This window comes from Coregonus lavaretus (assembly GCF_964263955.1).
Source record: "Coregonus lavaretus genome assembly, chromosome: 13".
NCBI classification, from domain to species: domain Eukaryota; kingdom Metazoa; phylum Chordata; class Actinopteri; order Salmoniformes; family Salmonidae; genus Coregonus; species Coregonus lavaretus.
Window position 1 is genome coordinate 28,217,662 of NC_140000.1, and position 144,179 is coordinate 28,361,840.

Consider the following 144,179-nt stretch of genomic DNA (forward strand, 5'->3'; position numbering starts at 1 on the left):
GAAGCTTGTGGAAGGCTACCCGAAACATTTGACCCAAGTTAATCAACTTAAAGGCAATGCTACCAAATACTAACTGAGTTAGATTTTTAGGCCTCCTTGCTCGTATGTAGCAGTATGCTTAGGGTCATTGTCCTGCTGGAAGGTGAACCTCCGTCCTCAGTCTCAAATTTCTAGAAGACTGAAACAGGTTTCCCTCAAGAATTTCCCTGTATTTAGTGCCATCCATCATTCCTTCAATTCTGACCAGTTTCCCAGTCCCTGCCAATGAAAAACATCCCCACAGCATGATGCTTCCACCACCATGCTTCAGTGTGGGGATGGTGTTCTCGGGGTGATGAGAGGTGTTGGGTTTGCGCCAGACATAGTGTTTTCCTTGATGGCCAAAAAGCTCAATTTTAGTCTCATCTGACCAGAGTACCTTCTTCCATATGTTTGGGGAGTCTCCCACATGCCTTTTAGCGAACACCAAACGTGTTTGCTTATTTTTTTCTTTAAGCAATGGCTTTTTTCTGGCCACTCTTCCGTAATGCCCAGCTCTGTGGAGTGTACGGTTTAAAGTGGTCCTATGGACAGATACTCTAATCTCCGCTGTGGAGCTTTGCAGCTCCTTCAGAGTTATCTTTGGTCTCTTTGTTGCCTCTGATTAATGCCCTCCTTGCCTGGTCCATGAGTTTTGGTGGGTGGCCCTCTCTTGGCAGGTTTGTTGTGGTGTCATATTCTTTCCATTTTTTTTATAATGGATTTAATGGTGCTACGTGGGATGTTCAAAGTTTAAGATATTTAAATATTTAAATATCTTGGAATGGCCTAGTCAAAGCCCAGACCTCCATCCAATTGAGAATCTGTGGCATGACTTAAATATTGCTGTTTACTAGCAGATCCCATCCAACTTGAAGGAGCTGGAGCAGTTTTGCCTTGAAGAATGGGCAAAAAGACATACCCCAAGAGACTTGCAGCTGTAATTGCTGCAAAAGGTGGCTCTGCAAAGTATTGAATAGTTATGCACGCTCAAGTTTTCTGTTTTTTTGTCTTATTTCTTGTTTGTTTCACCCAAAAAAACATTTTGCATATTCAAAGTGGTAGGCATGTTGTGTAAATCAAATGATACAAACCCCCCCAAAAATCTATTTTAATTCCAGGTTGTAAGGCAACAAAATAGGAAAAATGCCAAGGGGGGTGAATACTTTCGCAAGCCACTGTAAATGGTTGTAAGGCAACAAAATAGGAAAAATGCCAGGGGGGGTGAATACTTTCGCAAGCCACTGTAAATGGCTTAGGTAATCTCCTCACACAAATGTTCAAGCTGATAACTCAAATCTGGATCCCCTACAGCACAGGTTTCAAACTCATTCCAAGGAGGGCCGAGTGTCTGTGGGTTTTCGCTCCTCCCTTGTCCTTGATTGATGAATTAAAGTCACTAATTAGTAAGGAACTCCCCACACCTAGTTGTCTAGGGCTTAATTGAAAGGAAAAACCCAAAACCTGCAAACATTAGGCCTTCCATGGAAAGAGTTTGATACCTCTGCCCTACAGGGTCACAGTGACTATCAGTTTGAGTAATGACTACAAAGTAACTGTACTCAGATATATTAAGTGCAACGGGTTTCCTCAAAAGTTTTGAGTAATGACAGCACATTGGGATTTACAGTGCAATGTACACATCATCATCATAGCCACTTCTTGTTTGAACCTTTATCGTCAATGCATGGACCTCAAAGGATTTGACTAAATCATTATCTCCTCTGCTCCACCCACTTATCCCTTTGTTTACAGTTAGCCCATGTCGAAGCATGGCGCCTACTATAGCATAGGCTCTTCTTCCTGCAGGCACAGCTGAGAATAGACACTGCCTATTCATTACTGTCCATCATATTTACAAGGGAGCTCCATTACCTCCTCTACTTGGACCCGCCTCCACTGATTACTGTCCAATATGGTGTCCGTACATCAAATTAGGGAGGGCTGAAATTTAGGGAGTTCAGAGGGTCCATGCAATGATAGTATTGGCCTTATAAGATATTAAGAGGCCTTATTCACAGCCCATGCATGTGGATATCAATTTGAGCACTTTCAACCAAAACCTGGGACTTGAAACTCTTCAACCCATTATGGAGTCTTGTGCTGCACTTTCCCCCAGGCCCAGACCATCCAGCACTCTTTGCCTAACAACAAATCATAATAGAAGTAGTACACACAGCCAACTTTTACTGAGATAGATCTCCTCGATCCGCTCCAGGGAATGCACAACCATGATTCAGAGAGATAGAGGCTCCCCTCGTGCACACAAAATAAATCATCTGAGTCCCAGTTCGGAGTATAGTACGTGAAGGCCATATTTTCTGCAATATGGGGGGGGGGGGGGGGGGGTCGGTTTGCATTGCATTTCTCAGCTCTCCCGTGACAGTGGAATGCAAAAACACAACTCCCTAGAAGTCCAACCATCTGCCTCACTTGTAATCGGCTTGTGCTGTGTCAGAGTGTTTACAGTGAGACCGAGCAGTTTGAAAAACCCTCAGATTCCACAATGAATCAGTTTCCACACAGGATGTATGAAGACACACACACACAGAGCACACGCACCTACAGACAGATGCACGCACACACACACAGACCTACGAAGATACACATACATATATGCGTATGAAGACACACACACACACACGCATGCAGGCACATAGGTTATTCACCCTAACTATGCTGTGTGGTGCTTATCAGCAATGACTTCATGTCTGGGGTCAAGCCAGAGAGCTTTGCCCAGAAACATGGTAGTGTTTATAGGCACCTCTAACTGCCGTGGAGGGTCAAAATACATCAGACTTTAACTGCTAATCCAAATAATTTATGGTGTCAAATGAAATCTACAATAGTGGATTGAAATGTGAACACACATAACATAAGGTATTATGATTTCATAGAGTGATACATTGTAAATAAATAAAATTAAAAAATTTAAATTAAAAGAACAAGAAAAATATGAAGAAAAATAAGAAATGTTTATATGAGCAATTAGCATGTCACATCTATACTGAACAAAAATATAAATGCAACATGTAAAGTGTTGGTCCCATATTTCATGATCTGAAATAAAAGATCCCAGAAATGTTCCATACACACAAAAAGCGTATTTCTCTCAAATGTTGTGCACAAATTTGTTTACATCCCCGTTAGTGAGCATTTCTCCTTTGCCAAGATACAGTGGGGAAAAAAAGTATTTAATCAGCCACCAATTGTGCAAGTTCTCCCAAGTTCGCCTGTAATTTTCATCATAGGTACACGTCAACTATGACAGACAAATTGAGAAAAGAAATTCCAGAAAATCACATTGTAGGATTTTTAATGAATTTATTTGCAAATGATGGTGGAAAATAAGTATTTGGTCACCTACAAACAAGCAAGATTTCTGGCTCTCACAGACCTGTAAATTCTTCTTTAAGAGGCTCCTCTGTCCTCCACTCGTTACCTGTATTAATGGCACCTGTTTGAACCTGTTATCAGTATAAAAGACACCTGTCCACAACCTCAAACAGTCACACTCCAAACTCCATTATGGCCAAGACCAAAGAGCTGTCAAAGGACACCAGAAACAAAATTGTAGACCTGCACCAGGCTGGGAAGACTGAATCTGCAATAGGTAAGCAGCTTGGTTTGAAGAAATCAACTGTGGGAGCAATTATTAGGAAATGGTAATCTGATAATCTCCCTCGATCTGGGGCTGCACGCAAGATCTCACCCCGTGGGGTCAAAATGATCACAAGAACGGTGAGCAAAAATCCCAGAACCACACGGGGGGACCTAGTGAATGACCTGCAGAGAGCTGGGACCAAAGTAACAAAGCCTACCATCAGTAACACACTACGCCACCAGGGACTCAAATCCTGCAGTGCCAGACGTGTCCCCCTGCTTAAGCCAGTACGTGTCCAGGCCCGTCTGAAGTTTGCTAGAGTGCATTTGGATGATCCAGAAGAGGATTGGGAGAATGTCATATGGTCAGATGAAACCAAAATATAACTTTTTGGTAAAAACTCAACTCGTCGTGTTTGGAGGACAAAGAATGCTGAGTTGCATCCAAAGAACACCATACCTACTGTGAAGCATGGGGGTGGAAACATCATGCTTTGGGGCTGTTTTTCTGCAAAGGGACCAGGACGACTGATCCGTGTAAAGGAAAGAATGAATGGGGCCATGTATCGTGAGATTTTGAGTGAAAACCTCCTTCCATCAGCAAGGGCATTGAAGATGAAACGTGGCTGGGTCTTTCAGCATGACAATGATCCCAAACACACCGCCCGGGCAACAAAGGAGTGGCTTCGTAAGAAGCATTTCAAGGTCCTGGAGTGGCCTAGCCAGTCTCCAGATCTCAACCCCATAGAAAATCTTTGGAGGGAGTTGAAAGTCTGTGTTGCCCAGCGACAGCCCCAAAACATCACTGCTCTAGAGGAGATCTGCATGGAGGAATGGGCCAAAATACCAGCAACAGTGTGTGAAAACCGTGTGAAGACTTACAGAAAACGTTTGACCTGTGTCATTGCCAACAAAGGGTATATAACAAAGTATTGAGAAACTTTTGTTATTGACCAAATACTTATTTTCCACCATAATTTGCAAATAAATTCATTAAAAATCCTACAATGTGATTTTCTGGAGAAAAAAATTCTAATTTTGTCTGTCATAGTTGACGTGTACCTATGATGAAAATTACAGGCCTCTCTCATCTTTTTAAGTGGGAGAACTTGCACAATTGGTGGCTGACTAAATTCTTTTTTTTCCCCACTGTAATCCATCCACCTGACAGGTGTGGCATATCAAGAAGCTGATTAAACAGCATGATCTTTTCACAGGTGCACCTTGTGCTGGGGACAATAAAAGGCCACTTTAAAATGTGCAGTTTTGTCACACAACACAATGCCACAGATGTCTCAAGTTTTGAGGGAGCTTGCAATTGGCATGCTGACTGCAGGAATGTCCACCAGAGCTGTTGCCAGAGAATTGAATGTTAATTGCTCTACCATTAGCTGCCTCTAATGTCATTTTAGAGAATTTGGCAGTACGTCCAACTGGCCTCACAACCGCAGACCACGTGTAACCATGCCAGCCCAGGACCTCCACATCCGGCTTCTTCACCTGCAGGAAGTGTCTGAGACTAGCCACCCGGACAGATGATGAAACTGAGGAGTATTTCTGTCTGTAATAAAGCCCTTTTGTGGGGAAAAACTCATTATGATTGGCTGGGCCTGGCTCCCCAGTTGGTGGGCCTCAGTGGCGGCTCCTGAAAAAATTCTCAGGGGGGGCAATTTTTCTGATGATTTAGGTGACCTACACACATTTAAAAAAAGATATGTCCAGCAACAACATGAAGACAGGGGCAGCATATAAGTCAATACCAGAAGCATTTATTGACTGATCTCAAAAGTGTTGGCTTACCAGGGTTGGTGGAGCCCTCAGTTTCATCTTTGCCTCGCAAAGCTAACTCAAACACTCCGCAAAACTTCACACACTGGATTAGCCGGCTGAGGATGTGGCGGTTCTTGCTAATGTCGTAGTAAATATATTTGTTATAGTGAATATGGAATATGATATGTTGAGTAAAATGTTGTGCTAAGATCTATTTAGGTCAGGAGCTGGTTATAAGTTCTGTTCCTATCCAATAACAATGGACAAAAGGGTCCTATCTTGTCAGCCTTGTCAGCAGGTGGCCAAGGACAACACCCACGCCATAGGCCTCTCAGTTCTTCCAACTCACAAGTTCTTGCTCTGAGGACACACACACACACACACACAAACACACACACACACACATCATCACTGTTAAACACACACACACACACACACACACATCATCACTGTTAAACACACACACACACACACACACACACAAAAATCCCCTCTCTTAGGCTGAACATTTGAAGACAGAGAACCCGACTCAGAGCCAATGCAACAGTGACACTAGCCTGGAGGGGACCTCGCCCAACTCATCAGGACCAATCAGAAGATCAGAACTACTAGATTCAACCTACTTCATTTATTGCATAAAATGTCTGCACACAATGTTTCGGGGCTCTCTTCAGATAATAATAATAATAATAATAATAATAATAATAATAATAATATGCCATTTAGCAGACGCTTTTATCCAAAGCGACTTACAGTCATGCGTGCATACATTTTTGTGTATGGGTGGTCCCGGGGATCGAACCCACTACCTTGGCGTTACAAGCGCAGTGCTCTACCAGCTGAGCTACAGAAAGTGGATACTCATGGATGCGCATCGCAATTGTAAAATGTCAACACAATTGGAGACACCACGTCATTTTTGGAGACATGTTATTGACAGTAAACTATTGTAGATGCGACTGCTAACTAAATAAAACATTTTAGCTGGCTAGCTAATCATCTTAGCTAAATGTGGGGCAAACAATTCAGTTATTTACCGTTAATTTGAGGGATTGGGGTGAAAGAAATCGAGTTACATAGTGATACTTTACGATATACTGTATTGACAATATCGCAATATTTTAGCGCTAGTTGGCTGTACCTGCACCAAAACACCATTATTGTTCCTTCATAGCTTGTTCTCAATCTTTTCACATTGGGAGCCAATTTGTTTTCAGCACTTTTATTTCCATGACTGATCAAAACTCGTTCTCATGGCTTTCTGATCCCTCTGCAACAGACATATGGTGCGCAATAAAATCACAGTATCGAATCGCAATACGTATAGAATCATGAGACTCGCAATGCATATATCTTATCGTGAGGTTCCTGGCAATTCCCAGCCCAAGTTCATTTGCCACAACAAATCTCTTCGCTAGCAAACGCGATGTCTTCTCCAAAACGGCAATGTGTCTCCAGCAATGTTTACTTTTTTGACGTTCTATGGCATCTCCACTTTCCAAGCATATATGACCACATGTAATATTTTGGTAAGTGATGCAAATAGTGAACTATGTAGGGCCAGGATGTAAAATATATGTAGCTGCAGCAATTTCTCTTATCTGATATGGTAAGTAATGGGGCTTAATGTATAGCTCCCTAAGAGTTTGACGAACGGGTCCGTGCACGCGATTCCAGATATCTTTACCTCTGAATAAACTGCCTTTATTATACCATATCCACCCTGTCCAAAGTCTCTACTTGGTCTCAGTTCTCCAGTAAACTTGTGATTATCAACACTAACCTCATCGTTGTGGCGGCGGACAGCTAGCCTGTATCCCTCATCCAGTTGAGTGGCAATGTCTTTTTTCGTTCGTACCAATTTTTGGAAAATCCTCGGGTGTAGGACTTTCCGCCTTTAGTAGAAACCTGTTGAATTATTAAATTTGGTCTGGGAGGTCCTAATTGTTTCGTTGCCAATTTATCTTCATTTGTTCGCCGACAAAAAGGAACTTCTTTCAAAGACACAATCGAGTTGCACTGAACGCTATAGCCATCTTGATAGTAGTACGTGAATTGATTGATGAGGCTACCCGCTCTTTTCTTAGTTACGTTCATGGTTACGTTACGTATGACGAAAGCGCGTAAGTGCAAGCCCTCAGACACCCATAGAGATTGTATTGAAAGCTCTGAAATTTGAAAAAAAATAGATTTTACATGGGAGTCTATGACAGACTTCTGGGCGATTTTCAACCTGACTGAAATCGCCCCAAAAGGGGGGGGAGCCATTTGAAGCACGACTTTAGCCTGATTTGACATTTAGTGGCAGTGTGGCACTGTGGCAGATCAGACGTCTAGATTACAACACTGATAACTACTGTTGCCGTGATATAATTGATTAGAAAAAAAATCCCTTCCTTTTCCCGTTTGGCAGTGCGTCGCCCATATCGCCCTATTGAACACACCGCCCCTGGTGGGCCTATGCCCTCCCAAGCCCATCCATGGCTGTGAAATCCATAGATTAGGGCCTAATAAATTAATTTCAATTGACTGATTTCCGAATATTAACTGTAACTCAGTAAAATCGTTGAAATTGTTGCATGTTGCGTATACATTTTTGCTCAGTATAGTTCTATCTCGATAAAGTTATTTCAAAAATGAGATGGAGTCTTGAGAGGTTTGTGCATGGGCTATAAAACATCTGGATTCATTATGATTAAAGAATGCAGGACCTCCAGGGTGCTTTGTCTGCTCTCTGCATACAGTACAATGAACCTGATGGCATTCATTCAATCACACAATCCATGGAAATCTCATTTTGCTCCACTGGGTGAAACGTAATAGACATCTCCTGTTACAGCACATGCATTCCATCCGTGCAGCTGTGGCCACCATCTACAAAGCAGGCCTGCCTTTAGTGATGCATATGTGCCCCAGTCTCACGAACAGACCTGGGTTCAAATACTATTTGAAATTCTTTCAAATACTTTAGCTGGGCTTGATTGAGTTTGCCTGGCCCAATGGAACCAATAGAATAGTAATGGAATGTGCAAACCCCTTCCATCTGGCATCCAAGGCAGGTCAAAGCAAACGCTTAATGATTTTGAATCGTTTTTTAACCCAGGTCTGCTCACATATGAGCTCGCAGATGATTGACCTTCTGAAACAGCACGTAGCACAAGTCCATATGTCCCCATCACTTTAACACCATATTTCTCAAGGGTGCTATATGGTGATAAGTCTATTGGATATAGGTCATTAAAGGCCCAGTGCAGTCAAAAATGTGATTTTCCTGTGTTTATATATATATTTCCACACAATGAGGTTGTAATAATACTGTGAAATTGTGGAAATTATGATCATGCCATTTTAATGTAAGAGCTGTTTGAAAAGACTGCCTGAAATTTCAGCCTGTTTTGCTGGATGGAGTTTTGGCCTTCCATGGTCACATCACCATGAAGTAAATTAGTTAATAGACCAATAAGAAAGAGTTCCAAACCTCTCTGTCAACAACAACTCATTCTCAGTTTTCCCCTCCCCATTCAGACAGTCCTAGCAAAACTCTTCCTTGAGAAATTGCTCTTTGCTAATAAGCTTTTTTTTTCTTCTTGTTGACCATTGTAATTGAAAACAATCACAGTAAGGAACTTAATTGTTCCGCGGAAATGAGTTGATATTGAGATAAAAACGTCTGCATTGGACCTTTAAGTTGGAACTAATCCATCAAATGGAAAATTGGATGGAAATGCCAAGATGTGATTTGAGAGTTAGTCCAGGATTAATGCTTGGTAGGTTAATAATGTATTATAGTACAGTGACCCTAAGGGGCAAACCAGAGTCCAAACCAAACATCACTCCTGGATTATATTTGTCTATGGAATCTTGATTATTGATTTAAAGGCCAGCCTACAGCCATAGACATGCAATTACATGATAGTACTATAATGAACATTTAATAAAGAATTCAGAGTATTACAGAAAGGTCACTGGTCACAGTAGCTTTTATTTCACAGGTCTGAGATCAGTAAAGATGGGGATCATTCCCTGGCCAGCTAATGGTCGATTTTTTATTGTGGTGGGGACCACAAAAAATCTAAACTGATCATGAGGGTCCGCAGTGGCTTGCGGGTCTGTGTACCAACATCCAAATCAATCAAATCAAATGTTATTTGTCACATACACGTGTTTAGCAGATGTTATTGCGGGTGTAGCGAAATGCTTGTGCTTCTAGCTCCGACAGTGCAGTAATATCTAACAAGTAATATCTAACAATTTCACAACATATACCCAATACACACTCATCTAAGTAAGGAATGGAATTTAAGAATATATACGTTTAAGGACAAGCAATGACAGAGTGGCATGGATTAAGATACAGTAGAATATTATAGAATACAGGGTGGCTATTATGATAGCGGGGTGAACAGGCAGTGGCTCAGGTGGTTGATGTCCTTGATGATCTTTTTGGCCTTCCTGTGTCATCGGGTGCTGTAGGTGTCCTGGAGGGCGGGTAGTTTGCCCCCTTTAATGCGTTCGGCAGACCGCACCACCCTCTGGAGAGCCCTGCGGTTGCGGGCGGTGCAGTTGCCGTACCAGGCGGTGATACAGCCCTACAGGATGCTCTCAATTGTGCATCTGTAAAAGTTTGTGAGGGTTTAAGGTGCCAAGCCAAATTTCTTCAGCCTCCTGAGTTTGAAGAGGCTCTGTTGCGCCTTCTTCACCACACTGTCTGCGTGGGTGGACCAGTTAAGTTTGTTAGTGATTTGTATCCATACCCACACATGCAGTCAGAGCTGGCCGTAGCCTTTTACATTTACATTTTAGTCATTTAGCAGACGCTCTTATCCAGAGCGACTTACAGGAGCAATTAGGGTTAAGTGCCTTGCTTAAGAGCACATCGACAGATTTTTCACCTAGTCGGCTCGGGGATTAGAACCAGCGACCTTTCGGTTACTGGCACAACGCTCTTACCCACTAAGCTACCTGCCGACTTTTGCGGGCCCTAAGTAAAATGTTGTTGCAGTTCTAAAGCAAGTGTTCTATACATTTTGCCATGGGGCAGAGAGAAGACTTTGCAATTTCATAGCAAATTTCCTGCAATTCTACACATTTTGCCATAGGGTGGTGTCACGCCCTGGCTCTGGGGACTCTTAAATGTTGAGCCAGGGTGTGGATTTTTTCTATGTTTAGTTTTCTATGTTTTTTGTTCTAGATCGTTTAGATCTATGTTGGCCAGGGTGGTTCCCAATCAGAGGCAGCTGTAGCTCGTTGTCTCTGATTGGGGACCATACTTAGGCAGCCTGTTGGCACCAGTTAGTTTGTGGGATCTTGTTCCGTAAAGGTTTGTGTTGTTGTAACCTCAGGACTTCACGTATCGTTGGTTTGTTGTTTTGGTTTTGTTCGTGTGTTGTGTACTAAATTAAAAATGTACGCTTATCACGCTGCGCCTTGGTTCCACGAGTCATCAGTCAACGTTCGTGACAGGTGGAGATAATTTTTTGCAGTTTTTAATTACTAACCAGGTTTCCATCCAACCTTTTTATGCAAGTTAAATACATGTCAGATAAAAAAATGTATGACAGGCCTGATGGAAACAGCTTATTTGTTGGTAAACTTTCCAAATGTCCAGCGCCAGGCCCGGGATTCGAACCAGCAATCTTTCGGCTACAGGTCCAACTCTTGGCCACTGGGTTACCTACACCCTACTGTTTCTAAGTTTGGAGCAGTCTGACCGCGTGTCGGATGCCTTTTATTCAGAGTCTCCTGAAAAATCTTGTCGGAAGTTGTCTCCCAAAGTGCTATCACTTGCACGCGCCACATCTGACCATTAATGCACTGGTATATATTGCGTGTAGGTCGTGTGGGGAACAAATCTGAGGTGTCCGACCTCAGATCTGGGACTGTCGTTCCTGATAGTCTGGGACTGTCGTTCCCGCGTCTCCACAATTTAAACTTTACTCATCCTAATATTAAAGGTGTGTTTGACTGTCCTTTTATCTGGCCTAGATTTGAAAGAAATTAGATTTTCAGATAAACCACCAATATGCTCTGTGGAAATGAGTTGTACGGCATCCATATTAGGAAGTTGTCAGACAAAATTTCTTCAGTTCTCAGTCTTCAAACCATTCAAAACAGTATCACTGTGTCTCAAACTGTTGGTCACTTTTGACTCATTGTTGTTCTATCTGTAACCAAAAATAAAAGTAAGTAAGTAAGGCCAGACCTGTAATCTGGAAATGTGGACATGCTGAGTTCACTCCAGGACACAGACAAAAAGAAAACGGCCTCACAAATAATTCCCTGGAAACTAAAAGCTGTTTGTGTGGGCAATAAGTAAAGCTTCAGGTCTTTCCTCCCCAGGTGGGTTTGCCTGAGTTTTATGTCAGAGCATAAACACAGCTGACACCTTGTCAAGGGAGAGGGAAAAAACTCCCTCTGCTCTGGCAGGGTTCACTGTAAACAACCTGAAAATCATCAAGGATGGATGCGCACACACACACACACACACACACACAGACCTATGCAGAAACACACTCACAGGCATATGAAGACATGCACACACACACACACACACACACACACACACACACACACACACACACAGACCTATGCAGAAACACACTCACAGGCATATGAAGACATGCACACACACACACACACATACACACACACACACACACACACACACACACAGTCCATTTACAGGTATACCATTCCACTCTCAACATCAAGGGGTAAAAACTCCAGCTCCACCCTCCTTGTATGGGCCTGATGGAGAATTTAAGGTCTTGCAATAAACCACAGTTTCTCATTCTCCTCTCTCTCCTGCAGAGCCTTCACCACTGTCTCCGCACACTTCCACGTTGTCCACTGTCTGCAGGCCTGCTATACTGCTATGTTTATCAGCTGGTTTGGTCTGGATGGGCCAGGTGTTTTCAATGAGGGCAGCTACGTAACTTTATGCAACACACACACACCTCAGTGATGGAGGACAGAGGTGAGCATGTGGATGATGGAGGGTGATTGGTGGGGGAGCCTAATAAATAACAGAAGCACCCTGCGCTGCCTTTAAAGCTCCATTTTACAGTGAGTTGTCATTTTTCAACACTAGCACTACAGCACAAAATATAATCTCACCCCAGTGCCAAGTCTCCAAAGCATTTCCACAGATGGAAGATAGTTATATTGTCCTGGCGTACACCAGGAGTACAGGCTTATTTTATTACTGTTTGGAGAGATGTGAAGCGCCTCAAATCCTAGCTTTGAGTTTTTCTTTCAGGTGCAGAATTTCAGTCTGCCATGAGCCCTCTACTTGCATTTCTTCAGGGAATGTGTTGACTAATTGTTTTGCATTTATGGCTTGGCTTACACTATTCTTTGGTTGATCAAATGTCTAATTAGGGCTTTAATTAAGTTCAATCACATTCAAATCAAACACACAGAGAGAGAGAGAGCGAGAGAGAGAGAGAGAGAGAGAGAGAGAGAGAGAGAGAGAGAGAGAGAGAGAGAGAGAGAGAGAGAGAGAGAGAGAGAGAAGAGAGAGAGAGAGAGAGAGAGAGAGAGAGAGAGAGAGAGCGAGAGAGAGAGAGAGAGAGAGATAGAGAGAGAGATAGAGAGAGAGAGAGAGAGAGAGAGAAAAAACGTTGGCTTTTATGTTTGCTAAAGCTGAAATACCCTCTTTGGTAGCTGAATTCAGTTACACAGGAAGAGATGCTATTGGCGTAATATTCTGGGCTTCTTAACATGGAACAGTTTGAGACTGCGTCACCAACCAGAGAAAGTATAAATATATGACCTTTCCACCACATTTTTCAAATACAAACATTATCTTAGGAAAATTATAGACTTTCAGAATTCAACAGCGACAGCCTAAAAAAACGCTTTAAAATTTTAAATAAAACTCTACTGCTCTCAGAACGTCTCAATCAGACAAATCTGACAAAGGACCATGGCACACTGCCCGTTTACTGTGATATACTGCTATCAGGAAGTTGGATCACTTTGTAACTCCTTATTGGATATAGACTGAACATTTACACATTAATTATCTATATTAATAACTATTTGGGTATGTACATTTGGAAGATTTAATTTATGTTTCCATAATTAGACCCCTAGGTTATGTGGAAAGCTATGATATATAGAGTATATGAAAAATGGTATAGTGCAGTTCAGCAAAGTAAGCATATTTTATGCTACAGAGACACCATCCTTTACACACGCCTGGAATGAAAACATAAACACACTTCTTTACTTTGGCTAGAAAGGTGATGACACTGTCGAGGAGGCTTGTTATGATGTCGACCAGACCGAGCCCCATTCTCCTCTGCCAAATCTTTTAAATGATTGACAGCGACGGCTTGACCTCATAACAGACCATATATTGCACCAGGTGACCCCGACAGCCCAGACAGGCTCCAAACATGGGCATAATCTAGCTACCAGACTACTCAGGAGACTCCACTCCTTTTCCCTTAGCTTGTGGGTAGAACTGTTTTGGTCCCCTGCAAAGCCACTTCTTGGTTCCACAGTTACAACCCAACAGCCAGCCAGAGACGGCCCGAGCCAAACCCATGGAATCCACATGTGGGCCAGCATGTGAACTGGACAAGTCAGGACCAGTCTGGTCCAGACTACATTCAGCACTATGGGTAACTAAAACTGGCACCGTTTAGGACACGCTGACAGGACGCAGGACTTAGCCCCGGGCATTGCAGGCAGCACTCCACCCATGTCCCATTGTGGCCGAAGGGAGAGCCACAAGAATTACACCCTGCAGGATTGTTTGACGCCCCACTGCTTCTAAGAACCACCACCACCCTCTAAGATTGGGCCTGAGTCAGACTGCCTAAGACGGGAGTCGTCAGTTAAGCGTTACCCACGTAAGCCCATAATGACCACCTAGCTGTGTTGGCCTCTCTGGGGCTAAGAGGAACGGCTGAGAGAGAAAGAGAGAGCTCGATAAAAATAGCAGCTCTTCCAGCCACTGAGCTCCATGGGTTGTTGTTCCCTCCCACCCCTGGTTCTCGCCTCCTTTCTTCCCATGTTCAAAAGGACAAAGGTTGTCCAAGAGGAGAAAAGGCACAATAGCATAATGGCAATCAGAACTGTCTGTTTGTATTGTGTGAAGGGGATTGTAAGTGTGCTGGTATATGACCTGCGGCACAATTGCAGTTCTTTATGAAAAGCCCATTACAATATTCCCATATCACTGTGTGTCGACAGCTGTAGGTTGATGTCTGGCAAATATGTAATTTAGTAATAGTCACATTATGTAGGCCAACCGAGTTGCAGTAAAATATACCTCCCAAACCATACACATACACAGCCAGTCGGCCACACACACTAACTCACGTACACAGTCCTGTGCCTGGCTCTTCCTGTTCTTTGATGAGAGCTGTAGTGATGGGCTTTAACAGATTAAGCTGGGCTCTGAAGTTTGGGGGCTTTAATTACAGAGACTATTTACTGCATGTTACTGGGAGATGTGCTCCTACCACCGCCCGACCCACACCAAAGCCTCCTTTTGAAGGGGCAGATTGAGACAGAGGAAGTCCAAGGGCTGTTTCCCATCACTAGATAGAGGGGGAGAAAAGATGAGGTTGGTTACGTGCAGGGGTGCTAGGAATTCACTTTAAAAAACACATTTTATATGTCTTATAACTCTGTTCTTAAGCGTTGCATCCCAATTCCACCCCTGGTTAGTATGAAAGGGAAAAGTATGAGCCACAAGACAAAAAGAGCCCCTTGGCACTTGCATAAAATAACAAAATAAAGACTTTACATCTGTTTTAGAAGTCAACTGTTTCAGCCTTTCTGTTGAACAAGCCCAGTATCATTCATGTCAGTTGCATGTACAGCTATCACCAAAACAAGACTAGACCAAGTGTAGTCAACCATTGACAACATAATTCTAAATGTCGAAGCTCAACAACATAATGAAAACATCACATATTTCACTGGCGGACACGGTAATTGAATTATCCGTGTCATCTCATTTGTGAGCAAGAAGTGAGAGGTTGAGGGAGTATGCTTCTACACATCATTAGGAATGGAAAGTGTGGAAAGAAAGACAGCTGAGTTTCTTTCCTGCAGCATTCCCAATGCTCCTGGCTGGAACCAAAACGAAGCACAGCCTGATGTTTCCTCATTCCCTGGGAGCAGTGTGTGTGTGTGTGTGTGTGCTGACGGTGTGAATGGGGACAGCTGTTAGAGTCGTAATCACTGAGTGTTCAGAGGCCTTTTCTCAAGCATTCCCAAGACTTCCCCCACATTTGGCCGTCGTTAGACCTCTGAGGGATAGGTGAGGGCATGTGTGTGTACATGTGACCGTGTGTGTGTATGTGTGTCTATATCCATTAAGTTGGGCTGCACTTGGATCTACCATCCAGCGAAAGCGAGAACGCTAGAGTATTTCAGTAAGAGGGATATCAAACTAAATGGCACCAAAAATGTTTTCCTTTTCAAAACGACTGAAAGCTTGAACGTGATACCATCATATTTCAACATTTGGTATTTGGAAAACATCAACGCCCCATTTGTTCAAACCAATTATATTTAATGTCACTTTCTATCGGCTTGGGTGTCTCTTTATGCATTCCAAATGAAAACTCTAGCAAAGTACTTTTCATCCAAGACGTATTTCAATTCATCACATAATACGCCTCAGTTTGAATTCAGCATAGCGTAAATATGTGAGTGGATACAGGTAACTCTATCCATGAATGAGTGTTTGTAGTAAGAAAAGTAGATTTGAATGGTGCTTGCATTTGTGAGGCTTCATACATTACATTACTTACAGTTGGGAACCATCACACTGGCTTCCTGTAAGGGCAAGGATAGACATTCCTGAAGTGGAACAGAAAACTGGCACCAAATGGGATAAAACAGACCCAAACAGGGAGGGACTACCTGAACCTGTCCAATAAGAAACACTCGTTTTTGTTTCCCGTTCCAAAAGGCTTTGCTACGGTGTGCCACAATAAACACAACTCAGTATGGTAGGAGGAGCAAAAGTGAGACAAGACACCAAGGATATGTAGTACAGCTGTGGGTATTAAAAAGGTTCCTTTTCAAAATGTCTGTTGCAGCAACGGTACATTGTTACTGTGACAAACTCTCTTGATGGGTGACGCCAAGCAGCAACTCCATCAGCGATCATCTAACAATAACCTACGCAGTTAAATACATTTCTGAAATATACCCAACAGTGCAATTGCGTCCCTTTTTGAAGGAAATGTTTTTACATGAACTGCAGTGCAGGTTAACTTTAGCATGCCCACAACTGTATGATTAACCTTACCACTCCTAAGACATACTATTAGCAAAAGTGCAAACACCAACAAAAGACCACTCCACAAATGTACACATGAATATACTCAATACTGTTCTGCACAGTGCATAGTTTCCACATACATGTACAGAAACTCAAACATGCATACTCTTGCACATGTGTTCTGCACACATGCTTGCATGTTAGCACAGGGACACAAACACATGTACACGCACTCACACATACACACGCACAGGCAGCCAGAGCGTGCACACACACACCTCCTTGTTCACCTTGTGGTGGGCGGTATCCTGTGTTGACAGTGCGGACTCCCATTGAAAAGTTCACTCTTATAATAATATCTCTTCTCCTCCCCCCTGGCAGATGTTCACAGTCAGCGGGCAATTTGAGAATGACAGATCCGCTCACGCGGCATTTTAGATATCCCAAATACCCTGAGACATGGCATGGACAGATGGAGAGAGGGAAGAGAAACCATGCATGCCTGACATGCAAAATGGATGGGATAGTCAGTTGTAGTGCTAGCAATGTCAAGGGTTCAATTCCACAGGGACCACATAGACATACAAAAAATGTATGCACTCACTAAGTGGAATGTATTAAGTATCTGAACCTGGCTGTATGCAGCAACCGACAAGTGAATTGACATCTATGAATCTCTATGGTAAAGAGAGTGACTGGTGGAATGCACAACAGTTAAGAAAATCTTCTCCCCTTCAGAGGACTCAACATGTCTCTTTATTGCCTAAATTGCAATCCTATCTTGCACAGAGAACAGACTCAGATGCATCATTCTTTAAAGAATCAAACATGTTGTCTATCCTAACTCATAGAGCGGCCCAGTTCAGTTGGACTGGCTAATCTCATCTCTCACCCCAGAGAGTTATGTAAGAAGTACATTTCTCCACGTGGAGCAGAGTGGAGTCCAGAGATAAATATGAAAGGAATGGACATTCATCCCCATTGCCCTGCAACATGTCAAACATGAACACTGTGTGCCTGTGTTGCACAAAATGGGATGAGAAAGAATCATTAATGCCCACTCCAAACAGACAAGAACCAGCGCCAAGTTGGACAAAGACAAGGCCGCTGCGGGAGCTACACTGCAGCGCGAGAGAGAGAGAGAGAGAGAGAGAGAGAGAGAGAGAGAGAGAGAGAGAGAGAGAGAGAGAGAGAGAGAGAGAGAGAGAGAGAGAGAGAGAGAGAGAGAGAGAGAGAGAGAGAGAGAGAGAGAGAGAGAGAGAGAGAGAGAGAGAGAGAGAGAGAGAGAGAGAGAGAGAGAGAGAGAGAGAGAGAGAGAGAGAGAGAGAGAGAGAGAGAGAGAGAGAGAGAGAGAGAGAGAGAGAGAGAGAGAGCATGAGATTGAGTGAGAGTCAGACAGAGAAAAAGACAATGGGAAAGAGAGAGAGAGGGGAATGAGAGAGAGAAAGATAGTGAGAGGGAGGGAGGGAGGGAGCAGGAGGGGGCAGCTGAAAGCAATCATCTGCCATGGGAAGAGGCCGTTACTGATGTATTTCAGATGCTGATGATGATGACAGCTTTCTTCCATCTTCATAACTTCACAAAAATCAGAAACCTTTTGTCCAAAAATGCAGAAAAGATCATCCATGCTTTTGTCACTTCTAGATTAGACTACTGCAATGCTCTACTCTCCGGCTACCCGATAAAGCACTAAATAAACTTCAGTTAGTGCTAAACACGCCTGCTAGAATCTTGACTAGAACCAACATTTTTTATCATATTACTCCAGTGCTAGCCTCTCTACACTGGCTTCCTGTTAAGGCTAGGGCTGATTTCAAGGTTTTACTGCTAACCTACAAAGCATTACATGGGCTTGCTCCTACCTATCTCTCCGATTTGGTCCTGCCGTACATACCTACACGTACGCTATGGTCACAAGACGCAGGCCTCCTTATTGTCCCTAGAATTTCTAAGCAAACAGCTGGAGGCAGGGCATTCTCCTATAGAGCTCAATTTTCATGGAATGGTCTGCCTATCCATGTGAGAGACGCAGACTCGGTCTCGACCTTTAAGTCTTTACTGAAGACTCATCTCTTCAGTAGGTCATATGATTGAGTGTAGTCTGGCCCAGGGGTGCGAAGGTGAACGGAAAGGCACTAGAGCCTTTGCTGTCTCTGCCTGGCCGGTTCCTGTCTCTCCATTGGGATTCTCTGCCTCTAACCCTATTACGGGGGCTGAGTCACTGGCTTACTGGTGCTTTCCATGCCATCCCTAGGAGGGGTGCATCACTTGAGTGGGTTGAGTCACTGACGTGATCTTCCTGTCCGGTTTGTCACTCCCTCTGGCGCGTGCAGTGGAGGAAATCTTTGTGGGCTAAATTCAGCCTTGTCTCAAGGTAGTAGGTTGGTGGTTTGTTGATATCCCTCTGGTGGTGTGGGGGCTGTGCTTTGGCAAAGTGGGTGGGGTTTTATCCTGCCTGATTGGCCCTGTCCGGCGGTATCGTCAGAGCAAATTCACACAGGCCACAGTGTCTCCCGACCCCCCCGTCTCAGCCTCCAGTATCTATGCTGCAATAGTCTATGTGCCGGGGGGCTAGGGTCAGTCTGTTATAGCTGGTGTTATTCTCCTGTCTTATCCGGTGTCCTGTGTGAATTTAAGTATGATCCCTCTAATTCTCTCTCTTTCCCTCTCTCCCTCCTATCCCGGATGACCTGAGCCCTAGGACCATGCCTCAGGACTACCTGGCTTGATGACTCCTTGCTGTCCCCAGTCCACCTGGTCGTGCTGCTGCTCCAGTTTCCACTCTTCTGCCTGCGGCTATGGAACCTTGACCTATTCACGGACGTGCTACCTTGTCCCAGACCTGCTGTTTTCAACTCTCTCTCTCTACCGCACCTGCTATTTCAACCTCTAAATGCCCGGCTATGAAAAGCCAAGTGACATTTACTCCTGATGTACTGACCTGTTGCAACCTCTACAACCACTGTGATTATTATTTGACCCTGCTGGTCATCTATGAACGTTTGAACATCTTGGAGAAAAATCTGGCCTTAATGGGCCGCCAGAAGGGGACTGGCCACCGCTCAGAGCCTGGATCCTCTCTAGGTTTCTTCCTAGGTTTCTGCCTTTCTAGGGAGTTGTTCCTAGCTACCGTGCTTCTATATCTGCATTGCTTGCTGTTTGGGGTTTTAGGCTGGGTTTCTGTACAGCACTTTGTGACATCTGCTAATGTAAAAACGGCTTTATAAATCAAATTTGATTGATTGATTGATTGATGACAGATTTTGATTGATTACACTGGATATTCTCTGGACATTCCCCTACTTAAACCGTTGTTGTATCAAATTATGTCAATTACACAGTTATTGAGACAGTCAGTTGTAATCAGGGGTGAAATAGGTCAAAACTCACTCTGGATACTGACCATATAAAATTGGAAAACCTTGCCTGACAACTCAAACAGAATTCTCCCACTGCTCTATGTTTGCTACACACTTCAGTCTGAGACTGCCATCGTTGAAGTCGTTGTGGTAACATCAAAATGAGGGGTGTTGTACAAAACAAAGTAATCAGTGATTGGATCATCTCTAACCAATCAGAGTATCAAAACCAATGACACATTTTCAAAACGCTGCTTAACCCACGTGTGTTCTGGCTCTGGCTGAACCCATTGGTTTCTGGGATCAATCAGAATGGTTACAATGTTGTGTTTGCGTTCTAGAAATCATCGAGGAGGTACTCAGATCCAGACCCATTGTGGAAAAGAAACTAGTGTGACATGGCCGGAGCAAGGAGTTTGGGTAGCAAGCCAATGAAAAACACACTTTTACATGTCAAAATGTTTCCACTCCTACTTGTAATGTCTTATGCAGAACAAGTCTTCCACAGAGAGCAGTGACGTGTTGTGAACACTGGCCTATGCAGTTGTCTTAATCCATTTAGATTGGACACTCCCCATGTCTACATCCCATAACTGACTCCAATGCCACAACAAAGTATTTATTTTAGCTGGCACCAGCTTTGCAACTGTGTTGAAAGTCAGTAACCATCGTTGAATTTGTCTGTCCCCTTTAATGTGGGGACAGAAATAAGCCCTTGTGGTTTGGACGAGAGACCCAGCTGGATTTATAGGTCCTATTTAATGTGGAATTCAGAACTCCATTAGTGATATCAAGTTCAGCAGTGATGACTTGTTCTGTGTCCATCCATCTAAGTCTGATTAAATCAACTAAAGTCAACAGGAAGACGTCATTATGTGGCTATAAACAAAGACATACATAGTTACTCAGTCACAGCAGTGACTGTACAACTAAATTGCCCTGTGGTCAATGAATCCTTCAGTTTATTGCATCATAATCCAGTCTTAGATCTTTGGGTTAATTTCCTGCATTTACTAGAGAGTGAAAAAAAAAATGAAAGCAATATATCAAAAGAGAGGGATGGTTGTTTGAGCAACAACTGAAGGACAGGAATCTTCTCTCCAAGTGTTTTCCCTGGCTGCTCATATGGAAACCTTATGCACATTCTGAGTGAAGAAGAGATGCCTCGAAGAGAAACAGACCCTCCGCAACACAAAGTAGATGCTCAGAGGAAAGTCAACAAAACACTGACTATGAGATGAGTGGGTGACACACAGGGTCACATTAAAAATGGGTTGTAAATGGAAGAAAATGTCCTGAAACAGGTTGGCACTACCTGAATTTGTCCAATAAGGAACGCTTGTTTTCGTTTTCAACGGTGTCCCAAAATCAATGACCCTGCAGTCAGTTAGGTCAATCACCCTAATCTCAACTATTTGACTGTTTATTTCCGACCTTGGACAATGAAGTGTTTACAATAGACTTCAACATGATCAGTTGTGGCATCTTTTTTAGACTCTGCAAAATGAGTTACTCTTTGTTGACGTTGGAGTTGAATGAAAGGCAAACCCTTATGAGCTTATCAGGACATCATGACAATGGTGAAGCCAAAGTGTAGTGTTGTCTTTTGTTCTGAGCCTGCCAGAGAATGCATCAGCCCAACAGGACACAGCTCAAACACACGCACACACTTTAATTTAAACATATCTGCATAGTGAAACACAACATTACAAACGTAAAACACACACATCTGGGGATCTAGTTCCATTTTCATGTCCTCATGAGTGGCCAGATGCAGAAAATGTCCTGTTTTCTCAATTGAAAACAACTGTGTAATACTCCAACGCAATTAAGTAAAGACATCATCACAGCCCATGGGGTTGCCTTTAACGAAGCATCCCATCTTGAGACACACAGGAATTCTAGATGGACCCTCTTAACCTCCAGCTGTTTCTAGGCTTATGACACACTTTGCAGCCATAGAAATATCATTACTAGAATGGAGGGGAAAAAGATCTTCATACAACATACATTTGGCTGCACCCTCAGAATGTCAGCTTGAATGGGGATGACCATTCTAGTAATTATATTAATACGGTTGGAGGCTCGGAGCTATTGAGCCGACCCCCGTGGAGACCACCAGTCTTCGTCCTTAGCTGGGGGAGGAGGGGTGGGGTACAGCCAAGCGAGCCAGGCCTCCAGTGGCCAAGGCACAGCCAACCATGACATACTCTATTTGTAGGGGTCTCTGAAGGATGGGCAAGGCTCTGTAGCGTGTCAAACCCCTCGTCATCCACACATTTGTGCCGTTGCTGAGAGACAGCTAGGTCACTCAGCGATGCGCTGTTTGGCAGGATTTTAGGTGACCTCTGGTTTCGAATCTCTGTAATGTCATCAGAGCGAGTTGAAAGCAAAGCAGCATCACAGCGGAGTTCTTGTACAGACAGGTACTGAAAAACACACTAAACAACTATCCAATCACACTGTTTTAATAATTTACTTTAGTCCTCTTCATCTCGGTGGGACATAAGGCAGTAACAATAATTTGTCACTGGCCACAGCTTGTGCCCTGTTCCATGAGACCAATCTCTTCCAGCTTAGCCACCACTGTATAAGGTAACAAAAAAAAAAAAGGCACATCATCCATAACTCAAAATGATCTCACAGGAATCCATGTTACAGGACCGATCAGGAGCTTCTGTGTGATAGCAAATGCAAAGAAGTGTAAAGAAATGAATCCCCCACTAGGAGGGTGTGTTTTTAAAGGTCTGAGGTGAGGCAGTCGAGTAGGGGCACATGCCCGTGGTGCAGGGGGAACAAGCAGGTGCCTTCCTGTTGGAGCAGATCTACCTTGGCCCATGGTCCAAAACTCCCTCAGAGAGAAAAGAGACGCACTGTTTCAATCTAGTATTCAACATACACACGCCACTCTCTGCAGGGAGTCTATACACATTCTGTAATGGCATGAGACAGACCCAAGAGACTAAAAACTATAGGAAGATAACCATTCCTTTCAAATTGGTGAACTGAATACATAGTGAGTGTTTCATTGATGATTTAGGATTCAACACTTAGGGTCATTATCATTACTACACAATATCTGGTGTTCTTGGTTCTACATAGTCAGAGCAAATGCATTTATATTCTTTGAGAAAGTACTCCACCTACTGGCAATGATGGGAAGTTGCGTCAACATTTAAAGTTTCACGTTAAATAAATGTTAGGAATAGCGTATTTTTCCATATCAAAGTTTATTGCTGACATGCATGTAGAGATTTGATGAAGTACAAAAATATGTCTTTTATACAAACTTTTCTAAATCTCTGTACAATTAGCCAGGTTTTTGTATTAGATGCCCATATCCAACCAAGCAGCTTGCAACACAAATCTGGATGGTTTCAACTATTTATACCACCACATCATACACCATAATCTATTTTCCAGTTGAAATATTCAGCAAATCAAATACATCCTTAAACTGACAGACATTTCCCCAATTTTAGAATTATGGTAAAAATGAAAAATCATGTTGAGTATTCATTAAATGAAAAATCGGTTGTATTATGAAAAACATTAGGTTTTTCTGTAAGACTCAAATTCCCAATTCTTCCTGGTTGGTTGGTTGGTTGATTTCAAGGAACTATATTGTGGGACCACCTTGCAAGTAAAAAAATCATGCAAAATCACATTTTACAAAGAGCTCAACATCATGCTTCGTATGGTGCTTTCAGTCCACCTATGAAGGGGACAACTTTCTTAGACATCAAATGGGACAATTCCAACAGCTAAATGTGAACACTATCTTGATAATGCTACAGATAATACATTACTATCAAGGGTCTTTTCTAATAAACCTACATATTTATATCCAATAGTGGGTTATGGTCACCCTCAAGTAAGATGGGATTTCAAATTTGCCTTCAACTTCAGCAAGGGCTGTGGTGTTCACAAAATACATTTTTCTCATGAACTACTGACACACTATCAACTACAATACTGCTTTTATACCCAGAAATTCACATTGAGGTGGGGAAAAAGCAAAAATTTCTCAAAATCTCATTTAATTATAATTTTTTCTCAAAATGTGGTGGCTAGCATCGCCTGCATGTCTATATATCATTTGTTTTAAAGCAGGGCTGTTCAGGAGTGTGCAATGTTACAAAACGTTCAGATAGAAATCAAGATATGATTTTCTGTCATGTTGAATTTGGAATCGTGTCAGTTCTATTCAACACATATCTAGCTGCAACATTTGGAACATTTCACCTCATTGAATGTACCCCTGATCAGAGCTGGTATCATTCCACTAGATGTAGATGGCAGCTCTACTGGTGTTGTCACTGTCATGTTGGTATTATATTTACATACTGACCATAAGTCTGGTATGGGGCGATAAACAGTTGGCCTGGTCCCAGATCTGTTTGTGCTGGTCATTGTCAAGGCAATAGGCGTTGGCAAGACCGCACAAACAGATCTGGGACCAGGCTAATAAACAGTACATCACTACCATAAATCATTATTTATAATGTGCGATTATTTTCTGTGTAAAAAATAGAACTATGCAGTCCGTTTCATTATTAGTGTAGCTTAATCGACCACGAGTGTGTGGCAACTGCAAAAAAGTATAATAAAGAGATCTTCTTTAATGAAGATAGCTGATAGAGAGAAAAAACTGCAATGGCGGCTCAAGTTTCAATGTCTGGAGAAACAAATGGAACCAGAACACATCTTGCTTAAAGCAAAAATGACTAAGAGATTTGATGCCTGAAAATGGACAGTGAATAAATAAATCAACATACATGAAATTAAGGAGGAAAAATACAACATACAATGAAATAGGAAACTGACTCGAGTTTCTACTCATGTGATCAATTTAGATATAAATAGGGTGGAGGTCTAAGCAATGCGGATACCCATAAAGATGGGCAAGCTTATGTGAACAGATGCCTAATATTGTTCACGAGTTAGTAGTTTAGCAACATTTTGGTAAAGATGTGAATGCATCAACACCTAAAGGCCCCAACACCAACTAACCAATGAGCCTAATCATGGGTTGCACGTTTCTTTACAATATTGTTTTGAACATTTGTTTTGGACTGATGACTGACTGAACATTCTACTCAATGCATTGTCAATGACCGCTGATTAAGATTTAATCAAAAGTGCGTTACTGTGGCTTGGAAATAAAATGACATTTCATAATTTTGATGTCGCCAGATTGACTGACTGAGCATTCTACTCAATGCATTGTCAATGACCACTGATTAAGATTTAATCAAAAGTGCGTTACTGTGGCTTGGAAAAAAAAATTCATCATTTTGATGTCTCCAGATTGACTTTAGATGGAGTATAACGTTAGCTAGCTAGATAACATTAAGGGGAGCCCACCGGATTCTAGCTAGCTAACATTAGCATTGCTAGCTACTTTTGACAAACTTTGTTAACTAACGACAACATTGCCATCTTTCTAAAGTAAATTTGACGACATGATAATGGCAAAGTTGTTTCCTACCAAATATCTACCTACTTTAGCAATGTCATCGTATTTCCAGGACACTAGTGCAACTTTGACGAAACAGCCGTTAGCCTCCGTCCAGAATGATTGGATTTATCACGACGTTTGGCACCACTATGGCGCCGCCAGCAGAGGGAGGCTTGAAAACGCGCATAACAATGGAATGACGCGACCGAGTGACGGAGACGCAACCTCATTGTTGAGAGTTTCTCTATGAAATATGACACTATCTATTCAATTATCACGATCATCATCATAGTTAAGTCTTTCATGATGAGCTACTACAATATAACTTACAACAGCTAAAGGGGCTCGAGTACTATGATCATTACGGTTTTGTCTGATTTTAAACTTAAGACATTGCTACGCACTAGAGCATTCACGACTAAGACGGGCAACATGTGGGATGCTCATCTTTCATAGCGGACACATTCAGTCTAGCCAGTCTTAGAAAAGCCTGTATGTTCTCGGTGTGTGCAAGCAACTGAGGCAGGCAAGATAAAGAGATTGGGAGGATGGCTAGCTTAAGGGTCTGCACTGACTCACTGGGCTTAAATAATGTGGCTCTAGTCTGCACCTACCACTGAAAAGGCCCTGGCTTTGTCTAATACACCCCTGGCTGGAATCACACTTATCTACACACTGACAATCACTGGCATTACCATTGATTCACATTCATGCCCAATACTTGTCCCACAATGATGATGTCACACAGGGTAAGTGGGAAGTTGAATACCTGGAAGTTGTTCAGTGGTGAACGAGGGGGAGGTATAATTTCCTTGGCTAACAATCAGTTAAGACGCTCCATGATTTTTCACCCAAAGAAATGTGTCCACGTCTCGATTATTAATCAAAGATGCCATTTAGAACAGCAATAACGAGAGAGGATCAACATTAAACATCTAATAAATGTCTAATAAACCCCCCCCACCCCCCACCCAGCTCTTGGCATCACAACTTCCAGGTACTTGACACTAGATGCCTAAATGCAAAACAATGGTTCCATAGGGGGTGAGCGAAAGCAAGAAAACAATGCAATCTGCTAGACTTAAAGATAGAAGTTGGCGATTTGGCCACCCTTTGATAGTTAGCATCTTCAATGTAGAATGGATAGAAGGGTAAAATGCTACTTATTACTCATAAGGAAAAAAGCTTATTCATATTCCACATTCCTAACCTTTATGCACCAAAACATAGTAATGCTTTCTGTCTATGGTGACAACACTACCTCTACAATTCCTTGTTTTTCGAGAATGGTGGACATGGCGTAAAATGCACACATGGTTAGAAAGAGATTGAGAGAGGTAGATTTGAAGTCGTAGTTGAGACAGACAGGACAAGTCCAGATCATTTTGGTTATGAGGAAACTAAAGAGTGAGTGGGCGGGTGCGTGAGTGACGTCCATGATCAGGTGATCTCAGTTTGGAGAGTTGAGGGAGGGAGGTTAGAGGAAGGTTGCTACATGGTTCTTCTGGCCCTGTATTGCTCAGGGTTTTCCAAAATAAATGGGGGTAGTTGGAGGGTGATGGCCAGGTCTCAGCAGAGGGAAACACACACGTGTGTCTGGAATCCCCCTGGCCTGTATGAGTCCATATGTGCCCATAGCTGGCTGGCTGAGAGCAGCGTGTGTTTAAGATCAGTGGGGTTCGGTGGAAGCCTTTGGTTCAGATCTTCAGATTCTCCAGCCATCCCATTCCTGTGCACACCGCCGACACCCAGACTTGAAGTGTGAAAACTATGAGAGGTTGTCAGGTGAGTGATCAGTTCTGGTGCTCCCCCATGTCTGTTCCCACTCCACCTACCTAACTCACCACATCTAGGGGCCCCTCTACCCAAGGGAGGGTCGGGCTGGGGCTAAGCTCCCATCGACATTCTCAGTTTTCAGTTCCCTTCCCGACCCAACCCTTATGTGTTCCTCACCCCACGTGTCCTCCAGAGGGCAAGACGAGGGGTGAAGGGGCTACTTCCGGAGGAAGCGCTGGGCCAGGATGGCGGCGTCCAGAGGGCTGACGGGCGTGGCATCGTGGCCCAGGCGCCGCACAGGCGGGATGGCGCCAAATTGGCGCTTGGCGAGGAAGCTGGCCTTGGCCTCGTGAATAGTGTTCTTCTCCTCGGCCAGCAGCAGCTGCTGACGCATGTAGTTCTCAAACTCGTACTGCGACGACTCCTCCGTCACCTTCACCTGGGATAGAGAGACAGATTATGTTAGTTACACACTGGGTCGTGTTCATCAGGGCAGTGGTTTTCAAACCTCTTCTCAGTGACCCCCAGACATTTTACAATGCTGTTATATTTACACATTTGTTATTGATTAGTTTAAAATCAGGTGTACTAGATCTGGTATTGCTCAAATACATGGAAGGCTGGGGGTCACTGAGGAGAGGTTTGAAAACCCCTGCATTAGGGCACAAAATGAGCAAAAGGTAGTCCCTTCCCAGTTTGTTAGTTTTCTTCTGTTTGGTGCCTACTGAACACAGCCCTGCTGTTACACATAGGGATACTGTTGCACAAATTAGAGTCTGGTTAATGATCTCTTCAGCATCCTTGTCAAAACAGAGCTGATTAACCTATGTCAATCTACAGCTTTATGACTGAGAATGTTTCTTGTCAAGCCATACTTGTACACACTTTTGTATTTCTTACAACACCTTTAGATTTATAAAGAACATTGGATTCAACTGCAATGTAATGAAAGTGCTAGCCTCATTGTGGCGCAGTGAGAACAAGGCACCAGTCAGTAAGGGAGGAGCAATTGGCTCTGTTCCCCGGCAGGCTTTGGGTGAGCTGAAGTTCTGTCTGATGATTAGCCATGTGCTAACGCTAAAGGCTGAGGGAGGATCAAGGGGTTGTTGACCACAGGGATCTCACCTCCTGGAGATGCTCTGGGTGGCTGACCTGGTCATCGATGTCCGGTACAACCTGAAGAGGACCGGTCAAAGATGATACTGACTGCCTGCAAAGCACACACACAGGATACAGTTTATCGACACAGCATGGACTGACTGATGATTCTATTGTGCAGCGTTTAAATTAACCTATGAAGCTATGTTGCACCAAGTTAAACATCTTGATGGCATTAAAGATGATATTCTCACACCTTATTGTATTGTTGTTATGCACTTTTCCAACCACAAAATCACTACTGCCAATATTTCCAGTTCTCTCCCTGTCCACCAGGGGGCATGACTCACCATGAGGCGATAATGCCGCTGAGAGACTCCAGGACCTCTGCGGCGGTCAGCCTCTGCTGGGGGTCCAGCACCAGCAACTTCCGTATAAGACACACAGTGTTCTCCGACACACGCCCGTCCCTGAGGGGAGAGAGGGAGGAAAGGGAAGAAGGAGAAAGGGGGAAGGGTTATATTTATGGCCTTCAGCACCAGAAGGAGAAACTGTTGAATAATACATTGGAGGAACCAATAAGAGCATGGTGCTCTGTAGATCAGCTGGTATAGCATAGCGTTTGCAATGCCAGGATAGTGGGTTCGATTCCAAGGACCACCTGTACGTAAAATGTATGCATGCATGACTAAGTCACTTTGGATAAAAGCATCTGCTAAATGGCATATTACTATTAGTTATAATAGTGTGTGGCTCAGAACTGAATTGATATTGGCAGACTTGCACAAAGTCCTTGAGTAGCCCAACTGTCATGATATGCATCATTGTAGCGTCTTCCAATTTACACCAACGCAGTATAAAAATGGCCTTGAAAAATGCCTATTTGCCGCTGTATGATGGAAGGTGTTGTATGACATGTAGCACGCACTCTGTATGGGGTGCATGGTGTAATAATGCTTGTGGTTTTGTATGGGATGTGTGGTACTGTGTGGCGTGTTGTATGTTGACCTACTCTGGGATGGAGTACTCTGCAGCCTTGATCTTGCGGAATAGCTCCTGAGGTATGCTGTCGTAGAAGGGGAACTGGCCATAGAGCATGGTGAACAGCACCACGCCAAGGGCCCACATGTCACTGGGCTTACCGTGGTACGGCCGACCTTCAAAAGGAAGATAGGGAGACATTAATAGATTAATTTCAATGTTTCACTAGCTAGGTTTCTATCCAATTTGCGACAGATTTTCATGCGAATCTTTAATAATTCTACATTAAAAACAATGTTCATTTTCCCCAAAAGAGATGTTTCCATCAAATGTACTTGTTACAGATAAAAGTATGTGCGTGATGACGTAGTGCACATAAAAATACTTTGTGGATAAATTCCCATGTACCGATAGAAAGATACTGGCACGTGTGCTCTAGCCAACAGTCCTATCTGCACGCTGTTGGCTAGAGAGCACGTATAGCCTACATTTTACATTCACATTTTTGTTCATTTAGCAGACGCTCTTATACAGAGCGACTTACATGAGCAATTAGGCTACATGAGATTATTGTTACGGACAAAAAAGCAGAATAATTTTTATTTGTCAAACGGCAGCCAAGCATCAACTTTCATGTCACCAGAATAAGACCCTCGATATTTATTGGAAAGGAGCATCAAGCTCATCACCGTGCACTTTCACCATCTTGTGAAGCTCATCATAATTTATTTAATCTGTAGCCTAATAAACTGCATGCTTTCTCGACAAGTCGTAGTGGGAGGACCACACAACATGTCATCGCGTGACTCCAAGTTTACTTCGATATGATGTTATTATATCAATTTGAGCATAAAAATAATTTCCACCGCATTTCGTGCGGAATTAATTTTACAGACAAAAAAAAAAAAAAAGAGATCAGCTCCAGCGTATTTTTTGTTTTGTCAACATTTGGAAAGTTTACCAAAAAACATTTTTCGACATTTGGAATGTTTACCATTTCCATAATGACATTTATTATCCTACATGTTTGGATGGAAACCTGGTTAACATTTTGCGACTGAGAAATGACTCATCTTCTTTAAAAACATATTGCATATAGGCTTACATATCATGTAACAGTATTTATCATGTACGTACATGCACCAGTACAATGACACTCTCGAATATTAATTCAACTACAAATGACATTGTCGTTAATCCTCAACCCACTGCCCTTCGCCTCTAGAACCATACAGAATATCTCATTATCAACCACAGAATGAAAGATTAACCAATTGGACACAAACAGAAGACCATGTGACTCTACACTATCCAACTGCAGATCTAGACTCATCTTTCCAAGTAATTTCCAACCACAATTACATTTGGCAATAACATACCTCCATTATGCTTAAACCTATCAAACAGTAAAGGCATGATGAGTCAGAAGCCAGTGATTGTAATGGTGGAGCAATGAGCATGGTGTTCTGCTTTAGGACCAGAGGCAAGTGTTGTTATAAAGAGGTGGCAGCAGTTGCTTCCCTCCCTTCACCCATGGTGCAATTATGGTAATGCATTTGACACGCACACAGGGGGGAGGGGTTGGGAGTAGTTTCCCTCTCGGTGAGTCATCAGTGTGACTCACTGGAGCTCCATTTCATTGTTCTGTTTTCAACTTGTCATGTTCCGCTCATATATGCCTGGGTTCTATCTGTTTTAATGGAGAGAGGGGAAGAGGCAAGCAAACAACAGCCCAATCTGCTCTTTTCACACATTTCCTGCCAATCGTGTCTAGACTGAAGAACTGAGAATTACTTTTCAAATGGTTAGAACCTCAGTGTATGCACAAACTACTGAGTGATGGAATAGTGTACCGTCTCTTGCAGAAAGCAATTAAAATACTAGAAAAATGTAGCGCAGTAACGTGTTTGCAATAAAACCAAACAAAATCAACACCACATACCCTAACACATAGCTTAGCACGAGAGAACATCATGCAACTGATGATCAAGTCAATAAATGAAAAAAATGCCTTGAGATATTTTCAGCCTTAACCAATGTTCCAAGTTTGCAAAATAGGCTATCTGTGTTGCCTAATAACCGGAAAACAAACATTACGCAAGCCTCCTGACTGACTCGCAGGTCGACCCAGATTAACTAGGCTGACCCTTCCTTTCAACAGAACAGTAAACGATAACAGGAGCTTAGTCAAACCACCACCAATACATTTCACAAATAACATGTGAATTACCCTTGGAAATCAATAGGCCTACATGATTTGAATCCACTTGTTACATAAAGTAAGCATGGAGATATGGAAGTTTCAATTTAACTGTTATGTGATTGTGTTTGGCATCAGTCAGTAGCATTTGTGACAGACTGATAGAGAACTTCCCTCTCCTTTCCCCTCTCATGCCATCTGTGTGTGTGTGTGTGTGTGTGTGTGTGTGTGTGTGTGTGTGTGTGTGTGTGTGTGTGTGTGTGTGTGTGTGTGTGTGTGTGTGTGTGTGTGTGTGTGTGTGTGTGTATATATATATATATATATATATATATATATATATATATATATATATATATATATATATATATATATATATATATATATATATATATATATCTGAGTCATCTCACCACTCAGTACGTCAGGGCTGATGTAGGCTGGACTTCCTCGCTGGTCCTTCAGCAGGTCGTCCTCACTCACCAGGTGCTTGCCCAGGCAGAAGTTGGTGATGGAGATCCGGTGAATCCTAGGGTTCACAGAGAGACACCAACACACCAGGGTCATATTCAGTAGACACAAAACGGAAGGTAGGCCTGTGAGACACACAATGCTTCATGAAACAACGAAATAGATGCAGGCTAACGTTAAAGTGGTTTTTCAGGGAGGCGTAGTTCACTCACTGCTTCATTTTAATATCACAGTAAACTGAACATAGCATTGACTCCTTAGCATCATCTTAAAAGAAACCAGAGGAAGTTTCAAAGAGAAACAAGACTATACGATCATCACGACCACCAGTTGAAGGGCCAACTCCAAACCAGAAGGACAGTGATATCTAGAGACAGCGTAAACTCCAGACAGTGTGGCGCTCAAGCACCGTTGCTAGGTACCATATTGGTTTCTGTGGAAACATCATAGGCCTATCAGATGTTTGCCTGAGTCATCGTAGATAAAGTGTGTGTGGGGGGAGGGGAGCCATGCAGGGTTTAATGGTAGACTTTCATACAGTATCCCCCTGTCCTTTCCAGTACATTTAGAAAGAAAGAGGAAATAAAAAAGCTGCACTGACAAACATGTGAGTCAACCTGTGGTTTGGGATAATTGTCTCGATGACTAATCCTGCATTGCATTGGGTTGACGAATGTGTATGCAAAGCACATAAGGAAAAGTGCACACACAAGCTTAAGTCCACCCACACGCGCAAGCACACACACACACGCACAGGGTACACAATCACAAATGCAATTTAGCGCCCGAGTCCACTCAAGATCACATTCTCACCCACATCCCCTTTCTCAAAGGACTGAGGTCAATGCAGCTTCCCTTATTCTCTCTCACTTTCACACTGTATGTAGTTCACATTCTGCTCACACAGACAGAAGGCCACATTCAGGATAAGGTTAATTCCTGTGAAAACACATGCTTGCTAAGAATGCCACATTGTAAAAACATTTTTGAAGATGAAATAATTCTGTCTACAGTCGTGGTCAAAAGTTTTGAGAAGTATTGATCTTCACTAAGGTTCGCTGCTTCAGTGTTTTTAGATATTTTTGTCAGATGTTACTATGGTATACTGAAGTATAATTACAAGCATTCCATAAGTGTTAAAGGCTTTTATTGACAATTACATTAAGTTTATGAAAAGAGTCAATATTTGCAGTGTTGACCCTTCTTTTTCAAGACCTCTGCAATCCGACCTGGCATGCTGTCAATTAACTTCTGGGCCACATCCTGACTGATGGCAGCCCATTCTTTGTCAGAATTTGTGGGTTTTTGTTTGTTCACCCGCCTCTTGAGGATCGACCACAAGTTCTCAATGGGATTAAGGTCTGGGGAGTTTCCTGGCTATGGACCCAAAATGTCAATGTTTGTTCCACGAGCCACTTAGTTATCACTTTTGCCTTATGGCAAGGTGCTCCATCATGCTGGAAAAGGTATTGTTCGTCACCAAACTGTTCTTGGATGGTTGGGAGAAGTTGCTCTCGGAGGATGTGTTGGTCCCATTCTTTATTCATGGCTGTGTTCTTAGGCAAAATTGTGAGTGAGCCCACTCCCTTGGCTGAAAAGCAACCCCACACATGAATGGTCTCAGGATGCTTTACTGTTGGCATGACACAGGACTCACCTTGTCTTCTCCGGACAAGCTTTTTTCCGGATGCCCCAAGCAATCGGAAAGGGGATTCATCAGAGAAAATGACTTTACCCCAGTCCTCAGCAGTCCAATCCCTGTACCTTTTGCAGAATAACAGTCTGTCCCTGATGTTTTTCCTGGAGAGAAGTGGCTTCCTCGCTGCCCTTCTTGAAACCAGGCCATCCTCCAAAAGTCATTCACACCTGCCTGCTGCCATTCCTGATCAAGCTCTGCACTGGTGGTGCCCAGATCCCGCAGCTGAATCAACTTTAGGAGACGGTCCCTTTCTTGGGCGCCCTGAAGCCTTCTTCACAACAATTGAACCTCTCTCCTTGAAGTTCTTGATGATCCGATAAATGGTTGATTTAGGTGCAATCTTACTAGCAGCAATATCCTTGCCTGTGAAGCCCTTTTTGTGCAAAGCAATGATGACGGCACGTGTTTCCTTGCAGGTAACCATGGTTAACAGAGGAAGAACAATGATTTCAAGCACCACCCTCCTTTTAAAGCTTCCAGTCTGTTATTCTAACTCAATCAGCATGACAGAGTGATCTCCAGCCTTGTCCTCGTCAACACTCACCTGTGTTAACGAGAGAATCACTGACATGATGTCAGCTGGTCCTTTTGTGGCAGGGCTGAAATGCAGTGAAAATGTTTTTTGGGGATTAAGTTCATTTTCATGGCAAAGAGGGACTTTGCAATTAATTGCAATTCATCTGATCACTCTTCATAACATTCTGGAGTATATGCAAATTGCCATCATAAAAACTGAGGCAACAGACTTTGTGAAAATTAATGTGTGTCATTCTCAAAACATTTGACCACGACTGTAGATAGTCTACCATCGCAGTAAGCTGTTCAAAATGATTAGTGAACATGAGTTGTCTATAATACAGTAGCCTTTTGAACTTCACAATGACAGGAGGCTGCGCTTGAAGGGCTCTCTAGATAAAAAGCTGCTTTATGAAGGGGGCCTTTCTTTTGCTGGCACTCATCACACAACTGCGGTTGCTATTCTTACTCTGGATACTCTCCATGAATGAGATAGCGTGTTCGCCTTGTGAGAGGGACCCTTAGGACTGGGTCGACCAAAAGAACCACACCATCTCCGCTTTCTGGTCATGTGACCCCAGGAGACAGGAAACCAGAAACCTCAACATCCCTTGTGACTCCCCCCGTCCTGCCCAAAATAACCCGACTGATGGGAAAGGGGTTGAACATGGCATCCTCTGGCTCTGCATGAAGTTCAACAAATTGCACTAAAAAATAAACGAAAACTATCAATAGTTCAGCAGGAGTCCCTCAATTGAAGCTACATTTAATTGAGAGATTTTATCTTCAGAAAAACAACATTAGAACAGGGTGGTGAGGTTAAGGACTTCTCTCAAACATTTAGGGATTTACCTGTGCGTGACTAGTGTCCCATCCAACACAATTTACATTTTTAAAAAGGACAACTTGGCTTTCCAATAAATAAATAAAAAATAAAAAGATTCACTATGAAATGCTACTAAAAGCTGCTCCTATTTTTGTAATGTTGCTATTTTTACTTATTTGTCAACCCGGTTTTTAGTTTGATTTGCAAATGTTTATTTCCTGCATAAGCAAACTACTGACAACGATACAGCACACTGAGCTTTGCAAGACGGGGAGAAGTTGGTGAGAGGAGGAAGGTATGATTGTAAAGGTGTAATCTAATCTTCAGCACAGTCAGTGGGATTAAATGCATCAGAGGTTGATGTCAGTGTCAAGTGTCAGCTGACAGAAGCCTGATGAAACAAGCATTATTCGCACCTCACCATCTAAAGACTGTGCCTAGACGGACGAGAGGGAGGGATGACTTGACAAGTGCAGCCTCAAGTCTAGTTTGCGATCAACCCAACATGTTACAACCCTGAAGTACACCCTCAACGTTATGGTTAATTTAAGAATTACTAGCCTACAAACACCAGCTATTTAAAACAACTTGCTGGCAAGATACAATAATAGCCTCATTAACCAGGTTTCCATCCATTTCATGCTAATTAATTACCTGACACATTTTAAAAAATTAAATCATGACCGGGCTGATGGAAACAGGAAATGTCGGTATAATTTTATAAAAGTCGGCATGCAATTTGTTCGTTCGACATGGTGGAATCTTTTTGAGTCTGTAAATTTAATTATGCGAGAAATGGCACCTTTATGCACAAATATTAATATAATAGCCATCATATGGGCTCCCGGGTGTCGCAGCGGTCTAAGGCACTGCATCTCAGTGCTTGAGGCGTCACTACAGACCCCCGGTTCGATTCCAGGCTGTATCACAACCGGCCGTTATTGGGAATCCCATAGGGCAGCGCACAATTGGCCCAGCGTCATCCGGGTTTGGCCGGTGTAGGCCATCATTGTAAATAAGAATTGGTTCTTAACTGACTTGCCTAGTTAAATAAAAAATAAATACAAATATCAAAGTAAATTTGGATTCACGCGATGATAGGCTATGTTGTGTGGTCCTCCCACTAGGACTCGGGAAAGCATGCAGTTTATTAGGCAACAGATGAAATAAGTTAGTGAGTGGGGTCACAGTCAGGGATCAGCCATTATTGTTGGCGACTCTGGCGCATTTAGGGTTAAGTACCTTGCTCAAGGGCAGAACGACACATTTGTCACAGTCAGCTCAGGGATTCAAACTAGCAATCTTTTGGTTACTGGCCCAATGCTGATTAGCTTGATGCTCCTTTCCAATAAATATCGATGGTCTTATTCTGGTGACATTGTGATCGATGCTTGGCTGCCATTTGACAAATCAAAATAATCTCGCTCTTATCCATAATAATCTCTTCATTTAGGCTACCCTACCCACACTGTATGAGCGAGCTGTTGGCTAGAGTGCACGTGCCAAGACCAGAGTGGATACATTTGCTATATAACGCAACAGTTGTGATAAAACCATCGGTAGAGTTGAAAATGTTATGGAAAACCATTTAAGTCCCGTGTAGCTCTGTTGGTAGAGCATGGCGTTTGCAACGCCAGGGTTGTGGGTTCATTTCCCACGGGGAACCAGTATGAAGAAGAAAAAAAAAATTATGCACTCACTAACTATAAGTCACTCTGGATAAGAGCATCTGCTAAATGACTAAACAATTTTTTTCTTATAATTTGTTATTAAAAGTAATTTTTTATTTGCACTAAGTCATCACGCACAGCCTTTTATCCGCAATAATTCCATTTGATGGAAAAACATCTCTGGTGGGAAAATGTGCAAAATGTTCTATGCAGATTATTTTATATTTGCATGAAACTCTGTCATCAATTGGTTTGAAACCTATTGGTGACAGACGTTGCATCAGGCCATGTGATGAGTGATATGAAAAGCACTACAAAGAAACCTGGGAGAGGCCTTCCTCCCTACATCTCTCCATCCATCCCCCACACTGTATGCATGCACACTTAGCGAGGACACATGAAACACAAAATGAGAGCAAAAGGCGAAAGACAAAAAAGGAAGACGAGGGAATGGAAGAAGGGAATCATGAGAAAGAAAAAACTGAAAAAGGAGTAACGAGCAAAGACAGTTTGAGTAAAAAAAGAAAGCCTTCTGACAGACAGAGCAGAGGGAGAGAAAGTAAATAGAGGGCTGAGTGTGTGTGTGTGTAAGACGTGTGTATCCGTGGTGAGTCAGCCCTGAGCTATGGAGGGCCTTTGGCAGGCCTCTCCTTTTGTCTCCAGCTGGGACAGAGTGTTCCACTCGTCTGCTCTGTTCCGTGAAGCAGCCCCAACGGCCAAAACAAAACACTTTGTTTCATCACCACTACGGCTGCCGCATGGCACTCACTAGGGATGCACAATTAATCGAATTTTAATTTAAAATTGCGAAATTGACATCCACAATATCTATATCGCAAGAGGCTGCGATATTTTGAAATGCCACTTAGCCATCTGTAACGCATACTTTTTTCACTTTTGATTTATTGCTTGTAGTTCAGAGTTCTCTCAGTCTCTCCTCTTTTGGCCACTACCCAAACACCAAGCCCCACCCCTCAAGCAGGCACTTCCTCATGCTAGATTCACTATAGATGGGTTAGCGGACAACGTCACGAAAACGATGTGTGATCCCATGGTGCAGAAGTCAGCGTGTTGTTGAGATTCTGGATGGCCAGATTGCCAGGAAGAATGACAAGAAACTTCCATGTGGGGAATTGAAAGTGGCTTGTTTCATCTTGTTATCGATACCATGTGTTGTTGAGGTGTTTTGACTGATTTTAGGTCAATTCAAAAATTTGCTAGCTAGCTAACCAACAACTGTAACGATGTATTTGAGAGACAAGTGCTCATTGTGCAAATGTATGTTTTCAATAAAACAGAGATTAAATATAGCTTACATGTTGTCATCACTAAGCCAACACAGTCTATTTTCCCCCCATAGTCGCGCACACCTCGGTTTTGTTGCTAAACAACCAACCAATCTATGCATGCATTGACCAAACAGCATGCTCTCAACAGATGTCGAAACAAGAACACAGCTTTTCACTTTTCTTATTAATATAAATCCACGTTTTCTACATTATACTACTCATTTGTGTAACTTGCTCTCTGCAAATCGCTAGCTTGTTGGTCTTAGTAAGCTGCTAAATCTCAGTAAACCACTGAGAACCTGCTAGCAGACTTTTGCTCTAATACAGGCTGGTACCAGCGGTGGAGTATATCAGCATTGTTTATGCAACAGCTTGTTCTTAAAATCAGAGAGGAAAAGACAAAGAATACTCTAAAATCTGTCTGAATATACCTATTTAAATCTAATTAGGGTCCCATGGGAAACACTGACAACACTTTGGTTCCTACTGTCACAACCAACCCCTCCCTTACTTTTTCCATTTGTTGTCATAAGAAAAAACTGCATTCCAAGTGCCCACTGTATTCCAACCATAAAATTTGAATGACCATTCCATTTCTAGGATGCCATCAGTTTACCCAAGTGTTTTGATCTATAATCACAAGTAAAAATCACAATATTTGGTACAAAAAAAATATATATATATACAACAATTCGGTTTTTTGCAGCCCTAGCGCTCACCATTACGGGCACCGGCCGGCTCTGTTCCCAGTGTGTGCGCGCACAGCAGTGTTTCCCAATCCTGGTCCTGAGGATCCAAAGGGGTGCACACTTTTCTTTTTGCTTAATTAAACTAAATCAGCTTATTAACAAGCCTTTAGTTGACCAGGATCGGGAAACACTGCTGCGCAGTACGTTAGTGTGTAGTGGAGAGGGGGTGGGGAGAAGGAATTGAGGTAGTAAACACTTCCTAGCAGTGGCTAAAATGCTTTATGTGCATAGACTCACATTTAGGTGGTGTATGGCCACTTGTATGTGTGAGTGGGATTATGTAAATCCATGATTATACGCACACTAATATGATGTATGCATCATGAAACTCATTCAGACACATTAATATGCCACTTTCCCATTGTTTAATAGCATACACATGCAGACATACTATATGAGCACATGGAGCCAAGGGGAGGAATAGCAAAAGCCTGCACTCTGTTGATCTATTACAAAACAGTCACTAGCATACTCCAACATTTCATGGGCTCAAGACATAAACACAGTGAATTTAGATAAATACACATACACACACAAAAAATAACCTGTGTTTCTTTAAAAATGAAGAAATCCAGGGTTTTTTAGAGGCTCTGGGTGCACAATAGGGCTGGGAATTTCCAGGGACCTCACGATATGATATCACGATACTTAGGTGCCGATATGTATTGCAATTCTCACAATTCTATATGTATTGCGATTCAATACTGTGATTTTATTGCGATTCGATGTTCCAAACATATTGCTCACCATACATCTGCTACAGAGGGACAAGAGAGGATGAGAAAACAAGTTTTGATCAGCCATGGAAATAAGTGCTGAAAACAAATTGGCTCCCTATTTAAAAAGATGGAAAACTAGCTATGAAGGAAAAATACTGATGTTTTTGGTGCAGGTACAGCCAACAAGCACAAAAACAATATTGTGATATTGTCAAAACGATATATCGTCAAAAATAATATCCTGATATGCAACTATCGATTTGTTCCCAGATCACTAGTCCACAACCCCCCTCCGCCCTCACTAACACGCACTCCGTTCACACATACGGCACATACAGTGGGGAAAAACATTTACATTTTAGTCATTTAGCAGACGTTCTTATCCAGAGCGACTTACAAGTATTTAGTCAGCCACCAATTGTGCAAGTTCTCCCACTTAAAAAGATGAGAGAGGCCTGTAATTTTCATCATAGGTACACGTCAACTATGACAGACAAATTGAGGATTTATTTTTCCAGAAAATCACATTGTAGGATTTTTAATGAATTTATTTGCAAATTATGGTGGAAAATAAGTATTTGGTCACCTACAAACAAGCAAGATTTCTGGCTCTCACAGACCTGTAACTTCTTCTTTAAGAGGCTCCTCTGTCCTCCACTCGTTACCTGTATTAATGGCACCTGTTTGAACTTGTTATCAGTATAAAAGACACCTGTCCACAACCTCAAACAGTCACACTCCAAACTCCACTATGGCCAAGACCAAAGAGCTGTCAAAGGACACCAGAAACAAAAATTGTAGACCTGCACCAGGCTGGGAAGACTGAATCTGCAATAGGTAAAAAGCTTGGTTTGAATAAATCAACTGTGGGAGCAATTATTAGGAAATGGAAGACATACAAGACCACTGATAATCTCCCTCGATCTGGGGCTCCACGCAAGATCTCACCCCGTGGGGTCAAAATGATCACAAGAACGGTGAGCAAAAATCCCAGAACCACACGGGGGGACCTAGTGAATGACCTGCAGAGAGCTGGGACCAAAGTAACAAAGCCTACCATCAGTAACACACTACGCCGCCAGGGACTCAAATCCTGCAGTGCCAGACGTGTCCCCCTGCTTAAGCCAGTACATGTCCCATCTGAAGTTTGCTAGAGTGCATTTGGATGATCCAGAAGAGGATTGGGAGAATGTCATATGGTCAGATGAAACCAAAATATAACTTTTTGGTAAAAACTCAACTCGTCGTGTTTGGAGGACAAAGAATGCTGAGTTGCATCCAAAGAACACAATACCTACTGTGAAGCATGGGGGTGGAAACATCATGCTTTGGGGCTGTTTTTCTGCAAAGGGACCAGGACGGCTGATCCGTGTAAAGGAAAGAATGAATGGGGCCATGTATCGTGAGATTTTGAGTGAAAACCTCCTTCCATCAGCAAGGGCATTGAAGATGAAACGTGGCTGGGTCTTTCAGCATGACAATGATCCCAAACACACCGCCCGGGCAACGAAGGAGTGGCTTCGTAAGAAGCATTTCAAGGTCCTGGAGTAGCCTAGCCAGTCTCCAGATCTCAACCCCATAGAAAATCTTTGGAGGGAGTTGAAAGTCTGTGTTGCCCAGCGACAGCCCAAAAACATCACTGCTCTAGAGGAGATCTGCATGGAGGAATGGGCCAAAATACCAGCAACAGTGTGTGAAAACCTTGTGAAGACTTACAGAAAACGTTTGACCTGTGTCATTGCCAACAAAGGGTATATAACAAAGTAGAGAAACTTTTGTTATTGACCAAATACTTATTTACCACCATAATTTGCAAATAAATTCATTAAAAATACTACAATGTTATTTTCTGGATTTTTTTCTCTCAATTTGTCTGTCATAGTTGACGTGTACCTATGATGAAAATTACAGGCCTCTCTCATCTTTTTAAGTGGGAGAACTTACACAATTGGTGGCTGACTAAATACTTTTTTCCCCACTGTATGTGCCCCAATTCTTGAAGTTGGGCGTATGATGCAGTTTCCTACTTCACAGGAGAGGGATTCAAAAGTAAAATTGTTTTTTTCATCCAAATGTATATATTTTTTGCAGGAATGCCTTTTTGGAAATGTGAACTTTCATGTGCCTTAATAACAAACTTGTATGTAATCTGTAAATATATTTAAAATGTGAAATCACGAAGCTGTTTGGCCACGGAGAAAATACAGAACATTGCCTAGCCATGATTGGTTGAGATAATGAGGGGGCTGTGACATTCACGAGAAAGAGTCTCAATTATGTCACTCAAGGCTTCCCTGTCAAATGGCACGTCCTGATCTCTGCTACTGCGGATATTTGTAAGCTTCATTGGATTGACTCATTTTCATCATGGACAACATGCAAAGTGTAGCTACAGCTTTCAATAACAGCGTTGTCCTGAATACAGCTGCTGGTATCGACACAGCTTTGTCTTCTGTGGCAAAAGCAGTCTGAAGCATAGTGGGAAGGATTATTTTGAAAGTGTTTGTCTGCCGTGAATCATAATCCATACACAGGTAAGAGTTTACAGTTAAAATGGCGATATAGCTTCATGTGCATACGTTATTGGCTCAATGTCATTTTAAATTGTTAGACAGTTGCATACAGGTAACGTTATAGCCAGCTAGCTAGCTGAGCTGGCCAGTTGCATTCTGAAGTTAATGTTGATTGCTGATGTGCAAAGCCATGACGATAATGTTTGTCAGCAATGAAAATAGCCACTGTGGTGCGAATGCTAATTGATTAGCAAACTAATCAAACCCTAAGTTAAGTGACAGGTATACATGAAATGATGACTAAATAGCTAGCTATCTACACTGGATTATAGACTGAGGTAGTTTTTTGCATGTTCAACTAGCTGGCTAGCAAGATGAATACTAGCTTCTTTTAGAATCCGAGAGTGAAATAGTTACACACTCATCTCTAACATGTAGGCTCAGCATTCCCGAACAGACCCATTACAAGTCAGAATATTGAACAAACGTAATTTCAACATACTTTACCGGTTGTCTGCAGATTTGGTCCCGATGTCGGAGGTAATCTGATACAAAATATCCACAGGGAAGTGTTATCAACCTGACCTTTTGTACGCTGGTCTGTATATCGGTTTGAATTTCCGGTTGTTATTTTCAACACTGATGCAATTCGCACGTGACAAACACTTGCACAATATGGCAGAGTCTAACCAAACCACAGACTGAACGGCAAACACTTCCAGCTGATTGTGAGGAAACGTGCGTCAGATGACTACGTTAGGTTACATTCGGCTCGTTTACATAGTGTATCACGTGTAATTCGTCAAGAAATTGAAATTACAAGCGACAGAAACTACTGGCACCGGAAAAAGTTGGGTAAACACTTTCCTGTGGATACCCTATCTCCACCTCCTACCGACAGCATGTACAACCGGTAAAGTGTACATTTTTTATTCAACATTCTGACTTGTAGAGACTATTGCATCTTTTTTAGGGTGACTTCGGTCAGACAACAAAAAAATCCATGGAGTAACCATGGTAAGTCTGATGTTTAGGCAAGATTAAGTTAAATGTTTGCTAAATCTAGCTAGTTATCTTGTAATGTCTGTATTACCATTGTTTGGCTGGAAACAGGTTGTGTGTTTACAGTGCATTTTAGTACAGCTGTAGCCGTCAACAGGCAATAACAAGCTATATATTTACCTATTTTTCTGGAATTTGTCTTTCAGCATAAACCTGCTCTTCGCCACAAGTATAAGGAGATGAACGAGGGTGAACAAGCAGCATTTCAGGTATTTTTTCTTTGTACTTGAGCTTATTGCTTGGGGTTCAATTCATGTTATTACTGATATGCAAGTTTTAATGCCTTGTCTATTTTTGTCTGCCTTCCTCCTTTACAGCTTAAATTGTCTGGAGCCTGGTGTTTTTGTGGCCAAGGAGCTTTCACTCCGATGGAACCAGGTTTCAGCTGCTGTGCAACATTGATGTCCTTCCTCCCAGAGATGTGCAAGCATCCCCTGGACTGGACACAACCCGGCAAACATATTTTTGAGAAGATAAGGACTTTTGCAATGAAAAGGCCATGGACATTACATGCCCTGTTCCAAAAGGACAAGACAGAAATATGTTCTCAGGCTAGATTCCTTTGTTCATATCATAACCTGAACCAAAGTCACTCAAAGGATCACATGATATAGGCCTAGATAGTGTTTTTACCTAAGCATTTATGTGTTACGTTTTTTCTAATTGTAGGCTACTACCTTTAGCACTTGAAGTTAATACAAGTATTTTAATCTTGAAATCTTTTGTCTTTCAAGCACTACCTCACTGCTTTAGCACATGGCCACAGTCAGGTGTTCATTTTTGAATTATTTAAGAGATGGTTGGGTCTAAGGCTTAAGAGTGTGTGAACAATGCTAAACGGGAGTAAACAAAGAGCAACACGTAGCTGTTCAATGTGAAAGGTTATCTTTATTATACAACAATAGGCAATTTAATACTGTTAATGGTTTGCCTAATGGGGGAACTTGGTGAGATACTAATGTTCAGAGAATCCATTTTGGCAATTTGGTGAAAGTATTCCTTTTCTAAATATATGTTTCCTAAGGATTAATGTAGAGCAAGTGTGAAATCATAGCAAAATGTTTGAATGCCCTTTTTTCCTAAATGGGATTATACGTTTATTAACTTTTAAAGCAGCATTACTTCCTCATGTTTTCTCCAACTGCAGTTTATGATGTACCATTTTGAAGCTCTGAGTCAAATTTTATCCAACGTAAAAAACAATTTCTGATTTTGGAACATAAGACTGAAAAGAGATGGGGGGTGTTTGGAAAGGGGGCTATACGGATGAGGAGCTGGCTGCATTCTGTAGGGCCTATAGGCACTGTGACCTGATGTGCACATGAGCCAGAGTTCAAACCATGTGCGGTTCCACCCCCCTCTCTCCCAGAGAACAAAGCAAGAGGGCACGTTCCTCACTCTCTCTATTTTTCCTCGCTAGGTTCCCATCACTGACTTCCAAACCCGACCACAGGGAATGATTCACTGACTCGTACGAGAGAAAGAAAGTGGGAGGGTGAAGGGGGACTGGGTTGGGATATCAGTCTCTGCCTTGAGGCTGCGAGGACTTGACCCTGCTCGGGTTGAAGGCCAGTTGCACACCGGATATACGCTAGATCGGGCCTCTCGCATGGCTGAACCAAATATGAAAGCGTGAATCTGAGCCCTTACCGTTTGTTCAGCACCATGTTTCCAAGCTTCAGGTCTCGGTGCACTATGTTTTTCTGCAGGGGGAAAGAGGTAGAGATGGATCAGATTTGTCACCGTCAGACTGTTGTTGAATGAAGCACTGGAACAAAAGCAACTCAAGTCAATGCTGTTTCTGCACTATAGGAGCGGTTTATCTTGGACGATGACTTATCGGAGGGGCTACATAACAGAAATGTAACATTCTGATTTTTCTGAACCCGACAAAGACTTACATTACCGGTCAAATGTTTTAGAACACCTACTCATTCAAGGGTTTTTCTTTATTTTCTACATTGTAGAATAATAGTGAAGACATCAAAACTATGAAATAACACATATGGAATAATGTAGTAACCAAAAAAACAAAACAGAATATATTTTAAATTTGAGATTCTTCAAATAGCCACCCCTTTGTCTTGATGGCAGCTTGAGTGAAGGAAAAGCAGCCAACATGTGCTCAGCATATGTGGGAACTCCTTCAAGACTGTTGGAATAGCACTCCAGGTGAAGCTGGTTGAGAGAATGCCAAGAGTGTGCAAAGCTGTCATCAAAGCAAAGGGTGGCTATTTGAAGATTCTCACATTTTGATTTGTTCAACACTTTTTTGGTTACTACATGATTCCATATGTGTTATTTCATAGTTTTTTATTCTACAATGTAGAAAATAGTAAACATAAAGAAACACCCTTGAATGAGTAGGTGTTCTAAATCTTTTGACCGGTAGTGTAAGTTGGAGACGGTAAAGAAAATACACTTAGATAATACATCTATCTTTCAAAAACAAATTGTCAAAGCTATGCGTCACCTTGGCTCTAGATTACTATATAGTCAAGTCAGTGACCAATTACTTGATCATGAAGGTCAGCCTGTCAAGGCAGTAGGCACTGACCAGATAATCTGATCTACAAATCACTAACTTCCAAACAACTGGCCATCAACAGATAATGAAAAGTCTGGTAAATCTGCAAAGCACATAGCAGAGACTGAACCTTAGTCAAGAAGCAGATGGATTTAGACTGTTTCGAACACGTCCAAACAGCTACATTGTAGTTGGACTGAGTAGAATCACTGATCTACAAATCACCTCGCATTCCAAATAATCAGGTACATGCATTATGTGATCAAGATTAGCGCCTCGTCTTCCTCAAACTGATCCCCTCAAATGTGCTGTACGCGTTTTGTTGGTCGGTCTCACCTTGTGCAGGGCCTCCACCACGCGCACCACGTCATAGAAGACGACAATGGCCTCGCGCTCGCTCAGCCGCTTCTCCTTGATGACGTAGTGCTGCAGGTTGATGAGGTCCGCAGTCTTGTCGCTGAAGTCGTGCGCACAGAGGCAGTCCAGCACCAGGCAGATCCGCTTCTTCATCCGGCGCACCTTGCCATTGTTGGCCTCCGGGTCCTCCACGATCTCGTACGCCCGGTCCTAAAGTGGACAGGGAGGGAGAGCGGGTTGGTTAGGGTGATGAGAGAGGAGACCATATTCTTTATCTGTGCGTGTTACGATCTGTTGATATGGGTAGTGTTCAGTAAGCACAAAACAAAAGGCTTGTCCAATAAAACGTAGGTTTTCCATTGCAAAACATTTTGCTACGGTGTGCCCTAAAAAATACAACTCTGGGGCATCTCTTTAGAAGCATGTAAGAAAGAATATACATTCTGACAAAAGTCATGACAATTGAACAGCTTCCAAATCGTATGTGCCAAATGGCATCACATGGACCACCTCTTCCATAGCAGAGTGAAGTTGCAGTCTGGCTTCAATCAGCTATGAGAGAGAACAGTGGAGGAGATGACAGGGCTCAGTGATCTGTGCACAATCATCCCATCTCCAATGTGAATAGGACACATTCACCTCTACTGAGCCTGGGGGGGGGGGTTGAGATGAATAACAAAGGTCATTCTTCTCTATTCACCTCAGAGCGAGCCATCGTCCCCAACTGCTCACCATTGGTATTGGTTTGTCCAGGTTTCGAGATGGCTGGGCCTCTAAAGGCTTTCTGAGACAAATCATTATTAACTGGTCCTCTTGGAGATGGAACTATATTAAACCGATCAATACCACTGTAGCCTTGAATGAATCACGCCGCAGCCGCACGGCTCAATGTAGCTATTCTAGGTAGAGCGCGTCGAGGATCAGGAATAGGGTTGTGAAAGAGAGAGAGGCGGCAGATGGAACAATAACAAAGTTATAAAGAAATGGGAAGGGTGGGAGGGCTGAGTCACTCTACGTGAGTGGTCGGCTGGGAAAGTGATGGCTTGAAAAAAAAAAGGTGCTTCAATATCTCTATGGAAGTACCTCTAAATTCAACTGGACTGGGATTGTGCAGTGTGGTTACTCGCAATGTGCTAACTTGTGAGAGCTCCTGACAGTGTGGTTGGTAGGTAGGGGGTTTGATTATAACTTTGGGAGGCTGGCAGAAAACTATGCAAGTCTCTCATCAGAAAGAATAATGTACAATCACAGTAATTCAGTACAGGTCTGTGAAGTTCTCATCATTAAAAGACATTGCAATGGGCAGCAGCGCCTAGCGATGTACCTGAAAGTTTGTGACACTCCAAGTAAACTCTTGCTATTTACCTGGAACAGACCATGGTGGTGCACCACTCCGTCCTGGTTATGTAGCAGAGAGAGGAGGGAGTACTCGGTGTGCAGCAGCATCTTCCCCTGCCTCTCCTCCTGGGTCTCCCCGGCCGCGTCTGCCCGCTCCTCCAGCGTCAGAATCTACAACAGAAAGCAGCAGCAGGGTTGTGTTCATTAGGCACCAAAAGGAAGAAAACTGACTGAAACAGTGAGGGCCCACCAAGATTTGTCCAATAAGAAACGCTTGTTTTTGTTTCCCATTGCAAAACATCTTGCTACTGTGTCGCCTAATGAATTCGACCCAGAGGTCACGAGCCCAGACGCTCTGGGACTGGGGAGAAATCCCTAAACAATGAACCACATGCAGTCGTCTCCCCACAACAATGCCTAAAGATGTACCATAACAGCTGACCCCAGACAGGTGATCTAGGCCTCGGGAAAGCACTTAGGAAGAGGGGGTTGCGAGCCAGAGGGGACACAATACAGGCCTGCATGTTTGGCACATGTCCCTAAATGCTACGGTCAACACACTCAGGAGACACTGAAGGAGGGGTCATACCATAGACTTAGCACTGGAGCCAAAGCAGGGTGGGGAGCCACCTTTTCACTCTTCCTCCTCCTAAAACACCTTGTGTGTAAAACAGATTATTGGATTGCCCCAATAAACAAATTGCCTCTACAGTTTGCCTTCCCCTAAGCAAGCGCAGGCTGCTGCTCTCAAATAGGGCCGTAAAGGAATAACTGAACACCAACAAAGACGTCGGTTTAGGAAGGTCAAAGGTTCAAATGGCTATTGGACACTGTAACTAACTAGCTATTGTTTGAAGAGACTAATTAATCTCCATCGAACAATGAAAATAAATAATTCAAAAGAAACAGATATTGAGTGTGAGTCTGTGTGTTCACTCACCTTTAGCTGGTAGAAGTCATCCGTCCCATCCTTCCTGGCCAGACACTGCACTATGCTTGGCACGGGCGAGTTCCCCAAACGAGGCCCTGTAAAGAAGAAGTGGCAACAGCTGCATGACCAAAAGGTAAGGAGTGTGTGTGTGCCCTAACGCAAACCATTAGGAGGCATGCAAATTTCAACACCCCTAACATAACGTTTTCTTACACGTCATCTAGCAGACAGCAGAAGTCTTGTGCTAAGGTTTCACAATAAAGCTAACAGCATACATTTCCTGAAAAGATTGAAGAAACAACAACTCTGCAGAATAGATTCTGAGCCGTCTACCCCATGTCAAAAAATTCCTCACATTCTTGTCTCAGGCAAACTGAATCCCCCCAACTCTTTCCTTGTTTCCTTCGCGCACACACATAGTTGTAAGAGGCCAACCTTTCCCCCTGAGTAAACCCCATCTCTTACCCAGGACGAAGGGACCTGCCCTCTTGGCGTTGCTTCCAGCTATTCCAGGACACAGGAGCTTGCTGGCCCTGCCTGAGGTCTCTCCGGCCCCCCTCTCCAAAGAGCGCCGCTTTGACATGCTGGAGCTCTGCAGGAAGAACACAGTGACAAAAAGCTAAATCAGATAACATCAGATCAAGATAGGCACGTTAAATGGCGTAGGACAGAAATGTGACCACAAGAAGCAACTCTCTCAAACTAGCTAATACGGTCTTGATGTTCTTCCAGGCCACTAGCAAAATATCCATTTTGAGCTGCATAATTAAACCGCTAAGATTCTGACCAAAATTCTATCAATGTGTCATACAGTAGAAAATACATTAGTTCTCAATTATCAATGAAACTGCATGACTATACCTGGGTCTCTCCAGAAGTTCTCTAATGACTATTGACTAATGCAGCAGACTGTCTGTCTTGTGGTATGAGAGAGGAGAGGTTTGAACCCCTCCCAACCACTTTACAAAAGCCCTCCCACAAGTTTACCAACACAGTGTGAATAGCTAGCCATTATAGGTTAATTCAGATGATGACTCTGGTGAGAGCGATGACACCTCAGCTTTAATCCCCACAATGTGGCATGCAAACGAAACATCCATGTACTCCCACTGAATGACAAATGCCTTGATGCAGAATGCAATAGGATTACTGCAACATCAGCTCCTGCAAGGGTGTAATTCTGGTGAAAATGCTAAAGATGTCTTCAACCAGGATCTCAGCGATCACTGCCTTATTGCCTGCGTCCGTAACGGGTCCGCGGTAAAACGACCACCCCTCATCACTGTCAAACGCTCCCAAAAACACTTCAGCGAGCAGGCCTTCCTAATTGACCTGGCCCAGGTATCCTGGATGGATATAGATCTCATTCCGTCAGTAGAGGATGCCTGGTTGTTCTTTAAAAGTAATTTCCTCTCAATCTTAAATAAACATGCCCCATTCAAAAAATACAGAACTAAGAACAGATATAGCCCCTGGTTCTCCTCAGACTTGACTGCCCTTGACCAGCACAAAAACATCCTGTGGCGTACTGCATTAGCATCAAATAGCCCCCGCGATATGCAACTTTTCAGGGAAGTTAGGAACCAATATACACAAGCAGTTAGGAAAGCAAAGGCTAACTTTTTCAAACAGAAATGTGCATCCTGTAGCACTAACTCCAAAAAGTTTTGGGACACTTCCTCCCAGCTGCCCACTGCACTGACGCTAGGAAACACTATCACCACCGATAAATCTACAATAATCGTGAATTTCAACAAGCATTTTGCTACGGCTGGCCATGCTTTCCACCTGGCTACCACTACCCCGGCCACCAGCTCTGCACCCTCCGCTGCAACTTGCCCATGCCCCCCCCGCTTCTCCTTCACACAAATCCTGACAGCTGATGTTCTGAAAGAGCTGCAAAATCTGGACCCCTACAAATCATCTGGGCTAGACAATCTGGACCCTTTCTTTCTAAAACTAGCCGCCGAAATTGTCGCAACCCCTATTACTAGCCTGTTCAACCTCTCCTTCGTAACGTCTGAGATCCCCAGAGATTGGAAAGCTGCCGCGGTCATCCCCCTCTTCAAAGGGGGTGACACTCTAGATCCAAACTGTTACAGACCCATATCCATCCTGCCCTGCCTTTCAAACGTTTTTGAAAGCCAAGTTAACAAACAGATCACCGACCATTTCGAATCCCACCGTACCTTCTCCGCTATGCAATCCGGTTTCCGAGCTGGTCATGGGTGCACTTCAGCCACGCTCAAGGTCCTAAACGATATTATAACCGCGATCGATAATAGACAGTACTGTGCAGCCGTTTTCATTGACCTGGCCAAGGCTTTCGACTCTGTCAACCACCGCATTCTTATTGGCAGACTAAATAGCCTTGGTTTCTCAAATGACTGCCTCGCCTGGTTCACCAACTACTTCTCTGATAGAGTTCAATGTGTCAAATCGGAGGGCCTGTTGTCTGGACCTATGGCAGTCTATGGGGGTGCCACAGGGTTCAATTCTTGGGCCGACTCTTTTCTCTGTGTATATCAATGACGTCGCTCTTGCTGCTGGTGACTCTCAGATCCACCTCTACGCAGACGACACCATTTTGTATACATCTGGCCCTTCATTGGACACTGTTAACAAACCTCCAAACGAGCTTCAATGCCATACAACACTCCTTCAGTAGCCTCCAACTGCTCTTAAACACTAGTAAAACTAAATGCATGCTCTTCAACCGAACGCTGCTTGCACCCGCCCACCCGACTAGAATCACTACTCTCGACGGGTCTGACCTAGAGTATGTGGACAACTACAAATATCTAGGTGTCTGGTTAGACTGTAAACTCTCCTTCCAGACTCACATTAAGAATCTCCAATCCAAAGTTAAATCTAGAATCGGTTTCCTATTTCGCAACAAAGCCTCCTTCACTCATGCTGCCAAACATGCCCTCGTAAAACTGACTATCCTACCGATCCTTGACTTCGGCGATGTCATTTACAAAATAGCCTCCAACACTACTCAGCAAATTGGATGTAGTCTATCACAGTGCCATCCGTTTTGTCTCCAAAGCCCCATATACTACCCACCACTGTGACCTGTACGCTCTTGTTGGCTGGTCCTCACTACATATTCGTCGCCAAACCCACTGGCTCCAGGCCATCTATAAATCACTGCTAGGCAAATCCCCACCTTATCTTAGCTCATTGGTCACCATAGCAACACCCACCCGTAGTATGCGCTCCAGCAGGTATATCTCACTGGTCATCCCCAAAGCCAACACCTCCTTTGGCCGCCTTTCCTTCCAGTTCTCTGCTGCCAATGACTGGAACAAATTGCAAAAATCTCTGAAGCTGGAGACTTATCTCCCTCACTAACTTTAAGCATCAGTTGTCAGAGCACCTTACCGATCACTGCACATGTACACAGCCCATCTGAAATTAGCCCGCCCAACTACCTCATCCCTATATTGTTATTTTGCTCATTTGTACCCCAGTATCTCTATTTGCACATCATCTCTTGCACATCTATCATTCCAGTGTTAATACTAATTGTAATTATTTTGCACTATAGCCTATTTATTGCCTTACCTCCATAACTTGCTACATTTGCACACACTGTATATATATTTATTTCTGTTGTATTTTTGACTTTGTTTTGTTTTACCCCATATGTAACTCTGTGTTGTTGTTTTTATCACACTGCTTTGCTTTATCTTGGCCAGGTCGCAGTTGTAAATGAGAACTTGTTCTCAACTGGCTTACATGGTTAAATAAAGGTGAAAAAAAAAAAAATATATATATATATATCCTTTACAATTACTTTCTGAAAATCCTGCTGCAGCTCTTAGGACCTCTATATCAGGCGGTGTGCAAGGAAGGCCCGGAAAATCGTTAAAGACTCCAGCCACCCAAGCTATAGACTGTTCTCTCTGCTTCCGTACAGAAAGCGGTACCGGTGCATCAAGTCTGACACCAACAGGCTCCTGAACAGCTTCTACACCCAAGCCATAGGACTGCTAAATAGCTGACAGAATGGCTACACGGACTGACTGAGTTGACCCTTGTATTTTTGCACGGTTTATGCACACTCACAGGACTCTACACACTCACTGACACTCCAACACACACATGTATACTGACTCTACACACATGCACTCACATACAATCATCATTTATGCTGCTGCATTGATATTGATTACTGGATTGTTGGGTTTGGAGCTTGCAAGAAAGGCATTTCACAGTACTTGTGCACATTACATTAAAACTTGAAACTTAATCTGCACTGGTTCGTGGTTCTCTCCAAATCTGTGGCCTAGGCTATGTGGTGAGTTTCAACCATTGACAGTAAAAGGCCACGACTTCCTCTCAGAAGACAGTTTCCCATAAAAGGTTAGGCTCATGGCTTTTTTCATGACAGAAAAATAAATACCAATGCTACCATTTCTGATAAGGAACTGAAGGCACATGCCAGGGGAACCTGTGTGTGACACATTGTGACATCTATTTACAGTAACCTGCCTACCATAAGACCTATGGTATTCTATCTTTGAGCGGTATTTGCTTTGCTTGCTGATAATGAGTTCCTAAGTGATGAAATGCGCTCTGGTTCCCGTAACAGGGAAGTAATGCCCAGAACCAACTGGAGGGGAGTGAATCACTCAGTTCAGTTGCCCCCAGGGTTACCATGGACTAGGATTTGTCAGAAATACTAAAATGTCAGAGGGATGACACCAATAAGAGCGTGAACTGAAACATGTCCCAGAGTGTAAAAAGGGGGCATCGTTTCAGAGTGAAAACAATGTGAGAATTTCTGTTGTGAAAATGCAGCACAAAGATAGTAGGTCAATGTGCCTAAAGACAGCATTGTGGTGACCGTAGATCTTTAGTGGACACATGCCAGTACAATTTCAACCCTACTAGAGACGTTCCAGGGTGAGATGAATCGGGCTGATAAAAAAGTGGGAGCATAGAGGGCAATAACATTGCATTTGAATTACCTGCATGAGAGTAGACATTTGAAACTGACACACACCCAAAAAACTCAAAGTATGCATTGCAGGCAACACTAGTCAAAATGCTCACACATTAAGCAAACACAGCGAACATTAGAATTAACCCACGAATAATGAGACATCTTTCCTCTTTGAAACTGTTCCGCCATGGGCCACACAGCTTGGCTCTGGTGAGGACAGGACAGTTTGCAGCAGTCACAGTGGGCCTACACAAATTCTCACTTCTATTAGGATTTTTTCAGATCCCAGACAGCAGACAGTGTCATAATCATGTCTCTCGCCTGTCTGTCGCCATCTCAAGCAGTCATCAATCACCCAGGGAGGCTTATGAACAGTGCTTTTCATATGACTCCCAGTCACATGTGCAACTGTAGGAGAGCAGTATATTATATCAATCAATTACCATACTATTTATTTACACAAGTCATCTAAACTAAATCCATGTTAGACATTGCAATTTGCAGAGATGGAATAGTACACAGGGTATGCTGCTAAAATGACTGTCCAACAAGGTAAGTATTACAAACAGCACCTGCCGGCTCTGATTCAGATGTGCATTTCTACAAAAGCACTGTACTGCCCTAAAACCATCTGACAAAACAATTACTTTTCTGTAATGCATGCACCTTAGGCTTGCCTGAAATGGGCTGCTCACAACTTGACTTCAGATTAGTTTGACGTTTGATGAATGTAAGCCAACTACCAATAGATCAAGAACCAAAGGTCAAACCAACACAATGATTGGCAAGAATAACTTCAGTGCAATGGCATGCTAAGATGCAGTCTTATCTGCTGCTGACTGTACTGAGAGAGTAGGAACATAGCCCACTGAATCATATCAGACAAAAGGCACCAGAGAGAGAATCTCCCACACCATCCACGAGAACATGCGCTCTTTAAATAGCTAGAGAGAGCGCACACACAAGGCCACCATAGGTGACTGGAGATCCACCCACGGCCTATTATAGCGGCATGAATCATGCATTCCACACCATGTTCTGTTGCAAAACAAAATAATTTGCTAAAAGCATTGCTAAAGGAGCCAACCCTAAATAAAAAAGAATAGAACCAACTCATTTTTACACATTCATACCTGGAACCTAGGCTATAACCTGATAATTAATTGAAAAAGAATAGTCCAAGCTATCACAATGTTGTCAGAGGATTTGATTCACACAAATCACGTGTGATCGAAGTTGAACAAAGGATTATTGACTTGAGGTTGCACCTGTCAATCACCCTAACTATATTGGACATCATGATAAAGATACCTAGCTAGCTCGTAATGGGCTATTTGTTTTGCTGTTTGATGTACATTGGTGAAACCTTAACAGCCTTCAGCGCTCTTATGGTTACCTACCATCTTGCAGCTGGCTGCCTATTGTTACATTTTGAATGCCCTTGGCCATACAAGGTCACAAAAAAATAACTACAGACATAGGAATGACGACATAATGTTACAAGGGGGTGTCCGTTGCAACATTGTATCAGGCTATCATTTGAGAAATGACCACGCATCGCAGCTATGCAATCCCTCAAGTACACGACCCCTTTTGACTCCTACAACGGACACGAGCGCCAACAATCACCATTTGTCCTCAAGCCATTGAGCCACCCCGATCTTATGTCATGACATGAGTAAAGTCTAACTAGGTACCATTTATAGTACCGACAACCCACGAGCGTTCACAAACAAGCCCCACGCCCGAACGCAATGTTGTAGCAAAATAAGTTTGTAAACGAACAGGAATTAGTAAAAACACAGCGCATATATGGTGTATGGAAAAAGTGGGTACGTTAATTACAAAACAATGTACGATAATCGGCGTCAGCGAAGCTATGCTAGGTAGCCTAACTAAGGTTAGCTAAATGTGCTAAGTCCATTCGGCACGAGCAACCCAAAGCTAGCGCGAACTACAACAATGCACACCGTTCACACATAGGAACGACCCAATGACAAATGTGCATGGTATTTGTGGCAATTAATTTGTGCCGTTTCCAATTTACCCATTGTCTGCTAAACAATGCACATTGCGCAAAACAACGGGGAGGCCATTTAAACAAAGTACATGCTAGCTAGCTACTACTAACGTTACTACCGCTAGAGCAAGCTCGTTCGCCACCTCGCTCACTCAGGTCTTTTTTCTTTATCAACAACTTACCTCGAGCTGAAAACGCCGAGGAAAGTCTACGTTGTATTGCTACAGCATGGGCATTTCTTTAAAAGTATTGTTCCGTGCATACGAAGTTGGTTCCCCCAACCAAAGGAGACCGTATATGGAGGGTTGATATCGCGCTATGTTTGTTTTAGCCACTATTACCGAAATGACCACTCAGGAAAAGCTGCCATTCGTCAGCTTTCTGATCTCATCTTTCCATAGCAGCGCCACCTGACAACGGAAATGACGCAAATTGCATGACTGACAGACTTGCTCAGCCAATAAAAAAACAAACATAATTTGGTTTAGTAATTTTGTCTCGCAGCTGCAGCTGATTGATTGAGCGTTTGATGAAATGTGTGCGACAGGAGGACTAGCAATGACATAACGTTGAGCAGAGGTTCAGTGTCAAACTATGTGTCAAATTCAATTCAATATAGTTTCAAAATGCACACATGGTTTTACAACACTGTTATACAAAAATGAATAAGTAAATTGTGAGCTTGGAAGTAAATATTGTATCCATTCATAACCAATCAGTGGCAGCAAAAAGTCCAGCATTACACTCAATGCTCCATTCACATGCTGTGATAGCTTTGTGCCTTTGTGAAATTCTATATCCTTAATTGCAAACAATTCCTCCATTCATGAGAAAGGATCTAGCAAGGGAGAGGAATGTCCCTTGAGAATGAAATAGGCTACAATAACTTTATATTCCTATCATTATCCTCATCTCTACTCAGATGGATAACAGGATTTTGGTTTGACTCCCAAACATATCTACACCTTCATTATAATGCATGACTATCGTACATATCATACATATTGTACGAGATAACTTGAGTATTATACAGTTATACAGTCATATACAGTACATGTATTTGATTGATTAGTAATCTTTTAAGCATAAATTAAAGGTGCAGAACCACTCTGAAAAAATAATAGTTCCATGTGTCTGAAATGTGCTCCCTTTCCTCCCTGACCTGTTATGCTGACTAACATTTCCTTTGGTCCAAAAAATGAATCCTTCTACAAGCAGACCCTCCCATGCTGATCCAAATTTAGCATCCCTCTTATGGAACAATAATCTCTCCCCCACTTACTAGTTTCGATCCAGTGGGTAGGTAATAGGGGCGGCTTGTCAAACAAAAAGGGGGGATGTAAAGGGCACAAAGTGATTTGGGCTGCACTAGTCTTCCTGTGTTGACTCAGCACAATGGATGCCCCTGGCCACATGAAACACTTGTCAGCCTGTGTGGTTAACAGTGTCCAGCCCACAGCTTTTGATGAGGAAACTATGAATCATACCTTAAGAGAGCTTAGAGGTAGAGAGGGACATACACTATATTTCTAAAGTGTTCTATTTAATTCTGTGGGAAGCGACTCGGCCTTGTAACAGTCTGCCATTCGCATCCATTGATATGGCACATTCTCTCTTTATATGCTTTAATTAAAACATGAAAAATAGTGGATGATTGGTTTAGGAATATAATGTATATAAACCATGCCCTTATGTAAGGCTCTGGTCTGACATCTCTCTCTCCCCAGCAGACTGTAAGGAAGGCCTCACCTGAATCCCCCACCCACAGGTCTATTCAGCACAGCCATGTCTCAGCATGTTTTGACTGCTTGGTATGCACTGATCTTGTGTCTGTGTGTGTGTGTGAGAGTGAAAGAGAGAATGTCTGGGTGTGTGGTTGACTGGGGGAGAGGGTTCTTCAGGGACATGCCCAGACTATCCGTTTCTCTTTGACTTGATTTGAGGAGGCACTCAAACAACCCAAACACATGCAGGTACAGCATTGTGCTGTTTACATTGCAATCTTAATTGTAGGCCGGCCTATGCAGACAAGGAGGGAGTTGATGCCAAATTTGAAAAGGGTGAGATTTACTTGGACATAGTGTTTGTGTCGGATATTAGGTTTGTATGTTATGATGGCTAATCCCATGTTCCGTATAATGCTGTGATGTTGTTTTATAGAGATGAGTTGACTATAGTATTTTGTGACAGATTTGTTTCTGGGTGACGATATTATGAGTTGACTGACTTTAGATGGGCAATGTGGGTGTCTTTATGGAAAGGTAAACGAGTGCTAAAGTCACAACCCAGGGAGTGGGAGTAGACTCGTCACCCCTGTAATGACAATACAACTTTTTCAGTATTGCTCAATTGAAAAACTCAGTTAACACGAAATGTCTCAGCAGTGTGTGGGCAAGGGGGTGATAGTGTGGGCGAGAATAAACCAGATTACAAGAAATGAGGAGCAATATTCTCCCCTCTCTCTCGCCTTGAAAATGATTTTGCCTCAGGCAAAATGTTTGTACTCTGAATGTAACGAAAACTCTTGAAAAAAAAAAAAAAACTATTTCTGCACTCTCATACTGCTGTTAAGCAGTCTAGACATGACTATATACAAAGTTATAAAGCAACAGCTCCCTCTAGTGACAGGACTCCTCTACAACAACAACAACAAAAAGGAGACAGTAACCAAACAGCTCTAGATTAGCACTCTATTGCATCATCAAGGGCACTTAAAAGGGCCAATCTGCTATTGAAACAATAACAAAGCAGGGACCCCGTCTGTTTTGGTAAAAAGTTGAGGAATGGGCCAGGAGAACTGTAACCCCTCTCAAATTCATAGACAGAGCTACGGGTGCAAGGACTGACCATCCATGTCAAAATGATCATTTTAACCATGTTTTGAGGAGTAAAACAATCGTATATTTTGGAATCTGAAGGGGTGTGACAATTGAACCAAGCTCATGAGTAATTTAAGTTATATTCTTCAAGAATCAATGGGTATATATCATTAATTCAAGTCAAAAAATGGATGTAGCAACTGCAGATTGACCCTTTAAATAGAAATGAATACAGTACATAAATTAAACAAAGCTAATGTGAGTTTCATATTTATTTACTTTCCAATCTATGTATTCCGAAATTGACTTTTCTATAAAAAAAAATTTACAATCTTTAATATTTCACCCCCCCAAAAAACAGAAAAAGACATACACTGAAAACATGTACACCTCATGATAAATAAATAAATACATCTTGGACCATCTGTCATATTGCATAAAAGAATCAGCTACTTCAATACATTATTGTGGTTACATTAGTGTTGTGTCACAATCTATTAGCATCACATTTGATGACATTTTGCAATAATTCACATAATATATTTACAAATTATTTGAAGACACTAAAGCTTGCCCTAAACATCCTTTATATATTTTTTATCCCATACCAAAAAAATAAAAATCAAGGTACAGTAGAACTTTCTCAAAATAGGTTTTGGGATTTTTGAATTACAATGACAAGTGCACTTGGGTTTCTTTCAGTTCCACCAGCCTCTTCAGGTCAGGGGTGTCAAACTAAATTCCTGGAAGGTCGTGTGTTTGCTGGCTTTTGTAATTTATGTCAAATTAAGGCCTAGAGAACTAGATGAGAAGATCGAAAACCCGCAGACCCAAGGCGCTCCAGGAATTGAGTTTAGAGTAAATCAGATTAAGAAAGCCAGCAAAAAGTCTAAATACTGTATTACAGCAGATATGTGATAGAGAAAACAGCTTTATCTAAACCGTATGGCATGATAACAAATGAAAGACGAAGTTACTATTTCTCTGGGAGGAAAAGTAACAAGAAATATTGTTTAACATGACATCCACGGAATGTCAACTTTAAATACCATACATTGATTGAAGCGGGATCAGCAGAGCAGAAACCATTGATTGGAACAAATATGTTCCAACGATTCCATTTGACGTTTCAGTGTGACCTCTAGTACATAGCTGTTGTATCTGTAACTTAAAAAAAAAACTATTGAGATTACCACAATAGCACAAAATACAATCAGCGGCCAGTTTATTAGGTACACCCGGTTCACGAAACTTGATCGCTCCTACAGACAGTGAGTCACGTGGCCTGCTATATAAAGCAGGCAGACAGGCATCAAGGCATTCAATTACTGTTCGATTGAACGTTAGAATGGGCAAAACGAGTGACCTAAGTGACTTTGAGCGTGGTATGATCATCGGTGCCAGGCGCGCCGTATCCAATATCTCAGAAACGGCCGCCCTCCTGGCCTTTTCACGCACGACAGTGTCTAGGGTTTACCGAGAATGGTACGACAAACTAAAAACATCCAGTCAGCGGCCGTCCTGTGGGTGAAAACAGCTTGTTGATGAGAGAGGTCGAAGGAGAATGGCAAGAATCGTGCAAGGTAACAGGAGGCCACGAACAGAGAAATAACGGAGCAGTACAACAGTGATGTGCCGAACGGCATCTCGGAATGCACAACTCATCGATCCTTGTCACGGATGGGCTATTGCAGCAGACGACCACACCAGGTTCCACTCCTATAAGCTAAAAACAAGACGAAGCGGCTCCAGTGGGCATGCGATCACCAACACTGGACAATTGAGGAGTGGAACAAAGTCGCCTGGTCCGACGAATCCCGGTTTCTGTTGCGTCATGCTGATGGCAGAGTCAGAATTTGGCGTAAGCAGCATGAGTCCATGGCTCCATCCTGCCTGGTGTCAACGGCACAGGGTGGTGGCGGTGGTGTAATGGTGTAGGGAATGTTTTCCTGGCACACGTTAGGTCCCTTGATACCAGTTGATCAACGTTTGAATGACACAACGTATCTGAACATTGTTGCTGAACAGGTGCATCCCTTCATGGCTACAGGGGGGTCCGACCCGGTACTAGATGGGTGTACCTAATAAACTGCCCACAGTGTATATTCAAGCTTACAACGTTTCCCCACTCTCTTTTGCAAAATGCACAGTCTTGCAGACAGTTTACAGTTGGTCCTTGCTGAACAAATGAATTGACCTGCTCACGTCACATCAGCATCGAAAAGCTCTACAGACACACGAAGATGAGGTTTGTGTTGTGTGTGCGTTTGTTAGACAGTTGCCATATTTGCTGAGTGAGAAAGACGGCACAGCACAGCAGAGCAGACAAGACACTGTCCTACAGTAGAACACACCATTCCTAACCAACTCAGCTTTGAGCCCCGCCCTCGGATTCTGGTCACCATGGTAACACTGTCACAGCCCGTCCATCATGGCCAGAAGGTCATCCCCTTTACTGCTGGCACTCGATGGGCACGGCTCGCCAGCCTCCTCCGTGAAGTCCCCCATGATCTTGGCCAGCTCCGCATTGGCTTGCTGGTTCTGAAAGACAACGCAAGCCATCAATGGCAGATCTGAAAGGTCTTGTTTGGGGAGGGGCTTATGATTGATTACGGTACATCTTGTTAGACTGGCCCATCCTGATCCTAATGCCTCTCAGATAACCTACAATCCTTAGCCTGTCAATTAGACAAGCTATTCCGTTTGGGCAGCATGTCTGATCATGGGTTGTTCGTAAGTGCTAAGAGATGACTGCATGGGTGCAGTAAGTCTCCTGTGACAGGTTTCATGGGGACCTTTTTGATGGTTACACCACAGCAAGCATTTCGCTACACCTGCAATAACATCTGCTAAAATAAAAATGTATGTACAGTAGGATGGTCTCGATCTATGAAATGCTTCCATCTCATCCCTTTCAGTTACATAAAAGCATGTTACATGGTTGAATATTTATCTAGCCTCTGTGACAGAAAGAATATAGGTTAAAATTAACTTTACCATAGTCGCTTGGATTTTTATGACATCATATGAAAACTCGTCTGGTCTTGATATCAAGGCCTCCCTGTGAGGAAGACAAATCCACATTATTGTTAAAAAGGCCCAGTGCAGTCAAAAACGTGATTTTCCTGTGTTTTACACACCACATGACCAAAAAGTAAGTGGACACCTGCTCATCGAACATCTCATTCCAAAATCATGAGCATTAATATGGAGTTGGTCCCCCATTTGCTGCTATAACAGCCTCCACTCTTATGGGAAGGCTTTCCACTAGATGTTGGAACATTGCTGAGGGGACTTGCTGCCATTCAGCCACAAGAGCATTAGTGAGGTCGGGCACTGATGTTGGGCGATTAGTCCTGGCTCGCAGTCGGCGTTCCAATTCATCCCAAAGGTGTTCAATGGGGTTGAGATCAGGGCTCTGTGCAGGCCAGTCAAGTTCTTCCACACCGATCTCGACAAACCATTTCTGTATGGACCTCGCTTTGTGCACGGGGGCATTGTCAGGCTGAAACAGCAAAGGACCTTCCCCAAACTGTTGCCACAAAGTTGGAAGCACAGAATCGTCTAGAATGTCATTGTATGTTGTAGCGTTAAGATTTCCCTTCACTGGAACTAAGGGGCCAAGCCCGAACCATGAAAAACAGCCCCAGATCATTATTCCTCCTCCATCAAACTCTACAGTTGGAACTATGCATTGGGGCAGGTAGCGTTCTCCTGGCATCCGCCAAACCCAAATGTGTCTGTCAGACTGCCAGATGGTGAAGCGTGATTCATCACTCCAAGGAATGCGTTTTCACTGCTCCAGAGTCCAATGGCGGCGAGCTTTACACCACTCCAGCCGATGCTTGGCATTGTGCATGGTGATCCTAGGCTTGTGTGCGGCTGCTCGGCCATGGAAACCCATTTCATCAAGCTCCCGACGAACAGTTATTGTGCTGACGTTGCTTCCAGAAGCAGTTTGGATCTCGGTAGCGAGTGTTGCAACCGAGGACAGACAATTTTTACGCGCTACGCGCTTCAGCACTCGCCGGTCCCGTTCTGTGAGATTGTGTGGCCTACTACTTCGTGGCTGAATCGTTGTTGCTCCTAGACGTTTCCATTTCACATTTACATTACATTTTAGTCATTTAGCAGACGCTCTTATCCAGAGCGACTTACAGTTAGTGAGTGTATACATTACTTTTTTATTTTTCATACTGGTCCCCCGTGTGAATCGAACCCACAACCCTGACGTTGCAAACGCCATGCTCTACCAACTGAGCTACATCCCTGCCGGCCATTCCCTCCCCTACCCTGGACGACGCTGGGCCAATTGTGCGCCGCCCCATGGGTCTCACAATAACAGCACTTACAGTTGACCGGGGCAGCTCTAGCAGGGCAGAAATTAGACTGACTTTTTGGAAAGGTGGCATCCTATGACGGTGCCACATTGAAAGTCACTGAGCTCTTCAGTAAGGCCATTCTACTGCCAATTTTTGTCTATGGAGATTGTATGGCTGTGTGCTCGATTTTATACACCTGTCAGCAACAGGTGTGGCTGAAATAGCTGAAGCCACTAATTTGAAGGGTGTTCACATACTTTTGCATATATAGTGTATATATTTTCACACAATGAGGTTGGAATAATAGTGTGAAATTGTGAAAATTACGATAATGCCCTTTTAGTGTAAGAGCCATTTGAAAAGACTGCCTGAAATATCAGCCTGTTTTGGAGGAATGGAGTTTTGGCTTGCCTGGTGACATCACCAAGCGGTAAATTAGTTAATAGACCAATAAGAAAGACAGTTCAAAACCTCTCTGCCAATAATAGCTAGTTTTCAGTTTCCCCTCCCCACTCAGACCAATCCCAGACAGTCCTAGCAAAATTCTTGGTTGAGAATTTGCTCTACTAAGAAGCTAGTTTTGTTTCTTTTTGACAATTTTTATTGGAAACAATCACAGTAAGTTACTTAAATCGTTAGCCAGAAACGATTTGATATTGAGATAAAAACGGCTACATTGGACCTTTAACACTGATAGTGATTCTTAACTCTGACAGTAATTTTTAACACAACACTGAACATAATTCAAAATTCAGGTTCAGTCCATTTCATCAAGTTGTGAGAAGTACTGTTGTAATTCCATCTTTAATTGATCCACAATTACACAAAATACAACAAAACAATGCTCATAACATAAAGGGGACTTACTCTTCTTCCTCATCTGTGGCAAAGAGGTTGACTCGGAAGCCACCGTCTGCATTTCCTGGTTTCTGGACTTCCAGACCCCCCATTAACCTGGCCAACATGTTCAGCTCCTCTTTGGCCAGGGGGTTTGGAGCGGTGTTGACCTGTATACACAGTGAATATGCGCATAATCATTAACATAACGCATTATTTAGCTGTCTAGCGCATTGTCCATTACATTTAAGGCTTAATTACAGATGTAGCTTAGTCTGACTTGGATAAAAAAGCACTTCAATGAAGAATTGTCATTAAACAATTTTGGTCTTAGACTAGGCTTAATCTTTGTCTGGGAAACTATTTCAACCCTTTGTCAAAAATATAATATTGTAGGACATGCTGTAAAATGACATTTATGAGCAAACATGCAAGGCCTTGCAGGATAAATGCCTGTAAGAAATAAATATACAGCGTAGTGGTTAAGCATAATTTGAACTCACCGACTTTTGCTGTGCAGAGTTTTTGGACGTCCCTGACATGTGTGTTTCTACCGGACGGCTCACACTGTACCTGTGGGTAAACAGAAGTCACGCACTTTACAAACTGAAATAGAATGTAGCATCATGGGGGTAGCTAATAAACCTGTCACTGTGTAAATTATTCACTAAACAATTTGCAGTGACTTTGAGTTACCATGTTGATTTAGGCCTATATGACCATTGACCACAGTAGAGGAAATAGTAGATAATTTAGTAGTATCAGTGGGGGTATGTCCAGGAAGGTCAATGGTTGTCAATACAGTGTGGAGCAGGTGGGCAGCACAGCACGTACATGTTAGTGCCCAGCTTGATGACCCTCTCTCCAAACATCTCAAAGGAACCCTCGCGGAGAGCGCTGGTGTAGTTCCCACCGTTACGGAACTGCAGTCTCTTCACCTCTTCGCCATTGCAGCTGAACATTCTGAGGATAACAAAAAATACACACACAAAATATTCAGTAAGAATACATCATATGAGGCAACTGATCATTTCCTAAAGATATTTTGCAACTTCTCCTGTTTCCCAGAAGACACTTCAAACAATGCAAAGATGATACTGTTCAGGATAGACATTGATCCCAAGACACAATAAATGAGTTAAGTACGGCTGCACTCAATCCCTTGGCAAATACAGCTGTGCTAAAAGTAGGCTTTTCTAAATTTAGACGGCGGCTCGTTCAACACACCCTCAGTAATGCAATTAGCTGCAGATATGCCGGTCTAAATTAAGCCGACAGTGTCTGCGAAAGGAAAGCAAATAGATGCCATCAAACAGCACAAAACAAACAATGGATACAGCCATATTCAATGTATCTAATAAAATAGAGATTTTGCTCTATTGCAACAAACTTGGCTTGGTTGGATTGGTGGGATTCCATGTTATTTGGGTGTGGACAATTATAGCTGTATGGCTGTGGTACCTGATAAGTCCTGGGATATGTGTTCCGTGAGGCACAGGACCCGAGATCGGGAGGACAAAACGCCCATTGGAATTCTGCACTTTGTCTTTGAGGAAGATGGACACCTGCAAATACAGATGAGCAAAATGTAGTGATAATTGTGTAACATTTTGTATAATCTCTCGTGGACAGACTACTTAAACCTAAATGGTACCGTAGATCTGTCCTGATACAACGGCATGTGTGAGATAACCAGCAGCATTAGTTCCGGAGCTTTGGAAAAAAAAAATAATCACGATTTGGCAGGTGTTAGCATCTGACCAATTCTCGCAAGACTTTAGTTCTGGGTTAACCGAGATTACGCTCTGTATAATTTATGATGGGGTTATAATGCATCGTAAATGGACAGTTCACCCAAATTACATACTGGTTTCCTTAACTTGTAAACAGTCTATGGACAAGTTATGACAGCAATTCATGCTTTGGTTTAGCTTCCCTGGCACTAATTCAAATGCTAACGTTTTAGCATTTGTGACACAAAGTCATGGTACCGTTATTAACATGTTCTATCTCTGAAACCCATCAAAATATGCCCCACTCCCCCTTCCCAACACACTCATTCTCTGTCGAAAAAGTTAGACAAACTACTGGGAGATCATGAACTCACCCTTATGTGCATGTCTTGAAAGAAGATGAGGAGCGTTTGCCGGATGAGCTGAAATTCACCACTAGACAAGGGTGTGTACATCTATAAATAAGAGCACAAAACATGCAATGAATAAGAGATCATATTGAACACTTAGCTGAGGTTTGGGCAATTGAAGGGAAGTTCATTATACCTCTATGAGCTGTCTGTATGTCTCTTCAACCTGGCTGAGAATGCTTGGGGTGTCCTTCACAAAATCCTTGATGGCATCCATATGGTTGAAGGACACAAGGAGGATATCTTTGGGCCGCGGGCAGAGGAGCACCTGGTACTTGAAGGCCATGGTCATCAAGTCATACAGCTGTGTGCATGAACAACATAGTCATATGGATGATGATGGGTTATTGTCATGCTCAAAAATAGCTGCTGCCAGTTCATAATGTACACCAGAGGGAGCCGTCAGCATATTTGAACAAACTGCTCTGCAGTTGAACTTATACAACATTTAAGCTTACAGCCATGATTAATATTTTAAAATGCTGAAGATATTCTATTTGATAGCCTATATCAAACCACTTTTTAAACACAACAGATAGAACTCTTCAAAATAGTCAAGCAATAATGGTGCAATAAATGATGAACGCTTTGAAAATATTGGTCTACATGGGGTTTTAAGTGACTTGGACAATTTCCCCAAGTACCTAGAATTAAGACTATTAAAGGGTCACTGTGTACAGAGGATGTGATTATGAGAATGTAATGATAAAAATTGTAATGTCGTCATGACAGCTACTCAGCTGACTCCAAAATGTGGTGAATCATAGTTAGATAGATAGATAGATGTTAAATAAATCCCTTTCTCAGAAACGGGATAACAACTCGATTGCCTTTCACTTCTGACAAAGGGTCCTGTTAATCAGGCACGAAACGGAAGAAAACAGACAAACACAGAGGGACTACACATCCTTGTCCAATAAAGAACGCCTATTTTCGTTTTGCTACGGCGTGCCCTGAACATGACCCAGGTGACACGATTCCATCCATACCTTGTCCATGCTGGCCTGGTTGAGTCTCATGATGGAGGCGTGGGCCAGTCGGTCAAACACGGTCCTGAGGGCTTTCTTGGAGTACAGCTCCTGTGGCTTGAACAGCTCCTCCAAAAACGTTTTATTGAACATGGTGGTGATGATGTCATTCATAACTGGCAGAGTGAGGGCACAGGAGAACAAGGTTGAGGCCAGGTCACAAGTAGGGGACTGGAATAATGTTGGTCTGTAATGTTAGACTCATTAAGATGGCATCATCAACATAAACATTGGGAGGTCTTTCCGACTTAAAGACATTCGATTTTTTTGTTTTACAAACAACCAAATCTGCTAAGACTGTTATTATTGGCTCTTCCTAATGGAGCCCATAATATAGGCCTAACGCAGTCTTGATAGAACTGGGCCCATATTCAACAAGTGTCTCTGAGTAAGAGTACTGATGTAGGATCAGATCCCCCTGTCCATTCATTATAATCTAAAAGGCTGAACTGATCCTGGATCAGCACTCCTACTCTGAGATGTATTATGAATACCAGCCCTGGTTTTAACTGTTGATGTTTGTAGGTGTGAAGTCCCCCCCTTGTTTATGATTATGACAACTGGGGTGTATTCATTACGGAAACCGATAAAGCCAAACGAATTTCTCCAATAGAAACTCTTGTTTGCGTTTTCCGTTAGGAGTAAACGGTTTGCAACAGAATCGGCGTAATGATTACACCCCTGGCAGAGTCTACCTTTAAAATCAATTAGTGCCGTGCTCAAATGAGTCTATCTTTAAGCAAGCAGATGTGCATTCTATAGGCAAGGTTTAACGTCCACCTATTCCCAATTGCCCTGAGAAAGCAACAGCCTTTTAAACCATCAGCAGCATTATCAGCGTGCAAAGTTATTTGATTTGGGAGGTAGAAACCGGATTTATCTTCTTAATAAAGCCCATGGCTGAAATCTCTACAATCTTGAGGGCAGAGTGAATGAATATCTCTGGGCAAAGATTTCATCCAGATTGTTCTACCAATGTAATACTCTGTTGGTTTCCTTGAAGGCCTCAAAGCAGAGCATGTAGGCCTAGAGATGCACTGCATGAGAAACATCAAAATACCTCTCCTTCTGTCATCCTCTATCCAATCAGCTACAAGTACAATGAAGAATTTGCAGGTTAAAACACAGGCAGGGAGACACATGGATGAGCTCCAATTTATGGCAACCAGGTTGTGGACATGACAAGGTCAGTGATTCACCTGTTGGTCAGGTAGCTAGTTGAATTCTAGCCTAATACACCCAGACAGCTAAGCTAGTTAACGTTAGCTAACTAGCTAGCTATAATGTTACCTTTCTTGGCTTTGTCAGCTGGAATATTCTGAGCTCTTAGGCGTTGATCCAAGATGTAGAGCATTTCTCCACCGAGATTAATAAAAAGCAGGGGTAGCGTCCTCGAAGACATATTTGTCGTATTGTGCTGGATAGCTAGCTAGTGAAATGTCTCGTTTAAGCGTATGTAAGCTTCCACTTGGTTGCCAGGTCACGAAGTAAAAGGACCAATCAGGTAGCACGTACGTAACGTGCAAATATTTATTTGTATTTTTTGTGCAAATCAGAGATCAAAACGTTTTAGTAAAGGCTTGACCGTTCATGTTCATATATACCTCAGTGTTATGAATGTCCCTGGGACAGAAGCCTGTAAATCATCCTGAAAAAGGACAAAATGCCATTGGAGACAAGAAAAAACAGAACTTTATTGTACATCTTATGTTCATACATGGTGCTATGACTTCTTAGAGCAGTACTGTTTGGGGGTAGGGGGTCAAATTTAAACAAAACAAAATTTTAAATGTACATAGTATAACAATTACAATTTGTATCAACAATATGTGACATGAGATTCATTTAACTTCCACTTGAAAATGTATTCAATTGACTGTACAAGTCAAACGTCCCCATTCCTGATGCGAATTTCACGGGCCATCCTGCACATCTCAAAGAATCCACAGCAACAGGTCATCAACGCATCATTGCATATCGTCCCCTGTAAGAAAATATGATAATAAAATATGATGAGAATGAATCCACCAAATATTTGACAGTTCAAGTTCCTCAAACTAGGGAAAACCAGTAGGCTAATTTGTCAATATGTGTACTGATGAAATGGTCCCTTCCTGTCTTTCATAATAAAAGGGTGAGACTGGCTGGGAAATGAATGAGTTGCAGTTCTCCCTAGTGTGCTTTAAAATGACATACTCAATGCCTCACCATCCCTAATTACTTTAGGCTTCTAAGGGTAACATACCTGAATCCCATAGGTCAATCTCATGTGGGTCCTCATGGCTGTCATGCCTCCTGGAACACAGCCCAGGCATGGGTTCTCACCATACTTGTTAGCTGTGTAGCAACTCAATGCTGGTGGGCAGATGAAGCCCAAAGCACCTGTATGACAACATTTTACCTTATTGTAAAATCCAGAAAATAGGAAACACTTTTGACTTGAAACACTTGACAACCATTAAACCCTATGGTATGATACCAGGTAGGCCTACTTAGTGATGATACATAAGGTCTTATTTGTCTCAATACTCACAGACTAGGATGTCACTGCAGCAGGAGCACAGCCCAGTGCTCCACTCGCCCGTCTGCACATTTGTCCCATAAGAGCCTGCTCCTGGCTGGTGGGTGATGACTGGGTTCGACATGTCAATCAAATGGGGTCAGCTTCAGTCACCTAAAAACTAACCACATCGAACAGTTAGCACAGTGGTTGAAGTTTGATCATTTCCCCAATACAGCAATAAAACAAAACTAGCAGCAGGTAGACTGTTGTGGGATAGGAAATGTTCATTATCGTTTTTTCCTTCCTTCAAAATCATTGCTCATAGGAAAGTTCACATAAAAGTTCCATACACTGGTACTCAAGTTTATACACGGGTCCATTCATCCCTTGAACCACCATATACTGAAACCCTCTTATGTATTGCAATAGGTTTTAATATAATTACATAAAATGGGATATTGTTGTATTGCCATTTCATTAAACAAAGACTAATGATAACTGTTGTATAACTGTTCTGTATCATCAAAATTGTACAAGGACAAGACATGTACATCAATTTCAACTGTTTCTGAGAAAGCGGTAAACCTGAACATTTTAGGTAGTTGTTTATTATTAAGTAGTTACTCTATTGTAGCTTTTCTACAGATGTGAGAGCAGAGGAAAGAGCATGTCACTCACCTACGTTGTCTGCAACTCTGAGCCTCTCCAGATCTGAGTCGATACACTTTAACAGGAAGTTGTGATACTAAAGCTGTGAACAAGCGCTGATCACACACTCCTATGTTTCTCAAGACAACTCTCAACAGTAATGCAAACACCAAAATTCACAGTACGACAGTTAAGCTGTTTTATGACCTCACCATTCCTCAGAATTATAGGTTTCTAGGTCAATTCACAGGTGACAGATCATGAATATAACCTCGGTTTAACATACGAGGTGGATGAACACCCAAGATCTGATGTTCTTTCAGTTTTCGTAAACACGATTGCAAGCTAAGTTCAGGGAAGTCATCATATGATTAATCTTACACTTCAGTTTCAACCACAGTTCCACCCATAGGGCGTAATGTTCTTATTTCTCATATCTTTCATTAGCATTTTAATCAGCATCAAGTAGAAGTGTTTTCTCTCTTTCAATTGGGGTAGTTACACATCACCATACACAAGTGACTATAAGTGATAAAGGTGAAACATGCATAAAAAAAGGATCGCAAACAATACATTTTATTAAATTAAATGATTAATTGTGGGTTTATTTGATAGTCTCAGGTCACATATGCTGAGTACAAATAGACATTGCCCACCCTAAAACCACATATCTGCATCACTGCGTTTATTTGGACCAAATGTGGTTTGATGATGCATCAACTTGCAGAGGGGACAGGAAGAATGAAGACTTGGTGTACTACAAACAATAAGTTATTCATGTTTCTTATTACAGTATAGCAATACATGGGGAAATGTATTTTGCATTGCTGGTGCCACGGGTGGGTGGAGATTTGTCCTTAGGACAAATATGAATGGTCGAAAATTAGCAAACCCCGCCCACCTGGGGCCATGCAAAATGAATTTGCCCATTGAGAGCAAGACTGAATGGATCGAGTAAGACAGACATTGGAGCGTGCCTTGCAATATACCCCGATACTGTAGTAGTTTATTGGGTTCCTATAGCGGTTGTCCTGGCTGGTTCTGCCAGTATGGGGGCGAGGGTCTGCTTCATTTTCTTCCTTTGCTCCAGTTTCTGTTTCTGCACCTCTTTGAAGACCTAAGAAAAGGACACAGTCATATAAACCAACAGCAAAAATGACAACAACAACAAAACTATAAATGTCTCCATCTTTGCTTTGGCTTTTAGATTAAGTCATGCATTTGACAAATGGTAAAAGCCATGGTTCCACAGCCTGCATACAGCAGAAAGATTAACAACAAGAAAATTGCAAGTCTGGTCCCAGATCGGTTTGTGCTGTCTTGCCAACCATACAGTACAAACCACTCTGGGACCAAGCTAGAAAACTGCGCTAAGTAAAGTGAATGGAGTTTGGTTGTCTACCTTTATGCACAGGGCCTTCTTGGCCAGCCAGCGTCGGGTGGCGTGTCTGTAGTACTCCGGGGGGAAAGTGTAGGTGATTCCCAGCTGCTGGCAGACATGTTCAAAGGCGTCGTAGCGAGTCACCCTCAGGTGCTTGAGCAGCTTCTTCCTGCGGTCAATGGCCATGAGCATCCGTCGCTTGTTCGCTTTGTCCTGATACAAAGATGGGGGGTCAAAACACAGAGTCAGAGGTGAAATGGAGAAAAAAAAGATGCTTAAAGGGATAACAATATTTAGGGCTCGATTAAATCCGTAGTGCTGAAGAGCAGTGCTGTAGCGCGATTGAAATTTAAAGGTAATTTCCCATTGAGCCGACTATTGCAGCGTTCACCGTGAATGGAGTCTCCACGAACGCAGGAACATTGCCTTTAAATTTCTGTCGTGCTGTAGCGCAGCTCTTCAGGACTACAGATTGAATCGAACCCCTAGTCTGGGAACATGTGTGTTTTACATAATAGAGGAGTTGCTTTTCTTATTAAAAATAGCATAGCTATTTTGAGACAGTCAAAACTGTCTAAAAGTGAGATACTTTATAGAGACAGACTGCCAAACCTTGGCTTCAACATTTTAGCTGTGCTAAAGGTTAGATAAACAGTTATATTTTGCAATATGTCTGCAAAAATGTTGGATACAATGTTACGTGTATACGTTGTGACAGTGTAAATTCCCAGCATGCAGCAGCACCATTACTAGTCTGTCAAATGTCATGGTGGGTATACGCACTACACAGGAAATCCTGTTGACAAACCTCACACCAGATAGGGAGGGGTTCGGAAATGAAACGTGTGGAAATAATATGCATTCACGTCACTGTTACTATAGGGACCTAAAATTACACAGTCTTGCATTTACCCTTCGCCCATACACACCTTAGTATGTTTGTGCAGGTGCTCCTGGTAGTTTCGGATTTTGGAGGTCAAAATGGCCACTAAAAGGTAAAGAAAGGGGTTAAGAAGTGAACAAACGATTGCTGAAATAAGGTGGTTCCTCAGAGGAAAAGCACAGTTATTTACTAGGTCCAAAACAGGAATTTACCCTTGACTTCTGTAGAGCTGCGGTCAGCTTCATCTCTCTGGACTTTTGCAATCAGCTGCTCCGTTTTCAATCGCAACTTCTCGCTCTGGTGACACACAACATGGTGGTTTGATTATGCAATATCCAGCATAGGTATAGAAAAACTATTGTACCATAATGTAAACTATAGCAACTAACAGAGGTATACAACAATTGTAGTTACTCGTATGTAGATATTCTTATGAGCACAAAGAGAAAGATTAATAGAATGTAGGAGCAAGGTGAAAAGAACATACGTGGCTTGCTAGTTCCAGTGTCAGAAGTCTCTTGACCAGGTCATCAGCTCTGTAAACACATAATAACAGATCAGCATTAGGAAGAGAAGTACTGTATAGTAGACGTATAGTACAAACACTGAGTAGGCCTACATACAGTGCATTCTGAAAGTATTCAGACCCCTTCCCTTTTTCCACATTTTGTTATGTTACAGCCTTATTCTAAAATTGATTAAATAAATGTTTTCCCTCATTAATCTACACACAATACCCCATTACGACAAAGCGAAAACAGTTTTTTATAAATTTGAGCAAATGTATGAAAAATAAGAAAACAGAAATACCTTATTTACATAAGTATTCAGACCCTTTGCTATGAAACTCAAAATTGAGCTCAGGTGCATCCTGTTTCCATTGCTCATCCTTGAGATGTTTCTACAACTTGATTCGAGTCCACCTGTGGTAAATTCAATTGATTGGACATGATTTGGAAAGGCACACACATGTCTATATAAGGTCCCACAGCTGACAGTGCATGTCAGAGCAAAAACCAAGCCATGAGGTCGAAGGAATTTTCCATAGAGCTCCGAGACTGGATTGTGTCGAGGCACAGATCTGGGGAAGGGTATCCATTTTTTTTGCAGCATTGAAGGTCCCCAAGAACACAGTGACCTCCATCATTCTAAAATGGAAGAAGTTTGGCACCACCAAGACATTCCCTAGAGCTGGCAGCCCGGTCAAACTGATCAATCGGGGAGTAGGGCCTTGGTCAGAGAGGTGACCAAGAACCCGATGGTCACTCTGACAGAGTTCCAGAGTTCCTCTGTGGAGATGGGAGAAACATCCTTCCAGAAGGACAACCATCTCTGCAGCACTCCACCAATCAGGCCTTTATAGTGGAGTGGCCAGATGGAAGCCACTCCTCAGTAAAAGGCACATGACAGCCCGCTTGGAGTTTGCCAAAAGGCACCTAAAGGACTCGCAGACCATGAGAAACAAGATTCTCTGGTCTGATGAAACCAAGATTGAACTCTTTGGCCTGAATGCAAAACGTCATGTCTGGAGGAAACCTGGCACCATCCCTATGGTGAAGCATGGTGGTGGCAGCATCAAGCTGTGGGGATGTTTTTCAGCGGCAGGGACTGGGAGACCAGTCAGGATCGAGGGAAAGATGAATGGAGCAAAGTACAGAGAGATCCTTGATGAAAACCTGCTCCAGAGTGCTCAGGATCTCAGACTTGGGCAAAGGCTCACCTTCCAACAGGACAATGACCCAAAGCACACAGCCGAGACAACGCAGGAGTGGCTTCGGGACAAGTCTCTGAATGTCCTTGAGTGGCCCAGTCAGAGCCCGGACTTGAACACGATCGAACATCTCTGGAGAGACCTGAAAATAGCTGTGCAGCAACGCTTCATACCCAAGAAGACTCAAGGCTGTAATTGCTGCCAAAGGTGCTTCAACAAAGTACTGAGTAAAGAGTTTGAATACTTATGTAAAATGTTTTAGATCTAATAAAATTGCAAACATTTCTATAAACCTGTTTTTGCTTTGTCATTATGGGGTATTGTGTATAGATTGAGGTAAAAAAAAAAAAAAAAAATCAATTTTAGAATAAGGCTGTAACGTAACAAAATGTGGAAAAAGTCAAGGGGTCTTAATACTTTCCAAATGCACTGTATTGTACAAATAACTACATAGAATAACTATTTTAAACAACATCTCAGTGCCGTAGTTGTTTGGACATGGGAGAGATGAACATACATGAGCCATGTCTGCATGACATAAAATACATGTAATTTAAAATCAGGACAAATTAAATGTACATACGTTTGAGCGAGTGGAACAGCAGCATATTCCATTTTCAGCATTGTTGGAGAAAGATCACTCAGCTGACTTTGCATCACTGATGGAAAAAAACTTAGACAGTAAATATCAAATATCCAAGTGGTCTTAGATCAAATAGTTGACCTTGGTCCTCCATACCTGGCTTCTTCTTTCTTACGGCACGGGCATAGTTTCTCACAGGCTGAATGGTGAAACTTCCAATACCTGGTAAGAATTAAACAAATTATCAAACAATACATAATTACTCTTAGTCCATTGCTTTATGAACCATAGGATTGTGCCAGGTTTATGCCTGCAACTACACAGAGTGTACAAAACATTAAGAACATTGCATAGACTGACCAGGTGAATCCAGGTAAAAGCTATGATCCCTTTTTGATGTCACTTATTAAATTAACTTCAAATCAGTTTAGATGAAGGGGAGGAGACAGGTTAAAGAAGGATTTTTAAGCCTTGAGACATGGATTGTGTATTTGTGCCATTCGGAGGGTGAATGGGCAAGACAAATGATTTAAGTGCCTTTGAACGGTATGGTAGTTGGTGCCAGGTGCAACGGTTTGTGTCAAGAACGGCAATGTTGCTGGGTTTTTCATGCTAAACAGTTTTCTGTGTGTAGAATGGTCCACCACCCAAAGAACATCCAGACAACTTGACAACTGTGGGAAGCATTGGAGTCAACATGGGCCAGCGTTTCTCAGGAACGCTTTTCGACACAGTCCATGCCCCGACGAATTGAGGCTGTTAATGAGGGCAGCTCAATATTAGGAAGGTTTTCTTAATGTTTTGTACACTCAGTGTATGTGCATGCATGAGAAAGTGTATGTAAGCATGTTCAGCAGTAAGAGTTGGGATGTCTTACTATAGTACTACTTGTTCTGATGTAGGCCTACATTTTGTGAACTGTGGTGCAGAGATCATAGAAACAAGAGTGGAGTGTCATGTTCTGCATAAATGATCAAGAGTGGTGGAGTGACTGTGAGAAAAGCTGCTGCATACACATTGCAGGGGACCAGTGGGGAAAATAACTGGTTCCCACATCCTCTTCATAAAAAACACTTACTAGCAGACTGACTGATTGCATGATAAGAAATGTATTAGTCATACAGTTGAAGTCGTAAGTTTATATACACTTAGGTTGGAGTCATTAAAACTTGTTTTTCAACCAATCCACACATTTCTTGTTAAACTATATTTTTGGCAAGTCAGTTAGGACATCTACTTTGTGCATGACACAAGTAATTCTTCCAACAATTGTTTACAAACAGATTATTTCACTTATAATTCACTGTATCACAATTCCAGTGGGTCAGATGTTTACATACACTAAGTTGACTGTGCCTTTAAACTGCTTGGAAAATTCCAGAAAACGATGTCATGGCTTTAGAAGCTTCTGATAGGCTAATTGACATCCTTTGAGTCAATTGGAGGTGTACCTGTGGATGTATTTCAAGGCCTCCCTTCAAACTCAGTGCATCTTTGCTTGACATCATGGGAAAATCAAAAGAAATCAGCCAAGGCCTCAGAAAAAAATTGGAGACCTCCACAAGTCTGGTTCATCCTTGGGAGAAATTTCCAAAGGCCTGAAGGTACCACATTCATCTGTACAAACAATAGTATGCAAGTATAAACACCATGGGACCACGCAGCCTTCATACCGCTCAGAAAGGAGACGCGTTCTGTCTCCAAGAGATGAACCTGCCACTGCTCCAAAACCGCCATAAAAAAGACAGACTACGGTTTGCAACTGCACATGGGGACAAAGATCGTACTTTTTGGAGAAATGTCCTCTGGTCTGATTAAACAAAAATAGAACTGTTTGGCCATAATGACCATCGTTATGTTTGGAGGAAAAAGGGGGCGCTTGCAAGCCAAAGAACACCATCACAACCGTGAAGCACGGGGGTGGCAGCATCATGCTGTGGGGGTACTTTGCTGCAGGAGGGACAGGTGCACTTCACAAAATAGATGGCATCATGAGGAAGGAAAATTATGTGGATATATTGAAGCAACATCTCAAGACATCAGTCAGGAAGTTAAAGCTTGGTAGCAAATGGGTCTTCCAAATGGACAATGACCCCAAGCATACTTCCAAAGTTGTGGCAAAATGGCTTAAGGACAACAAAGTCAAGGTATTGGAGTGGCCATCACAAAGCCCTGACCTCAATCCTATAGAAAATTTGTGGGCAGAACTGAAAAAGCGTTTGCGAGCAAGGAGGCCTACAAACCTGACCCAGTTACACCAGCTCTGTCATTTATTGTGGGAAGCTTGTGTAAGGCTACCCGAAACATTTGACCCAAGTTAAACAATTTAAAGGCAATGCTACCAAATACTAATTGAGTGTATCTAAACTTCTGACCCACTGGGAATGTGATGAAAGAAATAGAAGCTGAAATAAATCACTCTCTCTACTATTATTCTGACATTTCACATTCTTAAAATAAAGTGGTGATCCTAACTGACCTAAAACAGGGAATTTTTACTAGGATTAAATGTCTGGAATTGTGAAACTGAGTTTAAATGTATTTGGCTAAGGTGTATGTAAACTTCCGACTTCAACTGCATGTCTGGGTTAAAATGGCATTACCTTCGCACCAGTCTAGTTACAAATGATTCCTTTCATTTCAGCTATTTGTACATAAAATAATGTTCATGATCTGTTTTGATGTAATCTATTTTTATAATGAAACCATTTGGCTAGCCTAGTTAGTACACACAGGATGATAAGGATAATGGAGTAGTGAATGTATGTCCCTATACAAATAACAAGCCTGTGTCACTGTGTACACAAAGATAATAACTCTTGTGTACCGGTCTATAAATGTGTTGTTGTGATTTACTATCCGTGCACTAGACATCCTAGCTAATTGCTGCAGTGCCCTCTCCTGGCCTACTCAAGGAAGAATTGTACTCATGACATGACTAATGGAAAATCACCTTTTTACGAGGTGTTATGATGATGATACGTGGGTTCACACAACATCTACCTTTCCCTATTTTTCAGTAATGGTCAATTGATTATTGCTCGGCGTGTGCAGTTAGCTAGTTGACATGCATGCGAGCAAGTGCAAAAAAATAATCGGCGCGCGCATTGACAAGCCGTTTCATTGTGGCATTGACTTATACGGACTCCTTAGCTAACTAAAATATCGCAAGCACACGTCTACTCTATGAAATGAGTAGTATAAATATATATTTATTTATTTACCTGTCAATACAGTCTCATTGTTGCTGTTTGAAGGCCCTGTGATGACAGAGGTACATGCCCCATGTTTAAATGGGAGAGACGCACAGGTTCCTTTCAGCCTGGATAAAACACCACATTCTCGCAGAACGACAGATGTCGATTTAAGAGCACTTCTTAAAGCCATGCTTATTAACATACTGATTAAGAGATGATTTTATATGTATGTCAGGTTTTACTGGTCAAAATGTAACGAGTGAACAGCATTCGTCCCCTACAGGAGGATCGCCATTTTGATTAGACGTCACTAATCAGACGGAGAAGTCGATTCAGGAAATGAGAAGGATGCATGAATAATCTATCGAGTCACTCGTTCAAGCGTTTTTTTTTTTTGCTGTAGTAGCCTGCGTCATAACATTTATCCACCGGACAGTACCGGTATGTTCAAAAAAGACTATAGCATTATTATCCTTGACATTTACAGTATTTATTTTATTCACATGAAAGAGTGACATTTTTACAGAATCCTTTTATTTTTTATGAAAGAGTGAAATATAATTGTATAGGCCAATACCAATACCTTAAAGGTCCCGCACACTCATCCTATTTCCCAAGTTAAAATAGCCTTTGAATGACCAAAACATCACCCATAATATTTTTATGCAACTAAAATGCTCAGAATTGAAGAAATTGTACATTTTCTCTCATCTCAAACTATCAGGAAGCCTGAAAGAACAGGCTGAGTGGGCAGGGAGCAGGGTTGCCATGTCTGTAGTTTTCCGGTAAAATTGGGCTACTTTGAAAACTATGCTGCGGGTGAAAATGTATTGGTCACGGGTTGCAGGTTTTTGCGCTACTTCTAAATTGCACCGCGGCAACCATGGCATCTCTTTACATTTTTATTTTATTAATTTCACACTGCTACCGCTGACTATCAAGCAATGAGGCAGGCTGTTGCTGAGTGAATGAGTGAGTCAGTGAGTGGTAGGGAGGGGGAGGGCCGGAGGGGTGTGTGTGTTGAGCACAGTCATTGGTGTTGAGAGAGCGCTGCAGCAGGCAGACATGACAAGTGATGTGAGAACAACTAACTAATTAACTAACACTAGCTCGCTACATACTTTTCCCTCATAATTCTTCTTTGCCTCATTCGTTGTATCCCGACCACCCCCAGTCCTACACTCTTAGAAAAAAGGGTTATTTCGGGTTCTATATTGAACCTTTTGCTTCTTTGGACGAGATTAAAGAACCCTTTACTAAAAAGGTGCTATAAACCCAGTGAAGGCAAATAACCTTGAGGGTTCTATCCCTACCCCAGAGTGTAATGTGAATTTACAAACAACAGCTAACAAAAGCTAACACAGTCACATCAAACTCTGAAATGACAGCGAACTAGCTCCTTTTTCATTTGTTTTAGCTGTTTTGCATTGACATTTATATCTATATTAATGTGCTGTTGCAAGATAAATGTTAGCTAAAAGCAAGAGGAAATAATGTGTTTAAAAGCTTACACTCTTAGGGTGCGTTCGTAAATTCACTTTGGCTATCTACTCCGATTTCAGAGCATTCTCATTTGAGTGTGCCAAAGTGCAGAATAACTGATGAATTTACGAACGCGCAACACCCGTTGAATATGACCGTTATCAGTAAACATAGTAAAAAAAACACAATTAAACTGTTGCCAGCAGCACAGTTAGTCACCAACGCTCTAGATAAGGGTGAGTAAAATGGTCAGTGTTCCCTCATTTGTGTATGGAAGTAGCTAGCAAGCTAGCTAACTTTAGCCAGTTAGCGTGGGTGCTTGACTGCCGTTGTGAGATCAGAACGCTCGGATTAACCCTACTCCTGGCTAGAGCTTCCAGTGTGCGCTCTGAACGCTCCGAGAGCAAAATGCTCTGAATTTATGAAAACACAATCTGACAACGCTCTGAATTTATGAATGCCCAGAGTGCACTCTGAGGGGTTCTTTATAGAACCTTTTGGTCAATTCAAATTTTAACTGCCATTTTGTTTAAAAAATCCACTGCCATTCCAGCGTGATGATGCAAGAGGATGGTGGTTGAAGTTGCGAATAGCCTACCAATAAGCACATTCTTTTTCAATTTATTAAGGTAAGCAAAGTTGATTATTTAATTCAAAATAAATGCAGCCAAAGTCATATGATAAACTATAGCTAGGCTAGATAGAATTTGAGCACCGTTTGTACGCTAACTTTGCTAGCTAGCTAACTTTTCTAGCTGGCTAACTACACAGGAAAAAGCTAGGCTACTTTAATTAGTCACTTTACAAGCTACCTAGCTAACTCTTACAAATAAACATTATTTTTGTATTATGGAATATGCCAAATAGGGCTACAGACCCAGCCTGACATCGGCTATTAGCTTGTTACTTTTATTTAGGTATTTATGTCAGTGTGGAGTCAGATGAGGGGACTATGTTTCATGAAGATATTAGAAGACTGTTGCTGACCTCAGTTGAATGTGCATGATGGGCAGTGGGCTGACTGAGAGGAGGTACAGTGAGGGAAAAAAGTATTTGATCCCCAGCTGATTTTGTACGTTTGCCCACTGACAAAGACATGATCAGTCTATAATTTTAATGGTAGGTTTATTTGAACAGTGAGAGACAGAATAACAACAAAAAAATCCAGAAAAACGCATGTCAAACATTTTATGAATTGATTTGCATTTTAATGAGGGAAATAAGTATTTGACCCCTCTGCAAAACATGACTTAGTACTTGGTGGCAAAACCCTTGTTGGTAATCACAGAGGTCAGACGTTTCTTGTAGTTGGCCACCAGGTTTGCACACATCTCAGGAGGGATTTTGTTCCACTCCTCTTTGCAGATCTTCTCCAAATCATTAAGGTTTCGAGTCTGACGTTTGGCAACTCGAACGTTCAGCTCCCTCCACAGATTTTCTATGGGATTAAGGTCTGGAGACTGACTAGGCCTCTCCAGGACCTTAATGTGCTTCTTCTTGAGCCACTCCTTTGTTGCCTTGGCCGTGTGTTTTGGGTCATTGTCATACTGGAATACCCATCCACGACCCATTTTCAATGCCCTGGCTGAGGGAAGGAGGTTCTCACCCAAGATTTGATGGTACATGGCCCAGTCCATCGTCCCTTTGATGCAGTGAAGTTGTCCTGTCCCCTTAGTAGAAAAACACCCCCAAAGCATAATGTTTCCACCTCCATGTCTGACGGTGGGGATGGTGTTCTTGGGGTCATAGGCAGCATTCCTCCTCCTCCAAACACGGCGAGTTGAGTTGATGCCAAAGAGCTCGACTTTGGTCTCATCTGACCACAACACTTTCACTCAGTTCTCCTCTGAATCCTTCAGATGTTCATTGGCAAACTTCAGACGGCCCTGTATATGTGCTTTATTGAGCAGGGGGACCTTGCGGGCGCTGCAAGATTTCAGTCCTTCACGGCGTAGTGTGTTACCAATTGTTTTCTTGGTGACTATGGTCCCAGCTGCCTTGAGATCATTGACAAGATCCTCCCGTGTAGTTCTGGGCTGATTCCTCACCGTTCTCATGATCATTGCAACTCCACGAGGTGAGATCTTGCATGGAGCCCCAGGCCGAGGAAGATTGACAGTTCTTTTGTGTTTCTTCCATTTGCGAATAATCGCACCAACTGTTGTCACCTTCTCACCAAGCTGCTTGGCGATGGTCTTGTATTACATTCCAGCCTTGTGTAGGTCTACAATCTTGTCCCTGACATCCTTGGAGAGCTCTTTGGTCTTGGCCATGGTGGAGAGTTTGGAATCTGATTGATTGATTGCTTCTGTGGACAGGTGTCTTTTATACAGGTAACAAGCTGAGATTAGGCACACTCCCTTTAAGAGTGTGCTCCTAATCTCAGCTCGTTACCTGTATAAAAGACACCTGGGAGCCAGAAATCTTTCTGATTGAGAGGGGGTCAAATACTTATTTCCCTCATTAAAATGCAAATCAATTTATAACATTTTTTACATGCGTTTTTCTGGATTTTGTTGTTGTTATTCTGTCTCTCACTGTTCAAATAAACCTACCATTAAAATGATAGACTGATCATTTCTTTGTCAGTGGGCAAAAGTACAAAATCAGCAGGGGATCAAATACTTTTTTCCCTCACTGTATGCATCTAAATTATTTATATTAAATTATGTATAATAAGTATTGGTGATTCAATAGCCTAGTTAATCATTGCATGACTTTTTTAACATACTATCTATGTTTTTCTCAGTCTGGCAGTAGCCAACTATCAGATGCAGAGAATCTCTATTTTGGCTGCTGCTGACAACAACTGCATGTAAGTTGTTCTTCTACATCATAACAATTAAATGTGTGCATAGAATCTTGTCTTCATTTTGGCAGATTCATGTTTTTGCTCCTTTTTTCTTCTTCTCAGGAACCAGCCTAGACAACAACCCAAACTGTACTGTTCCATAAAGAAGTCAGCCAGAGTTGATACCAAGATTGACGTGGGCCACCATTCAAACAAACAGATGCCTCCCTGGCCACCAGTGTTTATTTCCAAACTAAGTTTGCATATAATGACAATAACATCTCAAAACTATGCTGGTATTCCATTGTCCATTATTTAATTGTTTTTTATATTAAATGTTTAGCTACAAATATTACAATTAATTAGTAGTAGCCATAATTCCTAAATGTCACCATACAGGGTTCTATATGGAACCAATTTTGTTTCAGTGAAGAAGAACCCTTGGGGTTCTGATCAAAGAACCCTATAAAAGTGTTCTATATAGAACTTTTAGGGTTTCCATATATGAAGCAAGTGATAGAACCCTTTTGGATATTTAAAGAACCTTTTTTTCTAAGAGTGTACCAATCATTACTAAAGCCAACACAGAAAGGGAGAGAAACTGAGAAATAATCATCCAACATTTCCAGAGAGAAGGAGAGAGGAACCAAATTAAAGGGATACCTTTTATGATACCCTTTATTGACTGATGCCCAATGATGCCCTTTATCTACAGTGGGGAAAAAAAGTATTTAGTCAGCCACCAATTGTGCATGTTCTCCCACTTAAAAAGATGAGAGAGGCCTGTAATTTTCATCATAGGTACACGTCAACTATGACAGACAAAATGAGAAAAAAAAACCCAGAAAATCACATTGTAGGATTTTTAATGAATGTATTTGCAAATTATGGTGGAAAATAAGTATTTGGTCAATAACAAAAGTTTCTCAATACTTTGTTATATACCCTTTGTTGGCAATGACACAGGTCAAACGTTTTCTGTAAGTCTTCACAAGGTTTTCACACACTGTTGCTGGTATTTTGGCCCATTCCTCCATGCAGATCTCCTCTAGAGCAGTGATGTTTTGGGGCTGTCGCTGGGCAACAAGGACTTTCAACTCCCTCCAAAGATTTTCTATGGGGTTGAGATCTGGAGACTGGCTAGGCCACTCCAGGACCTTGAAATGCTTCTTACGAAGCCACTCCTTCGTTGCCCGGGCGGTGTGTTTGGGATCATTGTCATGCTGAAAGACCCAGCCACGTTTCATCTTCAATGCCCTTGCTGATGGAAGGAGGTTTTCACTCAAAATCTCACGATCCATGGCCCCATTCATTCATTCTTTCCTTTACACGGATCAGTCGTCCTGGTCCCTTTGCAGAAAAACAGCCCCAAAGCATGATGTTTCCACCCCCATGCTTCACAGTAGGTATGGTGTTCTTTGGATGCAACTCAGCATTCTTTGTCCTCCAAACACGACGAGTTTAGTTTTTACCAAAAAGTTCTATTTTGGTTTCATCTGACCATATGACATTCTCTTAATCCTCTTCTGGATCATCCAAATGCACTCTAGCAAACTTCAGACGGGCCTGGACATGTACTGGCTTAAGCAGGGGGACACGTCTGGCACTGCAGGATTTGAGTCCCTGGCGGCGTAGTGTGTTACTGATGGTAGGCTTTGTTACTTTGGTCCCAGCTCTCTGCAGGTCATTCACTAGGTCCCCCCGTGTGGTTCTGGAATTTTTGCTCACCGTTCTTGTGATCATTTTGACCCCACGGGGTGAGATCTTGCGTGGAGCCCCAGATCGAGGGAGATTATCAGTGGTCTTGTATGTCTTCCATTTCCTAATAATTGCTCCCACTGTTGATTTCTTCAAACCAAGCTGCTTACGTATTGCAGATTCAGTCTTCTCAGCCTGGTGCAGGTCTACAATTTTGTTTCTGGTGTCCTTTGACAGCTCTTTGATCTTGGCCATAGTGGAGTTTGGAGTGTGACTGTTTGAGGTTGTGGACAGGTGTCTTTTATACTGATAACAAGTTCAAACAGGTGCCATTAATACAGGTAACAAGTGGAGGACAGAGGAGCATCTTAAAGAAGAAGTTACAGGTCTGTGAGAGCCAGAAATCTTGCTTGTTTGTAGGTGACCAAATACTTATTTTCCACCATAATTTGCAAATAAATTCATTAAAAATCCTACAATGTGATTTTCTGGATTTCTTTTTCTCAATTTGTCTGTCATAGTTGACGTGTACCTATGATGAAAATTACAGGCCTCTCTCATCTTTTTAAGTGGGAGAACTTGCACAATTGGTGGCTGACTAAATACTTTTTCCCCCACTGTACTTCCCCAGAGTCAAATGAACTTCTGGATATCATTTGTATGTTTCTGTGTCAATTATGAAGGAAGTTAGAGGTAGTTTAGTGAGCATGCTAGCAGATACCCATAGACTTATAGTCATTGCACGCTAGTTAGCAATTGCTCGAGCGCAACTTCCTTAAAAGTGCACGCAGAGACATAAAAATTGTAGCACACTCTGGAATATGTTCCGGGATTCATCCAATGGCATTGAGGAGTATACCATCTCAGTCACCAGCTTCATCAATAAGTGCATCAATGATGTCGTCCCCACAGTGACGTTCGTACATATCCCAACCAGAAGCCATGGATTACAGGCAACATCTGCACCGAGCTAAAGGCTAGAGCTGGCACTTTCAAGGAGCGGGATACTAATCCGGACACTTATAAGATATTGTCGTGTATTGGGATTATGCTGTTGTTAAATGTTTTTAAGTGGAACTGAAAGAATGTTGATTTTAGTATCAAGAGGGAATGTTTTAGTGTAACGCCACATACAACAGACAGGAAGAGTGTTGTAGACAGGGGAGACTGGTGATTGGCCAGAAGAGGGAGCCACCCATCTTTTTGCATTGTTTATAAATAGGGGCTAGACACAGAAAGGGCAGAGCAGCCATTAGAATTGGAGGACACTGCTCTCCAGACCTCGCGAGTCTGTAAACTTATGCTGTAAGCTTGTGATAATGAATAAAGACTTCTAATCAAGGTACAGCTTAAGCGGACTTCTTTGTTTGACAGCAATAGCCACCGGCAGCCGACGCGACACGACAAATGGTGGCCAGTACGGGTACTGATTGCATCGTTCTTTGTTCCTTTTCTGAGTGTCGAGTTGACTACTGCTCAAGCCGGCTAAGGTGAGATTTCTCCCAATTTGGGCATTAGTTGTGTCGATTGCTCATAAGGGGAATGGGATAGTATGTACAGTGTGAATTTTGGGCTGGTGTGGTGTGATTGCTGTTGACTAGGAGTCTGAAAAATATTCTAAATTTGGTTGATGGGTAAACGGTAAATAATAGGAAGTCTAGAACAATGGATTGGTAGTGAATAAAGGCAGATATACGTATATGCAATATTAGAGCATTGTGAATCTGGAAAGACCCCCAGCGGGGGCGACTCGTAGGAGTGGGCCACAAATCCTGGGGACGTATTAGACTTCGTCAGGTTGGTTCTGGGAACCATGAGTTGAACGATTGTATTTATGTTATACTCCTCTTCTAGCCGACGGGATATTGGTTGGGGGTAACCTCTCGATATGATATTCATCATTCACGGCAGCATAAAGTTAGCGGAGATATGGATAATGATTTGGGCACAATGCAGGGTACTTAGGGCGTGGTAGGCCGCAGTTAGCTAAAGGCTAAGGCTAATTCTAAATGCTTGATTGTGTTTCAGGCCACATGGTACATAGCGGCTAAGGCTAATGCTAAATGCTGGAGTGTGGGTCATGCTACATTGTACATAGCGGCTAATGCTAAATGCTAATGCTAATTGTGTTGCGTGCTACATGCTAACGTGTCCTTAGAGGACCATTGCGATGGATTCAAGCCTCTTAAACTTGTTTGTATGTGGGTGGAACTCAAAGTTCCACGCAAATGTGAGCTCTGTTATGTGTATTGTTTGATTATAAGGTATAAAATAGTGAAGCTGTAGCGTAATGCTGGCGTTCTATGGTGTGGCAAGCATGGGGTTAAGTGGATGTGCGCATGTGCATGATTTTACGGCGCTAAAACTACGACATGCGGTTATTTGCTAAAACTACAAAACGGCATTGTGGGTAAGGGTCATAGGTCCCATCTGGGGTTACCCTGCAGGGGGAGAAATAGACAGACAGAGGAGAGATTTTAACACGAATCTTCTAGTTGTTACATCGGCGGATGGTTAAAGATGAAACTTGTTTTGTGACCTATTGAATTTATAAATTAGATATATGGTAACGGATTATAATAAATTGAATTAAATAATTAAAAGACGATTAAAATTAAATAAAATGTTTTTGAGCGATCGATAATTATTCCTGAGTTAATTCTTAGAGCGAATGTAGAACGAACGAATATTGAATGGTTGGAAATACTCAGTGATTGCATTAACTACTAAAATGTTATTCTGTGTGTATGTTCTTTTGTCATATGAGAGGAGCAATAGGACATACGACAGGAGAGGAGAGAGAGAGGAGATACAGGAAGTGCTGACGTGACATCACGTGACGCGGCAGAGGATCGGATCAGATATCAGGCTAGTTCACAAAATATGTGATGGTATGACAATTTCACATAGGCTTGGCAAATACTCATTTGAATAAAATTTGCATTTTGGAGTCTCTGTGCATCACTGGGCTGGATTACAGTTCGGTTGGAAATCGGGTACTGACATTATTCTGCAATTAAGATACTTGGGTGCATATTAAACAATGGAATTTATAAAAATCAAAGGGTTGTAAGGTTAGAAGGCTTTGTTTTTGGGATTGCTTTGAAGTTGACTAACTTACATTTACTTTCCTGATGGGTTGTGGTAAGATAGCCACTAATTGATAAATTGGTGACATAGGATATAGGAATAAAAATTGGTTTTAATTATTCATGATTTTTAATTGATTTATTTTTTTCGGGTTGTTTAGGTTATATTAATAATTAAAGGGGGGGAAGCCATAGGCTATATAGGCTAAAATAAAATAATTCACGATAAAGGAATATAAAAGAGTAGTTACAATGGGGAAAAATGACATCAAGGCTATAAAAGTCATTACACCGGTTGATATAGTACAAAATGGTAATCCTTTAACTAAAGTATTGCTAGGTTATCCGGCAAATGAAACAAATGTTGCCCTTCATTCTTAAACAAAAACTGATAAAAGATTCCAGCGATAAGATAAACAAAGCTATAGAGATAAGGCTAAGGGAAGTAGAGCTTAGGGATGTTTATCCTCAGCTTCCGGTGATCATCCAGGAGGGTGATTGTTGCATCAGAGATGAAGACGAATAATAGATAGAGGACAAGCAGAAACGACGATCACAGAAGAAAAGTAAGAAGATGATGGAAGATGATATTTTGAGGACAGAACTTAGAATATAAGCTGTTGAAGAATCCTGATATGTCAACAACAAAGAACAGGACGAAGAAACTCTGAGAAAACTCAATCATACAACTGGTGGAGAAGAGAAGTTTTGGTTATGAAGAATCAGAGTGAACCAAATCAACAATCACTGTTACAGCTTCAACTGAACAATATCAAATGCAATTGTACCAGCCAAGGGGGGTACCAGGTGTTCCATATCCACAGCCAGTTTCTGGACAGACACAGAATTGGAGAGGAAGAGGACGAGAAGGCTTAGAAGGAGGAGGAAGATTTCAGCTACACTTTCAGCAACTTTCAGAAGACTGTTATAATTATGGACAGGTTGGTCACTTTACCTGTGATGGAAATGCGCCAGGGGAAAACAACAGAGGAAGATAAAGGAGCAAGTGAAGATCACCTGTTAGTGCCTAGAAGATACAAAGGGGGGTGTCAGCTGGTAGCACCAATTAGGAAGAAAATATCTAACAATTGAAGTAAAAACCGGAGGACTATGAGAAGAATGGTGAATAGTGGAAAAACTTATCTGTGTTCAGCCTAAAGAGGTTAAACATCTCACTATGTAGAATTAACTAATTAGGATAGGGATTTGAGGTAGTAAAACAGTTAATTACTCTTAAGGTACTAATATTAGAAGATACTGTTATTGCATTGTTGGGAAGAGATGCATTGTTTAAATTGAATTGTACAATAGGATGTACACTAAACGGCTGTCTGGTAGAAGATGTTAAAAAAGTAGGGTTTTTGGGAATCATATTGGCTTAAAAAGATAATATCATAGGAAGGATGATAATCTATTAGACTGTCTATTAGACAATCTGTCTGGAAAATAAAGTTAAAAGGGGTGACTGTTATTCTGGGTTACATTCTTACACTAAGAGATTTCAGGCTAGGCTAAAAGGTGTTTAGTCGTTTGCCAAGTCTGTGTGTAAAAAAAGTCAGAAGCAGGTGGGGACTTTCCCAATCACATATTCTAAAAATTTGGTGGTAAAGGGATTTTGTGAATAAATCAGTGGAAAAGGTTTTTAAAGGTTAGGAGAAAAGATTAGATTAAAATAAGTTAGGAGAACTAGGTTGAAGGAACTCTACGACAGTAAGCTAAGTTTCAAAGTTAGTAGTAAGAGAGAGAGAACAGTAGTGAAGGACATTTTAAAGTTTAGTGGGAAGATATGGTAGGAGTTTAGATCTGTTAGGAGCAGATGCATTGAGAAAGTATGTGTAGCTGAATGATAAGAGAAGATTGAGGGTGATTGAGTATCTATAGTTACAGTTCCCAGCAGGGAGATCAAGGTAATTATAGGTGTATTTTTTATAATCAAAAGTTTGAAAGTCAGGGATTAGAGATAGGACTGAGAGTTGGGAAAAAGTGACACTAGTGGTGATAGATGGAAGTACAAGCAAAGACTTCAAAGCTTTGGGAAAAAACTAGAAGTAACTAAGGACATTAACACTTCAGTCTATTATAACAACAGTGAGAAGCAAGTTAACTCTTTCAACATTTATAGTTATTAAAGCCATAAGTATATCGCATTTGATTATAAGGGAACCAATAGCTCCAGCACCAATTTTAGGGAAAAAAATACTTATTAGGGTTAGGATGGGGACGTTCCTCCCACATGGAGAGATAATTATGGAGAAGAAGTATACTTATCTAGTGCAAGCATTAGAATTTGTTCCGGTTAAGAATTATTGGTTAAAAGGCTATGTAATTCATAAAGTAACGCTTATAATGGAAGAGTTGAGGTCTGTTGTAGCCTCCACAGTCATTGAGGGAGTTCAGGAGGAGTAGATTACAGTAGCCACTCCAACAGTAGATAATACACAGAGGATAACGGGAACTTTCGCACTAGAAGTAATTAAGGTTGATACATCAACTAAATCAACTACTTTAATGGTAACTTTGGAAGGGATTAATGATACGATGGCAATAGCAAATGTAGGAAGTATGACATCGACAACAACTTTTCTGAAATTAAAGGGGTTTATGTTACGGATGGAGAGTGCTGTCAATGATAGTGAGAATATAGATTCATCATGGAGGTACAGGATGAGGTCTTTGATTTTAATGACAGACAAGGAGAGGTATCTGATCAGTACCGCTCGTTAGGGGAGAGAGAAACTAAAGGGAGTGGTTTGATTCTTCTGTTGTGAAAGTTAGAGATAGATGGCAGGTAGGAATCTTTGGTTCCAGCGGTTAACTCATTCTGTAATATCAGTGAGGAATCTTGAGGGTCCATGTCTGTTGAGAATTCCAGTCAAACATGTTAGAGACGGTCGCTCGACCTCTATCAAGTATGTGTCAATTTTATGCTTTGTCATGACTGTGGTATCAGCAACAATCAGTAACCGATAAAATAATGTCGTTGTCAAAACATTTGTTTAAGCCTAGGGTTAGGTGGTATTGGGTTAAGTGAATTAACTTGGGTGCATTTGGTAGATGGAAAGTAAAATCAGGTAACAGCAAACCCTGAAGCATTTGAGGTGTAACCATTGAGGGCTAAAAGTTGTTTGGTTCTAATAAAACATATGAGGTAAGGGGTATGTTTATGGGAATATCAGATTGTGATGTTATATGATAACTTTGGGTATGCATGACCTTAAGGGTAGTAATGAGAAATATGTTACTTTTTATGTACCAGTTAGTAAGAAGAGCAGGACTTTGATGGTAAAAGATTAGCTTTTGCCTGACAATGTGACTATGGGGAATTTTAGAGATATTTTGAGGGTTTGTGGTGATAAAGCATATATATTCTTACCCTATGGATAGACAGGATGTTGTTACATGTCAACGTTGAAGCTTCCATATGAGGTTTTTACCATTATAAGAGGGGTAGCACCGGACAGAAATCTGAAGCTATATTTGAAATTGGATGAAAAGAGACATGGCTACATGTCATAGTCTTCAAGCCTATCATTGAAGGATAAATCTAAGGGAGAAGGGGGGACTTTTTCCATGGTATGGTGTAACATTTGGGAAGATCATATTGATAATATTAGGTATACTTTGACTCCAGATAGTTCCGATAATATCACGAGTGTTATAGATGCATTGAAGAATATAAGGGATGCGTTTGGGAGATCTGAGAAGACTTGGTTGCAAGATCAGGTAGGCCAGTAGGGGCAGTGATGGGTTACATTTAATGGCAGCTTTGATAACACTGTGTGATGTTTGTAATTTGTTACTGACCTTTGAGAAAGCTATGATATTGAGATAGGTTGGAGAGTGATGCCTGGAGACAACACTCAGATGCCGGTGTTGACTGTTCCTGATCTGGATGAAGATGGACAAGTGGAACTGAATGGATAAATATCATTTTTGATGTTTTGATCATTTTTCAAAAAACAAAATTTCAATATTGGGGTGATTTTAGTATGATTTTATGAATCAAGGGGGGGAAGAGGATAATGTGATTCATATATCATTTATATAGCATTTTTTATATTCTTAGTTGATATTGATGTTTAATTTGAAAGTGTTGTTTTGCAAAAGATACTGTTTGGTTTTTTCTTTTCTTCCAGAAGCATTTGGGGGAACATGGGAAGGGACAATATGACTGGAGGAGATGAAACAAGGAGGGTGTGGCCGATTCCATCATCAACAAATCCATTGGAAGTCGAGACTATGGGGAGATGAAGTGTAGTGGACTACATTCCAGTGTCTGCAATGAAATATAGACATGTGTAATACATAATTGTGTCATATTCTTAGGTATTAATTTTTGTAGAATGATATTTGATGTTATTGAATACATGTGAGGATCTTAGATGTTTTTGTTTATTTCGGTGATGTTTAGGGACAGGGAATTTAGGCAGGGAGAGCTCCACTTTAGGGTCCAATGGGTTGACCAGCCTTACAGTGGATATTTTTTGGATAGGATTTTGTTTGCAGGGGCTTACATGTGTATTTAATTGCATCATAGTTTCAAATGCATTTACATTGTTTATGGGTTTATTTGGAGTACCGTGGTGGTTGCCTGGGGCAGAGGGACCGTGAGAGAATTTTACTGTCTTGATTGATGGATCTGAAAAGATGGCTGCCGGACAGTTTTTCGCTCTTACACTCCATAGAGATTTGTTCATATTTCATAGTAATGTATTCACACTTCATAAAGATAGTAATGTATTCACACTTCATAAACAGTTATTCATATTTCATAGAAAGGTATTTACACTCTAGAGGAGAATGTTTTTGGTTTAATGTTAAAGATACTCAATAAGATAAATTGTTACTTGTCATAATCCTATTCTGTTTGTTTTCGAGACTGTTCGTCTCGAAGGGGGGATATGTCGTGTATTGGGATTATGCTGTTGTTAAATGTTTTTAAGTGGAACTGAAAGAATGTTGATTTTAGTATCAAGAGGGAATGTTTTAGTGTAACGCCACATACAACAGACAGGAAGAGTGTTGTAGACAGGGGAGACTGGTGATTGGCCAGAAGAGGGAGCCACCCATCTTTTTGCATTGTTTATAAATAGGGGCTAGACACAGAAAGGGCAGAGCAGCCATTAGAATTGGAGGACACTGCTCTCCAGACCTCGCGAGTCTGTAAACTTATGCTGTAAGCTTGTGATAATGAATAAAGACTTCTAATCAAGGTACAGCTTAAGCGGACTTCTTTGTTTGACAGCAATAGCCACCGGCAGCCGACGCGACACGACAATATCCCGCTATGCCCTCAGACGAACCATCAAACAGGCAAAGCGTCAATACAGGACTAAGATTGAATCCTACTACACCGGCTCTGACGCTCGTCGGATGTGGCTTGCAAACTATTACGGACTACAAAGGGAAACCCAACCACGAGCTGCCCAGTAACGCAAGCCTACCAGATGAGCTAAATACCTTTTATGCTCGCCTCGAGGCAAGCAACACTGAAGCATGCATGAGAGCACCAGCTGTTCCAGACGACTGTGTGATCACGCTCTCCGTAGCCGATGTGAGCAAGACCTTTAAACAGGTCAACATTCACAAGGCCGGATTACCAGGAGGTGTACTCAGAGCATGCGTGGACCAACTGGCAAGTGTCTTCACTGACATTTTCAACCTCTCCCTGACCGAGTCTGTAATACCTACATGTTTCAAGCAGACCACCATAGTCCCTGTGCCCAAGAAAGGGAAGGTAACCTGCCTAAATGACTACCGCCCTGTAGCACTCACGTCAGTAGCCATGAAGTGCTTTGAAAGGCTGGTCATGGCTCACATCAACACCATCATCCCGGAAACCCTAGAACCACTCCAATTCGCATACCGCCCCAACAGATCCACAGATGAAGCAATCTCAATCGCACTCCACACTGCCCTTTCCCACCTTGACAAAAGGAACACCTATGTGAGAATGATGTTCATTGACTACAGCTCAGCGTTCAACACCATAGTGCCCACAAAGCTCATCACTAAGCTAAGGACCCTGGGACTAAACACCTCCCTCTGCAACTGGATCATGGACTTCCTGACGGGCCGCCCCCAGGTGGTAAGGGTAGGCAACAACACATCTGACATGCTGATCCTCAACACTGGGGCCCCTCAGGGGTACGTGCTTAGTCCCCTTCTGTACTCCCTGTTCCATGACTGCATGGCCAAGCATGACTCCAACACCATCATTAAGTTTGCTGACGACACAACAGTGGTAGGCCTGATCATGACAATGAGACAACCTATAGAGAGGAGGTCAGAGACCTGGCAGTGTGGTGCCAGGACAACAACCTCTCCCTCAAAGGAGTTGATCGTGGACTACAGTAAAAGGAGGGCTGAACAGGCCCCCATTAACATCGACAGGGCTGTAGTGGAGCGGGTCGAGAGTTTCAAGTTCCTTGGTGTCCACATCACCAACAAACTATCATGGTCCAAACACACCAAGACAGTCGTGAAGAGGGCACGACAACACCTTTTCCCCCTCAGGAGACTGAAAATATTTGGCGTGGGTCCCCAGATCCTCAAAAGGTTCTATAGCTGCACCATCGAGAACATCCTGACCGGTTGCATCACTGCCTGGTATGGCAACTGCTCGGCATCCGACCGTAAGGCGCTACAGAGGGTAGTGCGTACAGCCCAGTACATCACTGGGGCCAAGCTTCCTGCCATCCAGGACCTACGGTATATACTAGGCGGTGTCAGAGGAAGGCCCAAAAAATGGTGAAAGATTCCAGTCACCCAAGTCATAGACTGTTCTCTCTGCTACCGCACGGCAAGCGGTACCGGAGCGCCAAGTCTAGGTCCAAAAGGCTCCTTAACAGTTTCTACCCCCAAGCCATAAGACTGCTGAACAATTAGTCAAATGGCCACCCAGACTATTTACACTGCTTCTACTCGCTGTTTAATATCTACCTACATGTACAAATTACCTCGACTAGCCTGTACCCCCGCACAGTGACTCTGTATTGGTACCCCCCATATATAGCCTCGTTATTGTTATTTTATTGTGTTACTTTTTATAAAAATGTTTACTTTAGTTATTTAGTAAATATTTTCTTAACTCTATTTCTTGAACTGCATTGTTGGTTAAGGGCTTGTAAGTAAGCATTTCACGGTAAGGTCTACACCTGTTGTATTCGGTGCATGTGACAAATAAAATGTGATTTGATTTGATACCCATAGAGTTACAGTCATGTGCTAACGCTAGTTAGCAATTGCTCTAGCGCTACAACTTCATTCAAGCTGCACGCAGAGACATACATTTTTTATCCACGAGTTAATCTGACTATGGGGAAGTAGATAAAGGGCCTTAAGGGCACCACATTGTGTCTGGGAGGGTTCAAACAGACTGGGACAGTTCTGGGAGGATAAATCCAAAATGCATACTAGCAATGAAGCTAATGCAACAGATCAGAACGTTTAGCTTAAAATGTTGATATTATTTCTTCACATTATAGGCGCACTAAGCGTAACAATGTACACACGGCAGTGGGCTATGCTCAAATGTTCCAAAATGCAATTACCGGGAACACACCATTCTAAAAAGCGCACCACACGTGCCAGGGGATTCATGTGACAGAGATTAAAAAATCTGTTCGAAATCTAGAAAGAGGGGAGATCTAAAGATGCAGCAACTAGCATGGGTTGCTAATCTGACTAAGATTGTGTCTTTGCCTGCTGGACAATGAAAGAAAGTTGATCTGAAAACCAATAGAACAAAAGTAAATGCCAGTTGCAATGGCATAAGGAAGTGTTGATAAAACAGTTCCCTCAACATATGGTCTGACTTTGGCTTGGCTACTTTGAAACAAGGTAAGACATGCCTCATAAAACGAAATAAAGCATCCAGGTTTTAAACAATTACGTTTATGGTTACATTGTTTCAAAATGCTGTCTGCCTCTGCTCAGATTGCAAGGTGGGTGATGTGTGCGGTGCGCAACAGCATTGGCCATTCTCTCGCTCTTGTGACCATTTGATCTGAACAACCTGTGCCTCGAGTCTGTCAACAGAATCAAGCTTTTAGACTTGAATATTAGCTAACATACATTATAATTGTCAAACATGACTGTTGTTTAGCCTATTGATGTAATTAAAAGTCTTATTCAAGTTTTGCTACTTTTTCTGGTGCCTCCCTCATGTCAGTCAGCATCGGTGTGGATATGAGAGGCTGTAGCCAATATGCAATAGGCTACACTTTACATGTAGGCAAATGATTTATGTACATTTATGCAAAATAGATGTAAATATTATTCCAATGTTGGCGTTTTGAAAGGCAATTTTTTAAAATGTGAATTTCTGGCTCAGTTGACAGCCCCATTTCAGTAGTAGGCTACTCTTATTAGCCCTTTAAATTACTTTGAATGACCTAGGTCCTATGAGTTGACCCATGTTGGCATATCCCCAAATTTATATTTAATTTGGGACTGTTCATCTTCAGTTTGGGACGGTTTAAATTGCACTTCAGGACGATTCTGGAACAGTGATGTAACAAGTTAGTCTCGAGCCCTGTATGTAGCAAGCTAGCTGGCTAACATTGTACAGAAAGTTGAAGTCAGAGGAGAGAGATAGCGGCGCACAGCAGCGCAGAGGTGAGGACATAGAGGAACAGATTAACTCAATTACTGACTATCAAATTATATAACGGTAGTGATTGATTGATTAATAGTAGAATAAAACTATCTTGATGTACTGGACTCAGGATGGATCTCCTCTCTCTCTTTCCTTCTATCTTGCTCCAGAGGAATGATTATGAAATAAAATAAGCCAAAAAGCAAAAACATTTAGGGCTTTTTGATTTTTATACTCCAGTTGAAAATAATAATAATTCACTATCAATCACTTCTATAGTTCAGATTAATGACTTAGACATGACCTGCCTCACTGAAACATTTCACAGAGAGGGTGACTTTTACCATCTTAATGAAGCAGTTCCGCCTGGATACAAAGGGTGCCAGGTAGCCCAGTGGTTACAGCGTTGGGCCAGTAACCAAAAGATTGCTGGTTTGAGTACCTTAGCCGACAAGGTGAAAATTCTGTTGATGTGCCTGTGAGCAAGGCACTTAACCCTAATTTGCTCCAGGGGTGCTGTTCTACTATGGCTGACCCTATTTGAAATGGTGCGGTGGAGGCCTTGCTGTTTTATACAGAGACTTCTTTATTTTAAACCCACTGACTGTTGCTGATTTTCAGTCTTTTGAGTGCATTGCTTTTAAATGTAAACAAACAAATCCTCTCACTCTTATTCTGAGGAAACTTAAACCATTCCTCTTTCAGGAACACATCCAGTCCACCTTTGAGTCTGAGCTGCAGTGATCTGGCCCTCGATGACATGATCAATCTCTATAACAGCACTCTGAGTAATAACCTGAACATCCTTGCAACTGAAAAAACATGTGAAGTAACATTACAATGCTCATCTCCTTGGTTCACTGATGAACTGCGCAGACTGAAGACTCATGGCCGTAAGCTTGAGAGACATTGGAGGAAGGATGGCCTGACTGTCCACCTACTGGCCTATAAAGACCTCTCTTTTAAATTGCATATTCAACAACTTACAAAAAAATTGAAGCTGAAATTGGGATTTTATTTTAGGAATAAGGCCTGTTTTTCTTTTGAAGCCAGAAGGAGGCTAGTATCAGCTACATGTATGCCTTTACTAGACTATGGGGATATTTTATATATGAATGCTTCCGCTCAGTGTTTGAGATCAATTGACACTCTTTATCATGGTACTTTGAGATTTATTTTAAACTGCAAAACCCTTACGCACCACTGTACTTTGTATACCAGGGTTGGCTGGCCTTCTCTAGTCACTCGTAGGCTCAGTCACTGGTATACTTTTATTTACAAAGCCATTTTGGGTGTACTACCTTTTTATTTGGGCATTTTTATTGTTCAGAAATGTGGTGGGTACTCTCTTCGTTCACTGGACTTTATCCTGCTAACTGTTCCAAATGTCCGAACTGAATTTGGTAAAAGGTCTTTTATGTACTCTGCGCCATCGTCTTGGAACACCTTACAAAATAATTTTAAACTGGAAGAACTTGTCCCGATTGGTGTTTTTAAATCTCTGATGAAGGATTTTGAGGCTGATTCCCTGACCTGTCAATGTCTTTAATTTGCTGTTTTTGATATTGTTATACTCTTGTGAATTCATGAATGGTTTTTACTAGATTACTTGTAGTTTTTCATGTTGTCTGTCTGTAATTTTTTGTAATGACTTGGTGCTGCCTATCTTGGCCAGGACGCTCTTGAAAAAGAGATTTTAAATCTCAATGAGCCCTTCCTGGTTAAATAAAGGTTAAATAAAAAATAAAAAAAATCTGCTGCCTTAAAAGCAGCACAATCAGCTTTCTACTCTGGCACAACAAAGATAACCCTAGAACCCTGTTTTCTACCATCAACTGCCTTTTCAATCCTGCAAACTCATCTGAGCAGTGCAATCGCTTCTCAGATTTTTTTCAAGACAAAGATTGACACCATCAGGACAAACATCATGGCCTCTAAGATGGCTTGCACCCCACCTCCTGAGCCCCCAACCCAGACTGCCCCTCCATTCAGCAACTTTACAGAAGTCACATCCGCCGTTGTGCAGTCAATCTCTAAAATGAAGGCCATCACATGCTCCCTTGACCCTATCCCTACATCTCTACTCAAAAGCTGCTCATCATCTTATGTTTGTCACCACCCTGATCAACAAGTCCCTGCTGACCAGAGAGGTACCATCGATCTTCAAAACAGCTAAAGTCACCCCCTTACTGAAGAAACCCAACCTTGACCAGAACATCCTATCCAACTACAGGCCTATCTCCGACCTCCCCTTCCTATCAAAAGTACTGGAGAAGGTGGTTGCAAATCAGCTTCAATCGCATCTGTCATCTAATCAGTAGTACAAGGTTTTACAGTCTGGCTTCTGGCCCTTGCACAGCTCCGAAACAGCTCTGGTTAAAGTTACCAACGACCTACTGATGGCTGCTGATTCTGGATCTCCTAGCATCCTCCTCCTCTTAGATCTCAGTGCTGCTTTTGACACAGTAGGTCACAACATCCTCCTGCGGTGTCTCAGAGAGCACACTGCTGTCTCTGGAACAGCTCTGAACTGGTTCTCCTCCTACCTATCCAATAGGAAGCAATACATCACTATTGGAGAGTCCAGATCGGAGGAGTCTGCAGTCACAATGCGGCGTCCCATAGGGGTTAGTGCTGGGGCCTATCCTGTTTTTAATTTACATGCTCCCTCTCTGACATAGCCGGCCGTGACCGGGAGACCCATGGGCGGCGCACAATTGGTCCAGCGTCGTCCAAGGTAGGGGAGGATTTGGCCGGCAGGGATGTGGGTTCGTTTCCCACGGGGGGCCAGTATATAAAAAAATATATATACATATAATATACAGTGGGGGAAAAAAGTATTTAGTCAGCCACCAATTGTGCAAGTTCTCCCACTTAAAAAGATGAGAGAGGCCTGTAATTTTCATCATAGGTACACGTCAACTATGACAGACAAAATGAGAAAATAAAATCCAGAAAATCACATTGTAGGATTTTTAATGAATTTATTTGCAAATTATGGTGGAAAATAAGTATTTGGTCAATAACAAAAGTTTCTCAATACTTTGTTATATACCCTTTGTTGGCAATGACACAGGTCAAACGTTTTCTGTAAGTCTTCACAAGGTTTTCACACACTGTTGCTGGTATTTTGGCCCATTCCTCCATGCAGATCTCCTCTAGAGCAGTGATGTTTTGGGGCTGTCGCTGGGCAACACGGACATTCAACTCCCTCCAAAGATTTTCTATGGGGTTGAGATCTGGAGACTGGCTAGGCCACTCCAGGACCTTGAAATGCTTCTTACGAAGCCACTCCTTCGTTGCCCGGGCGGTGTGTTTGGGATCATTGTCATGCTGAAAGACCCAGCCACGTTTCATCTTCAATGCCCTTGCTGATGGAAGGAGGTTTTCACTCAAAATCTCATGATACATGGCCCCATTCATTATTTCCTTTACACGGATCAGTCGTCCTGGTCCCTTTGCAGAAAAACAGCCCCAAAGCATGATGTTTCCACCCCCATGCTTCACAGTAGGTATGGTGTTCTTTGGATGCAACTCAGCATTCTTTGTCCTCCAAACACGACGAGTTGAGTTTTTACCAAAAAGTTCTATTTTGGTTTCATCTGACCATATGACATTCTCCCAATCCTCTTCTGGATCATCCAAATGCACTCTAGCAAACTTCAGACGGGCCTGGACATGTACTGGCACTGCAGGATTTGAGTCCCTGGCGGCGTAGTGTGTTACTGATGGTAGGCTTTGTTACTTTGGTCCCAGCTCTCTGCAGGTCATTCACTAGGTCCCCCCGTGTGGTTCTGGGATTTTTGCTCACCGTTCTTGTGATCATTTTGACCCCACGGTGTGAGATCTTGCGTGGAGCCCCAGATCGAGGGAGATTATCAGTGGACTTGTATGTCTTCCATTTCCTAATAATTGCTCCCACAGTTGATTTCTTCAAACCAAGCTGCTTACCTATTGCAGATTCAGTCTTCCCAGCCTGGTGCAGGTCTACAATGTTGTTTCTGGTGTCCTTTGACAGCTCTTTGGTCTTGGCCATAGTGGAGTTTGGAGTGTGACTGTTTGAGGTTGTGGACAGGTGTCTTTTATACTGATAACAAGTTCAAACAGGTGCCATTAATACAGGTAACGAGTGGAGGACAGAGGAGCCTCTTAAAGAAGAAGTTACAGGTCTGTGAGAGCCAGAAATCTTGCTTGTTTGTAGGTGACCAAATACTTATTTTCCACCATAATTTGCAAATAAATTCATAAAAAATCCGACAATGTGATTTTCTGTAATTTTTTTTCTCCATTTGTCTGTCATAGTTGACGTGTACCTATGATGAAAATTACAGGCCTCTCTCATCTTTTTAAGTGGGAGAACTTGCACAATTGGTGGCTGACTAAATACTTTTTTCCCCCACTGTATATATATATAACATGTATGCATTCACTAACTGTAAGTCGCTCTGGATAAGAGCGTCTGCTAAATGAGTAAAAATTTAAATGTACATTAACACCAAACCGGACACCATCTCTGCCTTAGCAAAACTCAGCAGCTGCCTAGAGGACGTCAGGGAATGGATGAAAGAGAACTTCCTCCAGTTGAATAGTAGCAAGACTGAAGTTATGCTTATTGAGACACCCAAGCAGGTCACCAGTGCTGGAAACATCTGCCTTACAATCATCTCCAACCTAGGAGTCAAGTTTGATTATTCTCTGTCCTTCAATGCCCACATAAAACAAATATGTAAAACATTGCCCGGGTCATACCATCACTCTCCCAGCCAGATGCAGAGAAACTCATTCACGCCTTCATCTTCTCTCGAAACGACTATGGCATTGCGCTGTTTGGGGGCCTCCCAGCCAAATCACTACAGAGGCTCCAACTAATCCAGAACAGTGCTGCCAGGGCCCTGACCAGGACCAAGAAGTCAGACCACATCACCCCGATCCTGGTCCAACTCCACTGACTACCGGTCAACTACAGAATCGACATAAAAATTATCATGCTTGTATTTAAAGCCTTGAATGGATTGAGTTCCACCTACATCAGCGACCTCATCTCAATCAGCAAGCCACTTCGCACTCTCTGCTCCAGCCACTCCCTACTGCTTGAAGTCCCCAAGACACGTCTCCGAACTATGGGGGACCGAGCCTTCTGCTCCCTTGCTCCTTAGCCTATGGAATGCTTTCCCTGACCATCTTAGAGCCATTCCATTACTCACAACTTTTAAAACGGCCCTTAAAACCCACTTCTAGAGACTGTCTTTTTCTTAGTCCTAGTCTCATTCTAAACTGTATTTAGCATCTAGCCTACTATTTCTATTTTACCTGCCTTGATTCTAAATGTATGTTGTTTTTATCCCTCAGTAGAGCTTTGAGATAACTCTGTAATGAAAAGCCCTATACAAATTAAATGTATTATTATTATTATATTCATGAGCTCGCCTCTATATCAGGCGGTGTGACTCTATATCAGGTGGTGTGAAAAGACTGCCCGGAAAATCATCAAAGACCCCAACTACCCAAGCCATAGACTATTTTCTTTGCTGCCGCATGGCAAGAGATACCGGTGCATCAAATCTGACACCAACAGGCTCTTGAACAGCTTCTATCCCCAAGCAATACGACTGATAAATAGCTAACAAAATAGCTACACGGACCGAGTTTACCTTGTATCTTTATTGACCTTTTATTTCAGTATTTGCACCATCTCTATGCACACTCACAGGGCCCTACATACTCACACACACTGTCACTCCAACACACACACAAACACTCACTCCATCATTTTCTCACTCACACATAATATGCACATACATTTATACTGACTCTACACACCCGCAAACCCACTCACATGCAAGCTGCTGCTACTCCGTTTATTTTACATCCTGTTCTATATCGTGGAGCTCCGCCCCATAGGGGAGCTCTGCTCCTATTGGTTTACCCTCTGCCCTAAGGCAGCATCAGCCTGAGACAAAATTATGCACACACCTACAGCCAATAGGAGTACAGGTGTCCCTATAAGAGGGGATGCCTCCCCTCAATCAGCCTCCCTTTTTCTTCAGCGACTGGATGACTAGACTGAAGAGCCAAGAAGAGACGAAGCACAAGACTCAGGACGAAAAACGCCGTTGATATTCCAGTCATCAGCGTCGTCTAAATGAGCACACCGGGAGATTTTCCACCCCCAAAAGCTCTTTTCAGAGCTCAATGCAGATGCACTTCCATGGCGGCCGGTGACCACCACGACCTGTGTTTCGTGTGTTTGGGATCCCAGCATGCCAAGGAAGGCGTCTGCAGTCCCCCGAATTGCGCCTCCTGCGCCCTCCTTTCTTTAAAGGAGAGGAAGCAGCGTTGGGCGTTTTTCAGGGAGGACATCCCCCTTGAGGATGTGCTGTCGATACTAGCCTCTGCTTCAGAGGCGTCGTCCGATGGCGCAGACTCGGGGGAAGATAAGGACTTTGAGGAGGAGTCTGGCATTCCAATGGAACAGTCGGACCCCATCCCTCATACTTTCAAGCCCCCCTTTCCTTTGGAGAGCGAGAGGGCTTGTAGTCCTTATAGCGAAGGGGATACGAGCTCTGAGAGATCAGAAGCTCTCTCTTTCGCCGCAGCCTCTCTGAGATCGGATTTTCCGGGTCTCATTGAGAGAGCTGCTCAATGGCTGGTGGTAAGACTGCCCCCTCTTCCCTCCGCACCGGAGGTTGATATGATGGAGGGCGGTCCTTATTCCAGGCCAAGGAAGGCGGCAGAGCCAGTGGCTCCTGCCATGCCTTCTTTGGCTAGATACGTTGAGGGCTCGTGGGAGGCACCTTTAGCGGCGCGTTCGCCTGTAAAAGCGTATCTCCCATTCACGAGAGTGGAAGGAAGGTTCCAGGGTCAGGGAATCCCCAGGTTAGAGAGCGCCATGGCGGCGTATCTCGTACCGGGTTCGAGCCCTTGGCCCTCTTCCAAGAAGGCCACGTTGCCATCCCACAAGGACCGACTCACAGCGTCGCTGTTAGAGAAGTCCTTTGGGTTGGGAGCCCAAGCTGTAGCAGCAGCTAACAACATTGCCCTCTTGGCGGCCTCTCTGTCCCGTTTAACCACGGGCAAGACAGAGCTGGCACCGGAGGAGGTGGAGGAGGCGTCCAGAATTTCTGGCGCCATACTCTACCTGACACAGGCGTCTGCAGTCTGCGCGGGGAGGTCCATGGCCACTTCGGTGGTTCGGGAACGACACCTCTGGTTGTCCTTGACATCCATGAAAGAGGCAGACAGGACGTCTCTTTTGAACGCCCCCCTCTCTGACGACGGCCTCTTTGGGGTCGCAGTCAAAGAGGCGACGGAGCGTTTTTCTAAGCTGGAGGAGGAGAAGAAACAGCTGGCCAAGCACCTGCCGTTGGCAGGACGACTCGGCCCCGCTCCATCCCAAAGGCCATCTACCTCCGCCCCTCCAAGTAGACCGGGGTCTTCGGTTGAAGGGATGGGTGTTGATGTAAATGCCTTTGTTGATGTATTTAATAAAGAGTTGGCTCCACCTGACTTTGTCAAAAAAGAGCTCCTTTTCCATAATACGTCCGAGAGCGTTCAAATCTCACCATCTCTTCCTTACCACTCTAAGAGCCGTTCAGCCCACCGAGGGTGCGTTGCTGAACAGGCACATAGAGTAGGTATCCATAAGACCTCAATCAGGTCGTCACATCACACTTCACGTATAAGAAGTGTTTTACATAGCAGGCAGCAGTCCCGGTCAGATTCTGACATGAGGACGCAGCCGCTTGTTGGGGATGGCGCACCAGCACAGACTAAGGTCTCCGCTAGTACGAGCCAGACCCATGCTGTGTTCACGGAGGGCCCGATTACCGCGGTCACGAAGGTGTCCAGAGTATCGGCGCCCCCAGGCATTGTAACACAGCAGCTATCTGGGGACGGCGCATTATCGCAGACCAAGGTCTCGGTTAATGCGATTCAGACCCATGCTACGTTCACGGAGGGGCGGATTACTAAGGTTATGGGTATAACCAACGTATCGGCTCCCCTGACAGAACGAGCTAGTACTCACCACACTGAGTGTGAATCAACCCACCAGGGGTGCAGAGTTGAACACACACAGAAGGTGAAAGTTAAGAAGGTATCAAGCCGCCGCCTTGTTTTACCTCATAGAGACCTCATACTACAGACTTCTAGGAGTACGGTAGTGAAGGGCTCTGATAGTGAATTGCAGTCACCTAAGATGACGCAATCGCTTGCTGGGGATGGTGCCCTGCCGCAGGCTGTGACCTCGGTCAGCGCAATTCAGACCCGCGATGCGTTCAAGGAGGGCAGGAATACGACGGTTACGAGTTTAACCGACGTCCCTGCTCCTCTTTCTCTCTCAGAACGCATTGATGGTTCCTCTCCCTTTCACGGGAGGCCCACCTTGGGCTGTTCCACCACTTCGATGTTGGGGAACAGTGGCGGTAAGGGCCATAAAGGAATACAGGTCCTTCCTACTGGATGCACCACAGCTTCGGGCTCAGCCGCTTTCTCTGCATTGCTGGCAGTGGCGAAGAAGCTGCACCCTCTCACGCTGGCTAGAACAGACATTGCAGAAGGGTTATGCTCTCCAATTCCACCGGACCCCACCCCCGTTCAGGGGAGTGGTGGAGACGGTGATGAAAACGCCAGACAAAGTGGCCGCTCTGATGACAGAGATTACGGAACTTTTGGCGAAGGAGGCGGTGACAGTAGTTCCCCGGGAGCAAAGGAACAAAGGGCTATATTCGCCTTATTTCCTAATGCCCAAAAAGACGGGGGGAGTGAGGCCGATTTTGGATTTACGCATTCTCAACGAGAGCATAACCAAACGGCCCTTCCGAATGCTAACGACAAAACGTCTGCTGGAATGTGTCCAGAGAGGGGACTTTTGTACGAGCATAGACCTAAAGGATGCGTACTTTCATGTGCCGGTTCATGTGCCGGTTCAGCACAGGAAGTTTCTGCGGTTCGCCTTTCAAGGGGTGGCGTACGAATACACGAGGATGCCATTTGGGTACGCCCTGGCACCTCGCACATTTTCCAAGTGTGTGGAGGCGGCATTGGAACCGTTGCGTCGTCAGGGAATATGGCTACTAGCCTACCTGGACGACCTACTGGTTCTCGCCCCGTCAGCAGAGCTGGCGATCACTCACACAACACAGACAGTGATGCATCTCACAAGTCTGGGGTTTGCTGTGAATTGGAAAAAGAGCGCGCCCTGGCCCACTCATCAGATTGTCTACCTGGGGATACAGTTAGACACTGTGAGGATGAGGGCTCGAATTCCGGACCCCCGAAGGGTAGCCTTGTTGCTAGCCCTAAGGAAGTGTCGTCCGAATCACACGGTGACGGCGCTGTCGATCATGTCACTTTTGGGTCTCATGTCGTCAGCCCACTCTGTGGTTCCGCTGGGACTCCTGCATATGCGCAGGATGCAGCGATGGTTCGCCCAACTAAGACTAGACTCATTGCGTCAACGTCATCGGTTGGTGGTGGTTCCCCTCTCGCTCAGTGCAGACCTGAACTATTGGAGAAACTCGCGCGTTCTCACGCACGGAGTCCCGATAGGAAAGGTGTCCTCTCACATCCCAGTATTCACGGATGCGTCCCTGACGGGATGGGGAGGGACATGTCAGACACAAGCGATAGGAGGTGTGTGGCCTCAATCAGGTCGTCACATCAACCTCCTGGAGTTGGAAACGGTTCGACTGGTTCTGACCCACTTCGCGTCTACCCTTCGGGGTCGCGATGTGCTGGTCTGGTCAGACAACCGGACTACAGTAGCCCACATAAATCGCCAGGGAGGAGTCAGGTCTCCTGCTCTCCATCGGGCGGCAGAGGAATTGTGGCTGTGGGCTCACGAGCACCTTCGCTCATTGAGAGCAGCACACATTCCGGGCTACTTGAACGTAGGAGCAGACCTCATGTCAAGAGGGGGTCCTCGAGACGACGAGTGGTGTCTGCATCCAGACATTGTTCTCCAGATTTGGGAACAATTCGGGAGAGCCGAGGTGGACCTATTCAGGTTCAGGTTATTAAGAGTTCATATAGGTCACAGACCGTGGAGCTGTGGGCTTTTTCTCCTCCTCCTCACAGAGAGAGGAGTGAGGAAAAGCTCCATCGCCTGTGCCCGGTACGCGCTTTGGCGTGTTACGTCGAGCGCACAGCAGCGATTAGGTCATCGCCTCAGTTGTTTGTGTGTCACGGTGCGGCTGCACTAGGTAGACCACTTTCAAAACAGAGGTTGTCTCACTGGCTTTGTGAAGGCATTGAGACAGCTTATGAGGCAGCAGGGCGGCAATTGCCTCAGGGTATAAGAGCTCACTCCACTCGTGGAGTAGCGGCTTCTACTGCCCTTTTCAGAGGAACAGGGGTAGAGGATATCTGTAGAGCAGCATCCTGGTCGACGCCGTCTCCATTTATCCGTTTCTATCTCTAAGATATGTCTTCTAACTCTCTGGCTCGATCTGTACTCAGCGTGGCTGAAGGGAGATCTTGAGCAAGAAAGAGAGGAGAAGCAGGACTGTGGACACAGGTTTCCATCAGGTCCGCTTTGGTTAGGAAGACGTGTTTTTGACAGATGTGTTTTCTAACTCTTTGGCTCGGTCTGTACTCAGCATAGCTGAAGGGAGATCTTGAGCTAGGAAGAGAGGAAAAAGCAGGACTATGGACAAGGTTTCCATCAGGTCCGCTTTGGATAAGAAAACATATTTTGTGGCATGACTCCTGACTGACAGGTTCAGTACAGTAGAGGCATGCGTTGATTGACAGAATGTGAGGTCATCTATCTGCTTGTTCAGTTTAGTATGACTCATGTTTTGTTCCTGCCCACTAATCTTGGGATTCCATTGAGTGAGTGGGGCGGTCTACCGCGTTCACAATGTAGAGTGACACTTTGTGTCATTCCATTAGTGGTCGGTAGTGTTTTCACAGGATATTGAGGCACATCTATCTGCTAGTACAGAGTAGTATGGCTTCTATTCTGGTGATCTGCCCACTAGTCATTGGCATTGCCATTGGACTAGGTGGGGCGGGTCTTTAACCGATGACACGGTATATTGTGACGCCCGTATGGGTTTTTAGTTGCAGTACTGCGGGACTTGGTTGCAGCCATTGCTAGGCCTGACCTTTTCGTTTCGATGGGAAGTGTTGGGCTCGGCAGGGAGTACATTTTGGAGCGCTACGCTCCGCCTTAAACCAATAGGAGCAGAGCTCCCCTATGGGGCGGAGCTCCACGATATAGAACGATTAGTTACCGGAGTGTAACTCCAGTTCTATGAGTGGAGCGGAGCCCCATAGGACTTAAGGCCCTGCCGACCCTCTCTAGTCTCGCTGAAGAAAAATATCTCGGGAGGCTGATTGAGGGGAGGCATCCCCTCTTATAGGGACACCTGTACTCCTATTGGCTGTAGGTGTGTGCATAATTTTGTCTCAGGCTGATGCTGCCTTAGGGCAGAGGGTAAACCAATAGGAGCAGAGCTCCCCTATGGGGCTCCGCTCCACTCATAGAACTGGAGTTACACTCCGGTAACTAATCGTTACCTAGTCACCTTACCCCTATACTTATCTACCTCCATGCACATGTAAATATGGTATTGGAACTGACTTTTTAAATATTTCCTGAATATGGTACGCTTACTTACTTACTTTATTGTGTATTTTATATTTGTTATTCTTATTTCTCGTGTTTTTTTTCTCTTTCTAGTAATACATTGTTATTAATAATTGCATTGTTGGGTTTTGAGTTTGCAAAAAAGGCATTTCACTGTACTTGTGCATGTGACATTCAAACTTGAAACTTGAAACTGACAGCTCTTTGAAACACCCTTGTGGTCGTTGCCAAGTAACAAGGTAAACTATGGGCCATATGTCATTGATGACAAGGTAAACAATGGACAATGTCATTCTGAGCCTAAATAGTATGCCTCAACCATTTTCTCTGCAAAATGCTCTCATGGTCAACAGAGCTGATGCTTTGGCATTCTCTTAACCAGCTTCATGAGGTAGTCACCTGGAATTCATTTCAATTAACAGGTGTGCCTTCTTAAAAGTTAATTTGTGGAATTTCTTTCCTTCTTAATGCGTTTGAGCCAATCAGTTGTGTTGTGACAAGGTAGTGGGGTATACAGAAGATAGCCCTATTTGGTAAAAGACCAAGTCCATATTATGGCAAGAACAGCTCAAATAAGCAAAGAGAAACGACAGTCCTTCATTACTTTAATACATGAAGGTCAGTCAATCCGGAACATTTCAAGAACTTTGAAATTTCTTCAAGTGCTAAAATTGCTAAAAAGCAACAAATTGGATGTTTTGGAATGGCCTAGTCAAAGTCCAGACCTAATCCCAATTGAGATGTTGTGGCAGTACTTGAAACTAGCAGTTCATGCTTGAAAACCCACACGTCACTAAGTTAAAGCAGTTCTGCATGGAAGAGTGGGCCAAAATTCCTCCACAGCGACGTGAGAGACTGATCAACAACTACGGGAAGCATTTGGTTGGAGTCATTGCAGCTAAAGGTGGTACAACCAGTTATTGAGTGTAAGGGGGCAATTACTTTTTCACACAGGGGAATTGGTTGTTGCATAACTTTGTTTCTGAAATAAATATGTAATTGTTGTGTTATTTGTTCACTTATGTTCCCTTTATCTAATATTAGATTTTGGTTGAAGATCTGATAACATTCAGTATCACAAATATGCAAAAGTAGAGAAAATTAGAAAGGGGGCAAATACTTTTTCATAGCACTGTACATCTCACATATCTTGCATACATTTCAAAATCTCAATACCACTGAGGTTAGGTTTCACTTTGAATATCATTAATTGCCAAAGCCCTAAGCAAGGGAAAGTCATCCCAAAGAGTGCATAACTCTCCCTTTCCTGGGCCGTCATCCTGGCATTCTCTAAAGGAAACTTGCTCCCCAGATGTCCCACGGACGGGAACATTCTGGTACTCTTTTGGGCTAGAGGGCTCCTCGAGCTCGTCCTCCAGGAGTGGCTGTGTGGACTCTGAGCGCAGGTAGGCATGGGACTGGCTTGGTGGCTGACTTGAGTACGGGCTATCAAAGACCACAGTGGCATACGGAACAGAGTGTTGGTGTGACCCTAAGTAGCTAGGGCTGAGTGCATGGGGGGAGCCACATATGGACTCCCCCAGGTCACTGGTGTCACTGCAGTGGCACCAGGGGTCATCGGTGATCTGGCCACCCCTCTTCTCGAGACCCTTCTTAGGCAGGTCCATGAGGCTGAGATGGGAGAGATAGACCAGACTGGATTCCTGCATGTCCTGGACAGGGGGTATATCCTTCAAATAGAAAAAAGAAACATGTATCTCCTTGGTCAAACCACAGAAACATTAAATAGAATAGAATAGATGCATAAATGCCTAAAAGTTTAGTAAACCTTGTGCTTAGTAATTACCAACACACACTGATTACATGGTTTGTCATGATAATCCTAATACTGCACCTGCATTGAATCCGATGTGCTCCACCTCTTGATGCTGCTGTTGGCAGGGTCGGGGATCATGGGCCAAAAGCACATCTTCAACCTTCAGATAGGAACAGAAACTTCTATTGTTTTTATATAGCACAAACACACCAGTATTTACTGACATGAAGTCAATGTTGAGTCCTCACCGTTCATGTGTTGAGAAGCAGGCCAGAACTGAGATAATGACGAGCAATGACAGCCCAACACCAGAGGAAATAACTATCATGATGATAGCCAAGACATCTGAAAATATATGTATTTAGATTTAGGATATTTGTTTTTGACAATTTCCAGATACAGTATCTGACCTCACATAGGGTGGAGCGCCATGTGTCTGGCAAGCGAGACTAGTCCTCAAATAACACTGTTCATTACTTTTATTTAAAAGCACTTTACTCTTATGGATAAAATTCTAATACCAACCCATTGGTTCAGTTTTGAGGGTAACCTCTGATCCGTTCAGACTCCCGCCACCAGTGCTAACCATGATAAAGGCTTTGTATGAGGACGAAGGGTTGAGCTCTCCTAGAACCACCCTCCTCTTTTCCAGCTCAGCAGTCACTACTGTAAAAGAGTGACACAGCAACTGCAGTATGAGTTTACATGTTTATTTCTTTATTTAACCAGGCGAGTCAGTTGGGAATAAATACTGGTAACACTTTATTTGGATAGTCCATCTGCAGATGCTCCACTAACTATCTACTAACCCTAGCTCTAACCCTAACCTTAACCATTACCCTAACCCTAACCTTAACCCTTACCCTAACCCTTATTCTAAACCTAACCATAACTGTAGCAAGCAGTTGCTGATCAACAGATAGTTTGTTGATAGTATAACCATCTGTAGATCTAGACTATCCAAATAATGTGTGACCTAAATACTTATTTACAATGACAGCCTGGCAAAATAAGGCTTTTGTATGAACTTTCAGTCATCTATAGTTGTATCATCAACAGTGGATCATCAACAGCATCACAACAAGCATCTTTCTACCTTTGGTGTTTCCCTGCTCATTCCAGTAGAAGATCTGGTAGCTCTGCACGATCCCATTTCTTTGGCATAGTGGAATCTCCTCCCAGGTAAGCTCAATACGAGAATAAAACGTCTCCCTCACCCTCAGATTTGGGGCGGCAGATGGGGCTGCCATAAACAAAAGAGAACATTAAGGAATATATGGATTAAATGGCAATAAAAGTAGTGGTGATTACCATATCAATTATATAATGTCATAAACCTAATAGTGTTCTGATTTGTTGGTATTGTCATGCTGACAAAGTGCTATAATGTGGGTGTTTGATATAAATAGAATAGAATAAGCTTATAGTAATGGTAGTAGCAGTATCCGGAGGTGTGATTTGCTATATGTTTCCAATAGAGGGAGGCATTGTACCACCTTTCATCAGTATATTTTGCAGCTGATTCGAACTTCATTGACTCAAGGAAGCCTGCAACACCTCCCTTGATCTTGTAAAGATCTTACAAAGTCCAAGGTGTAAGGGTTAGTCTTTACCGACTTACCCTTTTGTCTAGAGTACGCCTCGACGGTTTGAGGAAGGCCAATCCCATCCTTATACCTAGGATACACAGAGATCCCATAGGGCTTGTACGGCTCGATGCTCTCTGTAGACAAAGAGAAAGCGATAACAATGGATCCAAGTTCATAAGCTTATAGTATGTGGACAAATCCTGCAAAGAAAAAGTTGATGCCGTAGATGCAATTCAATTAAAACGTTATTGTCCCTGCAGATAAATGAATTGTGCAGCCAGGAGAATTGTATATAAAAGAAGTACATAGTCCTCCAACAAACTTCTAACACAGAACTAGAGACACATGACAGGTGAATGAAACTACAGTATGTACAATGTGAATGTATACCTTATAACTGACATAAACCATACCTGATATTAGAGTGCTGGATTGATTCCTGTCAATATGGTCAAACAAGATGAGGGAAGGGTCCATTTTCCACAATGGCCTCCACTCCACCACATAGCCTGTGACACTGGATGAATGTATGCTTGTCCACTGGACCAGTAGTGATCTCTCATCATGAGGAAGGACATTGACGTTAGAGACTGCTGCCAGAGCTGGGGACAGATACAGATATTTACCACACAATATGTCACAGGTAAGCTTAAACACACATAGATTCAGTCCCAAATGACACCCTATTCCCTGTATAGTGCACATAGGACTCAAAAGTAGGACACTATATGGGTAATAGGGTGTTTGGGACGCTGACATAACACACATAACACCTTCTGCTTGTGCATATATTCTGAATTCTAAATCAAACCCTAGCCTACATCAGAGGATTGCATAGGTGGAAGCAATATGGTGACATTTCCACCCAGCCAATCAGATGAAGCTATTGCCATAATGCTGATATACAGTTGAAGTCGGAAGTTTACATACACTTAGGTTGGAGTCATTAAAACTCGTTTTTCAACCACTCCACCAATTTCTTGTTAACAAACTATAGTTTTGGCAACAGCAAAGGACTTTGTGAAGATGCTGGAGGAAACAGGTACAAAGGTATCTATATCCACAGTAAAACGAGTCCTATATCGACATAACCTGAAAGGCCGCTCAGCAAGGAAGAAGCCACTGCTCCAAAACTGTCATAAAAAAGCCAGACTACAGTTTGCAACTGCACAAGGGACAAACATCGTACTTTTTGGAGAAATGTCCTCCGGTCTGATGAAACAAAAATATAACTGTTTGGCTATAATGACCATCGTTATGTTTGGAGGAAAAAGGGGACACTTGCAAGCCGAAGAACACCATCCCAACCGTGAAGCACGGGGGTGACAGCATCATGCTGTGGGGGTGCTTTGCTGCAGGAGGGACTGGTGCACTTCACAAAATAGATGGCATCATGAGGAAGGAAAATTATGTGGATATATTGAAGCAACATCTCAAGACATCAGTCAGGAAGTTCAAGCTTGGTCGCAAATGGGTCTTCCAAATTGACAATGACCCCAAGCATACTTTCAAAGTTGTGGCAAAATGGCTTAAGGACAACAAAGTCAAGGTATTGGAGTGGTCATTCACCCAACTTATTGTGGGAAGCTTGTGGAAGGCTACCCGAAACGTTTGACCCAAGTTAAACAATGTAAAGGCAATGCTACCAAATACTAATTGAGTGTATGTAAACTTCTGATCCACTGGGAATGTGATGAAAGAAATAAAAGCTTAAATAAATAATTCTCTCTACTATTATTCTAACATTTCACATTCTTAAAATAAAGTGGTGATCCTAACTGACCTAAGACAGGGCATTTCTACTAGGATTAAATGTCAAGAATTGTGAAAAACTGAGTTTAAATGTATTTGGCTAAGGTGTATGTAAACTTCCGACTTCAACTGTATGCAATCCCCTCAGACCTACAGGAGTGCCTAGGGTGTAGGGGTTAATTTGGAATTCAGCAACAGGGATATTTCGTTTTTGCTCTGTACTGAAAGTGCTCTATCTTGAAAACTTGACATGTACTATTTATTGCGGTTGTATTAACAGTGGACTAATGAACAAAATACTAAAAGATTTAGTAAAATGTCCCTTTATACACAATCTAACTAATTATAAAGCTTTACCTCTGTGTTGAAACACTTCCACCTCAGTAGGGCTGGATGCCCCTGCAGCGTTCCCAGCACTGAGGAAGACTTTCCTTGCCCTCCCGGGAAGCTGGAAAACACAGTGGCTATCCAATGTGACGCACAACTGTCCCTTTTTCGTGGGTTGTTTCTGGAGCGAGACAACATAGGACAGGATCTTGCCATTGGCACGGAACTGCTTCGATGGCTACAAAAGGAAGAAAGGAGAGGAGTGAGGAAGAGAGGACACTTGAAGGGCAAGTTGTGTTCCACTATTACAGGAAACATAAACGTTTGTGACGTGTCAAATTTGAGTGTGTTCTGTGTGTCGTTTTTACCTTCCAAAGCAAGTGTACACTGAGATGCTTTTGCCTCTGCTCCCCAGATACCGTCATCCAAGAGTCGAGTCGTCCGGTGGGAGCTGAAAAGAAGCAGAAGTGTCCATTTTAAAACTCATCAAATGTTTGTGCCTCTCAGTTGTGTGAGGAGAAGAGGAGAATTATTCCAGACTAAACAGGTGTAGGCTATAGATTCACTGCCAAAGAGCCTAGTGCAGGTCAATACATACATTCTACCAGAGCGGAAGGATAAGAAATAGATTGAAAGATTTGTACCATGGTAGTGATACATTACAGTACATTAAATAGAATTGATGCAGGACATACCCCTCTCAAGCGTCACTGCAGTATTGCTGTTACTCCATTCGCTCCATGGACTCTGGTGATACCTGACCCGTATCTGGATGTGGTACTCTGTCCCGTGGAGCAGACGACACACCTCCATGGGTCTCTGGCGCACTAAGCGGGGCACTGATACCTAAGACACGTACGCACGCACACACAAACATACATGCACACACACACACACACACACACACACACAGTAATGTGATTATTTTTATGGTTGCCTAGTACAGTTGGTATGATAATTTATTTTTAATGTTGTTTAATCTAAATAATTTTGTTCAAATGGTTGCAGTATGTGGACACTTAGGAAATGGGCATTCTCTTACTGGTTCTTCACTCCACTGCTTGCTGTTTGCTGTTTTCTGTCGCACCTCCAAGCTCACGATGGTCACCCATGCTTGCTCTTCAGAGAGACACCAGCTGAGCCTTAGGCAGCCATACCTGTTTGGCTCTGCTTGGACCTTCAGAACTTTTGGAGGGTCAAACTTGGCTGCAATATGAGAGTTATATTAGAACTCCTGTGATGCGAATAGCTTAATCTCAATACCATGCCACAAAGTACTTGTACATAAGGTTCTGTCTTTCAGGTTTAAAGAATACAGTGAGCTTTAGAATAACTATATTTTCACAGTGTCTGTATTAGGACAGCTTCAGAGTCACAAGTGACACCAAGTTCTTATGACTGAGGCTGTCCTAATATGGACACCATATCCTGTAAATCACAGCCCAAATCACTACTTCTTTACCTGACTTCATGGGATCCAGAAGCAAAGGTGTTGAGGTGGCTTGACCCAAGGCATTCACCGCCTTGACATATATTTCTATCTCTGAGAAGAGAACAAAGCCGGTACGTGGTATCCTGTAGTGATGTGCCCCTGGCGGCAGCACGTAAGTGTTGCTCTCTTGTAAGTCCCTGTTAAGATGAAGAAATAATACAACTTCTTGAACAAATCAGAGTTACGCATCTTCCCCTTTACGTTCTTTGGATAACCACCACACCTATGCATAGTGATATTAGTAAGTGGCCCTAATGGGCATAGTAGCTAGGTTGGCGCAGAAAGCAACTTGGAAGTAACATCTAAACTGGTTCTCTTTGGATAACCACCACACATATGCAGGCATTTACAGTGGGGAGAACAAGTATTTGATACACTGCCGATTTTGCAGGTTTTCCTACTTACAAAGCATGTAGAGGTCTGTAATTTTTATCATAGGTACTCTTCAACTGTGAGAGACGGAATCTAAAACAAAAATCCAGAAAATCCCATTGTATGATTTTTAAGTAATTAATTTGCATTTTATTGCATGACATAAGTATTTGATACATCAGAAAAGCATAACTTAATATTTGGTACAGAAACCTTTGTTTGCAATTACAGAGATCATATGTTTCCTGTAGGTCTTGACCAGGTTTGCACACACTGCAGCAGGGATTTTGGCCCACTCCTCCATACAGACCTTCTCCAGATCCTTCAAGTTTCGGGGCTGTCGCTGGGCAATACGGACTTTCAGCTCCCTCCAAAGATTTTCTATTAGGTTCAGGTCTGGAGACTCCAGGACCTTGAGATGCTTCTTACGGAGCCACTCCTTAGTTGCCCTGGCTGTGTGTTTCGGGTTGTTGTCATGCTGGAAGACCCAGCCACGACCCATCTTCAATGCTCTTACTGAGGGAAGGAGGTTGTTGGCCAAGATGTCGCGATACATGGCCCCATCCATCCTCCCCTCAATACGGTGCAGTCGTCCTGTCCCCTTTGCAGAAAAGCATCCCCAAAGAATGATGTTTCCACCTTCATGCTTCACGGTTGGGATGGTGTTCTTGGGGTTGTACTCATCCTTCTTCTTCCTCCAAACACGGCGAGTGGAGTTTAGACCAAAAAGCTATATTTTTGTCTCATCAGACCACATGACCTTCTCCCATTCATCCTCTGGATCATCCAGATGGTCATTGGCAAACTTCAGATGGGCCTGGACATGCGCTGGCTTGAGCAGGGGGACCTTGCGTGCGCTGCAGGATTTTAATCCATGATGGCGTAGTGTGTTACTAATGGTTTTCTTTGAGACTGTTGTCCCAGCTCTCTTCAGGTCATTGACCAGGTCTTGCCGTGTAGTTCTGGGCTGATCCCTCACCTTCCTCATGATCATTGATGCCCCACGAGGTGAGATCTTGCATGGAGCCCCAGACCGAGGGTGATTGACCGTCATCTTGAACTTCTTCCATTTTCTAATAATTGCGCCAACAGTTATCGCCTTCTCACCAAGCTGCTTGCCTATTGTCCTGTAGCCCATCCCAGCCTTGTGCAGGTCTACAATTTTATCCCTGATGTCCTTACACAGCTCTCTGGTCTTGGCCATTGTGGAGAGGTTGGAGTCTTTTTTATTGAGTGTGTGGACAGGTGTCTTTTATACAGGTAACGAGTTCAAACAGGTGCAGTTAATACAGCTAATGAGTGGAGAACAGGAGGGCTTCTTAAAGAAAAACTAACAGGTCTGTGAGAGCCGGAATTCTTACTGGTTGGTAGGTGATCAAATACTTATGTCATGCAATAAAATGCATATTAATCACTTAAAAATCGTACAATGTGATTTTCTGGATTTTAGTTTTAGATTCCGTCTCTCACAGTTGAAGTGTACCTATGATAAAAATTACAGACCTCTACATGCTTTGTAAGTAGGAAAACCTGCAAAATCGGCAGTGTATCAAATACTTGTTCTCCCCACTGTATAGTACAGTGGCCCTAAGGGGCAAAGTAGCTAGATTGTCCAAGAAAGCATTTAAAAAATAGAATCATAATTACAATATACATTTACGTTTGACATGTAAATGTAAATCTAAATATACAACAAAGATTCACTTGTTCTCCAACAATAGCCACTTGTTACCTGATCTCGGTGTGGAGAGTGTACTGTGTGGGCAGGTGGGTGTCCTGTCCTGGGTCCCATTGACATGAGAGGGTTTCCGGTTTGGTCAGGTTAGTCAGGCAGCTAAGGTTCTGTGGTGCTGGGGGTGGAACTATGGCAATAACAATTATTGAGTGAGCAAAACAATGTAAAAGTTAGTTAACGCTCACCCCTCAGAGCCTGGTTCCTCTCTAGGTTACTTCCAAGGTTCCTGCCTTTCTAGGGAGTTTTCCTAGCCACCGTGCTTCTACATCTTTATTGCTTGCTGTTTGGGGTTTTAGGCTGGGTTTCTGTATAAGCACTTTGTGACATCTGCTGATGTAAAAAGAGCTTTATAATTACATTTGATTTGATTTTGATTTGATTTTGGAACAGAAAATGATCAAATCTTCAGAATTGCATTACAGAACTGATCATTATCAGTTCAGGTTTTTATTCTTTATCTGAGGTGAAACGTATGTTTAAAACATGTAAAGGTAGACTCAGCGATATGAAATAGATGCAGAAAGTAAACAGCATAGTGGGTCAATTTCTTCAATAACTAAGAGTGTTGACGCACAAGGCTCAATTTCACAGCTGTTTTGGTCCTGTGGCTACCACGCTGTATCAGCGCGAGGCAAACCCGTGCACATGCGCCGATACTGTGTGTGACTGTGTGAGAGCGAAGTCTTGCATCTTGCTCATCTCAATATCCGCTGAGTCTACCTTTAAAAACATTCCAATTAATTCTTATTTTATGCTCAGTACACTTAGATTTCTCAGAACTGCTCCTTGAAATGAAAGTACAGCATGTTCAATACTAGATGTTGGACATGAGGGAAACCAGGGAGGTGCGGCACTAGAAGACCTTCATATTAAAATTCCAACAGTTGAAAAATTGTAATAAAATAAAGAAATGCCATTCTTTACCATGGTCCCATCTGTAATCTTTTTATGCGGGGTAAGGGATATCCCTTACTATGAATGAAAATGGAGCTATGGTAGACTACACATACAGCACACCACTTAACAGGCATAAACAAACAAAACAAAGAAACAAATAAAAAAATGTCTCTCACATCCAGCTCTTATCTCCACTGCTCCTACGATCTGGCACGGGAAGGTGTGGAGGACACAGCACGTGAGATATCCCCTGGTGTCCGTGAAGCTAGGTATAGACACTGTTGAGTTCCAGCCACTCTGATTGGCTACAGAATATAAAACTGTGGAGATCCAGCCACTTTCATTGGCCGCTGCAGAGTTTCTACCACTCTCATTGGCTGCTGCAGGACTGCTGGGAATAAGGCGTTGGTTGAGGTGCCAGACAATGTGAATGGCTTTTCCCTTTATCAGGGGGCAGTCATCTCTGATGACGCAAGAGGCAGTCACCGGTGAACCCAAAGCCACCACAGGGGTGGAAGTATGTACCTCCACAGACGGGGACGTGTGAACCTCTGACAGGGAAGGAAAGGAAAGAGAGCCAAGAGCAGATCAATGCATCAGCAACATTGAGGGAGAAGGTTGAAAAAGGGCTCTTTAAGCCAACAAATAAATGACTTATCGTAAGATACAGCTCCATATTTCTTGCCTATATTCTCATGTCTCAGTGAGACTGAAATTACACTGATCATTTCAAGATTTACATTTCAAAACAGCATTTTTAAGAGAATGGGATGTGAAGTTTGTATTCTATTGTCTTTGTTACTGCTGGCAAGGTGTTGCCATTTAGAAATGGTTATTCATTACAAAGACAGCACTCACCATCTTTTGTTCCATTCACAAATGCCAGCAGCAGCGTGGCAAACATTGCTATCCAGGCTGATGCCATGGTGATACAAACCTGTGAGAGGGGAAGACGTGAAATTAGTGATTTTGAAGAAGAAAGGGTGAAAGTACATAGCATTCAATGGAATCAAAACAACATTTGAAATTCCTGGCCTCTTATTGATGGACAACAGTGAATAAATAGTAATGGAAACGATAATGACTGTTTTTCCAAACCTGTCATGAACATGCTGTTTGTACTGTTTGACACTACAAGCTGACATGAGTGAAGATGCATCATACACAACTGACACACGTAAACTACGAGGAACAAAAAGATTAGACAACTGTCTATAACAAACAAACACTGGGATACTCACAATTCCACAGTCATAGGAAAGGTGTTAATGACTTAAAGACTTTGATTCTAAAGTCTAGAGATGAGAGTGCACCAATCACCAATGGCAAGATTGCCATCAGCCGATGCCCTCAGATCATGCTTGTGTCTCTGTATGGTCTTTGTGGAAAGAGAGAGGGCGGTTATTTCCTGTCTGTCATGTGGGACTGTTCCCTTCTGGGAGTTGACTGGGGTTTGTTGGGTTGTATTCAGGTACACTGTAGCAAAATTTGTGCGCTTCTTATTGGACAAGATCAGCTTGTCTCTCTTCTTTTTCTTCCGTTTGGTGCCTAATGAATACGACTGTTGTTTTTACAACCTCTGTGTTATCTCTATCCTGAGAAGGCACATACTGGTGACAGGCAACTGAAAACCACATCCTTGTGAAACCTCTTGTGAAATTTAACTAGGCCCTCATGGCTAAGATGGAGGATGGCATGATCAAGGAGAGTGTGTGTTGGGAATTAGATTATAGCTTGTTTGAGGGCGGTGACATCCTTGATTTCTCTCTTTCTCTCTCTCTCTTTCTCTCTCTCGTGCTCTCTTGCTCTCTCTCTGGTTGCAAACCTCTCAAACCTGCCCGTCTCTCTGCCAGTCGACCAAGGCTCTGTATGTTCTGAACCGTTGCCAAATAATGTATCACTTAGTATTCAAAATCACTGAAATAGGGAAATAACTGATAACATTACATCCTTGTGAAACGTCTTGTCACCCTCTAGCAATGGACCAATCACAGCCTTGCCCCCATTACTGTTATTTGGCTAGAATACATACGCCAACTGGGTGAAATGTAACTAGGCCCTCATGGCTAAGATGGAGGATGGCATGACCAATGAGAGTGTGTGTTGGGAATTAGATTATTGCTCGTTTGTACATCCTTGATCTCTCTCTCTCTCTCTCTCTCTCTCTCTCTCTCTCTCTCTCTCTCTCTCTCTCTCTCTCTCTCTCTCTCTCTCTCTCTCTCTCTCTCTCTCTCAAACCTGCCCGTCTCTCTGCCAGTCGACCAAGGCTCTGCAGGTTCTGTAACGTTGACAAATAATTTATCATCACTTTTCACAATTCACAATTCAAAATCACTGAAATAGGGAAATAACTGAGATAGACCAGCGGAAATTGAAATGTGTTTCTGAATTTGGTTACCCTTTGGTTACCTTTCAGCGGTCAGGAAATCAAGTAATAAAGTGACTGTAGATAATCTGAAAAACATTGAAATGAATAGAATGACAGTAAAACAGTTATGCCATGTGTTTGCTGAGTAGTTAGATGAAATTCACTACGATTGTGTTAATTTTCCACTTTGATGGCACATTTTCTGTACTGCTAACATTAACTTCCAGTCATTTTTGCTCGCATTGCTGGTGCCATTGTATTGACTTCTTCCGGCAATTATGCAAACAGTTATGGGATATTAGAATCCTCTTGTCCTAACCTGTATAGTTTTGACCTAGAGTAGGGGATGGAAAAGGCGTCTGCTTTTTAAATGGCACCCTATTCCCTACATTTGGGACGCAACCTATGTAGTGGATGCATGATGCGAGGCCAATGAAGTCTTCTTCTATTTACTGCTTATCAGCTGTCTGCATAAAGGCCTCCACTTCTCTCTTCCTCCTTTGCTGAGTTATGCCTTATTATTATTGCAGGGAGCTAATTGCCTACGGCTCCTAAATGTGCCTTGCTGCCTCAGAGGGAGAGAGAGAGAGAGAAAGTGGCAGAGAGAGAGAGAGTGACAGACAGAGCATGACAGAGGGAGAGCGAGAGAGTGACAGAGAGAGACAGACAGAAAAGAAAGTTATTACATTTGGAGTGATTTCTTTTGTCACCGGCTAGCTTGTCGCTCTCTAGCACCATTATTTAGTATGTTTGTGAACGTTAATGAGAATGCCAATTTCCTATTTTCCATTAAAGGAAAGCAGTGTTTTGATATATTTTCCTTCTATAGGCTAACCTATCAGTGTAATATAAATATGTCAGGATGGTCAATAAACAAGCTTAATTTATGTAAAATGTTTGAGTACCTTCAGAGGCCATGTCTATAGGCATTCCATAGAATGGTTGGATTTTATAATGTCGTTTATAAGTATGGGTGGACTTTTGTGCCCCAAAAGGTTGTTTTTCCAAACTACCTACAATATTCTCACAAAAGCATGTTATTGTTTCAGAGTGATTTTGACACCCTTTGTTGTGTAATACAGCATATGTGACAAAGATAGAATAGAGTCGAGAACAATATTTCAACATGTTCTATACCTTGTTCCTCTGTCTCCCCTTAAACTTGTTCTTCTCCTAAGCCATTGTGGTAAATGTTACAACAGTCCCTCTTTCTCGATTAAGCAATATCTTCTAACAGGGTAACAAAGTTAAAGCTGTGACTATTTCCCTTTTGTTTCTCTTCCTCCGCAAATCTTCAATTGTACTTTTAGTTAATTTGGTGAACATATTAGAGATGTGTACGAATCCTTATTTGACAATCTACCCTTTAATTTTCCATGAGAGGTATCTTCTTTGCTGGAACTTGACCTGAGACACTAGACTTCTAAATCAGTAATAATTTGTCATAAAAGCAAAAGAGTAGAAAGAGGAAAACAATCTCTTTTACATCCTCTTTTGCATATATTGACAGCACACAAACATATTATACCTATTACAGAATGAGCGATATACTTGTTTTTTCCCCATTAATATTCCAAAAGAGTATAAGTAGTATGAGTGCAGACAGTGATCAGCTAGTAGTGATGCCAAAATTGTTGTATAATTGTCACATTAAAACTGAAAAGGTCATGACGTCAGGTTGGATTCAAAACATTTCAAGTTAGATACATGTACTGATTACATAAGTCACTAAATCCTATTCAATTACCAATAGGTAAATCATTTGACATATCCACACAGTTGAACAGGGAGACTCAATTTCCTAGTCTGAGCTTCTCAGACTCACTCACTCACTCACTCACTCACTCACTCACTCACTCACTCACTCACTCACTCACTCACTCACTCACTCACTCACTCACTCACTCACTCACTCACTCACTCACTCACTCACTCACTCACTCACTCACTCACTCACTCACTCACTCACTCACTCACTCACTCACTCACTCACTCACTCACCAATAACAGATATTTTGTTCTATTCCCCCCCTCTCTTCTGTAGATTCAAGTGAATCAGAAGGAAAAGGCTTGGTAGGCAGTGTGATTCAGAGATAAATAAAATCCATTAGAGAGCAACACCACTCACCACACACAGCCCCAGCACCAGGAAAGACTTTCATCAGACTCTGGTGTAGATAGGATCAGATGGCGGAATGGAGCTCAGGTTTCAGGGCCACTTGAGTATAACAGCCAGCCACATCCTTATTTTGAATTCACCATATACAGGAAAGATGACATGACGTGGGGTGTTGGGGCCCATAACAGGAGAGATATGGAAGTCAAGTTAAACATCTTGAAATAAATAAATGAGTAATCTTAGAAACCCAGATGAAAAATCTCACATAATTGAGTCAGATGCTCGATGTTACATGCGTTTGTCTACGAGAGTCAAACTATTTGAAATAAAGATTATTATTTTATTTTAGAATTATTCACATTTGGAGGATCACATGTGTCAATTGTCAGAAATGTTTGGGGTGTGGTTGAGTGTTCTGAGAAGGTATGTTTGTTCATCTGTATCAGTGTTTGACAATATTCCAAAATGTTTGTTACATTAAGTTATGCCACTTCAATAATGTATTTTGTTTGCAGTCTATTCATACTGTATCTCTGTGTGTTTGGAGATACAGTATGTTGTTCAGGCTCCAAGCAGCATGTTGAACCCATCTTCCTAAGCCCATTGTTTTCAGTTGTGTATTTCAATTGCAATACTATGTGCTTAATTAAAAGCAGTGGCAGACTGAGAACAGAAATGTTCCCTGGCATTTGTAACACACCAGACCAATTTCTTTCTTGAGGCCCCCACACCAGCCATTTTTCCCCACTCGAGGCCCCCATTATTAGCCAAATAATGATCATTTTGAAAAAAACTAACAAGTCAGACAGGCCTAAAAATGGACCAGCTTAAAAGCAGTGGCTGCCTGTTTTCTCTCTTTTTTTGTCAGATAGGTTGTTTGTCCCTGTTTTTGGTTAGCTTTTGTGAACTCTGTCATCAACAAGTCAAGTACCTGTAAAAGCACAGTTGCAGTGGTTGTTAGATCTATCCAAATAACTGAGAAGTAAGATGTCATTTACTGTCTACTCCTTACAAGCAAACCTAAACCTTTATAAATGACAGCCAAAACCCAGTTTTGAGCTCTTTCATAGAAAGGCTCTAACAATGAAAATACATGTTCACACACACACACACACACACACACACACACACGCACGTGCAGGTGGGAGGAGGCGAGATCAGGTGGGAACATTCTAGTTAATTATCTTTTATAGAAAACATATCAATTCACTCGTAACAACAAAAGCATTATGAAACTTATACTTGATCAAATAAGCCTCACCTATCAAAATAGCAATTCACCTTTAACTTGACCAAATTTGACACTCTCTCATTGCCCCCCATACAATAACTCCTCACTTGGTCTTCTCACAGTATAAGCCTCCTCCCGCATGCATCCAGAGTCAATCCTCTCGCTTCGCCTCTTCCTCTCTGGTATGGCCTGGACAAAAGCTGCTAATTTTGCTACCAATGAGAAACATCTGAAGACAAATAGGAATGAGGTATTAGAACTATTGACTGGCCAGTAAAGGCATCCGCTCTTCCTGTTTGTCACATTAAGACAATATTTTTCATATAGAAACATGGCTTCAGATTCCAGTAATATTGTACAGAACACCAATATCTCAACCCTGACAGAAACCTAAACATTTTGAAATCCTTTCATATGCAAAGTTACTGTAAACAAAAAACAAACATTTTTTATATACAACTATTTAGCAAAAACGTTGAAATTGAACTTATAGTGCATGAGACTATGTTGCATATCTACAGTTCCCTTATCTAGGAACAGCATAAGAGTTCGATATGACCTCCTGTTCTTGAGTTTCCCACATTAAGTGTCATATACACCACTGTCTTCTCCAATGTGTAGTGGCCCCTCTCTGTCTGTCTAACCTTTTGTTGCCTTGGTAATAGAAACAGCTCTTAAATGTGATTGTAAACTGTGCCTTGACCCTCAAGGGCACTCGGAGACAGTCACCATGTCACGTTTATTAGCTTATTAAATTGTAAAATGATTTTGTGTCGGAGGCCTCGATTTCAAACATCGAGGCTCACCCACTCAACTTTTCATCTAACTACCGTATCCACGCGCTCCCGCAAACCATAATGAAACCTAACTGTTAATCAGAGGGCGCCAGAGAGAGAATTAAAGGCATGCATAACCAAGTCATTGGGTGAAAATCAACAGAGAAAAGAGAAGTAGACACTAATTAAAAATGCATTAACTGATTATCGTGCAGTTGACATATTTTGCTTGATCATTTTCTTTAATCAGCGTTAATGAAAGGAGTGCTCTCAATCTACTGGGTATTACATGTTACATCTCAGTGAGCAGTAAAATTAGCTCGGGGCCCCGAGCGACCCGAGCTGATGATAAACCGTCCTCGCTTGATTGGGATTCCTGTGTATGAACTGTATTTTACTGCTCACTGACTGTCTCTGCCCTTTAGCTTCTTACGCAAATTAACAGAGACTCACCCAAAATTAGACATTGTATGGGAAATATTCAGCACCGTATATTTTCCAGGGCATCCCTGTTGAATGCTTTCGACACCTTGTAGAGTCAATGCCCCGACGAATTGAGGCTGTTCTGAGGGCAAAAGGGGATCCAACTCAATATTAGGAAGGTGTTCCTAATGTTTTATACACTCAGTGCATATTTGTAATAGATGTACATCAAATCGCTTACTGCAAAGAGTAATGAACCGATAATGTATTCAAGATACAAATTATGGATAAATCGATACACCTTTGAAGCTCCCCTCATGGATTTAGCTATACATTTTTACTATACAACATTTACAATATGTGACTCACTTGTTTGACATCAACACATAGTTTGTCCCCCTGACCCCTGCTGCTTGGCTGGATTAGTGTTTTTGATCTGGCAGTAGTCAGAGAAAATAGGACTGTGGCTGCATGCACTTCATAGCTGTCTCTGAGAAGCTTGGGGATAGAAATGGGAAGGGTGAGAGAGAGAGAGGGAGGGTCAGACAGGCTCAGACTCACGCTCCTGCTCCTTACATGCACCCAATCCACTCCTATCTAGTACCTGTCAAATGCTGGCCGCAAAATGGAATTGACTATTGATTTCCCCCTAACCACAGGTCAGTGGCGCTGGCAGCCTAGTGGGCTCACAGAGAGAGGCTGCTGTGGGAGGGAGGACAAGAGGAGGAGAGAGGGGACGAGGGAGGTAGGGAGTGAGGGATGGATGGGGGGAGAGAGGGGTTAACCACAGTCTTATTAACCACATTGTGCCTCCTGGGATTGCGTGTTAAGTAACTCCGAGCCAGGTGAACCTTCACCAGGTGTATTCCACTGAGTCATCCCACCTAGTGGATGATAGGTCCCTCACCACTTCACGCCTGCCCACACACCACGCATTTGACACATGATGTATGACCACACTCTCCTGCCCACACCTCCTTTAAAAACCCAGTTAATTGCTTCACTTTGTTCTGTCACTTACTTTCCTATTTGCGTCTGAGATTGATTTATGGCGTGTTCAGTATAACCTTATCCGCCTCGCCCTCTTTGCACTCCTCAAACTGCCTTTCAGTGAGAGATGAAAGCTGGGAGTGACATGTAAGGTCCTTTCACTGAATGCAAAGGGAACGGATTCCATGCTTTAATTAATCACACCAATGGCACATTCAATTGGGTTTCTCTTGCCTGCTCTCCATTCAAAAAGGCAGAAACTAATGTGCATACTGTATATTGTCCTTAATGCCACTATTACTGTCCTGGATCTACTAAACAAATGGCCAGTGGGAAGTGGACTTATCTCAACAGAAGACCAAATTTGAGGTCTGAAAACAGGTGCAAAAGTTTGATTTTGGAGTGTCATATCCCTTTAACATGTTGTAAACTGCCTATAGAGTGAATCCAAACATCTTGAAATCCCATAAGATATTTCCGAAGAACTCTGCAAAGCAAATTAATGTATGCCTTTGTTCAAATGTTAAAAGTCAGAAAACAAACTTTGTTCGATTCTCAGCACTGGTGTGGACAGCAGTGCAATCCAATATGACACCAGCTTGCTTGCACCAATAGATGGCACTCTGGTAGCATCAAGCCTTCTGAGATCAGTAAGGTTCGGAGGAGCAGTTGGACACATTTGACAGTAGATCATGTGAGTCCTACAGCAAATAAACTTGAGGTTAATGAAGTGTAGGCAGAGAGGAAGAGGCTAAGAGAGAGGATGTACTCTGCCCAAATTCTGCCCACATTAAGCAGATCATTAATTATTAAGCAAGTGAGGAGTTTTTGTATGGGGGCAATGAGAGTGTTGAATTTAGTCAAGATAAAAATGTATTGCTATTTTGATACGTGACACTTATTTGACATAATGTAAGATTCGTTCTGCTTGGCTTGTTACGAGTGTGCAGATATAAGTGTGATGCACATGACATCCTGGCAACTTTGGAGACAATAAGTAGACCAGAGCCAGCTGTTCCCTCTCTTGTGTGAGTATGCCAGATATAGAGTACCACAGAGTCATAATTCCCATAAAACCTAGCGGTCAAATAGGGAAATGGTTCCATTCATTCTTCCCATAGGGGATTTTAGAAACACTTAAAATAAGGGCTGTGTTTCGTGTAGGCTTACCCTGGCATGACATTTTGATAAGCGTGTATTGTAAATCTCTCTAGGACAAGGTGACTTTTATCAATATATTCACCTGTATTTATTCCCTCAAAATGAAATGCTAATTAGCTGCTAATGTAGCTATCATAAAGAACTATAAATGCCATGATGATCTGGACGAGACTGCTAAACTGAGGCAAAGGTAAGAATCTCTGGATTAACAATCTAATGTTAGCTAAATGTAGTAATGAATAAATTGGCTACTTGTCTTTAAATGGACAATTCTGTGAACTGTCTTGTGCAAGTTTTAAATTGACACAATACCTGTTAGCAAAGGGATGCTAGAGATGACGTGCATGAACTTGCAGTTTTGCATGATTTTGCATTTTCGAATCTGAGAGTAAATCGAGCCGAACATATTGATTAAAGTCATCTTGTCCGAGAGAGATTTACATGGTTATCAAAACGTCACACCAGGGTAAGCCTACACGAAACACAGCCCTTACTTTAAGTGATTATAAAATCCCCTATGGGAAAAATGAATGGTGGAAAAAAGATTGGAACCATTTCCCTGTTTGACCGCTAGGTTTTATGGGTATTATGACATCTCCACTGTGGGGCTCTAATATGGAGAAACCATGAGCTCACATAGGAAAGCATGCTCACGCGAGAGAGCCCAATTAGTCATATTTTTTTTAAACGGCTTGAGTGAACCATCTTCATTTATCCACCATCTTTGGTGTAGGTGTCACGTTTATTTAGAGACAACCTCTGGTAGTTTCTGTCCAATTGCTTCATCTCAAGATTAAAATGTGGGTTTACAGGGACACAATCACTTAAAAGAGGTGATCAAAAGTTGATGTAGGTCAACAAGCCAACTGAACAATTTATCAAAGGACATCTTATTTCTGTTCAAAGTGTATCTTAACCTACACTTCGGTAGACTTCAAAACGAATGATACATTCTGGTGCATGCTTACTGCTGGATAACTGGTCTTATACCAAAATTGTATAAATGTAGCATGTTGTTAGTCTCTACTTGGTCTATCAGTTTAATTTAGTCTAATCATAACTAAATAAAACATCTCAAAACATAATGGACATTTTATTTGAAGGATTAACTGGTCAGTGGGGGAAGAGCCATAACCAAATAGTGATTCAGAACACAGTGATGTCATGGATAAGTAAATGTACTTTAATACAAACACAGCATACATGTTTTGCCCTTAAAAGTGCATAGGGTCACCGATTTGCTCATCACTGGTATGGTTGGCTCCTCAGACAAAGGTTTGTGATGAAGAGTCAGCAAAAACAGGGATCCGGTTGGTTAAGATCCTAACGGACAAACTTTCCTTTGCAAACCAAAATAAAGTTTGTCCATTAGGATCTTAACCAACCGGATCCCTGTTTTTGCTGACTCATCATGACAAACTGCTTCATATTCTGCTCTTTGATCAAGGAATGGACAGCACCAGGGCCTGGGAACATAATTGTCTTAGTTTAGTGGCTGATCAGTCCACTCTGGGATGGTGGAGAGGATCTAGAGGAAAAGCCTCTACTGAGGCCAGGGCCATAGGATACTTTTTCCATAGGGTACAGCACCATTATCCTGGGGTCGTGAAACCACACTCTGGGCTATTCCATGTCTGCTGGGGACAGGCTGAACTACAATAGGCTTATAGTAACCTCGAATGTCCACTTTCTCTGAGTACTCAAACTGACCAGGGGCTACCATTACATTTGGTCGAGGCGCAGAATTCTTCACCTGATCAAAGTTGGGCTTGTGGCTGCTAATAAACTCTCCCCTGGGAGTGTGGGAAGAATGGCTGACAGAGGAGTCAGCCAAACTGGGATCAGAACCGTGGTGGTTTAGTGTAAACGGTTTGGGTTGAAAGCCTCTGGGGAGGACTTGTCCACAGGCCCAGTCACTTGGATATCCTTCCCCTTGGATTTTACCATTGTGCTGAAACTCAGCCTCTTTGGGGCCATCATTATTTTCAGTGGTTTCTTATGGGATCAAAACTCCCATGACGTGTTGGTCGAAGATGGTAAGGGACAAACTGGGTCCTAGGGAGGTCCAAACCCATGGCAGCTGCACGGGCTGAAGTGGAAAGACGGCAACAAAACAGAAATGTTAGTGTAAGTATCTTACGCCGAAATATGACATTAAGCAACAACATTTAGGACATGCACAGAGTACCTCTTGCCATTTTGGCACACCAGGAACCTCCAGCAATGACACAGCCAATCAAAAGGACACTGCAAGAGAAATCAAAGCAATTTAATACAAATCCATGATCTAATAAGAAAACCATTTCTAAAGAGCCAGAAGTTTTAAAATACCTTAGATATATGGGCAGAGCTAGATGCATTGTTTCAGTGGTATGGACACAAACTACCTGATGACCAAATGATTCAAGCACCTTACCACCTCTTGACATATGCAGCCACTTTGAGCCTCAAACTTGCCTGTCTTGATTAACTAATTACGGACAGCTGGTTGTCATGGAGACCATACATTGAATTTACGCAACCATTAGAAACGTCTGCTTAACGGCAGTATTGTGGTGGTTTAACCGATCTATACTAAAACGTGTTCTATATATGTGGTTTAACCATCCATTTTTGTTGCATGCAAGTAAGCTGTAAAGCATTAATTGAATTGAACAGGTCTTTTGAATGTGAAAGGTTACAATCTTTAGGTAGAGGGGAAAAAATTGATCAAACTAATAGAAAAAAAAAGTATAATTATTAGCAACTATGGCTGGTTTTCACAGGCAGCCCAATTCTGATATTTGTTCCATTAATTGGTCTTTTGACCAATCACATCAGCTCTTTTCACATCAGCGCTTTTTCAGAGCTGATCTGATTGGTCAAAATACCAATTAGTGGAACAAAATATCAGAATTGGGCTGCCTGTCTAAATGCAGTAAAAGTGTCTCAGCTGAACTAGGATCAGTTTAGGTTTTTATTTCATAATGAATGGTGTGAATACGGGCCCTGACTTTCATATTAAAATTGATAAGAATGAGGTAAAAAGCTGAGTAAACATAGGTGCGCAAAACTTTCATAATTCCCAAATATATACCATTTCTCCAAATGTTTTATGTTACCATGGCAACGTGATGAGCTCCAAAAACTTCATATGACAGCGCTTTCCTATGGTAGTACCTTGTGTAGATGCAGTAATTGCATTTTGCAATTAAATGGACAGAAAATCATGATAACAATCTGCAATTTGGAAATATTAGACTTAAAGACCCATAATCGCCTCAGATTAGATGACCGACCTCCCCCTCCTTGCAAAATATATTTGGTAACAGCATGTCAGTAAAAAATAAACTGTTTCAAATAGTAGTCACATTAAAGCCTTGTTTTTGGGGTTACATCAGAGACTTTGGAAGACTGTATCAATCTAATATGAGAAAATAAATAACATGATTAATAGTTTTATTTCATTAAAGGGAAGAAAATATTTTTATTTGACTCGTGCAGTGTGGGAATGTCTGACAATAAAGCCAAGGAGACGAGCAGAGGCATTTAATAATTCACCCAAGTTATTTCTGTCAGGACTGACAAGCTAAACTGCGGCTTGATTTAATTCTGTAACTGCATGTTCACCTTTACCCTGGACCCGTACTTTGGTAATTAATGGGGCCTACCATTATTTGAAAAGTGGCATTGCAGGTAATGGAATTCAAATTGAAGGTGATGTGAAACCAAGGATCTGAACGCTTGCTGAGCCAAGGAGCTCACCTTTCTGCTGGCCGGGGTGTCACTGGGGAAGTAATGTAGCCAAATGTAATGGTGCAACCTTTGGAGGGACCAAGGACGGCCTACAGTATTGTTCTTTTATAATCAGAAAGAATATTTACATTGTCATAGGTTAGCTTGACTGTACCTGCATTGCTCTGTGTTAATAAGAATATGTTCTTAAAGGGATAGTTCAGAATTTTGGCACATAAGACCTTTATCTACTTCTCCAGAGTCAGATGAACTTGTGGATACCATTTTTATGTCTCTGCGTGCAGTTTGAAGGAAGTTGTTAACTAGCGTTTGCACAATTGCAAACTAGCGTTAGCACAATGACTGGAAGTCTATGGTAACTACTAGCATGCTAGTTAGCATTGGCTTGCGAAATGACCTCTAATTTCCTTCATACTAGAGGCAGAGACATAAAAATGGTATCCTTGAGTTCATCTGACTCTAGGAAAGTAGATAGATAAAGGGCTTCATTGCCAAAATCCTGAAGTATCCCTTTAATTGACTTGCCTGGTTCTTAATGGACTTGCCTGGTTAAATAAAGGATAAATAAATGAATACATGTATGTCCAAGAGCTCAAACCAACTTCAAATGTAAGTATCTTTGTAAAGGAGTAAAATTGTTAAATTGTTTCACCTTCAGACTGCTTTCCCCTCTTTCCCTCAAGCCTGTGATTGGTGGACAGTGTTAACACGATTCATATCCCAAGTGGAGGTATAGCAAGTGGGCATATTTCACCGACACACCTGCCTGAGCTCAGCTGAGCCCATCGGGGGTACAGGGTCAGCCGTGGGAGGGTCGAAGCTGGTCCCCTCACTCTGGCCCCCCTGGCCTCTGTCTCGCCCCTGGGGACCAATTTGTGGCTAGCCGGGGGTCTTCGATGTCACCTCCACAGGATTGGCCTTGGAAGAGACTCAGACCCACACTTCTCTGGTTAACCACCAGTCGACAACCAACCACATCTATTATGGAAATAAAAAAATAAAGGACTGTAACTGGACTGTATAGGGCACCAAATAAAACCCTAAACTCATGATTAGACACATAATTACAGCTCTCCACCAGAGATTTGTTTTCGGCTAATTTTCCCAAACCCATGTTCATATGTATGAAAATCAATTAGGCATTATAATATGCTGTCCTCCAAGGATTGAAACACATCAAAGCCCATAAGCACACAATCCAATTATGATTGTTTACTGTGTAGATTGAATTGCTGAACGTTGCCCTCCTAAGCCCCAATCCCTGAATCAGTAAACAATATTTGCCCAGGCGTCTCTTTTGTAGTGGTTTTGTGTGTGTGTGTGTATGTATGTGCGTGTGTAAATTGTTTTGCCTTGCTCACTCTATCGCTGCCCACTGAGGTAGAAGGCCTTATTACCCTCTTTTTTCAGAGGCAGGATAGCCTGAATCTTGAACTTGTATTCACATCTTCCCCCCATCCTCCTCCTCATCCTACTCCTCCTCCCCCCTACTCCTCCTCTTCATCCCACTACCTGAGCTGCCTGCCTGTGTGGTCTTTATTTCAGAGACAGGATAGCCTGTTTTGAACTCGTCTTCACATTTTTACCTCCTCCTCCCACTACCTTTTCTGCCTGCCGGTGTGGTCACCAGACACCAGGCTCTTGAAGGCTCTAGGGCTGAAGCTAGCATGAATTTCAATCAGCAGAGGGAGGGAGGGAGAATAGAGGGAGGGGAAGAGGAATAGAGATAGAATACAATAGGAATAGATGGCATTGAAGAGAGGAATAGTGGTAAAGTAAGAGAGAGCGAGAGAGAGTGTGTGTGTGGATGAGTTTAAGAGAGAATAATCTATTTTGTCTCTGCATTACCACAATACCAAGTCATCCAATTCATCCTGTGCTCAAACAACATTCATTAAAGTGAAAAGCAAGATATCGGGCCGGCAGAGTCTCGCACAACAATTAATTTGGAAATCTTATTTGCTATCCTTCTCGTCTCTAAACCGACTGAACAATGTTGGGACATAATCTGTCGTCATCTCTGTACTCTCCAAATGAGTTGAGGCGAAGCGCGGTGTTGAGACACGGCAAAGAGACAATTCACAGTGATAATTAACAGTGACAATGTGATGGCTCCTTTATATTCTGTCCCAATTAAGGAAGAAAACATGTCGTCAAATATCAGCAATGATATCCCAAAACAAATGCCGCCCTCATGGCTGGCTGTTTTGTGCTGTGAGCTGGGGTGCAGCAGGGATGTAGTCACATGTCAGGCCTAATTTAGATGCTTTGAATTCCACATCTGCAGCGTGCCACCTTCCCCCATCCTCCTCCACCCTTCCTCAGCGTAACTTTGCATTCAGGGACTAATTAGTTATGGCTGGTCCATACAGAGATGAGACTCAAGCAAGAGGCAGATAAACAAATAATCATGAATCAATAATGTTATCTTATGTTCTTTGGTGTATTACTGCCATCGAAAGAAAGTATATCAGAATAATTCCCTAGATGCACGGCTACAGCATGGTACTGAATATTGTAGTTGGAGTATAGCTGGCTGAGAGACGGGATGAATGCTGTGAGGTTATGTAACAACTCAAATGAACTCATCATCTGTCAAAATGACATACGATCTATTAGCTTTACCAGTCCAGGTTAAGATATATTTTTGTTCCATGTAACATGGTTTCTTTCAAAATGTTAAAGGTCATGTTTAATTTTACCCCCCCCCCCCCCCCCCCCCCCAAACAATAATAAGTAGAGCATATATGTATCAATCTGATATGTAAAACATTTTTATAATATCCGACATTGTAAATTGGAGATAAAAAATCGATTGTATACTGCTGGGCTGCACCAGCACAATAAAAACATGAAATATAATTGTTCTTGCTTGACATAGATTCAGGTGAAGGCTGTTGCAACGCTGAGCCATTTGACTGCACCAGATGGCTGTGTGCGAGTGTGTTTCTTTTGACAATGTCAATGAAGCACCGGACTACAGCCATATAGTTTTGAACCTAGAAGAAGACAGAGAGACGGGAGTAGGCAAGAAGGAGTAGGCTGAAATTGGTATGAAAAATGTTGTGTTGGTCAGAAAAGCATGGTAAGCTACTTAGTGAGTGTCTTCATAACTGCCTAGTTGGTTAGCTAGCTAGCTTGCTAGCTAGTTGCGTTTTACACTTAGCTAGCTAGCTTGCTAGTTAGCTAGCTAGATAATGAACTAAACTGCAATTATCATAAACCAGTATTATCTAGCTAGCTGCGGAACCTATATATCTGTCAGATGTAAAGAAAGCATGATTGTGGCATGTGTCAGAAACAATGCATGTTGGCTAGCTAGCTCATGTTATCCTTTACATTGCATGATACCATTTCAAGAGCTAATACTCCACTCATATAAGGAGTGGAGAAGCCCTATGCCACATACACCTGTCTAGTCCTGGAGTAACATCCTGTCAGAGAGATTGCGATTAGAGTGTTAGGCAGGAGGCCCTGGGCCAGTGGTAGGTCATGGGTGAGGACTCTCTCTCTCTTTCAAGCACAATCACTACCTCTATCCTTCTCTCCAGGTGCTACAGAGACAGAAGATTCCAAGAACCTCCAGAGCCTTTAGACCAACTACCTGCGATCTCTCCAGAGAACAGAGAAGTAAGCTCCACTCATAACAGTATACTTGATAGCACTATGTAAACCTCCTTCACTATGGCTGTCTGCCTGTGTGATGCTAGCATATTATCCAGGGCCAATGGTTGGATTTACTGTACTCACTCCATAACTCATGCTCTCTCCTCCCTATAGAAGTCTTGATAAAAACTAACGTGTCCATCCCCCTATCCCCAGGTGAGTCTGCTGGGCTATGGAACTCTAGAGCAGCACATAAAAAACCTGCCACCCTGTTGTCAGCTATCCGCAGACCGTTCACTGAGGAAGGATGGATCTATCAAGGCTTTCAATTGCCACATTTTGGGGATGACCAAATGCAATAAAGTTTTGTATAAACAACTCATTTTCATTTTTCAATTGTAAGATTACAAAACAACTTTTTCATGCCATGTTTGTGACGTTGATCTTCACATTTTTACCAACTTCTGTGGTAACTTCAACATCAAGACAAATACACTTAGAGCTTATGATTCAAAAAGTCTAAAATAAATGCAAGTCTCATGTCCAGAGTAAATACATTTGTATTCATGTATATCAGACACATCACACAGGTGTGTCAACTAAAACACATATACCAGACAAGATTAAAGAATGGGACAAGTAGACAAAGTGAATATAAGTCAGTGCTTGCGTCCGTAGCAGTTTGTATGAATTTGAGTGGTTACATACAACACATGTTGACAGAAGAGAGAGACTGTTGCTGTACTCCCAGGTAAGGCCCTTGCTTCCGGTACCACTGTAGGCCCCAGTATTCAGTCAGGCAGCTTGAAGAAGATGTCACCATCCAAGCCCATGTCACAGCATGCAGTGGCCTGATAGGGAGATTAACAATAAATGCATTATGTACCTTTCATCACCAAAGCCATGTTAGCACTCACTGCACGTTGCTGAAAAATTCAAACCCTTTTGTTAGTGTCATATTGCAATCTACAAGTCGTGTTTATTCTATTTTATTGGCAAATTTAACTTGCAACATGCCATTCAAAACATCAAGAGTAGTGAAATGACAGGGTCTTAAATGAAGAAAGAGTCAATGGACAAAAGACACTCTTCACGTTGCAAAATCCTGTTCTGTCAGACATAGCCCTGTCTTCTTCTCAAACCCAGTGTTTGAATATTTGTGTCCAGAGGGCAGGGACAGATGGTGTCTGCAGTTTGTTGTGTGTAGGAGGCATCTATGAGAGGGACCACCATTAATCCAGAGCAGCAGCCATACAGCTGCCCATCGGAGAAGATTACTGACTTGGGTATAGATGTACAAAGGTCACCTAAGGCTGGTTAGTGGGATGGGGATTGATCGGAGGGCAGTTGTCTGGGCCATCATGGCAACCTGTGACTCATCCAGTAGGGTGGAACTGATTTGGGCAAGGATTTTTGTTAGGAGCCCTAGCTCCTATTATGGGGTGAGGGGAGAGCGATTCATGTACAGATCCATCTGATTAACTGCAGGCCTGTAGCAATGGAGGGGGACTGATCCAGGATCTGATCCAGGTTCAGCTGGAAGAGGCTATAGGAGCCTAGGAATCAGCTGAGGCCTGTGGGCTGACAGCCTGGTGGTGGTAATGTGGTCCAGATCCCAGAACATCTGGAGTAGCCTGTGAGCCATGCCAATGTGGTGGTGGTGGTGTTGGGGTGCCACTCTATAGGCTTCTCCTGTTGTGGAGCACCAGAGGCTGGTTGGCTGTGTTGTACCTTTCTTACCCCAAATGTGCTAATTCTAAGGAAGGGCAAGAAGAGAGAAATATTTAGCCTGATGCCTCCTTTGTTCTTATGAGGGAAATGGTGCCAAACGCGACATGGGACGTTTTACCACTTTTCTAAACAATGTATCAAAATGAATGGTTCACCAAATAATTGGTATACCAAACATTAGGAACACTTTTCTAATATTGAGTTGCACCCCCTTTTGCCCTCAATCAACAGCCTCAATTTGTCAGGGCATGACTCTACAAGGTGGTGAAAGCGTTGCAAAGGGATGCTGGCCCATGTTGACTCCAATGCTTCCCACAGTTGTGTCGAGTTGGCTGGATGTCCTTTGGGTGGTGGACCATTCTTGAAACACATGGGAAACTGTTGAGCGTGAAAAACCCAGCAGCGTTGCAGTTCTTGACATGTTTAGAATCTATGGGTTGCTTATTTCCTTTTAGGAACTGTGAACAGTTTTTTTTTATAAAGGAGGGACTTATTGTGTAGACTCATTAGCAAATCTCAGGCTTTATTCCAATATTGGCATGCCATATGCTAAACTCAGAGGAGTGACTAAGCAGTCTTCGTGACATTTCCTGGCTGAGCCCTCCCACACTATAATTAGTGAGACTTGTACTCAGACTTGTTAGACAGATCTTCGTGAGGTGCGGCCACACCTTAGTGTTTCAATGATCTATCGCCTTGAGAAACCTAACGCAACTCTGACCTTCACCAACCGTGTCAGAGAGAGACAGCCATCTCCTGATAGGAACTTGCTGAACCTTCATTCTGCTCAATTACAATGAACCGCTGAGCTTTTATCTCTCCTAAGGGGACCCGAACCTTCTACTGCACCCTAGTGCCTTAACAAACTTTATCTATTTGGACTGAACAGAGTTGAGAACAAATTGAGAGAGAACGACGAGCTCCTCTGCATATGAGCTCTGACGAGGGAAGAACCTTCTTCGACTGTAAGCTCCAATGCCAGGAACACTGACCTTTTCCCTGTTTCATCTGTGTCATAACGGAAACCCAACTGAACCAGACAACATTCAGCTAAAAATACACGTAAATTCATCATTGCATTTAATTTCCGTTTGGGTGACACAGTGTTTGTGTAAAAGTGGTGGCAGTAACTGATTATTGTAAGACTTAGCCTGAATTACATATCAAAAACCAATACTGTCCTGGCACTGTCCACGGTGGGTGTTAACCTGGAACCAGGCCGGTCTACCCCTGATTAGGGAGCCTATAGTTTCACTGCTGTGAAACTTGACTGATTTAGTCTCTCCTTCACTTCTCCTGTTTTCACAAATAAGAATGTCCTTTTAAAGTCATATCTGCCTATGAGTAGGCTACATAAGCCTATTCAATTGATCTATAGAGTTCCCCACATCAATGATTGTACTGCATTTCATTTGTATCTTGTGTCTATTAAGACAACTGTACCTGCCTCATTTCCAATCTACAGTGAGGGAAAGATTTCTGGCTCCCATGTGTCTTTTATACAGGTAACGATCTGAGATTAGGAGCACACTCTTAAAGGGAGTTCTCCTAATCTCAGCTTGTTACCTGTATAAAAGACACCTGTCCACAGAAGCAATCAATCAATCAGACTCCAAACTCTCCACCATGGCCAAGACCAAAGAGCTCTCCAAGGATGTCAGGGACAAGATTGTAGACCTACACAAGGCTGGAATGGGCTACAAGACCATCGCCAAGCAGCTTGGTGAGAAGGTGACAACAGTTGGTGTGATTTTTTGCAAATGGAAGAAACACAAAATAACTGTCAATCTCCCTCGGCCTGGGGCTCCATGCAAGATCTCACCTCATGGAGTTGCAATGATAATGAGAATGGTCAGGAATCAGCCCAGAACTACACGGGAGGATCTTGTCAATGATCTCAAGGCAGCTGGGACCATAGTCACCAAGAAAACAATTGGTAACACACTACGCCGTGAAGGATTGAAATCCTGCAACGCCCGCAAGGTCCCCCTGCTCAAGAAAGCACATATACATGTCCGTCTGAAGTTTGCCAATGACCATCTGAATGATTCAGAGGAGAACTGTGTGAAAGTGTTGTGGTCAGATGAGACCAAAATGGAGCTCTTTGGCATCAACTCAACTCGCCATGTTTGGAGGAGGAGGAATGATGCCTATGATCCTAAGAACACCATCCCCACCGTCAAACATGGAGGTGGAAACATTATGCTTTGGTGGTGTTTGTCTGCTAAGGGGACAGGACAACTTCACCGCATGAACGGGACGATGGACGGGGCCATGTACCGTCAAATCTTGGGTGAGAACCTCCTTCCCTCAGCCAGGGCATTGAAAATGGGTCGTGGATGGGTATTCCAGCATGACAATGACCCAAAACACACGGCCAAGGCAACAAAGGAGTGGCTCAAGAAGAAGCACATTAAGGTCCTGGAGTGGCCTAGCCAGTCTCCAGACATTAATCCCATAGAAAATCTGTGGAGGGAGCTGAAGGTTCGAGTTGCCAAACGTCAGCCTCGAAACCTTAATGACTTGGAGAAGATCTGCAAAGAGGAGTGGCACAAAATCCCTCCTGAGATGTGTACAAACCTGGTGGCCAACTACAAGAAACGTCTGACCTCTGTGATTGCCAACAAGGGTTTTGCCACCAAGTACTAAGTCATGTTTTGCAGAGGGGTCAAATACTTATTTCCCTCATTAAAATGCAAATCAATTTATTACATTTTTGACATGCGTCTTTCTGGATTTTTTTGTTTTTATTCTGTCTCTCACTGTTTAAAAAAACCTACCATTAAAATTATAGACTGATCATTTCTTTGTCAGTGGGCCTAACGTACAAAATCAGCAGGGGATCAAATACTTTTTTCCCTCACTGTATGTTAGTCTAGTAATACAACTTTGAAGTAAATCCGTTGTTGCATTGAAGTCCTTATCGAGCGATTGGATTCTTGAAGTCTGAGAGCTCGACGACCATTCAGAATAAGAATATAGTAAATTGACTGTTGATTAAGACTACTGTTGATATAGGACTAATGGTATAATGGTTAAATAACTTCTGATATAGTTAATTCAAGGGGTTTCTCTATGTCAAAACCCGTAATGGTGCCCCTCTTAGATACATTTGGATAGGATAACTAAATTAATTAGATCAATTAGATAAATTAATTATCCCAGTAATTAATCAGTAAATGATCTACAATATCCATAGCCAAAGTCACAACAGCTGGTAGGAGGGAGAGGGAGGGAGAGAGATATAACAAATATAAAGAGATAGAGATAGAGCGAGAATAGGCTTGGGCATTGTGAGGTTCAACCCAGATGCTCTCTGCTTGGCACACCAGCTACATCCCACCATTATGGTGTCCAACATTTAATACATTTACATTTACATCATTTAGCAGACGCTCTTATCCAGAGCGACTTACAAATTGGTGCATTCAACTTATGATAGCCAGTGGGACAACCACCTTTAAAAAAAAAAATTTTTTATGGGGGGTGGGGAAAGAAGGATTACTTTATACTATTCCAGGTATTCCTTAAAGAGGTAGGGTTTCAAGTGTCTCCGGAAGGTGGTCAGTGACTCCGCTGTCCTGGCGTCGTGGGGGAGCTTGTTCCACCATTGGGGTGCCAGAGCAGCGAATAGCTTTGACTGGGCTGAGTTGCTAATTGGAAAACAAATATTCTCATTCACCAGCGGTAAAGCAGGAAACAAGTTTTTGTACGCTGAACTTTCCAGCCCTAACAACCATGGAGTGTTACCAAGTGTCGCGAGACAAATTGGTCACCCACTCCCTCCCTTCTGTTTTGTCTTTCTGCCGACAAGTATTGTGCATTTAATGAGAGAGTGGTAGGTGGTCAGGGTGCTCATTTGCTTTGTTAATGAGAGGTGGACAGCTGATGTGTAATACACCACATGGAGTCTATTGATGGCATCAACAGAGACACATGCATCACAAATAAATGTTATTGGGCTCACACCACACTGTGCTCATCCGAAGGCCCCAACTGGCTGTGCATGGGCCAAGAGCCAAGGAGAATTCTCAGAGGATGTTTTAAAGTTATTATAGACATCATTTAAGATTTTACTCCCTGATATGAGGGTGGCCAAAAAGTTACGACGCCACATAAACTTTACTGGACCTGTAGTAGTAAAAGGGCTGATGACAGTAGGAGTCTCGCAACAACATTAGGTTACATGTTTTCTTGTGAACATGCAATATGGCTACCACAATAAAAGCAGTCAAACAAGAAAAGGATCTTGATGCAAAGTCTCGCCTGTTAGAGCACAGAAGGCCTCAGGTCTCCATCGTGGCACCAGCACCTGTTAGTCTAGGAGAGATGCAGCCAGGAGAAGTAGGGTGTACATGATACAGTGAACATTTTAGGACACCCTAAGCCTCATGACTCACTGCTCTTTGAGTCAATCAACAACCATGAGAGGTTAGGGTCAAGAGGAAGGGGTAGAGAGGGTTACAGTCAATCGGTTGAATCAAGGAGGGGTGAGGCATGTGGTTTAAGGTTGAGGATGTCCTACAATGTGCACCTTAAAGGTAACTCTGCTGCGCTTCATTATGCTCTGTCGTTCTGGACTCTGGGCTGGGTGGTGGTTGCTTGTACTGTTGCCAGCTTTCTGCTGCTGTGTCCCTCTGTTCTGGTGGCTCTTCCCCCATCTCTGTCAGATCCCACCTGCCCTGCTGCCTGGAAGGGGGAGACATATGGCACAGGATCCTGCTATGCCACTCACACAGCATATACAGCAGGAGCTTTTCTCCGCAAGTTGAAGAAATGGAATGTGTGTTTGTGTGTGGTGTGTTTGTGTGTTTATTTCATATTTGCGTTAAATAAACAACCAACTGTATCATGCTCAGTCAAGTAGAACATCCATATTGTCTGCCTACAATCTTTTATGATTGTGTGATGTTCATTGAGCATAAATGGCTCTATGGTGGACATATAGTATTGTATCAATTAATGTGGTTTGATGATGAATTTACAGGTCAAATACAGTTAACATCCAATATTTGATAACGATTTACTTTAACTACATCTCCATAACACATTCATTACACATCTATAATCATTTCATGAACGAGTTATAACAGGTCCAACCGCATTATTAAAGGTTAATTAAATAAATCCATTGCATATCTATAGGACATTCATGACATGCTATGCAGGAGCTCATATATGTATCTTAATAGATGCATCATTACAATGACAGTGTAGTGTCATCATTATGGCTGTTCTCAAAAGTGTGCTTCTGCCATACTAGTTTTAGTGAATATACCAATAGGCCGCATCAAGTACTATATCAACTAATCTAGTACATCACAGATATGACAAAGGAAACTAAGAAATCAAAATATCCACTTTTTTAAATATATATGTCTACATGTCTTTTCATTGAGTGAAAGTATTCTGAAGCAAAAGGCCATCAAAGCGCCATCAAATACTTTTATTTATCTATCACCAGTGTAGTTTATATCAAAGCAATGGGTGAATCTTCTCCTCTAGTGCATTAAAGCGCAATCCACCAACCATCTGGAGTCCAAGCCAAACTTTTCTAGAGGAAATAAAAGAAAAAGCAACGCTGTTGGATACTGCACACTGCACAGCAGTCAACAGTCGATTGGTTTTGCTGAATAACACAGAATTACAGTTTTAATTGGCCGGCATCCTTGTTGGTAGAGGGATACAGTATTGCACACACAGCAGAAATGATTGCGAGAACAACTCCAGCATCGTTGGGAAATGCCTTGTAAGTGTGTTGACAGGCAATAGCAATGTTGTTAGAGGACCGGTGGTTAAAGTTAATCTGATGGTCTGACGTTCTTAAAACAAGAAAAGAGAGTGTTCCGCAGAAAGTTTTTAAAGTAACAAAATGGTAGGAAAATGGTAGGACTCATGTCGTTCCAATAGGATTTCTAGGAGTCTGTACTTCCTGCTGTTTACTATAGGGTGACATAAGACGTTTTTGCTTGTCACAGCATAACAAAGGATGATAGCCAGGCTTTTCACGTAAAATGATATTTCAATCAACAAAGAAATGTCATTAGATCTCAGAGTCAGGCGAGGGAATTTACTCAATGCATTATGACCATCACACCACTCAATTCACATGCTGGAATTTAAAGCCAATATCAGGCATGTTCCTTGAACCATTCAATTGAATAGGTCGCATTATCATAAGGACAGGTATGGGGAAAGACGAATGTAATCCAGAAAACAACAAAAGAGAAACCTGTTCATAAGCGCTCATTGATAATATCCTTCTGCAACATACAATAAGAAACTCTCTCATGCATACATAATCACATCAGACAAAAACACACACATGCACACACACACATCCCGTAATTAAGTGAGAGGAATTTCAATGTGAATGACCCAACCGTATATTTCCATGCCAGTCCTCCCACACCAGCTCTCATCTTTAATCAGGTGTTTTGTTGTGCTAAATTACTCTGTACTAAAAAGCAAAGCATTGCCGCACAACATAGAGAGAGAGAGAGAGAGAGAGAGAGAGAGAGAGAACAGGGGACAAACAATGCAGCGGACCTTGATTACTGTAAGTATCACCTCATGCAAGCAGCAGCCTTAAAGTGGTGCACAATCATGGCAGTCGCCACTTTAGTAGTCAGCCATTATGAAGCATCCACAATTACACAAAGCAAAAGAGTCCAGATGTCGATTGCTTTTTGTCTACCAGAGACAGTATATAGCGAAGTAAATGCATCCCTTTTGAGACAACTTTTGATTCAACTAAGGAGAAATTGCAATGTATGGTTTGAATAGAAATTATCTAGGTTTGATAAAATGCTATGATTTTCTCTATTGAGGACAGCCGAAGACAATAGTGACTTGATGAGCAACATAAACGTGGACTCTTTTCAAAAGCCTTTTCACAGCTTAATTCAGTCACACTTTAGAAAAACTTAAAGTGGGACCATTCAATCTTCAAATCCGCCAGACACAAATGCAAACACACAAACACCCAGCACACTGCCAAAACCCCAAACTTTGTTGTGACAATATCAAACTTTACAGAGCCTATCATCACTGCATTTCAACAACAAGTTAAACAATCAACAAGTAGAAGGGTGGCAGCTAGCTTAGCGGTTAAGAGCATTGGGCATGTAACCGAAAGGTCGCTGGTTTGAATCCTTGAGCCAATTAGGTGAAAAATCTTTCAATGTGCCCTTGAGCAAGGCTCTTAACCCTAATTGCTCCTGTATGTCGCTCTGGATGAGAGCGTCTGCTAAATGACGTAAAAGATGCAACAACCCATAAACATTAAATGTCTTCTCGAATGTGCAATAATTTAGTGCATTAAACACAGGCTCATAGGGGTTTCAAATATTAATATTCACGTTTTCTTTCCATAGTTCTTTGCTGCGCAAAATATTTAATCTTTGAGAGTGATATGCTGTCAAGGGAGATTTCTGATGTGCCTATTCTATTCTGGGCTACAGCCTGAACACACGGCCTGCTTTACCCAGCATGCATGTGTTTTCTCTCTTTTTTTGTGTGTTTCAGTAACAAGTGAATAACAACTCCAACCGAAACAATTCAAACAACACTGGGTTGATGCGCCAAGAGATTTCATCAAGCGAATGATGGAGAGGGAGTTTAGCATATCCAGGCATTAGTATGCTAAAGTCGAGTGCGAGTGTGTAACAAGCCGTTGGATGGGAAAAACAGTGACATTGCCTTCAAGTGGAGTTAATGTTGAATATTTCAGTTCCTCTTTTACACTGAGGAGCGGGATCCTCCAGAGAGCCGTGGTGAGCTTTGATTGTGAATGGCTCCACCTACCCTTCTAGATCAAGGTAAGTAAAGGAGGAATATCAATCAGACAGAGGAATCAATCCTCCTCATAGCCTAGTGCCTGTTGGTTCATTATTCATCATTCTCTCTGTCCATCTGCCCACCTATCCTCTATCCATCCATAATTATTTTTATTTTTTTTGTCATTTAGCAGACGCTCTTATCCAGAGCGACTTACAGGAGCAATTAGTGTTAAGTGCCTTGCTCAAGGGAACATCGACAGCTTTTTCACCTAGTCGGCTCGGGGATTAGAACCAGCAACCTTTCAGTTACTAGCACAACGCTCTTAACCACTAAGCTACCTACCGCCCCGATATTATACCTCATGATTTCTCCTAACCATATTTGAAAACATAGAAACATAACATATTGTATGTCATTCTATTTCTACGTTTGAAACCTTGTTTCATAATTTTCATTTAGAAATTGTGTGCCCTGCATGATGAACTCCTTGACGACGGTCAAGGGGTCATAGGGCAGATGAATATGACTGCACTTCAGAAATGCGTCCTCTCATTGCTAGTCAGCAGGCTTGACCCCTCTCGAACCCAGCCTTTAGAAAAAAACTGTGCCAAATTGTGGTGCCTTCATGATGAAAAACAGGGACACCATAGAAATGGCTAGTTGCTGGAAGGCATCACAAACAATTTCAGTTGTTGCCTGTAATTGAACAGACCGTCATACGTTTAGTATTCCAGTTAAAGATATGTATTATCTGCAACAATAATTATTTTGTCCCACAACCCCTCACCACCACCACCACCTCCCACTCTCCACAGCATGCTTGTGCACATCTTAATCAATGTTAAGCTTGGTTGCACTGTGTCACGACTTCGGCCGAGACTGCCTCCCCTCCTTGGGCTTACTAACCACTGCCGCCCCAATCATCATCACAATTGTCTTGTCTTGTCAATCACACACACCTGGCTCCTATCCCCTAATTAGTCTGTGTATAAGTGTTCCCTCTGCCCCCTTGTCCTTGTGGGTTATTGTTATTTGTGAGAGTAATGTAGCTCGGTGGAGCTACTCATAACATATTGTTGCCAGGGTAGATTTTCCCCTGTGCCTATGTATTATTGGATATCCGTTACAGTGTATTTGCCAGGGATGATAGTTTCCCCCGTGCCTGTTTCGTTGATCGCTATTTGAGTGCATTTGTGTGTCTACGAAGGAATAAACTCTGTATTCGGTGATTACCCTCCTGCGCCTGACTCCTTTTGTCACGCCCTGGCTCTGGGGACACTGTTATGTTGAGCCAGGGTGTGTAATTCTATGTTTGTATTTCTATGTTGGCCTGAGTGACTCCCAATCAGAGGCAACGAGTGTCAGCTGGTTGTCTCTGATTGGGAGCCATATTTAACTGTCTGTCTTTCACTTTGTGTTGGTGGTTTCTTGTTCTTATTTGGTTTGTGTTCAACCGTAGACATCACGTTTTCGTCTGTTGTTTTGATCGTGTGATCATTCTAATAAATATAATGTTCGCATTCAACGCTGCGCCTTGGTCTCTCCCTGACGATCGTGACAGAAGAAACCACCAAAACCGGACCAAGCAGCGTGTCCAGGAGCCATCGCTAGCAGATCTCCGTGGCAACCTCGACTGGGTCAAGCCTAGTGAGGAGCAGAGAGGGTGGACTTGGGAACAGTTGAGGAAGAGCTTCGACTGGGTCAAGCCCATTGAGGAGCTGAATTGCGGGAGTTGGAGACAGAAGAGCGAGAGTTGGGCGAGAACGATAGAGGCCTGGCCCACGGGGAGGAGAGACCCCCAGACATTTTTTAGGGGGGGGCTCACGACGTCGGGGCAGCAGGAGGCCGCGA

General features: G+C 42.6%; 5 protein-coding genes across 8 annotated transcripts; all 5 read right to left on the reverse strand.

Annotated features, from left to right (window-relative positions):
* Positions 1–23,215: 23,215 nt before the first annotated feature.
* Positions 23,216–55,534, reverse strand: LOC311140795 (serine/threonine-protein kinase 40). Its single transcript, XM_084176029.1, has 11 exons — positions 55,341–55,534; positions 48,650–48,776; positions 48,194–48,279; positions 47,281–47,424; positions 45,895–46,125; positions 44,682–44,734; positions 31,931–32,046; positions 29,352–29,496; positions 28,690–28,809; positions 28,367–28,451; positions 23,216–27,680 (listed from the first exon to the last, which is right to left on the reverse strand). Exons 2-11 carry the CDS (start codon positions 48,765–48,767, stop codon positions 27,459–27,461), a joined length of 1,320 nt encoding a protein of 439 aa, XP_084032155.1. The 5' UTR covers positions 48,768–48,776; positions 55,341–55,534; the 3' UTR covers positions 23,216–27,458.
* A 2,707-nt stretch (positions 55,535–58,241) lies between these two features.
* Positions 58,242–67,762, reverse strand: LOC311140175 (protein OSCP1-like). Its single transcript, XM_084175122.1, has 10 exons — positions 67,598–67,762; positions 66,269–66,423; positions 65,416–65,583; positions 65,244–65,324; positions 64,598–64,701; positions 63,971–64,099; positions 63,640–63,709; positions 63,167–63,306; positions 60,975–61,038; positions 58,242–60,518 (listed from the first exon to the last, which is right to left on the reverse strand). The coding sequence occupies exons 1-10, from the start codon at positions 67,707–67,709 to the stop codon at positions 60,393–60,395; spliced, it is 1,149 nt and encodes a 382-aa protein (XP_084031248.1). The 5' UTR covers positions 67,710–67,762; the 3' UTR covers positions 58,242–60,392.
* A 219-nt stretch (positions 67,763–67,981) lies between these two features.
* LOC311140474 (PLAC8-like protein 1) lies at positions 67,982–69,929 on the reverse strand. Of its 2 annotated transcripts, none has more exons than XM_084175548.1 (4): positions 69,493–69,929; positions 68,841–68,988; positions 68,553–68,689; positions 67,982–68,291 (listed from the first exon to the last, which is right to left on the reverse strand). In XM_084175548.1, the coding sequence occupies exons 2-4, from the start codon at positions 68,950–68,952 to the stop codon at positions 68,193–68,195; spliced, it is 348 nt and encodes a 115-aa protein (XP_084031674.1). In that variant the 5' UTR covers positions 68,953–68,988; positions 69,493–69,929; the 3' UTR covers positions 67,982–68,192. The 2 variants fall into 2 exon arrangements, with proteins under 2 accessions (XP_084031674.1, XP_084031673.1); XM_084175547.1 differs by having other exon boundaries at positions 69,489–69,929.
* An 89-nt stretch (positions 69,930–70,018) lies between these two features.
* LOC311140473 (small ribosomal subunit protein uS15m-like) lies at positions 70,019–77,519 on the reverse strand. The gene is made up of 8 exons (XM_084175546.1): positions 77,241–77,519; positions 74,173–74,238; positions 74,017–74,092; positions 72,210–72,258; positions 71,935–72,019; positions 71,769–71,827; positions 70,861–71,052; positions 70,019–70,575 (listed from the first exon to the last, which is right to left on the reverse strand). The coding sequence occupies exons 1-8, from the start codon at positions 77,413–77,415 to the stop codon at positions 70,465–70,467; spliced, it is 813 nt and encodes a 270-aa protein (XP_084031672.1). The 5' UTR covers positions 77,416–77,519; the 3' UTR covers positions 70,019–70,464.
* A 29,534-nt stretch (positions 77,520–107,053) lies between these two features.
* On the reverse strand, positions 107,054–121,001 carry LOC311140475 (granulocyte colony-stimulating factor receptor-like). Of its 3 annotated transcripts, XM_084175550.1 has the most exons (17): positions 120,903–121,001; positions 117,648–117,784; positions 117,265–117,343; positions 116,583–116,957; positions 115,507–115,636; positions 113,373–113,539; positions 112,953–113,116; positions 112,606–112,756; positions 112,279–112,361; positions 111,941–112,148; positions 110,245–110,433; positions 109,864–109,965; positions 109,339–109,485; positions 108,768–108,908; positions 108,491–108,587; positions 108,321–108,402; positions 107,054–108,156 (listed from the first exon to the last, which is right to left on the reverse strand). In XM_084175550.1, exons 3-17 carry the CDS (start codon positions 117,329–117,331, stop codon positions 107,650–107,652), a joined length of 2,610 nt encoding a protein of 869 aa, XP_084031676.1. In that variant the 5' UTR covers positions 117,332–117,343; positions 117,648–117,784; positions 120,903–121,001; the 3' UTR covers positions 107,054–107,649. The 3 variants fall into 3 exon arrangements, with proteins under 3 accessions (XP_084031676.1, XP_084031677.1, XP_084031675.1); XM_084175551.1 differs by lacking the exon at positions 117,648–117,784 and having other exon boundaries at positions 115,507–115,624; positions 120,903–120,963; XM_084175549.1 differs by lacking the exons at positions 117,648–117,784; positions 120,903–121,001 and having other exon boundaries at positions 117,265–117,645.
* Positions 121,002–144,179: the final 23,178 nt, after the last annotated feature.

What these genes read in the sequence shown, in the direction of transcription:
- LOC311140475 (XM_084175549.1), bottom strand. Translation starts at nt 117,406, where the DNA reads ATGCTATGTACTTTCACCCTTTCTTCTTCAAAATCACTAATTTCACGT. An exon ending in TCTGGATCCCATGAAGTCAG is followed by an intron (nt 113,117 to 113,372) that starts GTAAAGAAGTAG and finishes CTCATATTGCAG; the next exon opens with CCAAGTTTGACCCTCCAAAA. An exon ending in TGCAGTGACGCTTGAGAGGG is followed by an intron (nt 112,362 to 112,605) that starts GTATGTCCTGCA and finishes GCTTCTTTTCAG; the next exon opens with CTCCCACCGGACGACTCGAC.
- LOC311140795 (XM_084176029.1), bottom strand. Translation starts at nt 48,767, where the DNA reads ATGTCAAAGCGGCGCTCTTTGGAGAGGGGGGCCGGAGAGACCTCAGGC. An exon ending in AGCGGCATTATCGCCTCATG is followed by an intron (nt 28,452 to 28,689) that starts GTGAGTCATGCC and finishes TGTGCTTTGCAG; the next exon opens with GCAGTCAGTATCATCTTTGA. An exon ending in ACCCAGAGCATCTCCAGGAG is followed by an intron (nt 27,681 to 28,366) that starts GTGAGATCCCTG and finishes TCTCTATCCCAG; the next exon opens with GTGAAGGTGACGGAGGAGTC.
- LOC311140473 (XM_084175546.1), bottom strand. Translation starts at nt 77,415, where the DNA reads ATGTTAATAAGCATGGCTTTAAGAAGTGCTCTTAAATCGACATCTGTC. An exon ending in CACTGGAACTAGCAAGCCAC is followed by an intron (nt 72,020 to 72,209) that starts GTATGTTCTTTT and finishes GTGTGTCACCAG; the next exon opens with AGCGAGAAGTTGCGATTGAA. An exon ending in CAGCTCTACAGAAGTCAAGG is followed by an intron (nt 71,828 to 71,934) that starts GTAAATTCCTGT and finishes TTTACCTTTTAG; the next exon opens with TGGCCATTTTGACCTCCAAA.
- LOC311140474 (XM_084175548.1), bottom strand. Translation starts at nt 68,952, where the DNA reads ATGTCGAACCCAGTCATCACCCACCAGCCAGGAGCAGGCTCTTATGGG. An exon ending in CTGCAGTGACATCCTAGTCT is followed by an intron (nt 68,690 to 68,840) that starts GTGAGTATTGAG and finishes GTTGTCATACAG; the next exon opens with GTGCTTTGGGCTTCATCTGC. An exon ending in GATTGACCTATGGGATTCAG is followed by an intron (nt 68,292 to 68,552) that starts GTATGTTACCCT and finishes ATTTTCTTACAG; the next exon opens with GGGACGATATGCAATGATGC.
- LOC311140175 (XM_084175122.1), bottom strand. Translation starts at nt 67,709, where the DNA reads ATGTCTTCGAGGACGCTACCCCTGCTTTTTATTAATCTCGGTGGAGAA. An exon ending in TTCAAGACATGCACATAAGG is followed by an intron (nt 64,702 to 65,243) that starts GTGAGTTCATGA and finishes CTGTATTTGCAG; the next exon opens with GTGTCCATCTTCCTCAAAGA. An exon ending in TAAAAATCCAAGCGACTATG is followed by an intron (nt 60,519 to 60,974) that starts GTAAAGTTAATT and finishes GTTGTCTTTCAG; the next exon opens with AACCAGCAAGCCAATGCGGA.